The sequence below is a fragment of the Malania oleifera genome, chromosome 2 (genome assembly GCF_029873635.1).
Source record: "Malania oleifera isolate guangnan ecotype guangnan chromosome 2, ASM2987363v1, whole genome shotgun sequence".
Taxonomy (NCBI): Eukaryota; Viridiplantae; Streptophyta; class Magnoliopsida; order Santalales; family Ximeniaceae; genus Malania; species Malania oleifera.
Window position 1 is genome coordinate 25228783 of NC_080418.1, and position 138967 is coordinate 25367749.

The following is a 138967-nucleotide window of genomic DNA, read 5'->3' on the forward strand; positions in this document are numbered from 1 at the left end:
CATGATTTAGATTACCAAATGGGTGTGGTTTTTTTGGTTATATGAGCATGGATGTGTGTGTGACTATTGAAATGTTAGTAGGAACGGGGTTTTGAATTGTTCCAGGTATTGAGAGTGTTCGGCGGCTCTATATCCAAGGGCGTGTGTTTATCACCTGCCACGTAGGCAAGAGTGTCCGGCTCTATGTCCAAGGGCGTGAGCCTATACTGGCAGATCATGCCAAAGGGTGTGGATCCACCAGTTAGCGCCCGTACGATGTCATGGGAGTCAGGGACTAGCCATGTGCCAGTGGCGCCGTGTTCGCGAGTTGGCTATGGACCAACGCCGTATGTCGTGGGCCGACTTCGGGCTGAAGGGTGTGACGACACCAGGATTGCTGATCATGTGTATGTGTATGAGTGCGTGTATGCATTGTGTAACGAGTACCGGATTGCATTTAACTGCGTGTATGTTGCATCATAATAACACTCAAATGCCACACACCGATATAACTTGTGTTCTTCCTTACTGAGAGGTGTCTCACCCCTGCTGTACGTACATTTTTATAGGTCCTTCAAGTAACCGGAACTAACGTCCTGGTGTAGGGAGCGTAGTGGCCGGTGTACTGCGGTTAGCACTTGGGCAAGTGCTAGGACTGTATTTTGGTGGGTTGCCATTTTGAGATGTATTTGGGCACTCATTTGTATGTTTTGATAGAGCTTGTTTCTGCTCTTGTATAAACTCTGGTATGGTACTGCATATGTATATATGGAATGACATTTCTCTGTTGCGTATATGATTGTGTTTGGATGTGTTTAAGGTGCCTGGGAACCCCACGGGGTCGAACCCTCATCCTTTGTACTGTATCTATGGATTATTTGCATGATACAGGGACAGGTTAGGTTACATTTTCACCCCCAAGTCCCATTTTCGGGTTCGGAGCGTGACAACTTGGTATCAGAGCTAACCAGGTTACTAGATCTTGTAGACTTGGTTAGGCTTAGTGATGTGTACATATCAGAGTATAGGATGTGGATATAGGTAGAGTTGGTTGAGGGTTGGTTGGTTGCTAGACCGGGATTTGTCGACGGTATTCCATGTTTTTCTTAGGATGATGATTCCAATAAAAGTAGGGCAGATCATTGATGACTTTCGTGTCGGTGTGATAGGACAGACCTAGACCTGGCAGGGAGTAGTTAACATGATTAGTGTAGATCATTGTGTTAACTATATGTGTCGTAAGGATACTGATAGATTCCTATTGTGCTGCAGAATGGGGCCCAAGGATAATGACTTGGGAAGTGGCTCCGAGGATACTGCGAGTGATGAGTCTCCTTCTGTGCCTCGAGGTTTGACAAGGCAGGTGTTACAGGAGATCGGGTGGAGTGTGAGGAGATGCGATCGCTCTCCTATTGCTGCGGGGTGCACCATTGAGAGGTTCACACGCATGTATCCTCCAACGTTCTCTGGAGGACCTGACCCAATGACAATAGAGGATTGGATGGAGAAAACTGATAGGATTCTGGAAGTCCTGCACTACATAGATAGGCAGCGAGTCCTCTATGCTACTTTTTAGCTATCTGGGGAAGCGGGTCGATGGTGGACTGCGGCGAGTCTGCTGGAGAAGCAGAGAGCCGGTTCAGAGGAGATGACGTGGAGTCATTTCAAGGAGGTGTTCTTCGACAGATACATTTCAGCTTCTGTACATGATGCGAAGGCAGATGAGTTTTCTACTCTGACTCGGGGGAGTTTAACGGTGTAGGGGTACGCGGCTCGATACATAGAGCTATCCCGCTTTGCACCATGTTTGATCTCGAGTAAGTATGAGAAGACTCGGACGTTCGAGAAGGGCCTGAGGAAGGATATCCGCAAACTAGTGGGTATGCTTCAGATCTGCGAGTTCTCGGTGTTGGTGGATAAAGCCACGGTGATTGAGATCGATATTCGAGAGGATGAGGTGGATCAGGAATCAAGGAAGAGGACATTACCTCCTGGTTCTCAGACAGGATCTCGTTAGGGATCATGGAAGAAGAGGAGCAAGGGCTTGGGTTATCGCTAAAATACCGAGCACTAAGATTCTTAAGGGAGCCAGACTGGTGGTCATTGTACCAGGTGCTTCAGACTTCACAAGGGTGAGTGTCGGTCTTTTGAAGGTAACTGCTATAACTGTGGTCGACCTGGTCACATGGCTCGTGATTGTCGTGCACCGAAGCGAGATGTGCCTACGTTCAATGGGAACCGAGGGAGCAATCAGATACCTCGGGGAACCGTTCATACGAATACAGCTCCGACCCGAGTATATTCTCTTACTCTAATGGATGCTGAGCATGTGGGGAACGTGGTGACAGGTACCTTATCATTGCTTTCGAATAAGGCTTCTATTTTATTTGATTCAGGTGCAACCCATTCTTTTGTATCTGTGAGTTTTCTTGGACGGTGTGGGGTTGAAACCCAAGATATGAATGAGGTTTTATCTGTTACTACACCATATGGGAGTGTATCTTTTTGTAAGAAGATGTTGGTAGACTCCACAGTGAAAATTTAGGGAAAGCTGCTACCGGTAAATCTTATTGTATATGACATGTCGGGGTTCGATGTCATTCTGGGGATGGATTGGTTGTTCTCCAGTTATGCTGTGATCGACTGTCATAGGAAGGTGGTAGTTTTCAGTCCTCCTGGGGAGCGGGAGTACGAATTCGTGGGATCGTATGTGCGTTCGACGCCATAGATTCTATCGGCATTGCAGGCGAGGACGCTACTTTTGGACGGATGTCAGGGGGACCTAGCTTGTATAAAGGAACCGCCGCGGGATTAGTTGAGGCTTGAGGATATTTGGGTAGTCAGCGAGTTCCCAGATGTGTTTTCAGATGACTTACCCAGTTTACCTCCAGATCGTGAGGTGGAGTTTACGATAGAGTTACTGCTTGGTAAGGCACCGATCTCTAAAGCTCCGTACCAGATGGCTCCAACAGAACTTCGGGAGTTGAAGGAGCAGTTGCAGGAATTACTGGACAGGGGTTTCATTCGACCTAGTGTTTCACCCTAGGGAGCTCCAGTATTGTTTGTGAAGAAGAAAGACGGGTCGATGCGGATGTGCATTGATTACCGCGAGATTAACAAGGTAACTGTGAAGAATCGCTATCCTTTACCTCGTATAGATAACCTCTTTGACCAGTTGCAAGGGACACAGGTCTTTTCAAAGATCGATTTGTGGTTAGGATATCATCAGGTGAGGGTTAGAGCGAAGGATGTAGCGAAGACAGCTTTCCGAAGCAAATATAGCCACTACGAGTTCTTAGTCATGCCTTTTGGGTTGACGAATGCTCCGCGGTGTTCATGGATCTAATGAACAGGGTTTTCTATGAGTACCTAGATCGATTTGTAGTGGTATTCATTGACGACATTCTGGTATACTCGAAGAGTACAGAAGAGCAGGTGGAAAATTTGAGGTTAGTGTTACAGATTCTACGGGAGAAGAAGCTGTATGCTAAACTAAAGAAGTGTGAATTTTGGTTGAGTCAGATTGTGTTCTTAGGCCATGTGGTTATTGGGGGTGGTATATCAGTTGATCCTAGCAAGATTGAATCTATGGTCGACTGGGTAAGGCCGAAGAATGTGCAGGAGGTTCGAAGTTTTCTGGGACTGGCAGGTTACTATCGTCGGTTCGTAGAGGGTTTCTCTAAACTTTGTGGACCTTTGACATGATTGACCAGGAAGGGGGTGTAGTTTGAGTGGACCAGTGATTGCAAGCAGTGCTTTAAGGAGTTGAAGCACCAGCTGGTTACTGCTCCAGTGTTGACTATTCCTTCGGGGGATGGTGGGTTCGTGATTTATATCGATGCATCTATGAAAGGCCTGGGATGTGTGCTCGTGCAGTAGGGTAAGGTAGTAGCTTATGCCTCTCGGAAACTGAAGGAATATGAGAAGAACTACCCTACGCACGATTTGAAATTGGCTGCTGTTGTATATGCACTGAAGATCTGGTGACACTATTTGTATGGTGTGTAGTGTGAGTTCTTCACTGATCATAAGAGTCTTAGGTATTTCTTCACATAGAAGGAGTTGAACATGAGACAGAGGTGGTGGCTAGAGTTGATTAAGGACTACAATTGCACGATCAGTTATCACCCGTGGAAGGCTAATGTGGTAGCTAATGCGTTGAGTCGGAAGTCAAGGCCTACGGTTGTATCTGGGGTTGTAACTCAGTGTCACATCAGACAAGATTTGGAGAGCTCAGGTATAGAGTTGGTGGTTGGTGATCATCAGGCTTATCTTGCTGGTTTAGAGGTCCAACCGACTTTATTTGAGCGTATAAAGGCCGCGCATGCTAGTGATGCAGAGTTGGCAGAGGTTAAAGAAAAGGTACAACAGGGTCTGGTTACAGATTTAAACATCTCTAAGCGAAATGTGCTGAGGTTTGGAACCAGACTATGTGTTCCGAATGATGATGAGATCAGAAGGACGATTCTGGAGGAAGCGCATCGTTCTTTGTATACGGTACATCCTGGTAGTACGAATATGTATCGGGATTTGCGTGAAACCTTCTAGTGGTCTGGTATAAAGAGGCAGATTGCTCAGTTTGTAGAGCAGTGTTTGACGTGTCAGTAGGTGAAAGCTAAACATCAGAGGCCGGCAGGGCCGTTGCAGCCTTTGCCTATTCCAGTGTGGAAATGGGAGCATATTTCCATGGATTTTGTGACTAGTTTCACGAGCAGAATGCTATTGGGGTGATCGTGGATAGATTGATGAAATCTGCTCATTTGATATCGATGAAAGTTGGCTATCCTTTGAGTAGGCTAGTAGATTTGTATGTGCATAAGATTGTGAGAATGTACAGAGTACCGGTGTCCATAGTATCGGATCGGGATCCGAGGTTTACTTCTTGATTCTGGATGAGCTTACATAAGGCATTGGGGACGAAGCTTACTTTCAGTACAGCGTTCCACCCCAGACTGATGGACAGTCAGAGAGGACGATACAGATTCTGGAAGATATGTTGTGAGCGTGTGTGTTAGACTTCGGTGGTAGTTGGATACAGTTTATGCCACTTGTAGAGTTCGCTTATAATAACAGCTTCCAGTCCAGTATCGGGATGGCACCGTTCGAGGCTTTGTATGGTCAGAGGTGTTGATCACCTTTGTGTTGGGATGGGGTTGGTGAACGCCAGGTGTTAGGACTTGAACTTGTGCAGCAGGCGTCTGAAAAGGTGGATTTGATCCGGGAGAGGATTAGATCAGCTCAGAGTCGGTAGAAGAGTTACGTAGATGTTCACCGCCCTAAGTTAGAGTTCGAAGTTGGAGGTAAGGTATTTTTGCGTATTGCTCCGATGAAAGGGGTGATGAGATTTGGGGGGAAGGGCAAGCTGAGCCCAAGGTATATCGGACCATTCAAGGTACTTGAGCAAGTGGGTCCGGTAGCCTACAGGATTGCATTACCTCTAGCACTTTCGAGGGTCCACGATGTATTTCACGTATCCATCTTGAGGAGGTACATGTTGGATCCTTCGCATATTATCAGCTACGGTGAGTTGGAAATTGGGGATACTTTAGCATATGACGGGATACCTATTCAGGTTCTGGACCTTAAAATTTAGAAGCTTCGTACTAAAGAGAAACCGTTAGTGAAGGTATTGTGGCAAAACCACGAGGTTGAGGAAGCTTCTTGGGAACTAGAAACAGAAATACGCTAGAAGTATCCACAGTTGTTCTGAGCACGAACATGATCCTACTATGGGTTGGGATAGGTGGTTAGTCATTGGGAGTGTGTGTATTGTGAACTTTTGAGATAGTTGTATATGTAACCACAGTATTCCTCCACCATAAGTGAGGTATGTATGTGTATGTGTATGATGGGATTACACTGTAGTGGTCGACAGTTTTCTCTAGAGTGGTATATGTGTGTTCGATTGTATGTATGTATGAGTTTGTGAATGAGAGATGGCAAATTTCGAGGACAAATTTTTTTTATAAGGAGGGGAGATTGTAAGAATTCGACTCTTGATAATGGATTCTAAATATTTAAAGAGAGGGGCATTTTGGTAAAAGAGCAGACCTCGTCGACGAAGCCAGATTTCATCGACGAAATCTTTGTTCTTCTCGTCGACGAAATTTAGAGACTCGTCGACGAGGACAAATCGAGGAGTTTCGAAAAACTAGGAATATCAGGATTCATCGACAAATTCCCTGCCTCGTCGACGAGAAGACTATAGGGCTTCATCGACGAGGGCACCATTTTGTCGACAAGTTTGCCCGGGTCAAATGGCTATAAATAGGAATTTCTTTTACTTCTCCAATAAGAAACTTCAAATATCTCTCTCTCTCTCTCTCTAGAACTCTCCCTACTCTCTCTTTCTCTAGATTTCTTTGCCGATCGTTGCTAGAATCGGGAATCTGAAGTTACCACGAGGATCATGGAAGGATTCTCTACAAGTTCTACAGATCGGAATCCCGTTTCGGAGATTTTCGGGTTTAGGCGTAAAATCGAGCTAAGGCTCGATTTTTAATTCTAATCCTATAGTTTTGTAGGAAACTGTCTTGTGAGTATATTCTATACTGTGTTTTGTAGGTTTTGGAACTCGGTTCGCTGTTTAGGTGCCTTGGAGTTTGGGATTTGCTATTCAGGGAAAAGGTAAGGGGAACCGTGTTTATATTAGTTATTTATGAAATCGGACTTGGTGGAACTATGGTTCATGGTCCTGTGTGTGTTTTGGCTACACATTTGGGGGGATCTAATGGGGAAAACTATGGGTTTTTCATTACTACAGTTTTCAAAAAAAGGGGACGACGAGCTGTATCCCTGGTTTTGTTGAAAACCGAGCGTATATGTTGATTTATACTGTTTTATTGGGATGGTCATGCCTTGACTTGTTTAAACTGTATTTTTTTGGAAAACCATGATTTAGATTACCAAATGGGTGTGGTTTGTTTGGTTATATAAGCATACATGTGTGTGTGACTGTTGAAATGCTAGTAGGAACGGGGTTTCGAATTGTTCCAGGTACTGAGAGTGTTTGGCTCCATATCCGAGAGCGTGTGTTTATTGCCTGCCACGTAGGTAAGAGTGTCCGACTCTATATCCAAGGGCGTGAGTCTATACTGGTAAATCAAGCCGAAGGGTGTGGATCCCCTAATTAGCTCTGGTACGATGCCATGGGAGTCTGGGACTAGCCATGTGCCGGTGGCATCGTGTTCGCGGGTTGGCTACGGGCCAACGCCATATGTCGTAGGCCGGCTTCCGGCCGAAGGGTGTGATGACACCAAGATTGCTGATCATGTGTATGTGTATGAGTGCGTGTATGCACTGTGTAACGAGTACTAGATTGCATTTAACTGTATGTATGTTGCATCATAATAACACTCAAATGCCACACATCGATATAACCTGTGTTCTTCCTTACTGAGAGGTGTCTCACCCCTAATATACGTACATTTTTATAGGTCCTTCGAGTACCTGGAACTAGCGTCTTGGTGTAGGGAGCGTAGTGGTCGATGTACTGCGGTTAGCGCTTGGGTAAGTGCTAGGACTGTATTTTGGTAGGTTGCCATTTTGAGATGTATTTGGGCACTCATTTGTATGTTTTGATAGAGCCTGTTTCTGCTCTTGTATAGACTTTGGTATGGTACTGCATATGTATATATAGGATGACCTTTTTCCGCTGCGTATATGATTGTGTTTAGATGGGTTTCGGGTGCCTGGGAACCCCACGGGGTCGGACCCTCATCCTTTGTACTGTATTTGTGGATTATTTGCATGATACAGGAACAGGTTAGGTTACATTTTAACCCCCGGGTCCCATTTCCGGGTTCAGGGTGTGACATCTCAAATCCAGTTTTAATTCTAATGAGTCGAGACATCTGGTTTAATTTTGATGAGTCGAGTCATCTAGCTTAATTTCGATGTGGACAAGTGTTGTAATCCAGTTTTAATTTCAATGATTCGAGACATCCGGTTTAATACTGATGAGTCGAGACATCTAGTTTTATTCTGATGTGGACAAGTGTTGTAATTCGGTTTAATTACCAACGTGGAGAAGTGTTTGTGAACATACTGAAATTGCGAAATGTTATGTTTTAATGTTCAAATAACCCTCATATGCTCACACACTGATATAACCTGATTCGCCCTTACTGAGATGTGTCTCACCCCAATCCTACGAATGAGTTTCAGGTCCTTAAGGTATCCGAACCTAGCGTTCTAGTGATTTGGGAGCGTGGTTTTGGTTAACGTTGTATAAGTACTTGTGTAAGTACTAAACTGTAGCCAGGGTGTCACTTTGGTTATGTAGACACTCGAGAGTTATGTTTTGTATTGTGTTCAACATAGACTCTAGTATGGTATGGTATAATGAATCTAATAAGCTGAATTATTCCGCTGCGTATATCATGTATATGTGATTGTGTATAGGGTTTCCGCGAGCCCTGTGGGGTTGAACGTTTGTTTTGTGTAGTATCGTGGATGTTTGTATGATACAGAGAATGGTTAGGTTATTGAATCACACCTTGGGGCCCATTGTCGGGTTCGGGGCATGATATTTTGGTATAAGAGCTAACTAGGTTGTTAGGTCTTGTCACGCCCCGAACCCCGAAATGGGACCTAGGGGTGAAAATATAACCTAACTTGTCCTTGTATCATACAAATCAACACAAATACAGTACAAAGGATGAGGGTTCGACCCCGTGGGGTTCCCAGACACCCTAAACACATCCAAAAACAATCATATACACAGCGAAAAAACCATACATACATATGCAGTATCATACGAGAGTCTATACAAGAGCAGACACAATGCTCTATCAAAACGTACAAACGGGAGCCCAACACATCCCAAAATGGCAACCCACCAAAATTACAGTCCTAGCACCTACCTAGCGTTAAACGCAGTGCACCAACCACTACGCTCCCTACACCAGGATGCTAGTTCCGATTACCCGAAGGACCTGTAAAAATGTACGTACAGTAGGGGTGAGACACCTCTCAATAAGGAAGAATACATGCTATATCGGTGTGTGGCATTTGAGTGTTATCATGATGCAATATACACGCAGTTGAATGCAATCTAGCACTAATTTACATAGTGCATACACGCACACACAACACATGATCAGCAATCCCGGTGTCCTCACACCCTTCGGCCCGAAGCCGGTCCGTGACAATCCGGTGTTGGCCCGGCCAACCCGCGAAGCACGGCGCCACCAGTACATGGCTACTCCCCGACTCCTATAGCATCGTACCGGCGCTAACTGGTGGATCCACACCCTTCAGCTTGATCTTCTGGTATAGGCTCATGCCCTCGGATATAGAGCCGGACAGTCTTAGTACGTGGAACAATTTTGGAACCCAGTTCCTACTAGCATTCCAACATATCACACACACATGCATGCTCATATAACCAAAAAAACCACACCCATTTGGTAATCTATATCATGGTTTTCCAAACAAATACAGTTTAAAAAAGTCAAGGCACGACCATCCCAATATCACAGTATAAATCAACATATACCCACGATTTTCAACAAAACCAGGGATACAGCACATCGCCTCCTTTTCCCAAAACTGTAATAATGAAAAACCCATAGTTTTCCCCGTTAGATCCCCCCAAATGAGTAGCCAAAACACACACAGGACCGTGGACACAATTCCACCGAGTCCGATTTCAAAAATAACCAATATAACATAGTTTCCCCATACCTTTTCCTCGAATCACAAATCCCGAACTCCAAGGCCCCTAAACAGCAAACCGAGTTCCAAAACCTACAAATCACAGTACAGAATATTCTCACAAGACCATTCTCTACTAAACTACCGGATCAGAATTGAAAACCGAACCTTACCTCGATTTTTAGCCAAAACCTCAAAACCTCTGACACGAGATTCCAATCCGTAGAAATTGTAGAGAATCCTTCCACGATCCGTATGGTAATTCAGGGAAGTCCACTACCTAGTATTTGATATGTTTGGGTTTGACGTCATATTGGGGATGGATTGGTTATCCTCCAGCTTTGTTGTGATTGACTATCGTAGGAAAGAAGTGGTGTTCAGACCACCTGGGGAGCAGGAGTATAAGTTCATAGGATCATGTGTGCATTCGATGCCACTGATTTTGTCAGCAATACATGTGAGAAGATTACTTTTGGACGAATGTCAAGGGTACCTAGCTTGTGCAAAGGAACCACCTCAGGATGATCTGAAGCTCGAGGATATCTGAGTGGTTAATGAATTTTTGGATGTATTCCTAGAAAACTTACCCAATTTACCTCCCAATCAGGATATGGAGTGTTTTATTTAATTGCTTTCAGGTTAGGCACCAATTTCTAAAGCTCCATACAGGATGGCTCCAGCAGACCTTAAAGAGTTGAAGGGGCAGTTGTAGGAACTACTAGATAAAGGCTTTATCAGACCCAGTGTTTCACCTTGGGGAGCTCCAGTATTGTTCATGAAGAAGAAATATGGGTCAATGAGGATGTGCATTGATTACTGTGAGATTAACAAGGTAACAATGAAGAACAAATACCCGTTGCCTTGTATAATGATCTGTTTGACCAACTGTAGGGAATGCAGGTCTTCTTGAAGATTGACTTACAGTCAGGGTATCATCAGGTGAAAGTTAAGACTGAGGATATTGCAAAGACTGCTTTTTGAACCAGATATGGTCACTACGAGTTTCTAGTCATGCCATTCGGGTTGACTAATGCTCCGGCGGTATTTATGGACCTAATGAATAGGGTTTTCCATGAATACCTAGTCCAGTTCATGGTGGTGTTCATTGACGACATTCTGGTATACTCTAGGAGTTTGGAAGAGCATGAAAACCATCTGAGGTTGGGGCTTCAGATACTGCGGGAAAGGAAGTTGTATACTAAGCTGAAGAAATGCGAGTTATAGTTGAACCAGGTTGCATTTCTAGGTCATATCATGTCGGGAGGTGGTATCTCAGTTGATCCAGGTAAGATTGAAGTAGTGGTTGACTGGGTGAAACTGAAGAATGTGCAGGAAGTTCGGAGTTTCCTCGGAATGGCAAGGTATTATCGTCGGTTCATGGAGGGATTCTCTAAGTTGTCTGGCCCCTTTAACACAGTTAACGAGGAAGGATGTGAAATTTGTTTGGACCGATGATTGTGAGCAGAGTTTTTAGGAGTTGAAATATCGACTGGTCACTGCTCCAGTTTTGACCATCCCATCTGGGGATGGTGGTTTTGTGATTTATAGCGACGCGTCTCTGAAGGGTTTGGGATGTGTGCTGATGCAACAGGGGAAAGAAATTTCTTATGCTTCTTAGCAACTCAAGGAGTACGAGAAGAATTACCCTACGCATGACCTGGAGTTAGCGGCAGTGGTGTATGCATTGAAGATCTAGAGACACTACTTGTACGATGAACAATGTGAGATCTTCACAGACCACTAGAGCCTTAGGTACTTCTTCACGCAGAAGGAGTTGAACATGAGGCAGAGGAGGTGACTTGAATTGATCAACGAGTATGATTGCACCATCATTTATCACCCAGGAAAGTTTAACATGGTAGCTAATGCGTTGAGTTGGAAGTCAGAGCATGCGTCAGTATTCGCAGTGGTAGATCAGCATCATATCACGAGGGACCTGGAGGGTCTTGGTGTGGAATTGGTGGATGCAAATCACCAGGCTTTCATTACTAGCTTGGTGATCTAGCCGACATTATTTGTGAGATTTAAAGTCGCGCAACCAAATGATGTAAAATTAGTGGAGACTGTGGAGAAAGTACAGTAGGGGTTGGCTGCAAATTTTAGTATCTTCGATGGTGGTGTATTGTGGTTTGGAACTAGGCTATGTGTTCCAAATGATGAGCGGATAAAGAGGACTATTCTAGAGGAGGCACATCGTTCTTTATATACGATACATTCGGGTGGCACAAAGATGTATCGAGATCTGCGCGAATCCTTCTGGTGGAGTGGCATAAAAAGGGAGATTGCTCAATTTGTGGAGCAATGTCTGACATGTCAGCAAGTAAAGGTTGAACATTAGAGGCCGGCAAGGCCGTTGCAACCATTGAGAATTCTGGAGTGGAAATGGGAGCATATCTCCATGGACTTTGTCATCGGGTTGCCACTAGCACTTCACGGGCAAAATGTGATCTGGGTGATTGTTGACAAGTTGTCTAAGACTGCTCACTTTGTGCCGATGAAGGTTAGCTACTCCTTGAGTAGGCTAATAGACTTATACGTGCAAGAGATAGTTAGAATGCACGGGGTACTAGTATCTACTATTTTAGATCGAGATCCAAGATTCACTTCTTGGTTCTGGAAGAGCTTACAGGAAGCACTGGGGACAAAGCTTACTTTCAGCAGAGCGTTCCACCCCCAGACTAACGGACAGTCAGAGAGGACGATACAGATCTTGGAGGATATGTTACGGGCTTGTGTGTTAGACTTCGGCGGTAATAGGATACAATTTCTACTGTTGGTGGAGTTCGCCTATCATAATAGCTTCCAAACTAGTATCGGGATGGCACCATTCAAGGCATTGTATATTCAAAGGTGTCAGTCTCCCTTGTACTGGGATAAGGTCAGTGAACGACTGATATTGGGATCCGAACTCGTGCAACAAGCTTCTGAGAAGGTTAGATTGATCAGGGATAGAATTAAATCAGCTCAGAGTTGGTAGAAGAGTTACGCAGATGTGCACCGTTAGGAATTGGAATTCGAGGTGGGGGGTAAGATATTCCTGAGGATCGCTCCGATGAAAGGAGTGATGAGATTTGCAAAGAAGGGAAAGTTGAGCCCAAGGACCATTCGAGGTACTTGAGCGAGTGGGTCCAGTGGCCTACAAGATTGCACTACCCCCAACGCTCTCTAGGATCCACGATGTGTTTCATGTATCTATGTTAAGGAGGTATGTGCCGAATCCGTCACGTGTGATTAGTTACAAATCTTTAGAGATTGGGGATGCTTTGGCGTATAAGGAGATACTCGTTTAGATTCTGAACCAGAAGGTGCAAAACCTGCGTACCAAGGAGATATCATTAGTGAAAGTGCTGTAGTGGAATCATGCAATTGAGGAAGCTTCTTGGGAATCAGAGACGGAAATACGCCAAAAATATCCTCATTTGTTCTGAGGAACAGAGTTGTAGAGTCGATTACGTAGGTATGTAATGTTTTTTTTAATTAGAGTAATGATGTGTGATTAGTCTTTGGGAGAATTTTGTGATATTGTGAGCTCCCGAGACAGTGCATTTGTAACCACGGTATTCCTTCGCCATAAGTGATGGTATGTAATATATTTGGGATGGGGCAACTATGTGGGTGGCCGACGGCTCTTCCTAGAGTTAGGTATACATTTGGGTATATTGATGAATTAGCAAGTGAGAAATTACAAATTTTGAGGACGAAATTTTTATAAGGAGGGGAGGTTGTAAGAACCCAACCCGAGAAATATGGATTAAATAAATAAGAAAAGGGGAAAGAATTTGAAAAGGTGAAAGCAGCAGGGCTCATCGATGAGGCTCCTTCTCTCGTCAACGAAGTCTCTTCTGTGGCTCGTCAGCAAAATTCAAAGGCTCGTCGACTAGATGATATCGAGAGATTTTTGAAATTTTGGAATCACAGGTTCGTCGACGAGACCAACTCCGTCATTGACGAACGCCCTTCTTCTGCTCGTCGACGAGAGTTCCAATTTGTCGATGAGGCTGGCTGGGTCAAAGGTCTATAAGTTGAATTTTTTTTGCTTAATGGTTAAGAAAACTCAAATCCTCTCTCTCTCTCTAGAATTGAACTGGACTCTCTCACTATAAGATCTCGGGCCTCCCGTTACCTAAATCAATGATCCGACATTACTACGTGGATCAGGGAGAAAATTTCTACGATTATAAAGGATCGGATCTTTGTTTTAAGGATTTTCAGGTTTTACCCTAAAATCGAGGTAAGGGTCTAAATCTGTTTGTGGTTCGGTAGATCTGTGGTAAATAGGATTGTAATGAAGTTGTGTTCTTCGATTTTTAGGTTTTGGGGATCCCGTGTCGTTGTTTTGGATCATTTAGGTTCGTGTTTCAATTTTCGAGAAAAGGTAAGGGGATTTTGTTTATATTAGTTATTTTTGAAATCTGAATCGGTAAAATTGTGGTTTACGATGATATGTAGGTTTTGAATACTTATTTAGGAAATTCTACCGAGTGAAACTACGGGATTTTTGGGTTTACAGTTTTTGGGAAAATTGGGGTTTCAAGTATCATCTCAGTTTCTGTTGGAAAATCATATATTTGAATAAATTATAATATAAAGATGATCTTACCTTCATTTATGTTAAACTGTATCCTTGGATCAAATGTTATGTGATTATTTATGTACCCAAATGTTGAAATGAGATGTAGGAACTGTGGTTCCAAATTGTTTTCAGTCGGTTAAATTTCGATGGGTCTCAAATCCGGGTTCAATTCCAATGAGTTGAGACATATGGTTTAATACCGATGAGTCGAGACATCCAGTTTAATTCCGATGTGGACAAGTGTTGTAATCCAATTTTAATTCCGACAAGTCGAGACATCTGGTTTAATACCGATGAGTCGAGACATTTGGTTCAATTTCGATATGGACAAGTGTTGTAATTCGCTTTAATTACCAATGTGGACAAGTGTTTGTGAACATACTGAAATTGCAAAATGTTATGTTTTAATGTTGAAATAACACTCACATGCTCACACACTGATATAACCTGATTCGCCCTTACCAAGAAGTGTCTCACCACAATCCTACAAATATGTTTCAGGTCTTTCAAGTAGCCAAACCTAGCTATCTAGCGATTTGGGAGCATGGTTTTGGTGAAGGTTGTATAAGTACTTGTGTAAGTACTAAACTATAGTTGAGGCATCATTTTGGTTATGTAGACACCTAGGAGTTATGTTTTGTATTGTGTTGAACGTAGACTCTGGTATGGTATGGTATAATGAATGTAATAGGTTGAATTATTCGTTGCATATATCATGTGTATGTGATTGTGTACAGGGTTTCTGTAATATCCTCAAAATTTCTCCATTTTTTTTAGTATATCTATATAACCATACCTAAACAGCGGAAACATAAGTCATACAACCACATATACTATACAATACCAAAATTCGATACATACAGACCATAGGCATATATAATAACTTCCCCAGTATCATCTACTCCAAAAATACAAAATCCTATCACAAACTTACCCTACAACCAGGGTAGGCAAGTCAACTCTCTATTTGCGAGCCTGATCTGCTCGCCTAGCTGACTCACCTGAAAAATGGTAAAGTAATAAGGTGAGACAACGCTCAGTAAGTGAAAATATGCTATTACTAATGTGTGGTGACCGAACCGTAAAACTATAACGTTAATATATAAAACTACATGATCTCGCAAATCTGTAAAACACATGCATAATAGCTTAAAACATTTGTATCATTTGAACTTTCGATCATTCATACTGCTATATATATACGACAAAAGCTGTAAAATTGTATACATATACATAACTGTGCTCTTTCCCTCAAACTCTGTATGTCATGATTTAACCCCTCATGATAGGGTTGTTCGGCCTGTAGGCGGGACTTAACCTGGTCGCCCCTCCAGGTAAGTCATCATACTCTATACTACCTAAGCCCGGCCAAATTGCATCCACTCCTAAGCTCGGGACTAGCTGCTACCTCTTCAAACCGGCCCCCTCAACCCAGCGTTCTGGGTAGCTGCATCCTCTCCAAGCACGATTAGACGGTATCCACACGCTATCTGAGATATGTGGTTGCACTCTATCTATATATAGCAATGGTACCGTGCTCTGTAAACTGTATCTGTCTGTAATATTTCCACAGGGATCTGATACTATATAAGTACATTTTTATATATATCTTTGTTGTTTTCATCATATTTTCAAAATAACCATAATGCTATAATTCAGTACTGTAAATACTGTAATATCTGAGTAATTGTAGCATCTTGATGCTATAACTATATAATCTGTCTTTATAAACTGTCTGTATAATCTATATGTATAAACTGTGTGTTATGGCATTTAGAAAAACATGGCATTCTGTAAATACTATAATATACTGAACTGAATAAAATCTATATAAATCTGTCTATTAAATATCTGTGAATAACCATATATATATATATATAACATGATATGCTAAAACACTGCATAAATTCTACATTAGGTAAATATCTACTCAGGCCACACAAACTTTAAAACTTTTATTTTGTAAAAACTATATAATAAACTGGTATATATGTATCTATGAAATCTCTGTTAACATTCTTAAAACTCCTAGCATAGCATATTTCCCTTACCTTAAATTTGAAAAGCCTCTCACTGAACTCTAGCCTTACACCAGTAGGGTTCTCCACTCAACACCTTGAAAAAAACATTTCCCAGAACAAAACATTAGTATTTTCTTACCTACAACATTTCTTATAACTACGAGGAAGACATAATCTGAATAAAATACCTTACCCTAGATTTGGGATGAATTCCAAACCAACTTCTCCCACGATCAGCTCTTGCAAACTTGTAGAGAACTTCGCCAGGAGTGTGGTGGCAGCCTCGGATGTTCGATCCGGCGAGAAACGGGACCAGGATCGAAGAGAGAAGGAGGGAGAGGCATTTTAGAGAGAGAGAGAGAGCCCTTTTTTGCCCCAAAATTCTGTTGAAAAATCTAGGTTTTGGCAATTTATAGCCCTAGATTCGTCGATGACACAAGTCATCTCGTCGATGAGACTTTAAGGAATTTCGTCAACGAACTTCCTTCTTCGTCGATGAATTTCAGACTGCCCCTAAAACCTCTCTTGGTATTTGATCGTCGACGAGGCATGGCTTTGTTGACGAGACCTAGTTATGAGCTCGTTGATGAACTCCCTGTGTTCGTCGATGAGGCCCTATGTAAAACTTTCAGGTTATTACGTCCAAAGTGCAACGTCGTCGACGAACACTTCGCGTTCGTTGACAAAGCCTGCTACCTCCTTCTATTTCTGTTTCCATTTTCCTCACTCTTATTATTTAAATACCATTATTCTTTGGGTCGTTACAGTGTCCAAGAGCCCTACGAGATTGAACCTTCATTTTGTGTAGTATCATGGATGTTTGTATGATATAGAGACAGGTTAGGTTTTCAAATCACACCCTAGGGCCCAATGTCGGGTTCGAGGTGTGACATCAACCATGGCATTGGAAGAGCGAAGAGGCCAAAGAACCATATGGAGATGAAGACCATTTATTTATTATATAATTTATTTAGGACTGTAATAATTTATATCGACCTATAATAATTAATGCACGGCATGCATGGTAGGAATATAGGCTCAACATGACCGTAGATTGACCATATGGAAACAAATGGTCGACCAATGCCAAGTTTTTAGGCTTAATTGAAAAGCCTAGACCGTAGACTAACCCTAGGTTCCTACACATCACATGAAAAGTCCCCTATGTCTTAGAAGCAATAATGATATGAACAGCGATGACTTTAAAGGCAAATTAGGACTTGAATGCACAAGTTTGGTGTGTTCGTTCGACCAAACTTGAACACACAAACCTTCGGTCGACCAAACCTCTTTAGGGTCAACACTTTGCCTTTGGTTGGTTGACCATTTTTAAATGAACTTCAACTATCTGGTCAATCGAACTGACACGTGGGGAATTCCCAATGCTCTTGTCGACCAAATGTCTAGTTATAAAATGACCTAGTCGACCAAATATATGAAATTTTGTCAACCGAACTTGACCTGGTCGACCGAACCTCGGATCGCTCAAAATTGCCCACACTACGGTCGACCATACTCATAGTTGAAAAAGGTCACGGTTGACCAAACTTCCTAAAGTGGTCGTCCGAACCCTCAGTATGGTTGACCGCACCTCTCGGGTTGTCTAATTTTTACTAAGGTAAAACGGGGTTATTTTTTATTAATCATACTTAAAACTTTTCGCAAAATTTCCCCCATGTCCCTAACGGTTCAAATTTTTGAAAACTCTATATATATCCCCTCATTTGTGCTAATTAAGGGGCGATTAACAAGAAGATTAGCTAGATCTTCTCTCAAGCATTCTCTACATTTTTTATTGCATATTTTTCAAAAAACAAGCATACGTTTCAACTCTCTTATATTCTTACGGTGCAAAATCTTTTTAAATAAGAGAGGGTTCCATCTATTCATCCTCTTTACTAGCAAACTAATTGCAACTTGAAGAGTGATTGTGTTGCATTGTTGTGAGCTTATCTTCATATACTTCAAAAGATTAAACTCTTTCATACTCAGCATTTTGAAAAATCTTTTGAGAGTTTGGTTAAAAAGTTTTCCAAAGCATTCATTCAAAACATCATCTGGAAAACTTTGTATAGCTTGTGCACTTTGACATCTTCATTCTTATATCTAAACTCTTGCTTGAATTATTTTGACAAAACTTTTTTTGCAAGCTTAAACCCTAGACTTCGTAGTGTTTATTATATGATAAATATCTGTTGAGATTTTTACTTAGGGTTTCATTGCTCCTTTGATTATATTTACTTTCTATATCATTTGAATCAAAGAAATTCACTCTCACATATATACAAGTATATACCCATTGGTTGAGAGTTGAAATATTACTTAATCCAATCTCACTTGAGCATAAATATCTATCATACGTCAGTGCATTGTTTACTGCGCTGAACTGTAGTACATATCTGCTTAATGTAAGAAGCATCTTACTTGTACATAAATTTTATATTATCTTATTGTATTCCAAGCGTGGCCTGAGGGGGCGTTAATCCAGTTTGGAAGGATTGGTTGTAAAGGTTGAGGTCAGCCTTACTTTAATTTGACCTAGTTGTAATCGGCGCCGCTCCACCCATTAAGTGAGCCATAGTGGAATCCTTATGTTTGTGAGCCAAGGTGGGGACGTAGGCACGTTTTTCAAACCCCGATAACATATCGAGCATCTTCTTTACTTTATAAGCTTTACTATCTTGTGCAATTTAATTACAGCCGCATTTATTTGTGTATTTTATATTTGCTTTAGATTGACCCTAGGGTTGTGAAATACTGCTGCTAGATAATTGACCTAGGAGAGAAAAAATTTAAATCTCCAATTCACCTCCTCTTGGGATTGCACCAAAGTCAACAATAGGAAGGACTATGGTTAAGTGAAATCCTAGGACTTCTATTATCTTCTCAAGAAATTCAAAGTAGATCGGGGATTAGTTGTCAGAAACTATGGGGTTTAAAATCTCTTAAAATTAGGGTTGAAAGGCAAATAAGAAATCTATAAATAACCATGTAACAAACAATGAAAGGTCGTTTTTCACTCATACCAAGTTTTACTAATAAGAATAGCCCTACAACAATCTCTCTCTCTCTCTCTCTCTCTCTCTCTCTCTCTCTCTCTCTCTCTCTCTCTCTCTCTCTCTCTCTTCTAATCTAAATATTATAACCACCATTGTTCCCTCATCCTTATACAATTTCTATTGTTTATGCGATTCACTATATCGCAAGGTATCCCTCACTTGTTAAGGCATCCTGCACCTTCGAAGGGCTAGCAGGAGAATCTCAAACTCTCCATATTCTTATATAACCCACCATCACATTTTCTTTTCTTAAAGGTGTTTTATCATTTTTTGTATATATATATATCTCAATAATGTATTTGAACCTCTAAATGGTAAATAAAAAATTATATATCATTTTTGAATGAGTTTTATTGATGCCAAAAATCAAACCTTGATCTTGTATTCATAGAATATAGCAATCACCTACAATCAAAGAAAAATGAAAGAGCTTAAGAAACCCTTTTGCAGCCTCCATGAGTGAGACGACCCGAATATTTGCACAGCAGAAGATCTCAAATTTATTTACCAGAGTACTAAAAACCTTTAATTACAACCCCAATATCAAATATTATCATCCTTAAAATTTTAAAACATTAAAATTACAACTAATTTAGGATCTATTCCAAATAACTCTTATTATCCCATTCACATTTCCGTTATGCTACTCTAATTTCGATTAAACTCCTCAAGGTATCTGAAATGTATGAAAATAATTGGGTGAGACACCTCTCAATAAGTGTCACGCCCCGAACCCGAAAATGGGACCCAAGGGTGAAAATGTAATCTAACCTATCCCTGTATCTAATAAAACATCCAAAGATACAGTACAAAGGATGAGGGTCCGACCCCATGGGGTGCCCAACACAGCCTAACACAACAGAAAATACACGGCGAAAAAGGTCATTATATATATATATATATATATGCAGTACCATACTAGAATCTATACAAAAACGGAACAGGCTCTATCATACAACATACAACTGGGTGCCCAACACATCCTAAAATGGAAACCCATCAAAATATAGTCCTAGCACTTACCCAAGTGCTAAAACGCAGTACACCAGTCACTACGCTCCCTACACTAAGACGCTAGTTCTGGTTACTCAAAGGACCTGTAAAAATGTACGTACAGTAGGGGTGAGACACCTCTCAGTAAGAAAGAACATAGGTTATATCGGTGTGTGGCATTTGAGTATTATCATGATGCAACATACATGCAGTTAAATGCAGTCCAGTACTAATTTTACACAATGCATACACACACACAACACACATGATCAGCAATCCCGGTGTTGTCACACCCATCAGCCCGAAGCTAACCCGCGACATACGGCGTTGGCCTGTAGCCAACCCGCGTAACACGGCGCCACCGACACATGGCTAGTCCCCGACTCCCATGGCATCGTATCGGCGCTAACTGGTGGATCCACACCCTTCGGTTTGATCTACTGGAATAGGCTCACGCCCTCGGATATAGATTCGGACCTCTGCCAATTTATAGCCAACGATTTCATACGCCTTCGAATATAGAGTCGAACACTCTCAGTACCTGGAACAATTTGGAACCACATTCCTATTAGCATTTCAACATATCACACACACATGCATGCTTGTATAACCAAACAACCCACACTCATTTGGTAATCTAAAATCACGGTTTTCCAACATATACAGTTTAAAACAAGTCAAGGCACGACCATCCCTATAACACAGTATAAATCAACATATACATCCCCCCAAATGAGCAGCCAAAATTGTAATCATGAAAAATTCATAGTTTTCCCCGTTAGATCCCCCCAAATGAGTAGCCAAAACATACACAGGATCGTGAACCACAGTTCTACCGAGTCCGATTACAAAAATAATTGATATAAACACAATTCCCCTTACCTTTTCCTCGAATAGCCAATTCCGAACTCTAAGGTCCCTAAATAGCGAACCGAGTTCCAAAACCTACAATCAACAGTACAGAATATACTCACAACATTGTTCCCTACAAAACTACCGAATCAGAATTAAAAACTGAGCCTTACCTCGATTTTAAGAAAAAACCTGAAAATCTCTTAAACGGGATTCCGATCCGTAGAACTTGTAGAGAATCTTTCCACGATCCTCGTGGTCATTTTAGATTCACGATTCTAACAACGAACGACGAGAAATCTAAAGAGAGGAAGTGTAAGGAGAGTTCTAGTGAGATAGAGAGAAGATGTTTGAGTTTCTTAATGGTTAAGCAATGAGAAATGATATTTATAGCCTTTTGACTTGGGAAAACTCATTGATGAAATGGTGTCCTTGTCGACGAGGCTATATAGTCTTCTCGTCGATGATATGGCGGATTTTTCGACGAATCCTGATATCACCGGTTTCCTAAAACTCCTCGACTTCTCCTCATCGATGAGCCTCTGCACTTCGTCGATGAAAGATGCATGGCCTTCGTCGACGAACTCTGGCTTTGTCGACGAAGCCTGTTCAAATTCCAATTTTACCCCTCTCTTATTTACTTAAACCCATTTATCATGGTTTAGGTTCTTACAATCTCCCCTCCTTACAAAAATTTCGTCCTCGAAATTTGCGATCTCTCATTCGCAACTCATTCATACAATCGAATACATATACACAACTCTAGAAAGAGACTGGCGACTACTACAGCGTAGCCCCATCATACAGATATATACACACCCTCACTTATGGCGGAGGAATATTTACATATACAACTGTCTCAGGAGTTCACAATACACACACTCCCGATGACTAACCATCTATCCCGACCCAAAGTAGGATCACATACAAGTGCTCAAAACAACTGTGGATACTTCCGACGTATTTCCGTTTCTAGTTCCTAAGAAGCTTCCTCCACCTCGTGGTTCTGCCACAATACCTTCACTAACGGTATCTCTCTGGTACGAAGCTTCTGAACTTTACGGTGTAAAACCTGAACATGTATCTCCTCATACGCTAAAGTATCCCCAATTTCCATCTCATCATAACTAATAACATGTGATGGGTCCAGCACGTACCTTCTCAACATGGATACATAGAACACATCGTGGACCCTCGAGAGTGCTGGGGGTAGTGCAATCCTGTAGGCTACCGGACCCACTCGCTCAAGTACCTCGAATGGTCTGATATACCTCGGGCTCAGCTTGCCCTTCCTCCCAAATCTCATCACCCCTTATATCGAAGCAATATGCAAAAATACCTTACCCCCCACCTCGAACTCTAAATCACGGCGGCAAACATCTGCATAACTCTTCTGCCGACTATGAGCTAATTTAATCCTCTCTCAGATCAAACCCACCTTCTCAAATGCCTGTTGCACAAGTTCAGGTCCTAACACCTGACATTCACCAATTTCATCCCAACATATAGGTGATCGACACCTCCGACCATACAAAGCCTCAAACGGTGCCATCCCAATACTAGCTTGGAGGCTGTTGTTATAAGCGAACTCTACTAGTGGCATAAACTGTATCCAGCTACCACCAAAATCTAACACACAAGCTCGCAACATATCTTCCAAGATCTGTATTGTCCTCTCCGACTATCCATCAATATGGGGGTGGAACGTTGTACTGAAAGTAAGCTTCATCCCCAGTGACTCCTGCAAGCTTGTCTAGAATCGAGAAGTAAACCTTGGGTCTCGATCAGACACAATGGACACCGGTACTCCGTGCATTCTCACAATCTCATGCACATACATATCTGCTAACCTACTCAAAGGATAGCCAATCTTCATCGGTATAAAATGAGAAGATTTAATCAATCTGTCCACAATCACCCAAATAGCATTCTGCCCATGAAGCGCTGGTGGCAATCTGGTCACAAAATCCATGGAGATATGCTCCCATTTCCACATCAAAATGGGCAAAGGCCCTACTGGCCTATGATGTTCAGCTTTCACTTGCTGACACGTCAAGCAGTGCTCCACGAACTGAGAAATTTGCCTCTTCATACCAAACCACCAGAAAGTCTCACGCAAGTTCTGATACATCTTCGTACTACCCGGATGTACCGTATATAAAGAACGATGCGCTTCCTCCAGAATTGTATTTCTGATCTCATCGTCGTTCAGAAAACATAACCTGGTCCCAAACCTTAGCACACCTCCCTTAGAGTGTTAAGTTCTATAGCTAGTCCCTGCAGTACCTTTTCCATAACCTCTGCCAACTCTACATCACTAGCCTGCGTGACTTTAATACGCTCAAATAAGGTCGGCTAGACCACCAAGCTGGCAATGAAAGTCTGATGATCACCAGATACCAACTCTATACCCGAGCTCTCCAAATCCCGTCTGATGTGACACTGAGTTACCACCGCAGATACAGCCGCAAGTCCTGACTTCCGACTTAACGCATTAGCCACCATATTAGCCTTTCTCGGGTGATAATTGATCGTGCAATCGTAGTCCTTAATCAACTCAAGCTACTGTATTTGCCTCATATTCAACTCCTTCTATGTGAAGAAATACCTGAGGCTCTTGTGATCAGTGAAGATCTCACACTGCACACCATACAAATAGTGTCGCCAGATCTTCAGTGCATATACAACAGCAGCCAACTCTAGATCATTCGTCGGGTAATTCTTCTCATACTCTTTCAGTTGTCGAAAAGCATACGCTACTACCTTACTATTGACTCTACAAGTCCAATCCTGTTTTGATAATGACAAATCACTTGATATTTGATCTATGCATTGAGTTTGTGAACATGAACCATATTAAGCATGCACGGAAAGATAATGAGTCATGGAAGTCACAAAGTAAAGCTATCAAATCTTGGCAAGATCCATGGAACTCAAAGAGTACGAGAATCAAGATGCAAACGTCAAAGTTCAAGAACATCTTGGGAATCGGTATTTAGAACTTATGTATTTACATTCTCGTATGATTTAATTTGAGGCTCAACATAACTTAGAATGATTTTAGGATTCATGCATTTCATGTACATCATTAGGAAACTTACATGGGCTTAGAAAGGTTTTTAAAATCATGGAAAACTTGTTTTATAAAAGACCCAAGCAAAGAAGCAAAGCAGAATTTTAAACTGGAAATGAATAAGTGAGAAAAAGGGGACTTCGGTAGCCTGAACTCAACCTCAGTCGCCTGAAGAATTTCTTCGGTTGCCTGACCCTAGAACCTCAAGCGCCCGAAGTTGCCACTTCAAGAGCCTGAACCCCACTTCGGTTGCCCGAAGTCGCAGGAAAGTCTAAAGATCAGATTTTTATTAAAAGGACTCGCAAGCTATTTTATTGATCCAACGGCTGAGATCAATCCTAAGGGTAATATACTATATATTATGAATATCTAAACCTTAGAACATATGTTAGGCACACAAGAAAGAGAAGAACACACATTGTTGAAAGAACGTTGAAAATCTGCTCCTAGTGCTATACGATTTCTTACACTTCAATCTCGAATCTTCAAGCTTGGGCAAATCAACTCAGATTCTCAAAGGGAACTTGTTTACTCAACTATACTTCAATCTAGTATTAAGGTTTGATCTTTCAAGTTATTATTCTTAAGAACATCTCATCTCATCTTATTACGTGCTCTTGACTATCATTAAAAAAGTTTTGATCTTGAGTGTGCATATTCGTATAAAATTTGAGTTTTGAAAAGATCATTACTTGAGAAAACTTATTTAACTTGGTTGATTGATTTTTTGATTCAAGTGGGTGTTTTCTAAAGGATTTATATTTTAGATATATTAAAGCTTGATTAAATATCCTTGGTACTTATAACTATACATTTAATTGAGGGATATTTTCTGAAAATTAATATACTCAGTTTGTGATTGAATACATGAAATAAAACTTTGTGAGTTTGATTGAGTTTGTATTCAAGACATAGTTTTTCTTAACTAGTTCACATCAAACATACTTGTGCATTTTTGCAAAGTGAACCAAGAACCCTAGTTGACTCCAAAACATTTTAAATATATATTTACTTGAGAGTTTTGGTTAAATAAGGAGTTGTGTGTTGAAGCATATGATACATAAAACGATTGTATCGTTTTTCATACATTCATAAGCTTCAAGTTATATCATATGTTAATGTATTAGGATTTTGAATTGTACTCACCAGCTTTTGTTAGAAGCATTGTTTTGAGTGTTAATTTTTAGATTCTATTGTATACACGGTTCAGTGTGTGAACAAGTGTGTGAGGAGAGAGCTGTATCTCTTGTAAGCAGCTGAGTAGGAGGAAGTTGTGCCTCTTGTAAGCAGCGGATTGTAAGGGAAGCTCCGTCCCACTTTAAGGAGCAGGGTTTTAGTGAATCCTTGAGTGGTTGCTCAAGGCGAGGACGTAGGCCAAGTCAGCTGAATCTCGTAGAACTGTGTTTGTCTTCTCTCTTCCCTTTACTATTTATTTTCAGCATTGCATTTAAATTGTGTATATTGCATGCGTAGGTTGTATAGTCTTGCACAAAAGTAATTGAGTAAAAAAAATTTATTGGTAAATATATAAGAAGAGTTTAAGCTATAAATTAGTGCCAAAGTATTTTTTAAATACCCAATTCACCCCCCCCCCTCTTGGGATTACATTTGATTCAACACTTACCCTACTGTATAAGCACACATCCCAGACCTTTCAGAGATGCGTCGCTATAAATCACAAACCAACCATCCCTCGAAGGAATGGTCAAAACTGGAGCAGTAACCAGTCGATGCTTCAACTCCTGAAAGCACTGCTCGCAATCATTAGTCCACTCAAATTTCACTCCCTTCTTGGTCAATCGAGTCAAAGGCCCGGATAGTTTGGAGAACCCTTCCACGAACCGACGATAGTAACCAGCCAGTCCTAGAAAACTCCAAACCTCCTGCACATTCTTTGGCCTCACCCAGTCGACCACAACTTCAATCTTGTTAGGATCAACTAATATACCATCACTAATAACCACATGGCCTAATAATACAATCTGACTCAACTAGAATTCACACTTCTTCAGTTTAGCATACAACTTCTTTTTCCACAGAATCTGTAATACTAACCTCAAATGGTCCTCATGCTCTTCCGAGCTCCTCGAGTATACCAGAATATCGCTAATGAACACCACTACAAATCGATCTAGGTACTCATGGAAAACCCTGTTCATTAGATACATGAACACCGCTGGAGCATTTGTCAATCCAAAAGGCATAATTAAAAACTCATAGTGGTCATATCTAGTTCGAAAAGCCGTCTTTTCTACATGCTCAGCTCTTACCCTCACCTGATGATATCCTGACCACAAGTTAATCTTTGAAAGACCCGCGTCCCCTGCAACTGGTCAAAGAGATCATCGATACGAGGTAAAGGATAGCGATTCTTCACTGTTACCTTGTTAATCTCATGGTAATCAATGCACATCCACATTGACCCATCCTTCTTCTTCACAAACAATACTGGAGCTCCCCAAGGTGAAACACTAGGTCAAATGAAACCCATGTCCAGTAATTCCTGTAACTACTCCTTTAACTCTCGAAGTTCTGCTGGAGCCATCTGATACAAAGCTTTAGAGATCGGTGCCTTGCCAAGAAGCAACTCTATCGCAAACTCCACCTCACGATCTGGAGGTAAACCGGGTAAATCATCTAGAAACACCTCTGGGAACTCGCTAACTACCCAAATATCCTTGAGCCTTAACTCATCCCGTGGCAGTTCCTACACACAAGATAGGTACCCCTGACATCCGTCCAAGAGTAACCTCCTCACCTGTAGTGCCGACAGAATATGTGGCGCTGGACGCACACACGATCCCATAAATTCATACTCCTGTTCCCCAGGAGGTCTGAAAATTACTACCTTCCTACGATAGTCTATCACAACATAACTGGAGAACAACCAATCCATCCTCAGAATGACATCGAACCCTGACATGTCGTATACAACAAGATTCACCGATAGCATCTTTCCCTAAATTACCACCAGGCAATCTATCAACATCTTGCTACAGAAAGATACACTCCTAAATGGCGTAGTAACAGATAACACCTCGTTCATGACTCGGTTCTCAACCCCACATTGTCCCACAAAATTCACAGATATAAAGGAATGGGCTGCACCCGAATCAAACAAAATAGAAACCTTATTTGAAAGCAATAATAAGGTACCTGTCACTACGTTCCCTGCATGCTCAACGTCCGTTGGAGTAAAAGATATACTCTGGATGGAGTTGTATTCATCTGAATGGTTCCCCGAGATATCTGATTGCTCCCTCGGTTCATATTGGATGCAGGCACATCTCACTTCGGTGCACGACAATCACGAAACATGTGACCTAGCTGGCCATAATTGTAGCAGTTACCTGCAAATGATCGACACTCACCCTCATGCCATTTGTGGAATCTGGTATAACGTCTACTAGTCTAGCTCATCTGAGAATCCTGGCGCTCGGCACTTTGGCGATAACCCGAGCCCTTGTTCCTCTTCTTCCATGATCCCTAATGAGATCCTATCTGAGAACCAGAAGGTACTGTCCTCTTCCTCGATTCCTGATCCACCTCGTCCTCTAGGATATCAGTCTCAATCACCGTGGCTTTATCTACCAACACCGAGAACTCGTGGATCTGAAGCATACCCACCAATATGCGAATATCCTTCCTCAGGCCCTTCTTGAACCTCCGAGTCTTCTCACACTCGTTCAATATCAAACATGGTGCAAAGCGGGACAACTCTATGTACCGAGCCGCATACCCTTGCCCCGTCATACTCCCCTGAGTCAGAGCAGAAAACTTATCCACCTTCGCATCACGTACAGAAGCCGGGAAGTATCCGTCAAAGAACACCACCTTGAAACGGCACCACGTCATCTCCTCAGGACCGGCTCTCTGCTTCTCCAGCAAACTCACCGCAGTCCACTATCGACCCTCCTCCCTAGATAGCTAGAAGGTAGCATAGAGGATTCGCTGCCTATCCGTGCAGTGCAGAACCTCCAAGATCTTCTCAGTCTTCTCCACTCAATCATCTGCTATCGTTGGGTCAAGTCCTCCAAAGAACATCGGAGGATGCATGCGTGTGAACCTCTCAATGGTTCACCCCACAGCAATGGGAGAATGCTCGCGTCTCCCCACACTCCGCCCGATCTAACGTAACACCTGCCTCGTCGACCCTCGAGGCATAGAAGGAGACTCATCACTCGCAGTCTCCTCAGAGCCACTTCCCAGGTCATTTTCTTTGGGCTCCATTCTACAACACAATAGGAATCTATCAATATCCCTACAACAAATACATTTAACACAATGATCTATACTAATCGTGTTAACTATTTCCTGCCAGGTCTAGGTCTGTCCTATCACACCGACACGAAAGTCATTAATGATCTGCCCTGAGTTTACTGGAATCGTCATCCTAGGAAAAACTCGAAATACTGTCAACAAATCCCAGTCTACCAACCGAACAACCCTCAATCAACTCTACCCATATCCACATCCTATACTCTGGTATGTACTCACAACTAAGCTTAACCAAGTCTACAAGATCTAGTAACCTGATTAGCTCTAATACCAAACTGTCACGCCCCAAACCCGGAAATGGGACCCAGAGGTGAAAATGTAATCTAACATGTCCCTGTATCTAATTAAATATCCAAACATGCAGTACAAAGGATGAGGGTCCGATCCGACCCTGTGGGGTGCCCAGCACATCCTAACACAACAGAAAATATGCGGCGGAAAAGGTGATTCTATATATATATGTAGTACCATACCAAAGTCTGTATAAGAGCAGAATAGGCTCTATCATACAACGTACAACTAGGTGCCTAACACATCCTAAAATGGCAACCCATCAAAATACAGTTCTAGCACTTACCCAAGCGCTAACCGTAGTACACCGGCCACTACGCTCCCTACACTAGGATGCTAGTTCCGGTTACTCGAAAGACCTATAAAAATGTGCGTACAGTAGGGGTGATACATCTCTCAGTAAGGAAGAACACAAGTTATATCGGTGTGTGGAATTTGAGTGTTATCATGATGCAACATACACGCAATTAAATGCAGTCATGTACTAATTTTACATAGTGCATACACGCACACAACACACATGATCAGCAATCCCGGTGTCATCACACCCATCAGCCCGAAGTTGACCCACGACATACGGCGTTGGCCTGTAGCCAACCCGCGTAACACGGCGCCACCGACACATGGCTAGTCCCCGACTCCTATGGCATCGTATCGGCGCTAACTGGTAGATCCACACCCTTCGACCTGATCTGCCGGAATAGGCTCACGCCCTTGGATATAGATTCAGACCTCTGTCAATCTATGGCCAGCGATTTCATATGCCCTCGGATATAGAGCCGGACACTCTTAGTACCTGGAACAATTCGAAACCGCGTTCCTACTAGCATTTCAATATATCACACACACACACACGCATGCTCATATGACCAAAGAACCCACACCCATTTTGTAATCTAAAATCATGGTTTTCCAACATATATAGTTTAAAACAAGTCAAGACACGACCATCCCTATAACACAGTATAAATCAACATATACATAGGTTTTCAACAAAACCAGTGATGCAGCCCGTTGCCCCCTTTTTCCCAAAACTGTAATCATGAAAACCCATAATTTTCCCCATTAGATCCCCCTAAATGAGTAGCCAAAACACACACAGGACCGTAAACCACAGTTCTACTGAGTCCGATTACAAAAATAACCGATATAAACACAATTGCCCTTACCTTTTCCCCGAATAGCCAATCCCAAACTCTAAGGTCAATAAACAGCGAACCGAGTCCAAAACCTACAATCAACAGTACAGAATATACTCACAACACTGGTCCCTACAAAACTACTGGATCAAAATTGAAAAATGAGCCTTACCTCGATTTTAAGCCGAAACCCGAAAATCTCTGAAACGAGATTCCGATTCGTAGAACTTGTAAGGAATCCTTCCACGATCCTCATGGTAACTTTAGATTCACGATTCTAACGACGAAGAAATCTAGAGAAAGAAAGTGTAGGGAGCGTTCTAGAGAAATAGAGAGAAGATGTTTGAGTTTCTTAATGGTTAAGCAATGAGAAATGATATTTATAGCCCTTTGACACGGGCAAACTCGTCGATGAAATGGTGTCCTCGTTGACGAGGCTATATAGTCTTCTCGTTGACGAGACGGTGGATTCGTCGACGAATCCTGATATCACCGGTTTTCTGAAACTCCTCGGCTTCTCCTCGTCGACAAGCCTCTGCACTTCATTAACGAGAGATGCATGGCCTTCGTCGACGAACTCTAGCTTCGTCAACGAAGCTTGTTCAAATTCCAATTTTACCCCTCTCTTATTTATTTAAACCCATTTATCACGGTTCAGGTTCTTACAGTAAGTATGGACTAAATTATTATCAGTGTGTAGTTAAAATGAGTTTGACAGTATAAAAATACATTTGATAATTTTACTTTAATAAAAACTACATTTATAAACCATAGGTCACATATATAATTAAATATACGAACTCTTCTCCAAAACATCATTTAAGCCTATTAATTGTCCACAATCACATAAATATATAAATATATATAAAAGAACCCCTTTTGGCCAACGCAGATTACGTTTACCCCCATGACAGGGTTGTGCTGTCCAAAAACTGGACTTAACTGGTTAGTCAACCAACCAACTAGACTAAGTCAAATATCATGTCTGTAAGTGAGATTTGTCTATCACATTCTTACTCGTTCTCATACTCATACACATACCCATGACAAATCCACTATCCACCGCCAACACTTTCACAATAGTGTGGCTGCACTAATATTCATTTGTAGTTGCGACCATTTGGGTTCTTAAAACATATAATATAATTTATGCAATTAAACAGTATAATAATATGACCATTTTCCCAATCAAACACGTAATAAATATAACACCATAAAATTCACAATAAAACACATAATAAATATAACACCACAAAAATCCCAAACTTACTCAAATATGCAATAAAATAAAATAAACTCATACCACACAATTTGTATAATAATTATAATTTCATATGATCAATCTCACATATTTAATTTAATTCCATTATATTCAAAAATCCCAATATAATCCAATCCATGTGGTTTAATTGAACTCAGACATATATTTAAATTATATGGATATGATTAAATTCACGTAAACAAATTTAATCGAGGATAATTTTAAAATAAAATCTGACATAATCTAACCCACTTACCCTAACCCTAGAGTGGTACCTACGACGTGCAAATAATTAAATTTCTTTGATTAAATTGTTGAAGAGCGGAGCTGGGATCCAGAAATGATGTCCATTCTTCAATTTGGTCGAGAAATGGCAGAGAAATTGAGAGAGAGAGAGAGAGAGAGAGAGAGAGAGAGAGAGAGGGTGGGGGGGCTTCAAATTGATTTTTCTAAAGGCTCGGGATACTTCCTAAGTCTTTAGGTTTTATATATAATAATAATATTATTATTAATAATAATTTTTTTTATTTTTTATTTTTTTTTACACTTCCATACATATTACTTTTGGGGTCGTAACAGTGAGTCTTCTTCGACGTTCAATTCAATGTCTAGATTGAGTATTTTTATAATAATTATAGGCTTAGAGAATGTATTAAAGTCTTAGAGAATCCCCTTTTACCTCAACCTCAACCTCTCCTCTCACAAGTGAGTTTTCCCGATATGAATGTCTTCCATATGTATTTTGGGAGGTTTTTGGTTTTATATGTAGTTTTCCTAGTGTGAATATGGCAAGGCATATAAAGCATAACCTTTCTAGCTCACAACCACATCCATACACAATACAAGAACAAGAACACATAAAACTCCACATAATCACAATAACCAAACACACATGGGGCGACTCATTTCTCAATTGTCTCCGGTGGAGTCACCAAACCCCTATTCCTACTCTTCGGGTTATTTCCACTATCATAAATTATGTGGCAACCCCAACTATTCTTTTGATTATTTTTTGGCACATGATCATGCTTTGAGTGTATTTTTACTCTTCCATCAAATGTCCCCCACTCTCAAGCATTAAAAAATACTTTCAAATTTGGGGGGTACATTTTTTGTACTTAACTCATGGAAGAGGTTCATGTACATTTTTTTTCCCTTGTAGTTTTTACTTGGACCAATTTGGCCTTCAAGAATTTTTTCTTATACTTTGGATTCTTGCATCAAGGTAGCCTTTGGCAATTTTCAAGGGTAATCCCCAATATTATTTCCTCCTGCCTTTAGGGTCAGTGGAAAGCTGCCACTCAAGGGCATATCCCAAGGTTAACACCTCAAGTCTTTAAACTAAGGTAGCCTTCTCCTATCTTAATTATAGTGGTGACCTACTTATCAAGGCATTTTACCAAGCTTATCAAGTTCTCTAGCTAAGGCAGCCTTCTCTTTTATGGGTATTTCCAAGATTACCACCTCTAAAGGCGGCATATTCTCTAAGGCTATTTCCCAAGGTTAAATTTGGTATTTGATACTTGGATCAATTTGCCAAATGGATCTATTGACCATTTGAACTTGGTCTTTCTTCCAAGTAGGTATATTTAGCCTTTTGTACTTAGTTGTTCTAGTAAGTCTATCTGTTCTTTTTTTTTTTTGGTACTTAAATATTCTATCAAGTGAGTCTATTTGGTCTTCTATACTTGGTCATTCCACCAAGGGACTTGTTTTAACCTTTTTTAAGTGGCTTATTTGGCTTATTGAACTTGGTTTTTTTTTGCCAAATTTCTTCAGGTTAGCCTATTTGACATTTTGTACTAGACTATTTTGCTAATTTTCTTCAATGTCTATTTGACCTTTTGTACTTGACCATTTTGTTAGTTATCTTCACATAAGACTACTTGGCCTACTAAACATGATATTTTGGTCAAGTAGGCTATTTGGTTTCTTAAGCTTTGCCATTTTGTCAAATTTCTTCAGGCGAGCCTACTCGGCTTATTTGTTCTTGGCCATTCTACTTATGGGTCTATTTGGCTTTTTATAAAACATTTTTGTGCACATAAATTATTAGAGTAAGAATATTTTCCTGCTTTATTAGGATATTATTCAATGTGCATTTATCAACTTAATTGTAGTAGTGCATTAGGCTATGCTTTTACTTAATTAAATGGTAAGACCAAATGAAAATTATAATTGAAGGTAAACTTGAGATATTACATTCCCATTTCTCAATGCATTATGCGGTACATTTACAATATCATTTAGGGATAAATCATACGCCTATTATATTAATGTTATGTGTTAATAATACTAATACAAGTTATTTGGTGGCAATGCACGATATTGCCAAAATAGAAAGTTGCCCTACTATCGTATTAACACAAACCACCTTATAAATTAGTGAGACTCCTTATCAAGTGGCTGTCCTATAAAAAATGCATCGCAACTTTTATTCTATAATTCAAATCCCGAATAACTTCAAAGTACAATATTCTATAATTTAATTATCTGGACACTCCAAAATAGCAACTCATTTTCAGTAATTTTTTATCACTCGATTATTTAGTGGAAGTATGGTCTAGTATACTACTTTACTATTTTAGATTACTTGGAAAGGGAATTTAATTGTTTTATTTCAATTTTTTGCCAAAGTTATATCTTCAAGTTTTTTAAAAAATAATAAAAATTAAATAAACTTTAGAGTAAACTTCTTAGTTTTTCTTTGGTGGATCCTTATGACAATCTATCATAATTAATTAGGAATAGGCATTGCGCAACATTTGGAGAGTACATTCAAAATGGATTCATCATTAATTAATAATGAGAAGACATACGTTGCACAACTAATTAAGACAAACATGAGTTTAGTAATAAGAAGGGACACGTGGTAATTAATTAGTAATTTCTTAAATGACAATCCCTTGCTTTTTCAAGCATACATTACACATGATTCAATAAAAATTAGGCATAACATGTGAACATGTTTAAGCAAAGATTGACTACAAAAAAAAAAAGTCTCGATATGAAGAAACGCCACCCATTATCTCTTAAGGGACATTTTTATTAGGGTTTTCATATTACAAATCTTAAGTTTGAATTATAAGAGAGAATAGAAAAACTAAAAGAGGTATGAACAATAAATATGCTATTTTTTATGGTATAGTTTTGGCTTAGTAAATCTGTAATTATTATAAAAAAAAACTTGGTCCGTCCACTAAACCTATAATTAGTAACACATATTTTAGTCATTTAGATTGAATTCGGTTTAAATGAGCAAAAATTTATATAATTATTGTTGCATTTGGTCAAAATCAATATAATTCTAAATTAAATGCTTGAAACTCAAATTCTATTATAACAGTTTAGTCTGAAACTAACTATCACTTATTATATTTGAACTTTAAAATTAAAATTTTTAAAAATAATATTTGTGACATTATTAAAATATGCCCATGTTAAGTGGTTTGGTGCTTTTGGTATTTCTTACTTAAATATAAGAATTCATAAAAGTTTTCTTACATTTTAAAAAGTTTTAGGCTTAATTTTGAAAACTAATTTTTATTCTAAATATTTTAAAAATATATAAAATATATTACCTTTTTTTAAAAAAAATTACTTCAACATTTATAAAATATCTACTTAATTCTTTATATTAAAAATCTCTACAAATATATATATATACCCAATAAATAAATAAATATATATATATATATTTATTTATTTATTGGGTGATCTTTACCTTACCTTATATAACCAGGGCCCACAGAGTAGACCACGCAGTACCAGGTTGAGTACACGCTGGTGAGTACGTTGCCACCTCACAAGCCAAGCAGCGAAACAGCTGGCAGTAATGTTGACAGCGTGGCTTTTAATACCCACATCTTTCTCCTTTTATTTATTTATTTTTTATTAATTTCTTTTCTTCATGAGCAACACATTTGTCAACTTGAACCTTAAAAGTCAACCATGCCCTCGTTAGCTGACAAAAAATAAAAAACAAAACTCAACAATGTCTTCATTATGTGTCAGTGACGTTAATTTAATTGTTGTTTTCTTCGGCCAATCAGAGTTATTATTTTTGGACCTATTGAGTGGTTTATTAGACCTAATTTACATTAAAAAATAATTTTCAAACATAAATTAAAGCTATAACATAAAAATCGCATACTTTAATTATTGATGTCAAACTCTCGAGAGATTTCATCATTCATCATATTTTATCTCTTTGGACAGATTCGATAAAAGTCATCATTTTAATTGTCCCAAGTAAAAAAAAACTGATTCGTCTAATAAAAAACATATATGTAACTCTTACGGCCTTAGAAGTATAAACATTAATTTGACAGAGAAGTAAGGAAATACTTTATGATTTTAATATGATTATCATGCTATCTTGTACATTTTTAAAACTATGCCAAATGTTATTTTTTTTTTATTGACAAAGAGGTTTTGAAAAGGACAAAATATCTAAAAAAAACAACTAATCAAATTAAAATATTACTTAAATGTATTAATATCACACAATTTTTAATGATTAATTAACACCTCTTTACCTTCAAGTGCATTATCATTTAATTGCCCACTAATCCTTTGACAATTCTTCCACTATTGTCTCATCCCCTGTGAATGTGCCAATTGCATTAATAGTGTCATCATCGACGAGCTTTTTGTTAGGAAATTTTAATTTTCCATTGTGAGCTCAAATATTTAAGAATAATTATTTTATTAGATTATTTTAACATCTATTGGGTATGAGTTTTACAATGTGTAGAAATTCAATACTAAGTTAATTTAAGACTGATGAACTTTTAAAATTAATCAAATATATAAAGAAAAAATAATAGGATTATCGTCCCAAGTTAAATCAAAAACAGTTTTCACGTTCTTACTTTTCTCAAACACAAGTGAGACACTCAGAGATTGTGGAAGATCAAAACTCTCTGTTAAATGCTATTGGACAATCAAATCAAATACATCTATGGATTCAGATATTTATTTCCCGTTTAGTTTTCTTAATTGATTGATTGTTTGATTTATGGATTGAAATTAATTCCAACAAGTGGTATCAGAGTCGAATCATGTTCTTAATTAAGAGTTCATGATCTGATTTATGAATGATAAAATTTACGGAAAATCTAAATTTGATGTATTGTTGCATGATTTTATGGATCAACATGTTTTAGGTTTAAAGAAATTTTTTTCGCCATGATTAAAATTATAGACCAGAAAAAAAAAACAAAAAAAACAAAAAAAAAAAAAGGGGAAACGCGTCCCCGCAGTTTTCCACTTCTCTCCTTCTCACTTTGGAGGCGGAAGGGTTTTCTCTGCGGGCCAATCCCCAGAAGTCAGTGGCAAAACCCTAAATCAAACCCTGAATTGTTGATTGTGCTCTCCTGTATTGGTTCAGAGTTAGCTGCGGAATGGTGAGAATATTTTTTTTTATTGTTGTGTTGGTTGGTAAACAGATATGGTTTTTGATGGTTTAGGTTCTTTTCCTATGGTTTCCACTAACCAAATGCAGCATAAAGAAGGTAGCACTAAAGTTATAATTCATGTTGGGGAAGCATGTTCAATGTTGGTTAGTTTGTCCATGTGTTGCTTCCCCACTAATTTGAACTCTCACTGACTACCTCCCCAGAGAAAAAAATTTAAAAAAATTCAGGCAGATCAGTCCTAAGTGAAATACAGAAAGTAAATTTTCTGGAGGAGTTTTTCTTATAAAAAAAATACTTAATAATAGCCCAAATACCCTTGAAATTGTGCGTGGTGCATGCAATAAAAAAAAAAAATCTGAGGTAATTTTTGTATTCCTACTATTTCAGTATAAGTATATTGAAGTAATAAGTTGTGAAAGTAACCTCTATTACGTAGATGCATTTATATTGAAATATTAGGGATGTATGTGTGTTATTTGTGCGAGTAAGGATCGGCCCAAAAGAAGGTCATTACTAGGCCAAATAATTTACATACTTGCGGTGATAAATAAGTTACAATTGTTAGGTTATTCCTGTGAATAATAAGTCCATCCAAAAAAAGGCTTGTTGTTTGATAGGACTTATTGTAAGTATTTAATCACTGCATAAAGGATACCACTAACAAGTTAATATTTCTGTCCAAAGATAAAATATTAATGTTGTACTAGGTATCTTCAGATAGGGCCCACTTTTATTTATTAATATACTTGTCATGTATATATGGAACTGATTTAAGAAATTAATATGACTTGTATATTATGATTGAGCATGTTGTTTGGTTTTTGTTCTGTATTTAGTTACTGCATTTGCTACTATAATTTCTACTAACATAAATTCCATTTTGGTGCTTAACAACTCCAACTTTAAGAACTGGAAGGAGAACGTCATGATTGTTCTAGGCTATATGGATCTGAATCTTGCGCTACGGACAGAACGACCTTTCGCCCTTACGGATACGAGTACCTCTGAAATGGAGAAGGACTTTGAGAGGTAGGAGCGTTATAATCGCATGAGCCTAATGATCATGAAATGTTCTGTTCCAGAAACATTCAAGGGCACAATGTCCGATGAGGAAAATGCTAAGGTATTCCTTGAGGATCTACAGAAACGTTTTGCAAAAAACGAAAATGCTGAAACAAGCAACCTTTTGACTAGTCTCGTTTCAATGAGGTATAAAGGAAAATGTCATATCAAGAAATATATTATGGAAATGTCTAACATCGCTTCAAAGCTAAAGACACTTAAGTTAGAGCTGTCTGATTGTCACGCCCTATGAAATTTTACCATAAATATGCTCTGATACCACAACTCTAATGACCCAGTTTAATTATACTATATAAACATGCTCTAATACCAAACTATAGCCACCCGACATATATACTGCTATAAATATAAAATGAATATGTTCTAATACCATCACAAAACTCGCTCTTTCCCAAAGTGGGATACCGGGCACACCTACCCATAATCCAATGTATAGCCAAACAGCGGAAGTATAAAATATACAATCCCCGGACACAATACCAGAGTTCTAATATCATCACAAAAGTATACATATTTTCTCCAAAAATCCATACTACATCCCAGAGTACACACAGAACATAACCCTGCCTCGCAAATACTTATCCTGAACTACAATCTCTAAGTTTCTCTCTCTCTTAGAAGCTCGCCACGTCCGGCTTCCTGGATTTCCTAAATATATTAAGTTATTGGAGTGAGACACCTCTCAGTAAGACGAAATAGATTATTATCAGTGTGTGGCAACATGAGTTTTAATATTCCCAAAAATACATCCATTTAAATAATTACTTTAACTAATAAAACATGTAATCTGTACTCACACTTATGTATATATGAGAAAACCTATATTCCTTTTCAAAACATACTGCATCATAATACATAATTTTCTATAATAGTTGAAACATCATATACGTATATACATAAGAAATTTTCCCTAAATGGACGATCATATAATCATCATGTAATCACCCCACATGATCGGGTTGTGCGGCCCGAAGGCGGGACTTAGCATTGGCTGGCCTACCAAGTTAAGTCAAACTTTACCAGGTCTGTAGCACGATTTGCCTACCGCGGCCTGATCCGAACCCAGAGGCGGTCAACAACTCTTCGCAGGCTAAATCGACTTCCATTACCAACACCCTGTCTGAGCAGTGTGGTTGACTTGACACATCATACTAGCAACGATACCATGCCCTCAATCTGAACCAATCCATCAGGGTTCTACTACCATATAATACATTGCATATAGTTAAACTGTAACATTATCACATTTTCATCAATTTGGATAAAATTTGATATGATCATAATTCTGCATAAAATCTGTCGTTTCATAGCTCTTTATAAAATCATTATTTCATAACTTGGCACACAGCCATTTATAATCCGCACATAGCCATCTGTAATCGGCACACAGCCATTTATAATTGCCACACAACCATCTGTAATTGACACATAGTCATTTACAGTTGGCACACAGCCATCTGAAATCCGCACATAGTCATCCGAAATCGGCACACAGTCATCTAAAATCATATCATAATTCCATAATTTTTACAAGATTCTCTAAAATCAATATATACTCAAGCCACACAATTTGAGTAATAAGTTATAATATAATACTTGTCTGGGAAAATATCATTTAGCTAAATAATAAATATATAATCATCTCTAAAATTTACTTAACTCAAATTGCCCAGTTTTTCCCAAGTACACACACACACACACACACACACATAGAGATATATATATATATATATATATATATAATATCCTAAATTATCATTTTCAAATGCCTCAATATTTAGAAAATCATTGTAACGACCTGCCTACTTTACCATACACATTTTTTTTATAAAAATATTTAATATAATAATCCTGATATCCAGTTAAGCTGATAAAACATGATCAATTTGGATCCCTGGGTACCAAGGATATACCTGAAATATAACTCTAATACCTAAGCAGCGAAAAAGATAATATCATATACGTATCCAGTCATCCAACCAACACAATACCAGAGTTCTACCAAACCTTAACATATACACATCTAAAAAAAACAAAAAGTGTTCTAGGGTCATAACCCAAAAATCCATTAGACCCTAGTGTAACAACTTATCCTTCTGACAGGGCAGAACAGTCAACCTCTAATGCTGCGGAGCTCTATCCACTTTTTTATCTGGGTTTCCTAAAATTTTTATATAATTGGGGTGAGACACCTCTCAGTAAAGGAAATAAACTAACATCAGTGTGTGGCAATATGAGTATTTTCGTGTTATACATATATCAGTTCATAAATCATATCTGGTAAAACTATATGTATCATATTTGAATAAAACATAATTTATCATAATATGGTATAACATACTGAGTTTCTATACATGAAAATCATCTTATATAACTATATATGTAATAACACCCTTGATGGATAGCTGACTAGTGTCATGTCTTACCCCCCACATGACTAGGTTGTGCGGCCCAAAGGCGGGACCTAGCAATGGTTGGCCGACCACGCTAGATCAACATAAGTCAGTCAGTACGATGGATCTACCCCTCCTGGTTTGGATGCCAGAGGGACGCCTGCACTACCATAAAGCCACATCGACTGCCGATCTCCCATAGTCCCTTACGACATGTGGTAGCACTAATATATACATGATCGTGATCATATAGCTACGGTACTGTGCTTCGTGAAAGCCTAAACTAAGCCATTCGGGTTCTGCTAACATATAGTAAATCTCAAATAATGATACATAACTATTTCACAATAATATTTGTCAACATAATATTCCCATAAATTTTTGCATAACATAACGTATAAACCATTACCCTTACACTGGCATTTTGTATCTTGTAAATCACAGCCCTTTCGCCAGCATAGTAAAGCATGAAAACCATGGCCCTTACGCTGGCATATCATATCATGTAAAATCATGGCCCTTACGCTGACATATATTTTAACATACATAATTTAAAAACTCTGTACTGTTTCAATACCATACTTAAACATAGTTTCTGTACCGTTTAATATCTTCCTGAAAACAGTAATAATATGTTGATTCTAAAAACATAATATTCTAGTGTCACCTGAAATCATATAATTTCATACTCATGCCATACAAAAGTGAATATTGTTCTATTCATAAAATATATACAAAATCATATTCCCTGCGGAACTGTATTAAAATCATTTTCCTAGTAATAGCAGTATTTCCAAACTCAGTTATATAACATACATAATTTCTGAAAATAAAGCTGAATATTAATAAATAATTTCATGGAAATACTGATTTAGTTTATCCCCTTACTTGGCTAATTAAAAAGCCCACAAATTAACCCATCCTGCACCTGTGGTGTTCCCAACTCAATACCATGAAATTACATTTCTCCCAACAAAACTTCTGTATAAACCTATCTAATACCTTTACTCGGCCCAAAAATACCAAATACTTCAATAAATATTAAAATAACTAACTTACCCAAATTTTGGGACGGTGCCCAAGTTGGCCTAACCAACAAATCACTCTAGCAAATTTGTAGAGAATCCTCCCAAGAGTAATGTAGCAACATCAGATTGTCGAATCGGTGAAGAACGGAGCCAAATTTCTAGAGAGAGGGGGAAGGGGACGAAGTTAGAGAGAGAAAGATAGTTCCTACATGATTCTCTCGCCAAAAATGAGTTGCTGGCCTTTTATAGAATTACTTGTCCACGTGGCCTCGTCGACGTGTCCAAAAGATAGTCTTGTCGACGAGTTTCAGGCTCTAGGTAAAGTGTTCTCGGTAATTTCTCGTCGATGAGACACAAGTTCCCGTCAACGAGCTGAAGAGTCCTGCTCATCGACGAGCACTTCTTCACTCGTCGACAAGACCCTGCTGAAATCTCTTTTGAAAAGACATTTTCTCTCCTTTCTTTTATTATTTAATTACTATAATTCTTCGCTCTCTACAATCATATATATATTTCATATAATCAAATACTACAATTTAATCAGTTAAATTTTCTAAAATTACTAACATAATCTATTCCCCTTATCTTTTCACTGGAGTGGTGCCTAGGATTCCCAAACAACCGATCTGCTCTGGTTAAACCACAAAGAAATGACGTCGGGATCCCAAAATGGTGTTTATTAGTTGATTCAGGGTGAATTCAGGGAGAGAGAGAGAGAGAGAGAGAGAGAGAGAGAGAGAGAGTGAGTGAGTGAGTGACGCAACTTAGAGAGACAAAGAGTGAGAATGAATTTTTTCTTTAAAAAAAAAATGAGTTAGAACCTATTTATAGACTACTGGCCCAAAGGAAACCGTTAACAATTTGGTTTTTAACCAAACCTCTTTTTACTATTTTACCTTTACTGAGCCACAGTAACTCAAAAACGTTGATGGTTTTCCTGAGCTCGACAAAACCATCAGCGGTTTGGTCTAGACCAAACCAAATTTCCTCTTTTCTTTACTATTTTTATTACTTCTATTTTCTAGGTATCTACATTCTCCCCTTTTTATAAAAATTTCGTCCTCAAAATTTGCTAACCCGTACTTATATCATAATCTAGGAATCACTAATTGCTTACCCGACTCTAGGAAGAGCCGACGGCCACCCACATAGTGGCCCCGTCCCAAATTTATTAATTACCCTCGCTTATGGCGGAGGAATATCATGGATACATACATAGGTTCTGGGAGATTACAATTAGTCAAATTAAAACTCCCCCAAAACTACCCAATACTTAAACCAAAACAAAAATATAATAACTATACAAACTAACTATACAAACTACAATAACCCAAAATTTTACCTGAACCATCATATTCATCTTATTAATACTGTGCCTCACCAAACAAGTGTGGGTATCTCTGACGCAATTTCTCCTCTAACTCCCATGAAGTCTCCTCAACTGCGTGGTTACACCAAAGTACTTTTACCAACATGATCTTTTTAGTGCATAGTTCCTGTTCCTTTCGATCCAAAATATGAACTCGCACTTCTTCATATGATAGGTTATCTTTAAGCTCTAGTGACTCATAACTGATCACATGTGAAGGATCTGAGATGTACTTTCTCAACATTGACACATGAAACACGTCATGGATCCTTGATAGAGCCGAGGGTAATGCTAACCTGTAGGCAACTGGACCAATTCTTTCCAGTATCTCAAACGGCCAAATATACCTAGGGCTCAGCTTACCCTTTTTCCTAAATCTCATCACTCCTTTCATTGGTGCAATTTTCAAGAATACATGATTTCCCATACCAAACTCTAGTTCTCGACAGCGAGTGTCAGCATAACTTTTCTGTCGACTCTGGGTTGTTTTGATCCTTTCTCAAATGAGTCTGATTTTCTCATAAATTTGCTGCACAATCTTTGGCCCCAAAATCTGCCTTTCACGAATCTCGTCCAAATATAACGGAGATTGACACCTCCGACCATACAGCGCTTCATACGTTGTCATCCTAATACTGACCTGGTAGCTGTTGTTATAAGCAAACTCAACCAGTGGCAAATACTAGAACCAACTACCCCCAAAGTCCAGCACATAGACCTGCAACATATCCTCGAGTACCTATATGGTCTTCTCTGTTTGTCCATCGGTCTGAGGATGAAATGTGATACTGAATATCACCTGAGAACCCAAGGCTCCTTGCAAACTCTTCCAAAACTGAGATGTGAAATGTGGGTCCCGATCTAATACTATGGACACTAGCATACCATGCAATCTAACTATCCTATGTATATACAATTCTGCTAATCTACTCATGGAGTAGTTAACTCTGATTGGAAGGAAATAGGAAGTGTTCATCAATCGGTCAACGACTACCTAGATGGTGTCTTGTCCATGAAGTTTCAGTGGTAACCCCATGAAAAAATCCATGGAGATATGCTCTCACTTCCATTCGAGAATGTGGAGCAGTTGCAACAGTCATGTCGGTCTCTAATGCTCAGCCTTCACCTACTAACATGTCAAGCACTGATCTATGTATCGAGCAATTTCTTTTTTCATATTACTCCACCAAAAAGACTCGTAGATCCCTATACATCTTAGTGCTTCCCAGATGCACTGTATAAAGGGAATGATGTGCTTCCTCCAAAATAGTTCTTTTAATCTCAGTATCATTAAGTACACATAATTTGGTATGGAACCTCAAAGCCTCATTAGCTGAGATATTAAAATCTGTCTCCAATCCACCTCGTACTCTGTCCATAATTTTCACCAACTTTGTATCTTTTATCTGAGCAGTTTTAATCCTTTCTAGCAAAGTTAGTTGAATTACTAGACTACCAATGAGTGCTTGTTGATTTCCCTCTACCAATTCCACACCAAGTCTTTCTAGATCCATCCTGACCTGATGTTGAGTTACCATTGCTGATACTAATGCACTTCCTGACTTACGACTGAACACATCAGCTACTACATTAGCTTTCCTTGGGTAGTAATTAATGGTACAGTCATAATCCTTAATTAGCTCAAGTCATTTTCTTTGTCTCATATTTAATTCCTTCTGTGTGAAGAAGTACTTAAGGCTTTTGTGGTCTATGAAGATCTCGCACCTACCCCCATACAAATAGCAATTTTTCAACACATAAACCATCGCCATCAATTCCAAATCATGTGTTGGATAATCTCTCTCGTACTCCTTGAGCTACTGAGAAGCATAAACTACAACTATAACGACCCAAAAAATTTTAATGGTTAAATAATTAGGAAAATGATAAATGGAATAGATAAATAAGTTATAAAGGAAAAGGGAAAATTTTGGAAGAAGGGAACAGCAGACCTTGTCGGCGAGTGTTCTACTAAAGATCGTTGATGAAGTTTAGTTCCTCGTCAAACAATAAGATCCCGAATGAGCAAATTTCAGATTTTAAGACTCGTTGACGAATGCATCTCCTCGTCGACAAAGTTTCTTCTATGACTCGTCGATGAATCCTGTCTACTCGTATACGAGGCCACGTGGCAACAACGGGTATAAAAGGGCTTAGGTAGGCCTGATGGGTCATAACCTGTTGGGTCACCTGGACCCACCCGTTTAAAACGGGTTCGGGTTTAAGAATGTTAACCCATTTAATAATTGGGCGGGTCATGGATCAACCCGTTTATAAACGGGTTAAGTGGGTTTGGGCGGGTCACCCAATTCGCTATGCCTTCGGCCCTTCACTTGACTCATGCCTCAGTGCCTCATAGAGTTAGTGAGTCATGGTTCACTCTTCAGTCTTCACAAACACAATCACACACACTTAAAAAAAAAAAACCCTAACCCTAACCCGCGCCGCACCTCTCCACGGACCACTGTCTACTCCAGTCTCCAGTCTTCTCGTCTGACCTCTCGGCTCTCGGCTCTCAGCTCTTAGCTTTCAGCTCTTACTTTCTCTGTCTCTCAGATTCTCCTCTCCAGTCCGGCAGTCTTTCCTCTCCTCTGGTGACTGGTGCGCTGCTATGTCCCGGATCTGCCAGGCTACCAATCATCGTCTCCTTTGAACGATCCACAGATGCGCGCAGAGGACCAGACGGCAGCCGACCAGAGGTGGAGCCATGGAGGTAAGATGTTTTAGTATTTTTATCTAATTAGGTCATTAATTAAATGACCAATGAATGGCTTTTGAATTTGTATATTGAAAGTGTATATTTAAAATCTTATATTACTATGTGTTCAAAAATTTTGTTGAAAGTATGATTATTCTTTTATTTAAAATCTAGATATCTGCATATCTCATGTTTGCTTTGAATTTGTATATTGAAACTTAAATAGGTGTGAATTTTTAGTATAAATAAGCCATGAATGGCTTTATAATAGAAAGGAATCAGAAATTAAAAAAGAGATATTTCCTTCTTTTGTTGTTCTCTTTGTTTTTTCTGTCTGTGCTTTGGTCCTGTGTTGTGGTCCTGTGGACCTTGTGGTGTTTTGTAAATAGAAGGGTGGGACGATAAACCTTCCATTGTTTTGATATTTTATTAAACTACAAAAATAAATAGAAGTGTTGTTGGCTGTTGGTTTCATGAATAACTGATGAATAAATAGTAGATAAATGTTTATTGTGTTTCCCTACATGAATTAGTTGTCACACACACACACACACACACACACACAGATACACACATGCATATTGCTACTACTAGACTTCCCAATAATATTATTCTGATTTCATTTTCGTTGCAGCTTCCTTCCATGCATATATATTTATACAATCTGTTGCAAAAAAAAAAACTAACGATTTTTTAGTTAATAATTTTTATAAAACGCAGATTTGTGTTTGTTGTATAAAATTTTCATTATTTTCTTTATTTTACTATTTTCCAAAGTCTTAACAATTTTTCTTTGTTAGGAAATTAGTTTGGTGCGATAGCCCAAGACACTCAGCGTATTCAAAAAAATTATTCTTTGTTAGGAAGAATACAAATTGCAAATAATGGATACCATAAACTTGGATTTTGATGATGAGTGTAATATTACTCCATCTTCAGATAAATCTGAAAAGAACAGTTCTTCTGTCAATGATGGCACTAGAAAAAAGAGACAACGTAGAAAGACATCAACTGCTTAGGATGAATTCTATTTGTTACCTATAGATATTGATGGAAAACAGAAGGCAAAATGTAAAAAATGTGGGGTTGAATATGTTGCTAATGCTTCAACCCATGGGACAGCAAATTTGAGACACCACATTAATAGTTGTCCATTACGTGATAACTATGATGTGAAGTAGATGCATATAGATTATGGAACCAAACTTCATGCGAAAAAAATTGAACAAGATGTTTATTGTGAGAAGATGGCAATTGCCATAATAAAACATTGCTATCCTTTTTCATAGGTTGAGCATGAAGGAAATCGAGATGTGCATAAATATCTTAATCCTGATGTTAAACCAATTACTAGGAACACTGTTAAAGCTGATGTATTGAAAATACATAAAAGGGAGAAGGAGAAACTTAAACTTACACTACAGAGTGCTTTTGGTGAAGTGTGTTTGACTTCTGATTGTTGGTCTTCTCCTACGAGTAAAAGATATTTATGCATTACAGCTCATTTTGTGGATGAAAATTGGGTATTGCATAGTAAGATTATTAACTTTTCTCACATGCCACCCTCACATTCAGGAGTTGCTTTGTCAGAAAAAACATTTAATGTATTGAAGGAATGGGGTATTGATAGGAAGATATTTTCCATCACATTGAATAATGCAACTGCTAATGATAGTATGCAAGATATTCTTTCAAGTCAATTGTCTTTGCAAGCACCTTGAGTAAGTGGCGGTGAATATTTTCATATAAGGTGTTGTGCTCATATTTTGAATCTTATTGTTCAAGAAGGCTTAAAAGTGATTGAACGTGTTGTGTATAACATTAGAGAAAGTGTCAAGTATATTAAGGGCTCAGAAGGCAGAAAACTTAAGTTTGAAGAGTGCATTAAACAAGTTGGTATACTTGCTTCAATCAGTTTGCGCTTGGATGTACCAACTAGGTGGAATTCAACTTTCATAATGATAGAAAGTGCACTTTGAAATTAGGAATAGCTTCCCAAGAGGGGGGTTGAATTGGATTCTAAAAATTTCTTTTGATTCCTTTTAAAATACCTTAAACTTCTTTTATTTCTTTTAACCAATTCTTGACTTGTTTTTTTAATTCTTTAATCAATCAAGAACTTAGTTCTTTTATCCAATCAATTAAACACAATCTTCAAACCAAACAATCAATTTTTTTTGCCAAGTACAAGTTAAACAACAAACAACCAAACCAAGATATAAAGTATTCAGCACTTTGGTAATATAAGATCTTGAGATAGTTTGTTTGTCTATATAAGTCTTGTGATTATGAATTATAATTTATGCTTGCTGAAGTAAAACCCTGTATAAATAAATCCAATCACTCTTTCCAAATATTTAGAATTCAAATAAACTCTTGGTAAATTTGTCTTTGGGGTGTTAACCAAGTAACGTACTCCCTTATGGTTTCCGCAAGATATGGTGTAACCAACGTACTCCCTTTCAATTTCCGCAACCCAAATCAAAATTGGATTTTAAGTTTACTTGATTTCCAAATATGCGTAGTATGTATAATTTAGATATTTAAATCATCCACGCAGTTGTATAACTGAAAATAAAGAATAGGGAAAGAGATAGTGAGACGGAGATTTTTACGAGGTTCGGTTTATACCCAGCCTACGTCCTCGCCTTTGGCAAACCACCAAAGGATTCACTAAACCTGTTCCATTGACGGGTGGAATAAAACCGATTACAACATTCCTTGGTTAAGGCTAGAGTCTGCCTTCTCCAAACGATATTCCCTCGTTCGGTGACTCCTTACATAGGCTAGAGTCCGCCTCTCTAAGCAATATCCCCTTGCTTAGCCAACGATCCAAACACCTTGGAAAATCAATGAACTAAAAGAAACACAAGATAAAATCTGCGTACAAGTATACTCTCTCAAAGAGCAAGTTAGTACAATTTCAGCACTATATACTTCAATGTAAAATATTAATAGGAAATAGAATGAAGTTCAAGAATAGAATTCACCAATATCCTTCTTAGAAGAGGATTAGTAGTAAGAATTCAAAGGAAGAAGGATCAGCACTTCAGAAGTCTCAGCAAAAGAATTTTTCAATGAGTGAGCAAGAGAACTTAGGAAGAACAAGAGTACTTTCAGCTTCTCAAAACAGATTTTTCAATTCTTGGGTTTTTTTTTTTTTGTTTTGCAAAACCATGTATTTATAGGCTTTCAAACTTGCAAAAGTTTCCTTAAAGAGTTTCCCTATTTATTAGAATATTTAAGGTTCAAACGAGTATAATTTAAAACATTAGAATTTTAAAAATCTGCCCGTTGAATAGTGTTTAAATGTCTGACAACAGTGACCCTATTTCAGTGTTTTGGCCATAACTTTTTCTGTATAACTCCAAATTAGGTGTTCTTGGTGTCAAAAGAAATCTAAGATAAAATCCTACAACTTTCATGTTTACCACTCTTTAAAATAATGAGTTTTTGATAAATAAAAATTCACCTCAATGCGGCTGTATAAAAACTGACAGCATTTGGGAAAAACTCTTTTTGATGCTCTTTATTCCAAAAATGATTCTAACCTTTTTAAAATAATTTTTGACCTTACAAAAATATTTTTTAGGTATTTTAAAAAGTATCTAGGTCTAAGAAGTTAACCTAAGAGCTTCAAAATATTTCAAACAATATTTTAAACATTAAAGCACTTACATGAGACTTCTAAAATATTAACATTCTAAGTTCTGGAGTCTTCGTGCTTTGTCCTTGGATTGAATCCATCTTTTCTTCAAGCTTCCATACTCTTTAAGCTTTCTTACTTTGCCTTTCTTTGACTCTTTTGAATTTAATATGCCTTCGCTTTCAACAACTCATTCATGTCCTCATATTCTTCAACAAGTAATTCATGCCTTGACTCATTTAAGCTTCATTTGATCCTTGTGAGCACTTTGACCTTGCTTCCATCATATTTGATCATTGTGGGCACTTTAACCTTACTTTCACATATATGAACCCTGAAATATCATTACTCATACAAATACATTAAATTTCACTTGTTTGTTAGCATCAAAACAAGATAACAAGATTTTAAGCCTTGTAAGGCCAACACACTTATATATTGACGGGCTTTAATTCATTATGCTTTACTTGATGCAAATTATAAGTATTGTTCGTCAAATGAAGAGTGGAATAGAGCTGAGGTCATTTGCAATTTCTTGAAGCCATTTTACGACATGACAAAACTCTTCTCGGGTTCGAATTATCCTACATTTAATTTGTATTTTTCAAATATATGGAAAATTCAATTGCATTTACTTGAAACAATGAAAAATACGAACTGCATTGTTAATGGTATGGCTGCAAAAATGAAAGAGAAGTTCGATAAATATTGGAAGTGTTATAGTGTCGTTTTGGCATTTGCTATTGTTCTTGATCCTCGTTACAAGCTTCAATTTGTCGAATTTTGTTACTCAAAGATTGATTCATCCACTTCTCGACAAAAGCTAAATCTCCTTCGTCAGAAGTTGTACTCTCTATTCCAAGATTATGCAAACAAATCAATATCTTCTTTGGAATCTACTGCTCCATCTACTGGGGGTACCGGTGGTAGTGACAATCTCATTAGAGATGAGCTTTCGGTAACTTCATTTATATTTTCTAATTTTTCATTTCTTATTTTATATATTATTTTTAGTTGTTATATTTATATTGTTTGTTTTTCTATTCTAATATATGACAGGAATTTGAATTTTATGAAAGCCAATATTGTGCTACTATAGAAAAATCTCAATTAGATTTATATTTGGAAGAGCCTAGGCTAAATCATGTGGAACATGCTGAAATGGATATATTGCGGTATTGGAAAGATAATCGATTTCGATATCCTGATTTATCTTTTATGGCGCGTGATGTACTTACTATTCCTATCACAAGCGTTGCATCAGAATCTGCATTCAGCATTGGAGCCCAGGTTCTTAACAAATATCGAAGATCACTTTTGTCGGAAAATGCAGGAGCATTGATAACAACTCGAAATTGGTTGTTTGGTTACGCAAGTATGCATTTTTTTTTTTTTTTTTTTTTTGAGTTTTTCCAATATTATTTCAATAATTTCAATAATTAAATTTTATTTACTTTCATATCCTTTGTCAATTGTTATTGTTTCTTATTTGTTATCTATTTATTTTGTCATTGCAGTGGATCCAAGTGAAGAAAGAGAAGAAGTTGAACAATTAGAAGTCAAATTTGAAAATATTTTCATTAATGATTTGGGAGAAGCTTCTACAAACAATCATGGCTAATTAAGTTTTTTTGTTATCTTTTGAAAATTGTAATCTTGTGAATTTTTATGGAACTCATTTAAATTTGGTTTTGTTTCTAAATATTTAACTGTTATATTTTTTAAGATTATGTTTTGAATCTTTTGATTGTGGGACTTGAATATTTGATTCATATGTTATGCATAATGCATGAATTAAAAAAATGTGAATGATGAATGAACTTATTAAATATTTTACATTTAACTCTGTATGTAAATATTATGGGACTCATTTAAATTTGATTTATATATAAATACTTTATGCATGTATTATGCATATTTAATTTTTTTAGAGGTGTGTGTGTGTTTTTTTTAATTTTACATTTTTTAAAAATTGTATTCATTCATTAAAGGGATGTATATTTTTTTTACATTTTATGTTCTTTTTATTTAGAAATTAATAAATAGAATGCAGTTTTTTTTTTTTTTTTGTCATTTTATATGAAATTTTTAAAAAATTTTAAATAAAAAAATCATATTTTTTAAACGGGTGACCCGTTACCCGCCCGTTTATTAAATGGGTGGGTTAGGGTTGGCATGTGTGTGATCCGTTTAATATCGACCCGTTAATGACCCGGCCCGTTTATGACCCGACCAGTTAGTGACTCGCCCAAAACCGACCCGCCCGCCCGTTTTGCCAGGCCTAGGCTTGGGGAAGCTTCTTGGTGAAGGAAAACATTTTTCCTTCATTTTTTCTCTCTCTAAAAAGTCCCTCTACCTTCTCTCTAACTTTTCGGCCTGGATTCAACCTGAATCGACAGTTAAGGTAGGGGTTAAGATTCTCAGTTTTAGGTTTTTAAGGGTTTATTCAAAGTTTATAGGCTGAGAAAATGCAGAAATAGTAGATTATTTGGGGTTTATTTAATTAAACTAGGGTTTTTGAACCAGGGTCCGAGTGAGAGTCACAGACATCTTTTAAGGATTCCTACTGGCGTAGTTCAAGAAAGCAGATAAGTGAGAAAAAATATTAAACCAAATTTTTATGAATTAATTGAAAAATGAAATATGTTATGAATATATATATATATATATATATATGTGTGTGTGTGTGTGTGTGTGTGTGTGTGTGTGTGTGTGTGTGTGTGTGTGTGTGTGTGTGTTTTTGTGTGGGTTTAAAATGCCAACTATCTAAATTACGTTTTCTGAGCCTAGGACTGTTTTATTAGTTATGTATATGTGAAAAATGGACTGAGAAAAGTGAAATATTTTTCAAGATAATTATGAAAGAAATGAAAGGTATATTTTCAGTATATAAATGTTAAATGTAGGTTGACTTATTTTACATGAAATATATATATATGAATTTTACTGTTAAATAGTGTGGCATGAGTAAAATAGAATTCTCTGTGGAATTATGTTATATGTATGAGATGCAGGATATACAGAAAATTAATTAAAATGAAAATGTTATATGAAATATGTTATATGTGATTGTTAATGCAACTATGGAACCAAAAACAGCTAAAAGATGTTGGGACTTACACAAAAACAACTAAAAGATGCTAGGTAGCAGACTAGCGCATTTCTATATGGACCAACACAACAGCTGAAAGATGCTAGGACTAACACAAAAACAGTTAAAAGATGCTAAGACTAACATAAAAATAGCTGAAAGATGCTGGGACAGACACAAAAACAGCTGAAAGATGTTAGGTATATTATGAAATGGAAATGAACGAAATGAAAATGAAATGTGAAATGTGAACAACGTGAAATGGGAAAAGCCATGTAAAATGAAATGAAATGAAATTTCAAAGATGAAAACATGAACAGTTAAGAAATGCAGAATAAATGACAGACAGAATAATGTATTATAATAGTATCAGTATGTATGCTAGTATAACATGTTACGTTTGGGCGGGGCAAACTCTTCGCCCGAGGGCTTGCTGAAAAAGGCAAGTGCCCTGATTAGTATCAGGTGTAGCAGTAGGCTGCATAACGTACTAGAGCAGAGGGAAACTACTTGTATGGGCGAGTAGATTTTCCTATTCTCGGGAGCCTTCGCTGGTAAACCTTTGGATAAACTATGTGAGTACGAGATTACTTCTTCACTTGAGGGCTTATTGAGTAAGGTGAGTGCCCTAGTATGCTTCAATTGTGACCTTCGAATTGACTAAAGTATCATAACAGAGGGGTGCTACTTGTATGGGTGGGTAATCACCCCTATCCTTAGGTTTTTCTCATAAGTAAAATATCTTACATGTGATTGATTAGATTCATAAAATGATTTCATAAATTATGTTAAAGATCTGCAAATGTTAAATATTATGTTGATTATAACCTCATGTTGGTCACACACTATTTTAATATATTGTTTCTTCCTTTACTGAGATATGTCTCACCCGAATACAAATTTATCTTTTTAGGACCTCCATGAGATCGAGTTTAAAGAGCTTGAGGTTAATACAACATTTTTGGTTTTAGAAAGGAAGAAAAAAGGGAATAAACTTGATGATATTTTGGTCTGTATAAATTTATGTTTTATATTTTAAGTCTTTTGAGTTGTGAATACTGGAAGTTGTTGGTTATGTTTTTGGAGTTATGTATATATGTGGATACAGGTGAATGTATGATTTATGTTGGAATGTAGATAGATGTAGAAAACTCTGGTATTATACTGATTGAGGAATATAGTTATGTTTTCCATTGCGTAATTATTAATGTAATAATAGGTATAGGAAAATGAATGACATGGCACTCGGGTCCCATAAGGCGGGTTCAGGGCGCCACAAAGCACAGCTAATCAGGTATAACGCATCGGACCGAGTTTACGAGTTCGGGGCATTACAGTTTGGTATCAGAGCAGTTGATTTTTGGATTCTGTAGACTTAGAAATGATTTATACCAGAGTATAGGAATTAGTTAGGATTAAGGTAGGAAATAGGTAGGTTAGGTGTTGAGAAGTATAGGATTTTGTTTTGTAATTTAGAGGCGGAAATACGTCGACGATTTCTTGTGATTTTTCTGAAGCAGTCGATGGCCTCAGAAAAGCCACGGTGAGCCTTAGATGATTTCGTTTTTGAGCTGTGAGACTAGTCCTTATATAGGAAATTTTGATGTATATTGGATTTAAATTATATAGTTGTGTTGTTTGGGTGGTGATAATGGAATTCTTATCCCTTTTCTGTTCTATTTTCAGGATGGATCCTAGGGATGAGGACGTAGAGGTAGAAGAAAGGGATGATTTGGAGACTTCCAGTGAAGAAGACATTGATACCTCTGCAATGCTGCGGGGTATAGCCCGGCAGGTTAGAGCTGAAACGAGGAAGGATCCAACAGAGCAGAACTGTCCACCTGTAGGTCAGGGCTGCAGTATCAATGAGTTTATGAGAATGAAACCTCCAGCCTTCGTAGAAGGACCTGATCCAGTGGCTGCAGAGAATTGGGTATAGGAGATAGAAAAGATCATGGCTATACTCGACTGCACAGACGAGCAGAAGGTCCGTTATGCTGCATTTAGGATGACCGAAGATGCTAAAAGTTGGTGGCTTTCTGTGAAGCTACTAAAGGAACAGAGGCTGGTAAAGATAGCTCTGACATAGAAGAGATTCAAGGAGCTATTCTTTGATAGGTATTTTCCCTTATCTGTCAAAGAAGAAAAGATTGAAGAATTTACTAAACTGACCAAAGGGAATATGACCGTTAGGGAGTATGCAACGAAATTTGTGGAGCTCTCACACTTCGCACAATTTCTGATCCCGAACGAGGCAAAGAAGGCCAGGAAATTTGAAAAATGCCTGAGACACAGAATCTACGAGTTGGTGGTGGGATTCCAGGTCTAGAATTTCTCAGACTTGGCTAATAAGGCTTCGGTGCTAAAGAAGAGCATCCAGAGCAACATAGAGCCTACAGAGCAGAAGAAGAGACCTACACCATCTAGTTTTCGGGTTGAGGTCAGTCAGGGGTCGGGGAAGAAAGGGAAAGATGTTATAGGCTAGAGGTAGGATATATGAGATCGGGGTTGTCCAGTTACCAAGATAGTCAGTCTTACCCTGTATGTTAGACATGTTATAAGAGGCATAGGGGTGAATGCTGGTTTCGGACTCCTAGCTATTTTAGGTGCAATAAACCGGGGCATATTAAGAAGAATTGTTGGGAACCGTTACCCGTTGTACCTGCACAAAATCAGGATCAAGGAAAACTATAGAGACCCGAAGAATTATAGAAAATAAATAATAAAGGAAAAGGAGAGAAAAGAATTTTTTAAAGGGGTACTCAGTAGGGTCTCGTCAATGAATTCAGAGCGCTCGTCGATGAGTAACCTTCTTGGACTCATCGACGGGGACTCATGTCTCATCGACAAGAAGTTACCGAGAGAGGTTTGGTGGAGCCTGAACTTCGTCGACGAGGGTTACTAGCTCGTCGACGAACTTCCTTCATGGACTCGTCAATGAGGTGACGTGTCTCCTTGACGAATTTGCACCTTATAAAAATATCAACCTTGGGATTTCAACGAAATTTTCATGCAACTCGTTTCTCACTCTCTCTAAACTCGTCTCTCTCCCCTTCTCTCTAGAATTTTGGTTTCGTTAAAGCCCGAATTGATGATCGAAAGGTACCATGCTACTCCTGAAAAGATTTTCTTCAAGTCTACTAAAGTAGTTCGTTGGTTAGGCCAACTTGGACACCATCCCAAAATCAAGGTAAGTAAGAGATTTAAGGGTATTATGAAGTCTTTGGAGTATTTGAAATGTAGGTAGTATTATACTGAAATTGTTATTGAAAAATGGGTGATTAATTTGGTAAAAATATGATTTTTAGGCTTTTGAGTTAGGAACGCCGAGGAGCGTCAAATTGGGTGTTGTTGTAAGCATCTCAGTAAGTCAAGTAATTGAAATAAATATAGCAGGTATTTTTGTGAAATACTGGGTGAATTATATGTGAAGTGAATTATTGTATTTTTCTTGAAATTATTATGATATGATGAATAAATGAAATCTGTGTGGCATATGATTATATGAAAATGATGAAATTTTAATTGTGATTTTTGGATAATAAGGAAATGGGATAAAGGATGAAATAGAGAAATGTGAATATTTGTGAATATAGAGAAATATGGAAATATGTGAAATATGGAAAGAGTTTTATGAAATAGGGAAAATATGAAATACTGATATGTGTATATTGGAAAGGATGAAACAATGTAATATATTTTCATATATACATATATGCATATCGTGTTATGAAATGAAACTGATTTTGAAATACTGAGAATTTATTGGTACACAAATGCGAATTTTCTGAGAATATTGAAATGGCAATATTGACTGGTAAATACTAAATTGTGAATGGTAATTATGAATATTTGTAATGGGAACATTGCAACTAACAACTATAATGAATATTGAATTTGGAAATGCTAATATGAGAAAAGTGAAATAATGGAAAAGAAAACCATGATGGAATGGATACGTAAACCCCAGCGATGGGTTAAGATATCGAGCAAGGTACCGATGCTAGCGGATGAAAAGTGCAACCACACGGACTCGTGGAGCATGTGGCGAGGCAGTACGAATGGACCAAAGAAGGGTTGTTTATTGCCCCCTAGATTCCGGACCAGGGTATTTGGCAGGCCATTCATTACTACAGACATGTATATGGGATTATTTTATCTAACCAAGTCGGCCAATCACGGTTAGATCCAGCATTCGTGCCGCACAATCCTGACCATAGGGGGAAGCATGGCATGGAGAAAAATCCTCAGGGCAGCCATGAGTTATAGACATGGCAGTATGGGTTACCAAGGATACTCATGTGCTAGAAATGGAAATGGAAAATGGAAAAAAAATGGAAATGAGAAATGAAATTGTGTGAGTTAATAAATAATTAAAACAAAGTAAAACACACCGCCTGAGAGCTTACTGAGTAAGGTGAGTGCTCTGATAAGTATCAGTTGTAGCTGAACTAGAGTAAATCAGGTTAGGCTGCAAACGATTTCAGGGCAGAGGGAAGCTGCTTGTATGGACGGGTAAGTTTCCATATTCTCAGGAACTTCGCGTGTAATCTTGGGTTATAAATAAGTGGTTTTGGAAATTGAAGTAAACGCTTATAAAGTTTATGTTGTATATCTATATAATTATGGTTGTGAAAATGTTATATTTTCTCAGAAAATTCTATCACTGATATGTTATATGCTATGAAACAATGGATCTCATATTGTCACACACTGTAAATAATTTATTTCGTCTTACTGAGATGTGTCTCACCCAATCATTTAAATATTTCAAGAAACCAAAATCGAGCTGGTGATAGAGCTCCCAGATAGGGTGGAGCTGGTACCCTGACATACAGGGTGAGTGTGTAACTAGGGATGGATGATTCCCCCAGAGTTTTGTTATTTTGGGATGTATGTTGTTGTATAAACTTCTGGTTAGTTAACACTCTAGCATGTGTACTCATTGGGATATATACATACATACATATATATATTGTGATTTCCACTGATAAGAATATTGGTATGATCGTTTTATCAGGTACCCACCTCGGGCCGAGTCGTGTTTAAATGGTATTAGGGTGGTTACGTGGCCGATATGTTACGTTTGCTAATATGTGGGAAAAAAAATTTGGTATGAAAAATCGGGGCATCACAATTTGGTATCAAAGCCTAGGTTTTCTAGGTTCCGCATACTTTAGTAAACAACGAAATACAACACTAGAGTATAGGAATGGATACTGAGGAGATATAAGCTAGTTGTTGTTAGAGGATGAGATTAGAATTTAGGGTTCTATTTTGCGACCTAGAAGTAGGGGTTCCGTGGTTGTTTCTGTGTTTTTCCTAAGGTGACGATTCCAAGAAAACCATGGATACTATCGCTGGGTCTTGTCTTGGGTGGTAGGACTAAATTCTAAATGGGAACTGAGGATAATAGGATAGATGATTTTAGAAGGATGTTTTATTAGTCCGATGAATATATTATTTGTGTGATAATAATGGAATTATAAGATTGGCTATTTCCTTTTTAGGATGGACCCTAGGAACAGTGACACAAATGCTGGGGGTGATGGAGCAAGACCTTCCAATATAGGGGGCAGAGATTTCGATGCAGTATTGCGTAGTATCACTCAGCAGGTAATGGCTGAGATGGCCAAGAGCTTGGGGGAGCAGAACTACACAATCGAGCGGTTTACACGTATGAGACCCCCATCCTTTGCTGAAGGAGCAGACCCGATAGTGGCTAAGAATTGGGTCCAGGACGTTGAGGACATGCTAGCAGTGCTCCCGTATACCGATGAACAGAAGGTGTCATTTGCAACATTTAAGCTGATCGGGGAAATAAAACACCGGTGGAGATCAGTGAGGTTGATTGAAGAGCAGAAACTGGATTCTGCGCTGGTGACGTGGGGTCAGTTCAAGGAATTATTTTTCAAGCGATATTTTCCTACAATCATCCGAAGCGCGAAGGTAGCAGAGTTCCTGCACCTGACTCAGGGGCAGATGACGGTGCAGCAGTACACAGCCCGGTTTATTGAGCTATTATTGTTTGCCCCACATTTGGCACCAGATTAAGAGAAGAAGGTGAGAAAATTCGAGGAGGACCTTAGACAAAATGTATTCGAGTAGGTCATAGGTTTTCGAGCTCAGAAATTTGTTGAGGTTGTGGATAGAGCTGTTGTGATTAAGAGTGGCATGCAGAGAGGTATCGCAACTCAGAGTCAAGGGAAGAGGCCAGTACCTTAATAGTTTTAGACAGGGTCCAGTCGGGAGCCATAGAGAAAGCGGGACAGTAGAGGAGGATGGAGACCGAGGGGAGGAGATTGAGTAGGACAAGGTAGACAGATGCCACCTCTTTGCCCCAGATGTTATAGGAGGCACTCGGGAGAATGCCGACTCAGGGAAATAGCCTGCTATCGGTGTTATCAGCCAAGACATATGGCGAGGGATTTTTGCGCACTGCTGGCGACAGTGACTGCTCCGAGACCGTGTAGAGGAGGTTATCAGGCACCTTGTGGTGGTCAGCAAAGGAATATTGCCCCAGCACGAGTTTATGTGTTGACACCCGGAGATGCTGAGGTGGTCAAAGACATCGTGACAAGTACCATTTCAATTATGTCATTTAAAGCTACTGCATTGTTTGATTCAGAGGCGACCCATTCCTTCATCGCCCGAGAAATCTTAAAATTTTGTGGGTTTGGAACTCAGCGGTTGGGGGTTAGTTTATCAGTAGCTACGTCGACAGGGGCCATAGGAACTTGTGATAAAGTACTTAGAAATTATCCAATGTGTATTCAAGGAAGGATTTTAATGGCTGATTTAGTTGTCTTGGGTATGAATGGATTCGAGGTGATATTGGCTATGGACTGACTAGCTGCTCATTATGCCAATATAAATTGTCATCAGAAATAGGTTGTGTTCAGACATCTAGAAGGACAGGAGTACAAGTTTGTGGGATCTTATGTGTGTACCCCACCATAGTTATTATCCGCCATGCAGGCAAGGCGGTTGCTGTTAGATGGTTGTCAGGGTTTTGTGGCCTGTGTAAAGGTAGTTTCAGAAGGAGAGTTGAGGATTGAGGATATTCCAATAGTGTGTGATTTTCTTGATGTTTTTCTCGAGGATTTGTCGGGACTACTTCTTGATCGTGAGGTAGAGATTTCTATTGATTTAGTACCGGGGATAGCGCCAATTTCAAAAGCGTCGTACAGAATGGCACCGGCAGAATAAAAGGAATTGAAGGACCAGCTGTAGGAATTGTTAGACAGGGGATTTATTTGGCCCAGCGTGTCACCCTGGGGAGCGCCGATATTATTTTTGAAAAAGAAATATAGGTCGATGAGAATGTGCATCGACTACCATGAAATTAATAAAGTAACCATCAAGAATAAGTACCCACTTCCCCGCATCGACGATTTGTTTGATCAGCTACAGGGGACACAGGCGTTCTCAAAAATAGATTTATGGTCTGGGTATCATCAAGTAAAATTCATATTAGAGGATGTTTCTAAGACGGCATTCAAGACTCGGTACGGCCATTATGAATTCTTGGTTATGTCGTTTAGTTTGACAAACGCTCCTACGGTGTTTATGAATTTAATGAACAGGGTTTTTCAACAGTATCTAAATCAGTTCATGGTGGTATTTATTGACGATATACTAGTGTATTCAAAGAGTCCATAGGAGCACGAAAAACATCTGAGAATAGTACTTCAGATCCCGAGGGAAAGAAAACTGTTTGCGAAATAGAAGAAGTGCGAATTCTGGCTAGAGCAGGTTACCTTCCTTGAACATGTGATCTCTAGGGGTGGTATCTCAGTAGACCCAAGTAAGATCGAGGAGGTAGTAAATTGGGTACGACCAAAGAATGTGTAGGAAATTAGAATTTTTCTAGGATTGGCTAGACACTATCGCAGGTTTGTTGAGGGTTTCTCTAAATTATCGAGTCCGTTGACGAGGTTAACTAGGAAAAGGGTAAAATTTGAATGGTCAGATGAATGCGAGTAGAGCTTCCATGAGTTGAAGTAGCGACTCATCACTGCACTAGTGTTGACGATTCCTTCAAATGAGAAGGGTTTCATGATTTACAATGATGCATCGCATAAAGGGCTTGGCTATATTCTGATGTAGTAGGGGAGAGTTATAGCATATGCCTCACGTCAGTTGAAAGATTATGAAAAGAATTTCCCTACCCATGATTTGGAGTTGGCAGCGGTAGTGTACGAACTAAAGATTTGTCGGCATTATCTTTATGGGGGTAGGTATGAAATTTACATTGACCATAAGAGTTTGTAACACTTTTTCACGCAGAAGGAGTTGAACATGAGGCAGAGGAGATGGTTAGAGCTGATAAAGGATTACGATTACACCATCAGTTACCACCTAGGGAAGGCAAATGTGGTGGTTGATGCCTTGAGTTGGAAATTTGTGGGTGCATCAGTATCTACAGTGGAGATCCAGCATTCAACTCATATGGATCTAGAGAGACTGGGGATAGAACTCATAGAGGGGGACCATCAGGTCTTTATTGCCAATCTGGTGTTGCAACCAACTCTACAGGAAAGAATTAAAGTGGCACAAAGGAGTGATGCAGAATTAGTAGAGCTGATAGAGAAAGTACCGGATGGTCTAGAGGAAGATTTTAGTATCTCATGTGATGGGGCCTTGACGTTTCGGACCAGGTTATATGTACCAACCGATCTTGAGATTAAGAAAGTAATTTTAGAGGAAGCACACCGATCCTTGTATACAATACATCCTAGTAGCACTAAAATGTACAGGGATCTTCGGGATTTGTTTTGGTGGAGCGAAATGAAAAAAGAGATTGCTAAGTTTGTAGCACATTGTTTGACATGCTAGTAGGTGAAAGCTGAGCGTTAGAGACCAGTGGGATCGTTGCAGCCGTTGTATATTCCTAAGTGGAAGTGGGAGCATATAGCGATATATTTTGTCACTGGGTTATCGCCAATGCTTCATAAACAGGACGCCATTTGGGTAGTGGTGGATCAACTTACGAAGACTGCCCATTTTCTGCCTATCATAGTTAACTACTCCTTAAACCGACTAGAAGAGTTGTACATTCAAGAGATAGTGAGAATGCATGGCGTGCCTGTGTCTATAATTTTAGAACGAGACCCACGGTTCACATCCCATTTCTAGAAGAGTTTGCAAGAGGTCATGGGTTCTCAATTGTCATTTAGCACTGCATTTCATCCTTAGATAGATGGGCAAATGGAGAGGATGATACAGATATTGGAGGATATGCTACGTGCGTGCGTGCTGGACTTTGGAGGTAGTTGGCTATGATTTATACCGTTAGTCGAGTTTGTGTATAATAAAAGCTATTAGGCTAGCATTGGAATGGCACCATTTGAGGCATTATATGGCAGGAGGTGTTGATCCCCGTTATATTGGGATCATATTGGCGAGAGACAGATATTGGGGCCAGAGCTGATACAACAGACTCAGGAAAAAGTTAGACTCATCAGAGATAGAATCAGTGTTGTGCAGAGCCGGCAGAAGAGTTATGTTGATACTCGCTGACGAGAGTTGGAATTTGACAAAGGGGATCATGTGTTCTTAAAAGTGGGACCGTTGAAAGGTGTTATGAGAATCAAGAGGAAAGGTAAATTGAGCCTAGGTATATTGGGCCATTTGAGATTCTGGAGAAAGTGGGTCCAGTTACTTACAGGTTGGCTCTGCCACCTGCTTTGTCTATAATTCATGATGTATTTCACATTTCGATGTTGCGAAAATACATCCCGAACCCCTCTCATGTGATCATATATGAGGCACTACAACTCATGATACTCTATCTTATGAAGAAGTGCCAGTGCAGATTTTGGACTAGAAAGAACAGGAGCTGCGTACGAAAAGTATATTGTTGGTAAAAGTTCTATGGCGCAACCATGCAATGGAGAAGGCTTCTTAGGAGTTAAAGGAGCAGATGCGCTAGAGGTATTCACACCTTTTCAGTGGAAATCAGGGTTAAGGTATGTAATTTAATGTGTATAGTGTAGGTTAGATAGTGTTTAGATTTAAATGGTTTTGGGGAGAATTTTATTTCAATGGTTGTAATCTCCTAGAACCCCTTTGTAACCTCGGTATTCCTCCGCCATAAGTGAGAGTAAGTAATAAAATAAGTAGTCAATTTTCCTTCAGTGGATGGTGTATATTACAGATAGTAAGTTTTGAGAACAAAATTTTTATAAGGAGGGGAGAATGTCGAGATTCGAATAATTATAGCAAATAAATAATAAATAAAAATGAGAGAAAAGGATTTTTTAAAGGGGGACTTGACAGGGTCTCGTCGACGAACGTAGAGCACTCATCAACGAGCAACCTTCTTGGACTCGTCGACAGGGACTCGTGTCTCATTGACGAGAACTTACTGAGAGAGGTTTGGTAGAGCCTGAACTTCGTCGACAAACTTCCTTCATGGACTCATCGACAAGGTGACGTGTCTCGTCGACACATCCGCACCTTATAAAAACATCAACCTCAGGATTTCAACGAAATTTTCATGCAACTCATTTCCCTCTCTCTTTAAACTCGTCCCTCTCCCCTTCTCTCTAGAATTCCGGCTTCGTTAAAGTCTGGATCGACGATCGGAATGTACCACACTACTCCTAGGAAGATTCTCTTCAAGTCTGCTGGAGTAGTTCGTTGGTTAGGCCAACTTGGGCACCATCCCAAAATTAGGGTAAGTAAGAGATTTAAAGGTATTATAAGTTCTTTAGAGTATTTAAAATGTAGGTAGTATTATACTGAAATTTTTATTTGAAAATGGGTTGAGTAATTTGGTAAAAATATGATTTTTAGGCTTTTGAGTTGGGAATGCCGAGGAGCGTCAAATTGGGTGTTGTTGTGAGCATCTCAGTAAGCCAGGTAATGTGAATAAATTATAGCAAGTATTTTGTGAAATACTAGGTGAATTATATGTGAAGTGAATTATTGTATTTTTCCTAAAATTATTATGATATGATGAATAAATGAAATCTGTGTGGCATATGATTATATGAAAATGATGAAATGTTTAATTGTGATTTTTGGATAATAAGGAAATGGGATAAAGGATGTATAGAAATGATTTTTGTGAAAACAGTGAAAGTATGAAATGCTGATATTTGTGAATATAGAGAAATGAAGAAATATGTGAAATATGGAAAAAGTTTTATGAAATAGGGAAAATATGAAATACTGATACGTGTATACTAGAAAGGATGAAACATGTGATATGTAATATATTTTCATATATACATATGTTAAAATACCAATCGAGGATATCCTTGTAAATAAAATACAAATTAGGAAAGTGGGTAATTATGGGGGATTTGATGTTATTCATTAGGAAATTTGTTTCCTTGTTTAGAATAGGTAATTGTATTATATATTAGTTTGCACATAAGAATAATATATGAAGAAAATATTTTTCCCAATCGTTTCTTCTTACATGGTATCAGAGCTAGGGTTTCTTAAACCCAGCTAAACGATGGCTAACAGCGGAGGCTCTACCTCCTCTGCAAACATCATCGGTGACTCAGAGGTTACATCCGGTGGTGGTACGAGTGGACTGGATAACACAGTCTTCCCACTCTCATTGGAAAAACTAAACGGAAAAAATTTCCGTGAATGGGCTCAGTTCATGAAACTGGCGATTGAAGGAAAAGGGAAGCTTGGATACCTTACCGGTGAGCGAAGGACGCTAGACCCTTCCGACGCTGTAGCCTTACAAAGATGGAGGTCCGAAAACTCCATGGTCACGGCTTGGCTCATCAACTCGATGCAACCATCAATCGAAAAAATTTATTTGTTCTTGCCGACGGCGAAGGAAGTCTGGGAAGTCGTACATGAAATGTACTCCGATGTCGAAAGCTACTTGCAAATCTTCGACATCAATACCCGATTATGGCAGATGAGGCAAGGCGAGAGAGGTGTTACCGAGTATTTCATGGAGATGAGTCATCTCTGGCAGGAGCTCGATCTGAGCATCGATGAGGAGTGGGAGTGCTCCGGCGACAGCACTCGATACCGAAGGAGGCTCGAAAACGAGTGTCTTCGAGTTTCTTGCCAGCCTAAATCGAGAGCTTGATGACATAAGGGGGCGGATCCTCGGCCGGTGACCTCTCCCTTCAACCCGAGAAGTCTTCGCAGAGGTCAAGAGGGAAGAGAGCAGGAGACGGGTGATGCTGCGCTCCAAAAATGAATCCGCTAGACTGGACCCAGCTATACCCGTATCTGGCCAAAAATTAGATGGGCTTCACGCTGGGCTGGATGCCTCAGCTTTTATATTAAAAGGCCCAGGGGGACTAAGTCAACAATCGCAAAAAGGAAAAATATGGTGCGAACATTGCCGAAAAACAGGTCATTCAAAAAATACCTGCTGGGAGATTCATGGAAAACCGGCAAATTGGAAATCGAGACAATACCAAAAAAATCATCGGTACCAGGCCAGCACTGACAGATCAACTGAAAGATCACAAGGAGAGAACAACAATACCCCGTCCAGCAGTGCATTCAGTCCTGAACAGTTGGATCAGTTATATAAAATGATTTCATCAATGCAAACATCGGGTCAGTCTTCCTCTGGTTCCCTGGCTCACCGAGAAAATCATCTGTCAGCTCTAAAAACCTCATCTTGTTACAAATGTCCTTGGATAATTGATTCGGGTGCATCCGATCATATGACTGGGTCTTATCAATATTTTTCATCCTACTCACCATATGTCGGGAATTTGAGGGTAAAAATTGCAGATGGCTCTCTCTCACCAATTGCTGGAAAAGGAAGTATTCGAATATCTGATTCCTTAACTTTACAATCGTTCTTACATGTCCCCAAGTTATCATGCAATCTATTATCTATCAGTCAGTTAACAAAAGATTCGAATTGTTCCGCTAAATTTGTTTCCTCTCATTGTGTTTTTCAGAACCTATCATCGGGGAAGACGATTGGCACTGCTAAAGCGAATGAGGGACTCTACTACTTTGAGGAGGCAAGTTTGAGTGAACTATGTAATACTGCAATTTGTGATTCTGCATCTACTTCTAGAAATAGTGAACTTTTGTTATGGCATTCACTAATGGGTCATCCCAATTTTCACTATTTAAAACGTTTGTTTCCTTCTCTTTGTTCAAATATAATGGCTTTTGAGTTTCCATGTGAAGTATGTGAGCTTGCTAAACATAGTCATACTTCTTTTCCATCATCCATATAAAAACCATCTCGCCCATTTGCCATGTTTCACAGTGATGTATGGGGTCCCTCACATTCCCTAAATCGCACAAATACAAAATGGTTTGTGACGTTTATCGATGAACATACTCATCTTTGTTGGGTCTACTTACTGAAAGACAAAACTGAAGTCTGCTCCATTTTCATCACTTTTCATACCATGATTCTTACACAGTTCCAGACTCATATTTAGATCCTATGTACAGATAATGGTACGGAATATTTTAATACCATCCTGGGAACTTATCTTCAAGATAATGGGATTGTTCATCAAAGTTCTTGTGTGGATACCCTGCAACAAAATGGGTTGCTGAACGAAAAAATAGACATATACTGGAAGTGGCCCGGGCATTAATGTTTACTACCCACATGAAACATTATTTTTGGAGTGATGTCATCTTAACAGCCACACATCTCATTAATTGAATGCCAAGTCGAGCACTCTCATTTGTCACCCCTCTTCAGAAATTTCAGGACCACTCTCGACTCCTTTCCAGTCTCCCACTGAAAATTTTTGGTTGTACTGCCTTTGTTCATATGCATGCACACCATCGCGATAAATTAGATCCTCGTGCCATTAAATGTGTCTTTCTTGGTTATTCACCTACCCAAAAAGGCTACAAATGCTATGATCCGATCTCAAAACGACTGTTCATTAGTCTTGATGTCACTTTCTTTGAAACCACTCCTTACTTTCCAAAGCCCTCTCTTCAGGGGGAGAAATGGGGTGAAGATCGGTCCTGGGATCCTTTTACTACTGAATCTGCGGTTACTCTAGTTACTCCATTCCCTGACCCATCTATTGAGTCTTCCATTACATTACTTCCCGACTTGCCAAACACAACTGAACACTTACCCTCAAGGGGAGATGCAGGAGAGCAAAACAACGCAGATATACTGGTTTACTCAAGAAAGCCAAAACAAAGGAGAGGGAGAATCTCATACCTGAGGCACCAAGAGTGTTGGAACTGGTGATAGCTCCAAATGATCATGAGCCCTTGCCTTATCCTGATCTGGTAATTGAGTCTTTCTCTAATAATTCTGCACCGGATGATATCAATTTACCTATTGCAATCAAAAAACAAATCAGGTCATGTACTAAATACCCTTGGTCGAATACATGGGTAAATAAGCCATCATGTCTATTAGGATATCGCGTTTGTCTCCAATCTTGCCAAGGTGAAAATATGCCAAAAAAACATTCAGGAAGCTCTAGAAATACCATAATGGAGAGAGGCAGTCATGGAAGAAATGCGAGCCCTAGAAAAAAATGGAACTTGGAAGTTGACAGACCTACCGAAAGGGAAGAAGCCAGTGGGTTGTAAATGGGTCTTCACAGTGAAATGTAAATCTGATGGAACAATTGAAAGATATAAAGTCAGACTTGTTGCAAAAGGCTTTACACAGATCTACGGCATTGACTATACTGAGACATTTGCACCAGTGGCAAACTTAAATACAGTTCGGGTTCTCTTGTCCCTGTCAGCCAATTTAGATTGGCCACTACAACAACTTGATATTAAAAATGCCTTCTTAAATGGAGAATTAGAAGAGGAAGTTTACATGACTATACCACCTAGATTCAGTAGAACAGGTGAAGAAAACAGAGTGTGTAAACTAAAGAAATCATTATATGGCCTCAAACAATCTCCTAAAGCGTGGTTCGACAGATTCGCAAAGGTACTAAATAATCAAGGGTATCGACAAGGGCAATCAGACCATACACTATTCTTCCAACAGTTTGAAGTAGGTAAGAGATCAATTCTAATAGTGTATGTCGATGATATAATCCTTACTGGTGATGATACTGTAGAAATGGAGAGATTAAATAAGGTTCTGGCTACTGAATTTGAAGTTAAAGACTTAGGACAGATATGGTATTTCTTGGGCATGGAAGTGGCAAGAACAAAAAAGGGAATTAGTGTTTCTTAGCGAAAGTATGTTACTGACCTCCTAGTTGAAACTAGCATGCTAAGGTGCAAACCCAGCAAAACCCCGATAGAAACAGTAAAGAGGGTTGAAGATTGTAGAAAACCAGTAGAAAATGAGAGGTTTCAGAGATTGGTTGGCAAGCTGATCTACCTATCACATACTAGACCAGATATTACATTTGCAGTCAGTGTAGTAAGTCAACACATGCATTCACCAAAGGAAGTTCACTTAGATGCTGTATACAAGATCCTTAGATATCTCAAGGGATCCCCAGGAAGAGGACTCTTCTTTAAGAAATGTGAAAGCAAGGAAGTAGAGATCTTTACAGATGCAAATTAGGCAGGATCAGTGGAAGATAGAAGGTCCACCAAAGGATATTGTACATTTGTTTGGGGAAATCTCGTAACTTGGAGAAGCAAAAAATAGAATGTGGTGGCTCATAGTAGTGCTGAAGCTGAATTCAGGGCAGTCGCCCAAGGGATTTTTGAAGGATTGTGGTTACGAAAACTATTGGAGGAATTACGGGTACTGGTGAACCTTCCTATCAAACTCTACAGTGACAATAAGGCAGCTATTAGCATCTCTCTTAATCCAGTCCAACATGACAGGACTAAACATGTGGAGGTAGACAGACACTTCATCAAAGAAAAAATTGAAGAAGGAATTATATGCATGACTTATGTGCCAACCAAGGAACAAACTGCAGATAACCTCACTATCAAGGTATTTTGGGGAGATAGAGCTTTGAGGATCTTATTAGCAAGTTGCAAGATGAAATATTAATATTTTAATGATCCAACTTGCGGGGGAGGTGCATTAAAATACCAATCCAGGCTAACTATCACTTTTAAAAGAAATACCAGAGGAAAGTGGGTAATTTGGTGGGATATTAATATTATTCATTAGGTAATTTGTTTCGTTGTTTAGAATAGGTAATTGTATTATATATTGGTTTGCACATAAGAATAATATATGAAGAAAATATTTTTCCCAATCGTTTCTTCTTACAACATATATGCATATTGTTATGAAATGAAACTGATTTTAAAATACTAAGAATTTATTGGTAGACAAATGTGAATTTACTCAAAATATTGAAATGGCAATATTGACTAGTAAATATTGAATTATGAATGGTAATTGTGAATATTGGGAATGGGAACATTGCAACTAATAACCGCAATGAATATTGAATTTGGAAATGTTGATATGAGAAAAGTGAAATAGCGGAAAAGAAAACCCTAATGGAATGGATATGTAAACCCCAGCGAAGGGTTACAATATTGAGCACGGTACCGATGCTAGCGGATGAAAAGTGCAACCACACGAACTCGTGAAGCATGTGGCGAGGAAGTACGAATGGACCAGAGAATGGTTGTATATTGCCCCCTAGATTCCGAATTAGGGTATTTGGCAGGTCATTTGTTACTACAGACAGGTATATGGGATTATGCAACAACCTGCCTATTTTTCATATTAATATTTTTTTTCTTTTCTTTTCTTTTCCACACAATAACATACGTAATAATCTTGCTCAGCAGTTATACTCGTGATCAACCTGGACCCATGGGTACCACAGATATATCTGTCATAACACTCTGATACCTAACTAGCAGGAAACATAGAATCATATACATGTCATAAATATCAGAAATCATACCAAAGTTCTACTAAATTTGTCATATACATATACATACAGTCATCCACCAAAAAATACCTTAGAGTCTCCACCCAAAAATCTATTTGACCCTAGCTTATCCACTTACCCTACAGATAGGGTAGTCCAGTCCTCTTCTACAGCTACGGGGCTCTATCCACCCTCCTACCTAGATTTCCTAAAATATTTGTAATGCTGAGGTGAGACACCTTTCAATAAGGGAGACAAATTAGTATCAGTGTGTGGCAATATGAGCATTTTTCTTGATAAACATATAAACAGTACATAATTCGTAACTCGTATAATAGTTGTATCATACTTGAATATATCATGGTTTATCATAACATAGCATATCGTACTAAATTTTTGTACTGAGAAATCATCTTATATAATCATATCGTACATAACTTATTACCCAGGATAGATAGTTAGTTAGCTATCATCATGTCTTACCCCCCACATGACAAGGTTGTGCAGTCTGAATGCGGGATCTAGCAATGGCTAGCCGACCATGCTAAGTCAAACATAAGTCTATAAGTACAATGGGCCTAATGTGCCGGTCTACCAGGGGAACTACGACACTCCCATAAAGCCACATCGACTGTCATCTCTCACACTCTACATAAGATGTGTGGTAGCACTAACATATTCATAATCATAAACATATAGTTATGGTACCATGCTTCATAAAACTAAACTAAACTATCCGAGTTCTAATAACATATAATACATTCCATATTAAAACATTACTGTTTCATAATTCAAAGTAATATTTAACATAAACATATTTTATCATTTCTTACATATCGTACGTAATCACGGCATCAACGTCGGCATAATTCATAACATAAGAATCACAGCATTTATGCCAGCATAATTCATAACATAAGAATCACGGCATTTACGCTGGCTTATTTCATAACATAGGGATCACAGCATCTACGTTGGCATATTTTATAACGTAATAAACATAATTCCTTGCACCTTTCAACATACTTTTAAAACCATAGTTCATGTACTATTTTTAGGGTTTCTGTAACGACCTCCTTAATTTATCATATAAATAAACATATTTAATAAATAAATCAACCTGAACCCCTGGATAACAGGGACACCTGTCATACATAGTGGAACCTAGGCAGCAGTAAATGTAAATCACATTCTTATGACCATAAAATATAAAATACCAGAGCAACTACAATCCACAATGATACTATATTTATATACAACCCCAAAATATCCAAAAATACATCTAGGATCCCACAACAAAAATATCTTAATCCTAACACAAAACTCACCCTCCTAACTGGGTAGCACCAACTAACTCAACGGTGGCCTCGATCTGCCGGTCTTTCTGGGTTTTCTGAAAATTATTTAAGTTCAAGGATGAGACACTTCTCAGTAAAGGAAAATAAACTAAATACAGTTGTGTGGCAACATGAACATTTGTTATAATTATACATATGCAGTATATTTCATATACTTGAAACATTCATCATAACATATTAAATAATTATATACTTTTATATTTTCTAGTAAATCATATAGTTCATAAAACGTCTAGTATAGCTGATAATACTGAAAACATACTCAGGATAAATAGCTAGCTGATGCCATGTATTACCCCCCATGATGGGTTGTGCAACCCGAATGCGGGACCCGACAATGGCTAGTCGATCACTGCCGAGTCAAAAATATCGGTAAGTACGATGGGCCCGCCACACCTTGGTCCAGACTGCCAGGTGGACGTCTACAACTCTACACTGAAAGCCACATCGACTATCCATCTCTCACCCCCTTGTAGGGTGGTTAGCACAAGTCTGAACATAAATATCTAATCTATATAGCTACGGTACCGTGCTCCTGAAACTGAGTTAAACTAACATTCGGGTTCTGATAACATATAGTACATGATAATATGGCATTTAACATAAATGGATTGATAGCATTTCTATACTTTCATAAATACGGCCTTGCGCCGAATATTTCATAAACACGGCCTTGTGCCGGTTATCAATCGCAGCCTTGCGCCGAAAATCTCACACATATCATTCTGAGTAAATAAGTCATTTATCATGTATTTCAAAATCATCATATACTACATTATTTCATAATTCCTGAAAACATGTTTATTCGTAAAATTATCATAATATAATACCTATCATGTAAAAATAATATTCATGCCACACAATGCTGAATAAAATCATACATTTCATTCTAAAATCGTAATTCCTGTATAACAATAGTATTTTCTCAAATATGCATTTACTCAATAATATTCATATATAATACATGTTTTTTTCTGAAAGATTCATGTTTTAATAAATAACGTAGTTTGCTTGGAAATAACCATTAGGTATTCCCTTACCTAATATTGGACAAGAACCCCCTTTTTTAAAAAAAAAAAAATTTTCCCTTTTACTCGTCCTACAACCGCAGGGTTCCCCGAGCAACACCCTGAAATCAACAACTCGCAGAACTAAATTTCAGTATTTCTCCATGAGTAACCTTTCCTATAACTATAGGAAAACCAAATTCTGAATATTTAATCTTATCTTGAATTAGGGATGAATTTCAACTCACTTTTACCAACGATCCACTCCGACAGATTTGGAGGGAACTTCCGTAGGAGCGTTGTGGTGGCCTCAAATTGTCGATTCAGTGAACGACGGAGCCGAAATCGAAGAAAGAGAAGACAGAAGCCGTAGGGAGGAGAGAGAGTGATTTTCCTAATTTTTCTGCATTTAAATCCGAGTTTTAGGCTATTTATTACAAGGGCTAATCGTCGACGATCCATGTCACCACCATCCGTCAACGAGGTCAAGAACAATTCGTCGACGACCTCCTCCTTGTCCACCAAAATTCAGAGTCGCCCCAAAATATCCTCTCGTATCTTCTCTTTGACGAGCCCCCGTCACCGTCGTCGACGAGGTGAAGAGTAATTTCGTCGACGAACTCCTCCCTTTCATCAACAACGAAATTCAGAGTTGCCCAGTGCACGTTGTTTTCTGCTACCCCATTCTAATTTCTCGTCTCATCTTTAATATTAAATACCTTATTCTTCGATCATGATACTTTCCCGCTGAAAACTGGTATAACCTACTTAGCTTGGAAAATCGTAATATTCAAGATACATGATTTCATGAAAATATGCCTCATGCCACACAAATATACATAACCTTCTAAACTCAATAATTAACTCTAAAACCTAATTTTTCATATAAAACTGCTTAAATGAATGTCTCTATTCAACGGCAGTATTCCCAACATAGTTCTAAATCATATATATTTTCCGAAAATAAATTCTTTTTATTCATAATATTTCATGAAAAATAGCTGACTTATTTATACCCCTTACCTATACCTGATTTATTTACTAAGAAGCCCACAAATCTCCACCTTAATCTCCGTGTGGTTTCCTCCCAACTCAACACCCTGAAATTGCATTTTCCCCAACCAAACTTTAGCATAATACTATCTAAAGCAATTTTTTTAGTTCAAAAACACCAAATAACTTATAAAACCTAAAATAACTAACTTACCCAGATTTTGAGATGGTGCCCAAATTAGCCTAACCAACGAACTACTCTAACAGATTTGAAGAGAATCTTCCCAGGAGTAGCATGGCGGCTTCCTATCGTCGAACTGACAAAAAACGGAACCGAAATCGAAAAAAGGTGAAAAAGACGTAGGAGAGAGAGAGGGAGGGTTTTGTGGAAATTTTCTCGTAGCAAATCCGAAGTTGGTATATTTATAAAATGCAAACTCGTTGACGAGACATGTCACCTCGTCGACGAGTCCTTGAAGAGAGATTGTCGACGAATACTTACTCCTCGTCAACGAGTTTCAGACCCTGAAAATAGCCCCCTCGGTAATTTCTCGTCAACGAGACATATGTCCCCGTCGACGAGTCCAAAAAGCTGGCTCGTCGACGAGCACTTTGCACTTGTCGACGAGACCCTGCAAAATCCCCTTTTTCACAATTCCTTTTCTCTCCTTTCTTTTATTATTTAATTACTGTAATTCTCTAGGTCTCTACATTCTCCCCTCCTTATAAAATTTCATCCTCGAAATTTACTATTTGTATTACACCATCCATTGAGGAAATTGGTTACTTATTTTATTACTTACCCTTACTTGTGGTGGAAAAATACCGTGGTTACATTCAGGATTCTGGGAGATTACATATATATAAAAGAAAATTCTTCCAAACTACATACTACCTAGCTTATAAACCGCTACCAATAAACGTATACATACATTACCTACTTACAAAATCTGCATCTGTCGCTCGATCCCTACTAAACAATGTTGGTACTGTCGTGTATTTTCTTCCTCAAGCTCCTATAAGGGCTTTTTCCACCACTGATTTCCGCCAAGAGACTTTTACCTAATGAGTCTTCTATTACACAATTCATGTTCTTTTCCTATCTAAAATCTAACTGATATCGCCCTCATAAGTCATTGCTTCTCTGAGTTCTATTCCTCCATACTGACCACGTGGAGTGATCCTGGTGTAAACCCCGGTCCTTTATAACGAACCTAGGTGGGCACTCTTCATTACAAATATCTATACTTGGTTTCAACATATGGAAACACGCCCACCCCACCCTAAACAATAATAACGGGTGTAAAACATACGTAATAATGATGTAAAAGGTCGTGGAAAACTAAACTCCATTGGGGGGGGGGGATTTCTAACGAGACTGTATCACCAGAGTTCACTCCTACATCCATAATTTATATATTTCGGACTTAGAACAATTCTCATTATACCACCCTCCAAAAAGGACCTTCATCCTAAGATTGACTACATGAGTCACTGCTTACGTAAGCTGTTCAAAACATTCTCCCGTCACTTTTTACGATTAGGACTGACGCACTGATGGACCTGAAACTAAAAGTTGTATGATGGGGAGACACCTTTCAATAAGGAAGAAGAGTTACAACAGTGTTGTGACTGCATAATGCATCTTTTTCATTCACATCGGAACATAATCAAGGTATAGTTCAATACAATAATGCATCAGTTATACATTAGTCGTATTACAAATCCCAACATCTGTCTTTCGTCGACCTTTTATGATTTAATCAATGACCAAACACAAAATATCCCTATAACCATTTTTAACCCCAACTGGCTCGGGTTGTGCACTGATCTCGTCCCAATGCCCCTGTTTCTTGCAGGCACTGTCGAGTACCTACTTACACCGACTCCTCCATTGCCCATATCAGCCAATGGTTTCATCATTCACACCCTTCAACCCCGGCTCAGCCGACCACTTGTGTCCCCAACACTTTTAGTACGTGTGGTTGCACGTGTAAATCTAGCTAACGATAATCGCGTCGTATCATATACAGTAGTTTATTTCACTCCTGCAAAGAAAAGTAATTTTTTCAACCCTATATCACTCGCAAGAAATATCCCAGCGGGTTCAAACCGGCGCCGTCTTTCCACTCAGTTTTTAAACCTAATACCCCCCTCTTTGTTTACTGATGCGGGCTCGGTGTATCACCCACCTCTTCTGTTTATCACAATTTGTCAGTATAACAAATTGGAAATTTCGTCCCATATTCTATATCAGTAGTATCGAAAATACTGCATTTTCCTTTCAACAGAGATCACCATCCAACCAGTTTAATACAAACACCAACCCGCTAAATGTATAATCAATACTCCATAGGTTTAACTGAATAAATAAAGATTCGAGCCTCTCCTACTATAGTAATAAAGACAAAAAACATAGTTGTAAAATGTGGAGATCACACAGCGAAAGCCTCGTTTTTACCAAAAATCGAAAAATCATCAAACACATTTCTACCAGAAATGGTACACAAATAAAGCACAGGTAAATCAGACATATATAACATAACAGCTTTGTTCGAATTTAGTTTTTCCAAAATAGTTGTTGTAATAATTCACCTGAACCTTAATACTCGAAATGACATTTCGTACGAAACTGCCACAAACGACCACCCGAGATCCGAAAACAAAACTAAACACAGAACAAACCTACTATTTTTTCTAACTGCATCCAAACCTACAATCAAATTAGGATCAGATTCCTACGCGATCTTGGAAAAACCCGAAACTGCTCTGAAACGACGATCCGAAATCCCACTAAAAGTGTAGAGTTTTCCATCTCTGAGCCACGTAGTACCCTCCGTTTTTGAAATGGAACGACGAACGGGCGAGGATCTTAGAGAGAGAAAGAGAGAGAGAGGAGAAGAAGAGAAAAAAAAATGAGAGAGAGAGAGAGAGAGAGAGAGAGAGCGAATAGAAGAGAATAAGAAGAAATTTCTAAATAAAACCTAACTGTATGCCTTAAGTAATCTAAATAATATCTCCCTCCAAATATTTAATATATAATTACTCAAATACCTACCTCTTTTCAAAATAGCTTCTCTAAAAATATCTCTTTATTTATATTTATTTATTTTATGTTTATTTATTATTTATTTTATAGTAATTTTTTTACTTTTTTTTTTTTTTCGCGAGGCGTGTTTACTACAAAGCTCCCCTCGTATAAAGAATTTCTCCCGTTCCTAAATTCACAACTGATACCAATCAATACTCTACCTACGTCGGAGACCTACGAAGAGTCTTGCAAGCCACCCTTAAAGCATCTCCGACCCGAAGTTAATTATCTAAACCTCGCTATGGTGTAGAATACCGTGATTGCAATGGGATGCTTCGAAGATACATACACACAGCACAAAACTCTCCGAATACCATACCAACCTATACTTACTATACTAACTACATACATCCGAACATAACTTGCGGTACTCTGGCGTATTTCCTGACTCTAGCCCATGAAGCGTCCTCCACTACTGTTACGCCTAATACATTCCACTAGAAGGTATTTCCCTAGTCCGTAACGGCTTAACTTTTCCGATCTATATCAGTACTGGTACCATGGTCTCATAGATAAACGCCTCACTGATCGCCTAAGGTTTAGTAACTCAGTACATGTCAATGATCTGGTCTGTACTTTCCTTAGTACAGACACATGAAATACATCATGAATTCAGGATATCCGGAGGTAAGCCCTTCGATAAGCACCAAACCTATCCTTTCAAGGATTTCAACAGCCCGACATACGAGGACTTAGCTTTCCCCTTCTTCCGAATCTCATCACCCCTTTCATCGGAGCGATTCTCAAAATACCATATCTCCCTACTTCAAATTCAACTCTCGCCGACGAGTATCAGCAGAACTCTTCTGTCGACTCTAACTGCTTAAAGTCTTTCCCTGAGCAGTGCGACTTTCCATGAGGTCTACTGAATCAGTTTCTAGACCTAGTATCTGCCGCTCACCGCTACCTGAACCATATAACGAGATCGACTGAAGACCGTACAAAGCTCATAAGGTGTCCTCCTACTATGCGCGCCTGGTACGGTGGTATAGATGCAAAGTTCCACAAGCTTAGATATCGTATCCCCCTATTACATAAAAATCTATAATACAGCTCAAAACATATCTTCAACGTTTGAATAGCCTCTCCGACTGTCCATCCTTCTGCGGGTGAAAAACGGACTAAGCATCATCGGCAATCCCAAGGCATCCTGTAACTATTTCCAGAAAGAAACGAGATGTAAAAACGCGGATCTCGTCTGAACAATAGATATATATAGGACGACATCGGTCGTACCACCTTCCTTCCCATAAAGTTCTGCTCAATCCCCCGCCTATTCAGAGAGTAAGCTGACTCTGATTGGAATGAAGTGTGCAGTCTTCGTCAACCGATCTCTATAACTCATATGGCTTCTGCCCATGCAGTCGCCGAGTAAACCGTCACAAAAATCCATCGAGACATGTTCCCACTTCCATCAGGGACGTCGAGGGTGGTTGAGTGGTCCTGCTGTTTCTGATGTTTTCTGTTTTTGATCTACTGACATGTCAGCCTGTTCTACAAATTGGGGGCGAAATCTCGTCTTTTCATATTAGACCACCAGAAGATCCCTCAAATCCGATACATTTTCGTACTACAAGGATGTACAGTTGTAGAGCGAACGGTAATGCATCCTCCAGAATAACCCGTTTAATCCACGGCATCATTCGGAACGCAAACCCTGCGAAAACGGAATTCTCAAGTCATCCCATCGCCAGAATACTAAAGTCCTGGCTCTTAAAAACCATTATACGAACTCCTTCCACAAGCTCACCACACCCCCTCTAGACCCCTCCTTTTTGCGCTACAACGAATCCGCTCTTGTAAGGTCGATTGCACCACAGGACGCCTGATGATTTCCTTCTACCACTGTCCAAGCCTTCTTTTGCTTCATCAAGAAATCACGAATGAGCAAATCGAGACAGCTCCCCTGGAACTGGGGCAGCGTCTGCTGCACGCATTGACCTGCGTCAATTCATAAATTCCATCCTCCATTTTCGGTCTATTGTGGGCGCGAAAATAACGTTCAAAGGAGCTCTTTGAATCGGGCCCATTCAACGCTATCTGTATCGGTCACGTTGCTCCTCATCTGCTTACCGGACCCCCATCATCTCTCAGCCTCCCTTGCAACTTGAACGGGCGAAGTGACTTGCTGCTTTCGTCAGTGCAGTTTAAAACACACCTAAGTCTTCTCATCGCTTGATCCCAATTCTCAAGCACTAACTAGATCTTATTGGCCCACAAAACAAGGGCTTCAATCTGTGAACTACTGCTCAATGGAGCAACCCAACGTAGTTATATGACGATCCTGCCCTCTATTCGTACGCACTAAAACTAACCTCTACCTCATCCATAAGCTATTTGTGGGTGAATTCACAGAAAAAAAAAAAAACCTAGTAGAGGTTGTTACCAGCCTGGGCCGCAACCCTCACTACTACTGCCCACCATATATTGGCAGTGAATCCCGGATTCCATCCAAAAACTTTACGAGATCCATTAGAAGTTATAGCCTAACATCAACTAACCCTATCAGCTATAGACTCGTTCCCTTAATATCCACATCCTAATATCAATTACTCCATTATTTAACATCATCATTCTAACTCAGTTCTGCCTTCCACGTGGAAACACCACCACCAATAGATTGCCATATTTTCTGAACCTTCGAAGATACAAAAAACACAGAGCTTATGCCAATTGTTTTTCGTCTCCATGCATACAAAACAAAACTCAAGGTCATATTCATGCCTAACTCTAGTATATTCTAGACTGTAACAACTAACTAGCAACTTTTTAGTTTCGCACATATCCCTAACTAGGTAGTCATGATCAAATCATAACTTCTCGACTGGCTACGGGCTCTGATACCAACTGTAACGAACCGGTCCTTTATACAGACCTAGGTGTCACTCTTACATTACATATATCTATACTTGTTCAAGATATGGAACACCCACCCCGAAACAGGGACATACGGGTGTAAAACATATATAACATGATGTAAATTCGGCGGAAAATATAAACATCCATTGGGATTTCACTAGACTTTATACCAGAGTTCACTATACTCCATAATTTTTTACATATTTCGGACTTAAGAACAATGTCTCATTATTACAACCCTCCAAAAGGAACTTCATCTAAGGATTTTACTACATGATTCACAATGCTTACTAAGCTGTTCAAACATTCTCCCATTCCTTTTAGCTATTAGGACTGACGCAACTGATGGGACCTCTGAAACAAAGGGTTGTATTGATAGGGTGAACACCTTATCAATAAGGAAGAAGGAGTTTACAAACAATTGTGTGCATACATCATAGTTTCAGCAACATCTGGAACAGAACAATATTTTCAATACAATTAATGCTCAGTTATATCATTATTCATATTACAAAATTCCCCACAGTTGTCTTCGACGACCATTTTATGATTTATCAGATGACCAACAGCAAATATTCCGCTATACCGTTTAACCCCATGGCTCGGGTTGTGCACTGATACTCGTCCAATGCCCTGTTCGTGCAGGCACTGTCGAGTACCTACTTACGATCCGACTGCCTCCATTGGCCCAATATCAGCCAATGGTTTCACCCTGCTAGCCGACCATCTTGGTCCCCACATCGTTTAGTACGTGTGGTTGCACGTGTACATCTAGCTACGATATCGCGTCGTATCATATAACAGTAGTTTATTTCAACTCTGCAAAGAAAGTATTTTTCAACCCTATATCAATAGTATAGAAATAATCCCAGCGGGTTCAAACCGGCGTCTTTCCACTCAGTTTACCCCTCTTTGTTTACTGATGCGGCTCGGTGTATCACCAGCCTCTGTTTATCACATTGTCAGTATAACAAATTGGAATTTCATTCCCATATTCTATATCAGTAGTATAGAAAATACATTCATTTCCATTTCAACATATATCACACAAGTTTAATACAAAAACCCGCTAAATGATAGAAATTCAATATACATAGTTTACCTGAATAAATAAAGGATTCGAGCCTCTCCTACTATAGTATAAACACAAATAAACAATATTTGTAAAATTTGGAGATCATACATCAAAATCCTCGTTTTTACCAAAAATTGTAAAATCATCAAACCGACATTTTTACTCGGCAAAAATTTCATAAATAAGTAGTTAAATCATACATAATAACATACACTAGCTTTTTAGCAGTTTAGTTTTCCAAAATAGCTGTTGTAATCAAATTCCCCTTACCTTATACTCAAAATGAAACTTCGTACGAAAACGGTCCAAAACGATGACCCGAGATCCCGAAAACCTAAAACCACAGAACATAACCTTACTATGTTTTCAATTGGTATCCAAATATCCAATCAAAATTAGGATCAGATTCCTACCTCGATTCTTGGGAAAACCCGAAACTCTCCGAAACGACGATCCGATCCACTAAAAGTGTAGAGTTTCCTCTTCTGATCCACGCAATACCCTCTGTTTTTGGAAACGGATGACGAACGGCGAAGGATCTTAGAGAGAGAGAGAGAGAGAGAGAGAATAAGAGAATTTATAGAATAAAATCAAACTTAACTCTTAGGTAATCTAAATAAATATCTCCTCCAAGATATTTATATATAAATATCTCAAAATATCTGTTTTCAAATTATCTTCTCCAAAATATCTCTTTATTTATTTATTTATTTATTTATGTTTATTTATTATTTATTTTTATTATTATTATTTTATATTATTTTTTTATTTTATTTTTTTTATTTTTTTTTCTCGGGGTCGGGTTACTACATCTGGGACGTATTTCCTCAGCATAGAAACATTAAACACGTCATGTATTCTAGATAAAACTGGTGGTAAGGCTATCTGGTAGGCAACTGACCCCACTCTCTCAAGTATTTCGAAATGGCCAATAAACCTAGGGTTCAGCTTACCCTTCCTCCCAAACCTCATAGTACCTTTCAGTGGCACTATTTTTAAAAATACGTGGTCTCCTACTTTGAGTTCCAATTTCCGACGATGATTATCTGTATAACTTTTCTGCCAACTTTGAGTTGCACTGATTCTTTCTCTAATAAGCCAAACTTTATCGTATGCCTGCTGAACTATTTTTGGTCCCAAAACTCGCCTCTCACCTACCTCATCCCAGTATAGAGGAGAATGACATCTTCTACCATATAACACCTCGTAAGATGTCATGTCAATGCTGGTCTGATATCTATTATTGTATGCAAACTCTACCAGCGGCAGATACTGGGTCCAATTACCCCTAAAATCCAACACATATGCCCGTAGCATATCTTCTAGTATCTGAATCATCCTCTCTGACTGCCCATCCGTCTGAGAATGAAATGTCGTGCTGAATGATAATTGACTCTAGAGCCTCCTATAGACTCCTCCAAAACACCATAACGTGAAACATGGGTCTCGGTCTAATACTGTAGACATCGGCACACTATGTGATCGTACTATCTCTTGAATATATATTTCTACCACTCTTTCCATGGAGTAGTTGATCTTAATAGGAATAAAGTGAGCGGTCTTTGTCAGTCGATCTACGACCACCCAAATAACATTTTATCCCTGTCGTACTGGCGGTAAACCCATCACAAAGTCCATAGGAATGTGATCCAATTTCTACTCCAAGGTGTAAAGTGGCTGTAATTGGCCCGCCGGCCTCTGGTGATCAGCTTTAACCTGCTAACACTTCAAACACTACTGCACAAATTCAGCAATCTCTCTCTTCATACCGCTCCATCAGAAATACTCTCACAGATCCCTATACATTTTAGTGTTACCTGGATATAGCATGTACAGGGACCTGTGAGCCTTCTTAAGGATAGTCCTTTTAATATCCATATCTGCAAGCACACATAGCCTGGTATGGAACCTCATAGTTCCGTTATCAGAAATACTGAACTCCTCTTCCTGTCCGTCCTACACCTTCTTTATCAACTCCATCAACTCTTCGTCATTCTTATGGGCTACTTTAATCTTTTCATATACCATAGACTGCACCAAGAGTTTGGCAATAAATAGCTAGTGATCACTCTCTACTAACTCCATGCCAAGCCTCTCCAAGTCCATCTGGATCGAGCGCTGACTTACTATCACTAACTATGTTGTTTCCCCTGATTTTCGGCTCAAAGCATCAACCACCACATTAGCTTTACCTAGATGGTAGTTGATAGTACAATCATAATCCTGGATGAGCTGTAACCATCTTCTTTGTCGCATGTTCAACTCCTTCTGCGTGAAGAAGTACTTTAAACTCTTATAATCTGAAAATATTTCACATCTTTCTCCGTACAGATAATGCCTCCAAATCTTCAGTGCATGAACCACTGCAACCAATTCTAGATCATAAGTGGGATAATTCTTTTCATATTTTTTCAATTGTCTAGAGACATATGCTATTACTCTGCCCTGTTACATCAATATATACCTGAGCCTCCTTAAAGACACGTCACGGTAGATCACGTAACCATTACCTCCGGATGGAATAGTCAATACTGGTGCTGTGACGAGTCTCTGTTTCAATTCGTGGAAGCTCTAGTCACAATTGTCATCCCATTCAAACCTGGCATTCTTTTTGGTTAGTCATGTTAGAGGCCCTGATAATACTGAGAATCCTTCTACAAACCGACGGTAATAATCTGTGAGTCCTAAGAAACTCCTGACTTCCTGTACGTTCCTCAGCTTGACCCAATTCACTACTACCTCTATCTTACTAGGATCCACAAAAATTTCATCACCTGATATAACATGCCCCCAAAACGTAACTTTCTCTAACCAGAGTTCACATTTGTTAAACTTGGCATACAATTTCTTTTCCCTGAGCATCTGAAGTACTAGCCTTAGGTGCGTCTCATGCTCCTCAAAACTCCTCGAGTAGACTAGTATGTCATCAATGAAAACCACAACAAACTGATCTAAATACAGGTAAATTTGTTCATAAAATCCATGAATACAGCAGAAGCATTCATCAAACCAAATGGCATAACTAGAAATTCAAAATATCCATACCTGATCCTGAAAGTTGTCTTTGAAATATCTTCAATTTTAACTTTTACCTGGTGATAACCTGACCTGAGGTCGATCTTGGAATAGACCCATGTACCCTGAAACTGATCAAATAAGTCGTATATACGGGGTAGAGGATACATGTTCTCAATTGTTACTTTGTTTATTTCCATGTAATTTATACACATCCTCATAGACCCGTCCTTTTTTTCACAAATAAAACTAGAGCTCCTCAGGGCGAAACACTAGGTCTGATAAACCTTTTATTCATTAAATCCTGCAATTGATCCTTTAATTCTCTCAATTATGCTAGAGCCATTCGGTAAGGAGCTTTAAAAATCGGTGTCATCTCTGAGAGTAAGTCGATAGTAAAATTTATCTCGCAGTCGAGAGGCAACCCAGGTAATTCTTCTGGAAATACATCTGAAAACTCCTTAACCACTGGAGTACTGACAAGCTTCAATTCATTTTCTGTCACCTCATTCACATAAGCCATAAACCCCTGACATTCGTCCAAAAGTAATCTTCTCGCCTGCATAGCTGACACTAACTGAGGTGGGGATTGCACCTGTGATCCCACAAATCTAAATTCTGACTTTCCCGGTGGTCTAAAAATCACCTCTTTCAAATGAAAGTTGATACTAGCATGGTTAGTATCCAGCCAATCCATACCCATTATTACATCAAATCCATGCAAATCTAGCACAATTAGGTCAGCTGGTAATACCCTCCCCTAAAGTTCTATTGGGTAACCCCTGAACACCCTACGACACCTCACCACCGACCATGTCGGTGTTACTACTAACATTTCAACATCTAGTAATTGTGTCTCTACACCAACCAATTTAACATACCTCATAGACACAAAAGAGTGGGTGGCACCTGTATCAAATAAAATAATAGTTTGATATGAAAAAGCAGTAAAGGTACCTGTCACGACGTCGTCTATGGCCTCCTCATCTCCCGGCGTCAAAGCATAAACCCTCGCCAGGGCTACATTCCTCTGCTGACCTCCATAAGGCACCTGATAACCTCCCTGATGTGGTCTAGGAGCAGGTGCGGTACCAGGTGGTGTAGGGCAATCTCATACTAAATGTCCCGATACCTGCTCGACACTCTCCCAAGTACCTCTTTCCATATGTCTGACAAGCTAGGTAGACTTGCATACCCTGAGTCTCACGACCTCTCGTCTCCTTCCTCTGCCCCCTACCATAGTTACCTCTCCTCCACTAGCTCCAACTAGATCCATATTGATAGCCTAAAGGCGTGGACCTCTTCTTCTGTCCCTACTCCTCTACACCCATCCGCTCACCAGCCTCAGCCACGGTTGCTCTGTCTACCAACTCGGCAAAGTCCTACACTTTCAATACTGCTACCTGCTTATAAATTTCTCGCCTCAAACCCCTTTCAAACTGCCTCGCCTTCTTTGCCTAATTAGGTATGATGTACGGGGCGAAGCGGGACAATTCAAAAAACCCCCACCGCGTACTTCTAAACTGACTGTTGTCCCTACTTCAGATTTAGGAATTCCTCCACTTTAGCGTCCCTGATAGTGGCCGAAAAGTGCCTGTCAAAGAACAATTTTTAAACCGGTACTAAGTCATGCTATAAGCACCGCCCTCTATTCCTCCAATAATTTTACCGCAATCCACCATCTCTTAGCCTCTCTTGTCAGTTTATAGGTGGCAAATAAAACCCTCTACTCCTCCGTGCACTACAGCACTGCCAAACCTTTCTCTATCTCCTACATCCAGTTTTCGGCGACTACAAGATCTGCTCCTCCTGAAAATGTCGGAGGGATCATCTTGATAAATTTCTCTATCATGCACCCATGCCCTGCAGATGGGCTTCCCTGCTCTCTAGAGCTCCATACAATCTCAGTCATGACCTGCTGAACCATACTGTGTAATACTGCATCTGAATCAGCTTCGCCTGCACCTGAGGGCCCTCCAACCTCATTACCACTGCCATGAGCACTGCCACTACCTGGGTCCATCCTGAAAAGATAATAAACATAGCTTAGGGACCCCATCCTTATAACTTACATATCTAACCAAATTTCAAATATTCTCTCTCTATCTTGACATCCTTATATTAATTCAAGATTTAGTCCTCCACTTTAAAAACACAACTCGGCAATAGTTTACTATGACTTTCCTGAAATTATTACCCCAGGAAAGACACAGAAACCATCACAGAAGCCCTACCTCTAAACTACAGAACAAAACCTAAAATCTTTTTCCTTTACTCTAGTATTATTTTTGCTGCACTCTAAAGTTTACAAAACCTAACAACCTAGGCTCTGATACCAAACTGTAATGACCTCCCTATTTTTCATATTAATATTTTTTTTCTTTTCTTTCCTTTTCCAAATAATAACATACGTAATAATCCTGCTCAGCAATCATAGACGTGATCAACCTGGACTCATGGGTACTAAGGATATATCTGTCATAACACTCTGATACCTAAGTAGCGGGAAACATAGAATCATATACATGTCATAAATATCAAAAACCACACCAGAGTTCTACTAAATCTGTCATATAGATATACATACAGTCATCCACCAAAAAGACCGAAAAGTACCCCTAGGGTCTCCACCCAAGACCCTAACTCATCCACTTACCCTACAAATAGGGTAGTCCAATCCTCTTCTACTACTGCGAGGCTCTATCCGCCCTCCTACCTGGATTTCCTTAAATGTTTGTAATGCTGGGGTGAGACACCTCTCAATAAGAGAGACAAATTAATATCAATGTGTAGCAATATAAGCATTTTTCGTTATATACATAAAAACAGTACATAATTCGTAACTCGTATAACAGTTGTATCATACTTGAATATATCATGGTTTATCATAACATAGCATATATTTTGTATTGATAAATCATCTTATATAATCATATCATACATAACTTATTACCTAGGATAGATAGTTAGTTAGCTATCGTCATGTCTTACCCCCCGCATGACAGGGTTGTGCAGCCTGAAGGCGAGACCTAGCAATGATTGGCCGATCATGCTAAGTCAAACATAAGTTTGTAAGTATGATGGGCCTATTCCACCTGTGTCGATCTAGCAGGGGAACTACGACACTCCCATAAAACCACATCAACTGCCATCTCCCACACTCTACATAAGATGTGTGGTAGCACTAACATATTCATAATCATAAACATATAGTTACGGTACCATGTTTCATAAAACTAAACTAAACCATCCGGATTCTGATAACATATAATACATTCCATATTAAAACATAACTGTTTCGTAATTCAGAATAATATTTGACATAAACATATTTTATAATTTCTTACATATCGTACGTAATCACGGCATTAAGAATTCATCAGGTCCATGAATGCAGCATAAGCATTAGTCAGACCGAATGGCATAACCAAGAATTCATAATGGGCATAGCTAGTTCGGAACGTAGTCTTCGGGACATCCTCCGCCTTGACCCTCATACGATGGTATCCGGATCGAAGATCAATTTTAGAGAAAACTTGTGTTCCCTAGAGCTGGTCAAATAGGTCATCAATATGGGGTAGTGGATACTTATTCTTAACTGTCAATTTGTTTATCTCCCTGTAATCGATACACATTCTCATTGACCTGTCTTTCTTTTTCATGAAAAGCACTAATGCTCTCCAGGGCGACACACTAAGCCTGATAAATCCTTTGTCCAACAACTCATGTAATTGTTCTTGCAATTCTTTCAACTCCGCTAGAGCCATTCTGTGCGAAGCCTCAGAGATCGGCGCTATTCCCGGAGATAGGTCGATAGCAAACTCTACCTCACGCTCAGGAGGTAACCTCGATAAGTCCTTCGGAAACACGTCAAGAAATCTCTTACTATTGAGATATCCTCTAACTTTAGCTCTTTCATCGATGCCTCTTTCACACAAGCCAGGTAACCCTGACACCCTTCCAAAAGAAACATTTTTTCCTACATAGCTAACAGTATCTATAAAAACCCATGAAATTATAACTATTAAAATAATTAGGAAAGATAATAAAATAATAAATAAATAAATAATAAGGGAAAAGGGGGAATTTTGAAATGAAAAGAATAGCATACCTCGTCGACGAATCTCCTGTCTTCGTTGACGAGTGTTCTTCTAGAGATCGTCGACGAAGTTCAGTCCCTCGTCAACGAAGAGATCCTAAGTGAATGAATTTCAGATTTTAAGTTTCATCGACGAACACATCCTCTTGTCGACGAAGTCCCTTCTATGGTTCATCGACGAATCATGTCTTCTCGTCGACGAAGTCACGTGACAACATTGCGTATAAAAGGATCCAATGAAGTTTCTTTGTGAAGAAATTCATTTTTCCTTACATTTTCTCTCTTGAAAATGTTTCCTCTGCCTTCTCTCTAAGATTTCGACCCAGATTTAGCCCGAATCGACAAATGGAGACCGCTACGATGTTCTAGGGGAGATTCTTTACACATCTATCGAAGCAGATTTCTAAACTGAGTTTTTCGGTAAACGCTCCAAAGTTGAGGTAAGGGTTTAGATTCCTAGTTTTTATGATTTTTAATATTTATTTGAAATTTATAGGTCGAGAAAATTTTGAAATAATAGATTATTTGGGGTTTATCTAATTAAACTAGGGTTTTTGATTCAGGGTTAGGGTGAGCGCTACAAGCATCATTCTGGGGTTCCTGTTGGCATAGTTCGAGAAATCAGGTAAGGGGAATATATTAAATTATGATTTTTAAGGAAATAACTAGAGAAAAATGGAAATATTATGTATATATGTATATGATTTTCATGTGGATTCTAAAATGCCAACCGTTTAAATTGTAAATTTCTGAGCTTAGGGCTGTGGTATTAGATATTATTTGTGAAAATGGAAAGTTAAAATGGCAGATTTTCTAGTTAATTGTGTAAGAGAATAAATGTATATTTTCTATATATAAATGATGAATATGGGTTGACTTATTTTACAATAAATGTATGAAATATGTTGTTAAATTGTGTGGCATAAGAAAAATGAAGTTGATGTGTTAAATTATTATATACGTATGAGATGCTGGAAATACTGGAAATGTATTGAGAATTAAAAGGTAATATGAATTATTTTTAATGTGTTCGATAATGTTAAATTATAATGTATGGTTTGAGAACTCTGGTAGACCAAAAAAGGGCACAGTACTGTTGCGGATATGTATGGTAGCGCTAGTGCACCCACACGTCTTAGATAGAGAGTGGAGAGGGGATGGTCGATTATGTTGGGAAGGGTAGCGTCCCCCTGGAGTCTAGACCAGTTTGGGAACAGCCAATCATTCCTACAGACTATAGAATGTGGTTGATTTAACTCTGGAAGGCCAACCAGGGTTAAGTCCAGCCTTTGGGCCGCACAACCCATCATAGGGCAGAAGCATGATTAGGACTTATTACTGGTATAAAGGGTTCTAAACGCAAAATTGTAAGTTTAACCATGGATAATATGAGAACAATGGATATGGAAATGGCATTTATGGAAACAATTAAATATAAGAACAGCAGACGAAAATGACCTGAAAACAAAATATGTGAAAACAAACATGAATATAGAAAGAGATGATGAATATGCGACACGTGAATATAGAATATGAAAGTGAGTGTAATGAATGGCACAGTGATAACAACATAAAGAGTAATGTAGTAAGGTATTATCAATATTAAATATAGTAGTATTACTTGTATTTGGGGCGGGGTATACTCTTCGTCCGAGGGCTTGTTGAGAAAGGCGTGCGCCTTGATAGGTATTAGATGTAGCTATAGGCTGCATAACGTGTTAGGGCAGAGGGAAGCTACTTTTATAGGCGGGTATTATTCCCTATTCTCGGGAACTTCACCAATAAATCTTTGTATGAATGTGTGAGTACAAGATAAACTAACCACCTGAGGGCTTACTAAGTAAGGTAAGTGCCCTTATATACTTCAATTGTGACTGTAGGTTGCTTCAAGTATCAAAGCAGAGGAGTGCTACTTGTATGGGCGGGTTATCACCCCTATCCTTGGGAACTCTCATTGGTAAAATACCTTTGTATGTGTATGAGTAGGAACAGAGAATGATTTCATAATTGTGGCTTATTTGAAAATAATGAATATACATTTATGTTGTATTTAAACCTCATGTTTGTCACACACTGATTTAATATATTCCTTCCATACTGAGATGTGTCTCACCCGATAGTTGAATTTATCTTTTTTAGGACCTTCACATAGAAAGCTTGAGGCTAGTATAGCATTTCTGAAAGAAAGGGAGGGTATAAACTATGGTTATAATTTTAGGGTTGTAATATGGTTGAAATATATTTATGTTTTCAAAGTTGTAGATGTTTGTGAATACTGGATGTTGGGTTATGTTTTGAGATGTATATAGATGTAGAAACTCTGGTATATTATGGAAGAATTGTTATTATTTCCACTGTGTAACTGATATACAGCTAGGTTCAAGTAAATGAACACGTGGTAACAGAGATATATTTCAATTAATACTTCGGACCCTGGTTTCGGGTTCGGGGCGCTACAGTATCTGTGGTGAGGCGCGCACGCACGTCCCAACAAATCTGTATTCTTACTCCCCTAGAGGTCTGAACACTACCTCTTTATTATAGAAGTTAATACTGGCATAACTAGAAGCTAGCCAGTCCATCCCCAGAATCACCTTAAATCCATGCATGTCGAGGACCACCAGATTAGCAGGCAGTATCCTTCCCTAAATACTGATTGGAAAATATTTGAGTACTCTCCTACATACCACCACGGTTCCTGTCAATGTGGCTACTGATAAATTGACATCCAGTGGTTGAGCTTTCATCCCACATAATTTGACAAATCCTTGAGCTAAGAACAAATTTGTTGCCCCTAAATCAAACAACACAACAGCTTTATGTGACAAAATTGAAATAGTACCTGTCACTCCATCACTGGCGTCCTCTGCATCTCCCGGCATAAGTGTATACACCTGTGCCTAGGTGGTGTTCCTTTGATGATCGCTTTAGGGTGCCTGATTACCTCCCTTAAAATTTATTGGATGTGGGCTCTCACTGCACGATGGCGCACGACAATCTCGTGCCATGTGGCCAGGTCTCCTGCATCGATAACAGACCACCACTCTAGCCCGACATTCCCCTGTATATCTCCTGTAACACCTAAGACAAAGAGGGAGTGCTGGAATACCCTGAGGAACTCGATGTCTGACTACCTGCCGCTGGCCCACATTGTTTCTCTTCCACTGACCTTGACTGGTACTTGCTTGAAAACCAGGAGGCGTGGGTCTCTTTCTCTGGCTTTGCAGCGCTGTGCTTCTCTGTCGACTCGTCTCTGCCACGGTGGCTTTATCCACCAGCCATGAGAAATTTCGCACCTGTAGAACCACCACCTGCTCATATATCTCATGTCTCAAGCCCCTTTCAAACCTCCGCGCCTTTCTAGACTCATCTGGGATCATGTATGGGGTGAAGCGAGATAGTTCCACAAACTTGACGGCACACTGCTGCACTATCATATGGCCCTGGTTCAGGTTCAGAAACTCCTCCACCTTAGCATCCCTAACAGAGGTGCAAAAGTACCGATCGTCGAAGATCTCCTTAAAATGATCCCAAGTCAGTGATATGGATACTAACCTCTGCTGCTCCAGTAGATTCACCGCTAACCACCATCGCTCGGCCTCACCCGTCAACTTGAATGCAGCATAGAGAACTTTCTGTTCATCAGTGCAGTGTAGTACTACTAGTATCTTCTCAATCTCCTATACCCAATTCTCTACAATAATTGGGTCCACATCACTTAAAAAAGCTAGGGGATTCATCCGAGTGAACTGCTCTATGGTGCAGCCCTGCTCAACTGGTAGGCAACCTTGTTCCCTGAAATTTCATGTTATTTTCGCCATAACCTATTGAACTACACTTCGTATTACCTAATCTGAATCGCTGCCACCCATACTGGAAGCCCCCACGTGGCTACTACCTCCAACATTCACATTATTATTATTCCCTAGGTCCATGTTGAAAATAGGACAGAAAACCATCTTAGAATTTCAATATCTTAAGGTGACTAAAATAATTATCTAACTAAGAAAACAATTTAACATCCACACTCTCAATATAAGCCTTAACACACAACTTAGACACAAAACTGTCGACGGTTTTTCTAAGACCTCTAAAACTGTCGATGGAAAACCTGAGATCCCAAGAGCCTGTTTTGAGAAAACCGTCGACGGTTTGTACCTACCACATAAAATCGTAAATGGTTTGACCAGAAATCCTTCACTAATCCTTTTTTCTCATATATATATATATATACCTAACCATCTCAAGGATCAAGCCTCAAATCATCACAAAATTGCAATTTATCCAACCAACTAACATCTCAAGCTCTAGTCTCTCTGCACATAAGCAAAAACTGTCAATGGTTTGCCGTAATTTTCCTGAAACCGTCATCTTAGGAAAACCATAGAAGACCATCAATGGGCTCATGCCTCCAAGCTGCGAAACCACAACCCAAGATTTCCATCTACCCATTGCCTACCCTTATCAGAATTCATTCCTATACTCTAGTATTATCATCCGCTAAAGTCTACAGAACCTAACAACCTAGACTTTGATATCAAACAGTCACACCCTATAAAATTCTACCATAAATATGTTCTGATACCACAACTGTAATGATCTAGTAAAATTCTACTATATAAACATGCTCTAATACCAAACTGTAGTGACCCAACATGTATACTGCTATAAATATAAAATGAATCTGTTCTGATACCATCACAAAGCTCACCCTTCCCCAAAGTGGGATACCGGGCACACCTGCCCATAATCCAATGTATAGCCAAACAGCGGAAATATAAAATATACAATCCCTAGACACAATACCAGAGTTCTAATATCATCAAAAAAGAATACATATTTTCCCCAAAAATCCATACTATATCCCAAAGTACACACAAAACATAACCCTACCTCGCAAATACTTACCCTAAACTACAATATCTAGGTTTCTCTCTCTCTTAGAAGCTCGCTACGTCCGACTTCCTAGATTTCTTGAAATATTTAAAGTTATTGGAGTGAGACACTTCTCAGTAAGATGGAATAGATTATTATCAGTGTAGCAACATGAGTTTTAATATTCCCAAAAACACATCCATTTAAATAATTACTTTAACTGATAAAACATGTAATCTGTACTCACACTTATGTATATATGAGAAAACACATATTTCCTTTTTAAAACATATTGCATCATAATACATAATTTTCTACAATAATTGAAACATCATATACGTATATACATAAGAAATTATCCATAAATGGACGATCATATAACCATCATGTAATCACCCCACATGATTAGGTTATGCGGCCTAAAGGCAAGACTTAGCATTGGCTGGCCTACCAAGCTAAGTCAAAATTTACTAGGTCTGTCGTATGATTTGCCTACCGCAGCCTGGTCTGGACCCAATGGCGATCAATAACTCTTCGCAAGCCAAATCGACTTCCATTACCAACACCCTGTCTGAGCAGTGTGGTTGCACTGACACATCATACTAGCAACGGTACCGTGCTCTCAATCTGAACCAGTCCATCAGGGTTCTACTACCATAAAATACATTATAGTTAAACTGTAACATTATCACATTTTCATCAATTTGGATAAAATATGATAAAATCACAATTCTATATAAAATATGTCATTTCATAACTCCTTACAAAATCATTATTTCATAACTCGGCACACAACCATTTATCATCGGCACACAGCCATCTGTAATTGGCACACAGTCATTTAATAATCAGCACACAACCATCCGAAATCAGCACACAGTCATTTATAATCGATACACAGTCATTTATACTCTGAAAATCATATATATATTTCATATAATCAAATACTACAATTTAATCAGTTAAATTTTTTGAAATTACTAACAAAATCTATTCCCCTTACCTTTTCACTAGAGTGGTGCCTAAGATCCCTAAACAATTGATTTGTTTCGGTTAAACCACAGAGAAATGACGTCAGGATCCCGAAATGGTGTTTATTAGTCGATTCGGGCTGAATTCAGGGAGAAAATAAGGAGAGAGAGAGAGAGAGAGAGAGAGAGTGTGTGTGTGTGTGTGTGGGTGTGTGAGAATGAATTTTTCCTTAAAAAAAATGAGTTAGAACCTATTTATAAGTTGTTGGCCCAGAGGAAACAGTCGACGGTTTGGTTTTTAACCAAACCTCTTTTTACTGTTTTACCTTTACTGAGCCACGGTAACTCAAAACCGACAACGGTTTTCCTAAACTTCACAAAACCGTCGACGGATTTGTCTACAACAAACCAAATTTCCTCTTTTCTTTATTATTTTTTTTTACTTCTATTTTTCGGGTCTCTACACTGATGACTTGCTCGTGCACTTAGTTTTGATTTCCCTTCCTGCATAATACAGTTAGTTCACTATGAGTTATAACACTCAGAAGGATAAGTGGACTTTGAATGAGCTCATTGCTTATTGCATGCAAGAAGAGGAAAGGATTAAATGAGAGAAGATAGAAAGTGCTCACTTATCAACTTCCTCGAAGGATAATAAAAGGAAGAAGGATAAGGATGTTGCAATTGGGACATCCCAAGAAAAACTACAAAAGAAATTAGACCAAGAATTTGGTTGCTTCTTCTGCAGGAAGGGAGGACACCTTGAAAGGGATTGTCCCAATTACGCCGCTTGGCGGGAAAAGAAAGGTATGCTTCTAACTTTAGTTTGTTCTGAAGTTAATTTGGCTATAGTACCTTTACATACTTGGTGGGTAGATTTGGGTGCTACTACTCACATAAGTGTGTCAATGCAGGGCTACCTAAGAAGCCGATAGCCGATTGATGCTGAAAGATTCATCTACGTAGGTGATGGCAATAAAGTTGAAGTTGAGGCAATTGGAACATTTAGATTGTTATTTAAATCCGGTTGTATTTTGGATTTGGAAAAGACATATGTGGTACCGTCTTTTAGACGGAATTTGGTTTCAATTTCTGTATTGGACAAATATGGTTATTCATGTACTTTCAGAAATAATAAATTTTGTCTTTTTTAGTATTCAAATATGGTTGCAACAGGATCTTTGGTTGACAATTTATATATGTTGGATACTATTGCCTCTAATAATGAGTCCTTGCATGTTAGTTCACGAGGTACTAAATGCAAATTAATTGAGGAGGATTCCACCACCTTAGGACACAAGTAGTTAGGACATATCTCTAAACAAAGAATAGAAAGGCTTGTGTCAGACGGAATTATGGGACCCCTTAACTTAACAAACTTTAAAGTTTGTGTGGAATGTATTAAAGGGAAACTGACAAACAAAAGGAATTTAGGTGCCAATAGAGTCTCAGGTGTCTTAAAACTGATACATACTGATATATATGGTCCATTCCCTACGGCTTCTTAGAATGGATAGCAGTATTTAATCACGTTCATAGACGATTACTCTTGCTATGGATACATTTATTTGATACATGAGAAGTCATAATCTCTGAACATATTCAAGGCTTTCAAAGCCGAAGTTGAGAACCAACTAGGCAAGAAAATTAAGAACATCAAATCTAGCCATGGTGGTGAATACTATGGTAGATATGACAGATCAGGAGAACAACGTCCAAGACCCTTTGCTAAATTCCTAGAGGAATGCAGTATCATCAGAGTACACCATGCTAGGGAAACATAACATGAATGGTGTTGCTGAGATGAAACATGACTCTTAAGGACATGGTAAGAAATATGATTAGTCATTCTTCTTTACCAGAATCTCTCCAGGGAGAAGCACTAAAGATTGCAGTATATATACTAAATAGGGTGCCAAGCAAGGCAGTAGCTAAAACTCCTTATGAACTTTGGACTGGCAAAAAACCAAGTATTAAGAATTTACACATTTGGGGTTGTCTAGCTGAGGCTAGGCCTTATAGGTCTAATGAGAAAAAACTGGACCTAAGGACAATTAGCTGCTACTTTGTCGAGTATGCTGAAAGGTCAAGGGGTTATAAATTTTATGATTTCTCGACAAGGACCTTCTTTGAGAAGGGAAATGCCAGGTTTCTTGAGGAAGTTGAGTTTGTGGGGGGAGATAAGGTTAGGGATATTATCCTTGAGGAGGAATTTATTTCTCTTCCTAGTATTGCTATTGAACCTATTCAAGAAACAATACAAGACAATATCATTGTACTCCCTACACAAAATGAGGATATTTCTCCAGAAGAGCAAACTCAACAATCTCAAGAAGTGATGCCATTAAGGAAATCCACTAGAGAAAGGAGAAGTTCGATTTCGGATGATTATATTGTCTTTCTCCAAGAACATGAGTTTGACATAGGTGTGGTGGAAGATGATCCAATCAACTTCCATGAAGTTAAACAAAGTTCTAATTCTCATAAGCGGACTGATGTCATGAATGATGAGATGAATTCCATAAAAGCAAATGACATTTGGGATCTCGTCAAATTACCCAAAGGTGTAAAGCTCATTGGTTGCAAATGGATATTTAAGACCAAGAGGGATTCAAGGGGTAATATTAAGAGATATAAGGCACGTCTAGTTGCTAAGGGATTCACTCAAAAGGAAGGCATTGATTATAAAGAGACTTTCTCTCCGGTTTCATCAAAATACTTTTTCAGGATTATAATGGTATTGGTGGCTTATTTAGACTTAGAGTTTCATTATATGGATGTAAAGACGGCGTTTCTCAATGGTGACATTGATGAAACGATTTATATGGTGCAACTTGAAAATTTTATTTCTGGAAATCCCGAAAATATAGTCTGCAAATTTTATAAAAAAAAATCCATCTATGGGCTCAAGCAGACTTCCTGTCAATGGTATCACAAGTTTCATCAAATAATCATCTCGTATGATTTTAAGGTAAATTCGGTTGATGATTTTGTATACCATAAGGCCAGTGGGAATAAGGTTATATTCCCGGTTTTGTATGTCGATGACATATTGCTGACGAGTAGTGATATAGGCTTATTGCACAAAACTAAGAGATTTTTTACATCGATAACTTAGCGACTCTATTGGGGACACTTTGAGAGTCAAGTCGCTTGTATATGTTGTCTTCCTTTTATGTGTATTTGTTATGAAGTAATTGTATGATTTGTTTGGTAGTTAGCTTTATATGTCCTATGATTTTAGCATGTACTTTAGTATATATGTGTAATTAATTTTCTTTTTAAATTTTTTTCACCTTTTCTAGATTAGTTATTCCTCTATTTGGTAGAATTATCTTGTTTTTATTCATTTTTATTTGCATTTGCTCTCTGCACACACTATACACACTAACACTGCACGATATCTACACCTAGACTCACACCTATTAGGAATTAGGAGAGATAAGAAATAATAAGACCTCCATAAGGCATCTTCCCTCGTATAAGCCTTATGAAAATATCCTTACTCAAATTGAACCTTTTCCATTCGTAGCTTTTAATGACTGAGGATTGGGGGCTTACTAGCATGTGTTGGCGACAGTGAGGACATTCTAAGAACATTTAGAGTTCCAAGTAGAGTTGGAACTCTACACTAGTAACCCCCTATCCCTAACATCTATAGGATAAAGGATCATCTTCATAGGTAACTATTAGGACACTAGGGAGTTTGCAATAAAAATGAGGGGTCATTATATCCTCGTATTGCATGACAGCTTAAAGTAGTGTGCTAGCCTTAGTGGCAACATAATCATATTTAATGTGTTTTGATGATATTAACCTATTTGTTGTTCCAAGTGTATCCTATTTTTGCAGATCACGTTAAGTACAGATACAAATGACAAATACATGAAGGTACTGGATCAGAGGTAAAGATGGAACTGAGTAGACATTGAAGTAGGAAAGATCAAAAGGATACTCACTTGGAAGAACTCAAGCACATCCAAGGAAGCTAATGTAGAATCATATGTAATGAGGAGTGTTTGAGGTAGTATTTGTTGTAACTCTTGCAATTTGTTTCACGCATGATTACCGAGTAAGAGTTGAGCAAATTGCATATGCATATTAGTTCATACGAGTATATGGGATATCACTTAAATGAAAAATAAATTTTTCATAGTTTGAGACTTATAGTTTTCAAACACAAAACAAAGAGCTTTATAAAAATATCCTTTACTCAAATGTATTTTATATGAGACAAGTTTTAAATCATATTAGTGTTATAATCTTTTAAAAATTTGGTCCTGGTTTGGTTTAAAATCTTAATTATGCACCTCTTAAATTTCCTGAACACCCTTTGCTATTTGGAGCACAACATTTGCTAGAAAACTCCAAAAAAGACGATCTTGGTATCTATGGAAAGTTAAGAAAAAATCCTACAACTTTCTTGTTGGAGACTTTCACTGATTTGGGCAATCAGTCGACTGATTGGAGTAATCAGTCGACGGTTTCGGGTAGAATGTAGCCCAGCTGAAACAGTTAACTAATTAGGGTAATCAGTCGACTAATTGGATCAAACAGTTGACGGTTTGTGTGGGGATTCAAGCTCCAATGGTTATAAATGGCTAATTTTCAAAGTAAACAATTATTTTACAAGCTCAACGGCCATAAAACGGCTAGTAACCTATTTTACCTATAAATACAAGTCCAAAGACTAGTTTAAACATTGATTTTAGTAATTATACATTATTCCCAAGCACACTTCATTTTAGTTCATCATCCTTGTTCTCAACATCTCTCTTACTCTTTATTCTAGTTGTGATTCATTACTTTGAGAAAGTTGTGAGGCTTTCATTGTATCAAATATCAGCTCATTCAAGGAGCATTGTTTTGTATTTCATCTTCAAGTTGTAAAAGGTTCTTGGTGAACCGGATTGCAAAGGGTTCTTGGTGAACCATGGTTGAAGGTTCTTGGTGAACCGAATTACAAGGATTCTTGGTAAACATTGCGGCTCTGGGTGAGCAACATGTAAAGGCTTCTCCGCTGATGAAGAAGGTTATAGTGGATTGTGGAAACCTTGGGTGTGACTCAAGGCATCAATGTAGGCACGGGATCGAACCACGTTAAACAACGGTGTTAAGCTTTTCTTCCCTACACTCTTTTATTTATATCTTGTGCATGTTTTATGTTCTATATATTGTGATATAATCATTTGCTTCTTGCCAACATTTTATATTTTGTAGAGGAAAGCCTAAATACGCAAAAAAAGTTCATTCACCCCCTCCCCTAGTAAAACGACGACAATTTAGTAAGCAAACTGAAAAAGAGGAAACAAGCAAAAATGATACCATTAGGTGCTACAATTGCAAGAAGGTTGGGCATACAATTACAAATTGTCCCTTAAACAAAATCAAAGGGAAATTTTGAAAAGAAGATTATAATGCCTTGAATGCTACTATTTGGGATGAAATCAAAGGATTATCCACTGATAATGAAAATGAGACAGAAGCGCATTCTTGCTTCATGGCTGACGAACAAGAGGAAGCAAGTTCTGATGAGGATGATTATGCTCCCTCTTATGATGAATTAAGGAACACATGTGCTAAAATATATAATGAATTAGTTGTGATCAAAAGAAAGAACAAAAATCTAGAGGAAAAATTGTCAAAATGCAAACAAAATGAACCTTGCCTTTGTTCCGCATTAAAAGAGGAAAATACCTCTCTTAAAAATAAAAATGAGGAGCTTATCTCAAATTCTCAAAAAGACCGTGAGTTTTTTTCAAATAGAAGTAGGAAATTTGAAAATTCAAATTGAAAATATTTTTAAAAGAAAATATTCTCTTAAAAAATAAAGATGAAGATCATGGTAAAACTATTGACAAATTTACAAGAAGGAAAGAAAACTCCAATAAATTCTTAAGAACCCAAAGAAATAAATTCTACAAAAAGGGTTTGAATTATGGGTCCTCTTATAATTCCCATGGTCATATTAATTTTTATGCCTTATCAAATAGGGCAAATAAGTCAAACCCCTTAGACACAAACAAAATTTGTTTGTATTGTGAAAGAAAAGGTCATATTTGTTACAATTGCCCCTTTAGAGATGCTAGAGGCAAAGAAAGGAAGCTAGTATGGGTAGCTAAGAAGACAAACCCTTTGGGACCCTAAGGAAGAATGGATACCAAAAAGAATTACATGATTTTTTAAATATTACTTCCTTAGAACCTAGGATTAGTTAATAGGATTTAGATAGATTTAACTACACCTAGGTAAAAACGGATTGTGATGACTAAGTTTGCGCTCAAGGTTTAAAAATCCCAATTTACGCATAATAAATACTTGATTAGTACACTGGGGACTTTAACGATTTAAGCCAATATGATGAGTTCAAATGATAAATCCAACATGATCTATCAACTGTATTTATCATTGTTGATTGGTTAATTTATTTTAAAAAGAATTAGCTATAGTTTATGGGATGAAGTAGTATGCACAACCTCACAAGCTCTTTACTCAGGCTTGTTCTTTAGGAATAGATTTTTGGGGGAAAATAGAAACCTTATAATTCTGATATGAATAACTTAAGTGTTGAATAAAGGTTCAAAAGCATGCTATGATAGGTAAATCCATCTCTTATAGACAGGAGATGTCCTCCTTAGTCACATAATATGTTTTTGATGATATATGCTTAATTTGGATTGAGTTTTTGGGAGAGTATTTCATGACATCATAGGTACTACGTTGCATCCAACCCTAAACTCATCTTGGAGCATTGACATTGAATGCGTGATCCAAATTCAAGGGCATTCATAATGAAAATTCAAGTCATCACAAATAATATAGCAAAACCCTACTACTAAAAATTTTCTAACAATAATCTACTAGTGCTTACCAAAAGATATCCCATCAGGATCATTTAGAAGTATCTACTAGGGATTCTTAACTATATTGACTCGAGATAGAGAATTCCCTCTATGCTTGACCTATGGGAAAACTCTTAACCATTATTAATAAAAAAGCGTTCTCTTCCAAATGGATTAACAAATCACAATCAATTTTATCTATTCGTAGTATTATATTCTTGCTCAAAATTATGAGCATAAACTTAGTTTATAGCACTTTCCCATTAGTGGCTAATTAGGAGAACATGTCTCCTATTATCTACAACATTGTTAAATATAGCCTCATATATCCTTGAATGCTCATTGCCAAATACTAAGGACATATTTATCATGCTTAATGCACAAGCATGAAAATATTATGCTTATTTTAATAATGTCCACTTATAGTTACTTTGGAATCAAGTACTGAATTAGCAAATAGCTCTCCAGCTATACTCAAATCTGATAAGCATCCCCTGTCAACAAATATATGACTCATTATTTGGATGCTGATCTAGAAGTAATATCAAAGTAATTCATGAAGAGGTTATTTTTAACATAGGACTTATCAACCTCTTATCTAAGATTCACTTTGTTGAGATATTTACTCAAACAAAAGCTTCAAGCACTCAACAAAATGCTTAAAAAAATCCAACATAATATATTCTGCTATGTTTATATAGACATATCCTAGAGCTTCTAGCTTTCCACATAATCAGAATCAACGTCTTTAACTCTTAGAGGAAACTGTAAGAATCTATCCTCTGCAATGGCAATGTTGGAAGGCTCTGCTAATATTGCAAAGTGATGAACTGGCTTGGTAATCATCCTTAACTCACATGGATCAAGTAAAGTGTCGCTTTGAGAATCAAATATGAAACTTCATAAGATGAAACCTTTTGGATCCTTATACTCACTCGTGGCAACATTAAATAAACAAGAGATTCATCTTATCAAAACCTCAAAGCAATAATGGGTTCTCCAAATGAACATTCATTCTTATCAAAGAAACCCATACTCAACCATAGGCATCAATATGTTGTGTAATGCAATTAGTTGTCAAGCATTCACCAACTTATGGTTGATTCAAAAAGAAGAAAAATTTCTTCTAAGTACTCTTATTTATTCATTGTTAACTATTAATCTTTATATAAGAGTCTTTACCCATACTTCTTTATCAGCTCTCAACCTTTGATAAATCAAATAGAGTTTTGTATTATTAGAAATCATCATTCATGAGTAAGTATGGAACCAATCTAGGCAAAACAAATGGTTTGGTTCTGCACCAAACCGTCGACGATTTCTGAGAAAACTATCGACTAAAATCAATCGAGGCAGGTTGACGTTTTTGGTTCAATACATACTCGCCTCACCAACATGGAATTACCACATGTCTAGACAACTTAGAACAAGGGTTAATGCTCGTTCAATAGCATGGAGAAATAGTCTTAATAAGCTTTTAGAGCATTTTAAAGATAAATAAATAGTGCCTCTCTTTTTTATGATGATCAAAGAGGGAGAAATAAAATTGGTGTGAAATTGTTTGATTTTTTATTTTGTGTAAATCTTGATGAAAGTTCAATTTGATGTTTAAATTACAATTCTATATGAATGGAATGAGTCTTTTAAATTGCAATTATGTGATGAAAGGAAAGAACTTTCAAATTTTTGTATTGTGTGTTATAAAGCTCCAGTGATATGAAATATCTAGTTAAATGATTTAATTATGCCTTATATGCATATAGTAAGGGGAGTAAAATTTTCATCTTATTCAACAATATGCATAAATTAAGGGGGATCTTGTAAATTATATCCTGTAAGAATATCAATGGTTTTTCATCATCAAAAAATGAGAGATTGTTAGCCTTGGTGGCTACATAATCTTAATTGTCATGTTTTGATGATAACAACTCATTAGTGGTTTTAGGTAAACTAATCTTTACATATCAAGTTATGATAAGTACAAACTCAAATGCAAAAATCAAGTAAAATCTTAGTAGGTGAAACATCATCAAAAAGGAAAGATTGTTAGCTTTAGTGGCTACATAATCATATTTAATGTGTTTTGATGATTTTAACATATTTTTTATTTCAAGTATATCTTATCTTTGCAAATCACGTTAAGTACGGGTACATATGACAAATACATGAAGGTACTGAATCAGAGGCAAAGATCGGACCGAGTAGACGTTCAAATAGGAAAGATCGAAAGGACACTCACTTGGAAGAACTTAAGCACATCCAAAGAAGCTAATGTAGAATCATATGTAATGAGGAGTGTTTGAGGTAGTATTTGTTGTAACTCTTGCATTTTTGTTTCACGCATGATTACTGAGCAAGAGTTGAGCAAATTGCATATGCATATTAGTTCATACGAGCATACAAGATATCACTTAAATGAAAAATAAGTTTTTCATAGTTTGAGAGTAATAGTTTTCAAATACAAAACAAAGAGTTTTATAAAAATACCTTTGCTCAAATGTATTTTTATATGGGACAAGTTTTAAATCATATTAGTGTTATAATCTTTTAAAAACTTGGTCTTGGTTGGGTTTAAAACCTCAGTTATGCACCTCTCAAATTTTATGAACACCCTTCACTATTTGGAGCATAACTTTTGTTAGAAAACTCCAAAAAGGGCAATCTTAGTATCTATGAAAAGTTAAGAAAAAATCTCACAACTTTCTTATTGGAGACTTTCACTGATTTGGGCAATCAGTCAACTGATTGGGGTAATCAGTCGACGATTTCGGGCAGAATGTAGCCCAGCTGAAACAATCAGCTAATTGGGATAATCAATCGACTAATTGAAGCAAACAGTCGACTAATTGGGTCAAACAATCAATGGCTTGTGTTAGGATTCAAGCCCCAACGATATAAACAGTTAGTTTTCAAAGTAAACAATTATTTTACAAGTCCAACGACCATAAAACGGCTAGTAACCCATTTTGCCTATAAATATAAGTCCCAAGACTTGTTTAAACATTGATTTTAGTAATTATACATTATTCCCAAACACACTTCCTTTTAGTTCATTAGCCTTGTACTCAACATCTCTCTTACTCTTTATTCTAGTTGTGATTCATTACTTTGAGAGATTTGTGAGGCTTTCATTGTATCAAATATCAGCTCATTCAAAAAGCACTATTTTGTATTTCATCTTCAAGTTGTAAAAGGTTCTTGGTGAACTGGATTGCAAACGGTTCTTGGTGAACCATGGTTGAAGGTTCTTGGTGAACCGAATTGCAAGGATTCTTGGTGAACCTTGCGACTTTGGGTGAGCAACGTGTAAAGACTTCTCTGTCGGTGAAGAAGGTTATAGTGGATTGTGGAAACCTTGGGTGTGACTCAAGGCATCGATGTAGGCAAGGGGTCAAACCACGTTAAACAACGGTATTAGGCTTTTCTTCCCTATACTCTTTAATTTATATCTTGTACATGAACGTGTAAAGACTTCTCTACCGGTGAAGAAGGTTATAGTGGATTGTGGAAACCTTGGGTGTGACTCAAGGCATCAATGTAAGCAAGGAGTCAAACCACATTAAACAACGATATTAAGCTTTTCTTCCCTATACTCTTTAATTTATATCTTGTACATGTTTTATGTTCTATATATTGTGATATAATCATTTGCTTTTTGCCAAGATTTTATATTTTGTAAAGGAAAGCCTAAATACGCAAAAAAATCCATTCACCCTCTCCCCTCTAGACTCTACTCCAGGGCCAACATAGTGAACTCCTTGTACTCACGAAACACAGTAGTACGTCCCATGTGGATCAAAAGCCCTTGTATGGGATATGAAATCAAAACCAAGATATTGTGCAATCTAAGTGAACATAATGATCTAAAACCTCATTCATTTTTGCATACTTGCACATTTGTTATGTAATTTGTGCTAACTCATCCCCCCATTTATATTCTATCTTTCTTAATACATAATCTCTTAGTTCTGTTTGTGTTTAGGAAAACCCATCCCATTCCTCGTTGCTTCTTCCTCCTCCAAGTCCGAGTCCTAAGTATGGATCTACCAAAATTGCAACAAGACAAGAAGTCTCATGCCAACAACCAACAATTTGGAATGTTGGAGAAAACAGTGAAAGAATTGGCATTGTTGAGCAAAGGCAAGGCACCGATGAACCATGTAAGTCCCCTTCCACAATCAAAGAACCAAGCTGAACAATATCCCATTGGGGAACAAGGAGAGCCTGATAATGAAAGTGAACAACTGAAATATTATAAGGAACGCATGGATTTCATTGAAGAACAATTAAGAATAGTTCAGAACATGTAATTTGAGGACCTCTATTTGTTCACAAGCTTAAAAATTTCACCCAAGTTCAGAATGCCCGACTTTGACAAGTATGACCAAATTGGGTAGCCAAAGACCCGCCTGAAAATGTATGCAAGGAAAATGGCCGATTACTGCAAGGATGAAAATTTGCTCATCCACATTTTTCACGTAAATCTCATGAGTTCAGCATTAAAATGGTATGCCTCTTTGAAAAGATGTAGCATACAAAATTGGAAGGACTTAGCCAACAAATTCCTGAAGCAGTACAAGTTTAATCTATATGTTGCTCCCAACTGTCTCAACTTATAGAACACGGAGAAGGAGGCATCAGATAATTTCAGGGAATACACAGAAGGATGGAGAGGGTTAGCAGCTCAGGTTGACCTTCCATTATCAGAAGAACATCTGGAGGACTTTTTGTTGGAACCATTGAAGGGATTTACTATGAATGGTTGTTGGGGAATGCATTGATAAATTGGTTTATACATAATTGATTTATTTTGCTTATAAGTGTATGTAATTCTGCAATAATGAGTGTACACAATTGGTTAAATTCGTTTGTGCGAACCAATTAGTATGCATGCACGCATGTATATAAATACGTAATTAGTTGATTAAGATATGTCTGTAATTATATAGATATGTACGTAAATATAGTATTGCTACAACTTTCTTTTGAAATTAAACTATATAATAATTATGAAATCAATAGTATAATTCAGAAATCTATACACATAATTTTTCAATTATGAACACCTCAATTTAAATACACACACACATGCAATTATGGATGTGCGCAATTAGTTGGATGTACACAATTAGTTGGGGTTAGTTATACAAACTAATTAATATGTATGCATGCTTATACATAATTACATAACTAATAACCTTCAAAGATAGCAAAAAGATGTGGAAATAATGATATTTGTAGTTATAAGTTTCATTGATATTCGACAATTGGTTTCATATGCTTTAAAATTAAATCAGTAAATGGGTTGAATTATGTCTAAATAAGTATGGGTCATAAATTAAATTGGTCAAATATTTTATTTAAAAAGGTCATAGATTAATGGGTTACAAATAATCCAACCCATAAATTTAATCTTACCTAGTGTTGCAAACCAATCAAGTCACTCATGGAGCTCAGCTCGATAAAGGCTCAATGACCAAGTCTCAAGCCCAATTTTTAAGCTTAGTTTGTAAAGGAGCCGAGCATGAGCACAACCGAGCTCGACTCGCCTCGGCTTGTAATATGCTCGATAACTAACTCAAATGGACTCATTTGTTAGGCTCATTAAAAAGAGTTCAATAATGAACTCATTAAGTTGACTCAATCCTAAGAGTCTAATGCTGCCCAATTGCCCAAGGAGAAAGACATAACTCCCAGCCCAAACAAAAGGGACGGATAAAACTATTATTATTAGAGCATTCATAAAATTTGAGCTTGAACCCAAGCTCAAACCTGCAAATGAGCTGAGTCCGAGCACACTAAAGCTCAGCTTGGGTCATTTGCAGCCCTAATCCTATCCATCTTAACCCATACACACTCATTAGCATATCCATTATCGATGCATCTCAACTCCCTGTTAGCCAGAATTTTTGCAAGCTTCTCTTTTTAACACATGAAAGATCAATGAAATTGTTTAATTTCCTTGCTCTTAATGCTAATTTAAGGGATCTGACTTCAACTCCAAGCTCATGGCCTTTAGAAGAATTTAGTTCAAATTTGATTCCCAATTGCAAGGTCATGGCCATTTGGAGAATTTTAAGTTATTCGAGACATACTCATGGCTCTGGGGAGGATTTAATTCAAACCCAAAACCCAACTCCAGCCAGTTCTAAATAATCTGACCTCCAACTCAGAGCTCATCGCCCTATTGACATGTCCCTTGGGAGAACCACCATTTGGATATAACTCGAATCCACTTCCAACTCCATAGGCCTTCGACAGATTATGTTCTGAGAATTTGAAGTAATCAGACCACCACCCTAAAAAAAAACTCCAAACTTATGGCCTCTCCAGTAAGATGATTTAATTCAAATCTGACGCCATCTTTAGGTTCGTGGCCCTTGAAAAAATTTTACACCAAATTAATTATATTGAACTTTCACCCTACATTTGAGAGCATGAAATTTAAGCATCACATAAATTTGTGTGATTTGAGCCAAAATATATAATACAAAATTACATTGAATTTCAATCAAATTCACACTGATTTAAATTAAAAGGCCTAAGTCCAAGCCCCAATACACAAAATCAACAAATATACACGTCTTATGTCAGGTTGCTTTACCAGCATATCACTTGAAACACCATCTATACTAGGTCTAATGGAAATATTTGTGAAGATTCTTCAAATTCTATGTCCCAGGCATGGTGCAACAAGCCTATAAGTCCCTAGATTGACCACTTCTCCAACTTCGTATGAACCCTCCATAGCAGCTCCAAATTTCCCCTCCTCTTCTGCAATTCTTGGAATTTCTTCAAGATTAATTCCCTTTGTCACGAAACAAGCATTCCCAAACCCTCAGTTGAAATATATAGATTATTAAAGTTTTAATAGATTTTATGTTAATAACTTGTGGTGATTTCTAAAACATCAACTAATGTTTCTATATGTTATGAACCTACCTACATTGGTCATATTAATTATACTACTATAGATATACAAGAATGCATAAATATTTTATGAGTCATATATTTTTTCATATTCAGCAAACACTTATTATTGCATTTGAGTCTTAATTTATTATGGGAATGGAACACATATTTTGAATGAATGGATGAAAAAATAGATTTAATTAATGGGACAAACTATTTTTTAACTATGACTAACTAGACTATGAAAGGTTGCTTTTGTCAAAAATAAAAAAGAAGTATAGTGTTAGGGATTTGTCAGAAAATTCAGTGGTTTAGTATCATATTCAAAAAAAAAAAAAAAAAATCTCAAGGGTTAGTTTCAATTTTACCTTAAAAAATTTGAAGATACCGAGATTTTAAATCACAGTGTGTAGCTTTTTGATGCATACTTCATAATCTCATATATTCCCTACTTAAAAGGAAAAGCAATAATAAGAAACACAAAGCCACAATTATTTATTGCCTAGTCGGCATACTTAGAAACCACATGCAAATATCATCCACAATCTATATGAGCGGATGTTAAACATACACACCTAAACATGAAGCAGAATGAAAGATAGTTCAACAAAGATGAGTCTGTAGATCAAATGTTCAATCCACACTCTCACCTTGATTTATTTTTCTCCACCATGGATAAACTTGAGATGGAGGTCTAGTCCCCCCACCACTGATGGACAAAGATACCACTCCTCCTGAGACTCTTGAGGAGGCTCATGCAGTCTCCGCACAACGAATTCTTGCAATCTACACTGTCTGAGCAGCGAAGGAATAGCTCATCAACGTGGCATATTGATCCGGTTTCAAACAGTTCATATAGAAGTTTCAGCTCTTCTGCTCTTGCATTCATCAAGAGGATGACAAAATCCCCAGCAGCCACTGTATTCTTAAACCAGTTAATGAAATCAAACTCATCATCCGGAGGCATAATCCAATCATCCCTGCCAGAATTGGCATTGGCAGTGGCCTTACTTCCCGCTAGGCCTGGATGATAAACAAAGGTGGTACCTGGTTTTTTCACATAAGATGAGAGTGCAGAAGTGTTATGATCAATGACATAGACATTGAAAGCTTGAGGTGGTGTGGGATAGAAGGGCCTGAGCCAATTTGCAATGCTAGAGTTCAAATATTCCCCTGCACCAATATTAATATATATAAGCCTGTTCCTTGATGAAAAATCCACGAACTTGGGTAAATATGAAATCTTTGTTTCGTGCTCTCCGGGGCTTTTCTTCACAAGAGGCTCAATGTGCTTCATAAATGGCTGGTTGTTTGTAACTGATGGGCACTCGTAGGGCAGATGATACCACTCAAAGTAGCCAACACTGTCAAATCTTTTCTTGAAAACAACCAGAGTGAAGGAACTAATGCCACATACCTGCAAAATATCCGAGCTTTTGAGGAATGAGGAAACAGGGGTGGCAGACCTTACCAAGCTACCGGAGTACAAATCCCGAGCACCCACAAGCAAAGCACCAATGCCACCCGGTCGCAGAACACGCTCAACCTCGAGCACGAAGAGGGCAGGAACAGAAACCCTATCAAGAGCTCTGGAGAACACAAAATCGAAGGAATTGTCCTCGAAACCAAGCTTGTAAACAAAGCGGCTTTGCAAGAGGGAGAAGAAGGGGTGTCTATGGACCCCAAAAGCATTGGAAACGCCCAATACTCGCAATGACGAGACAGCAGAGGCTGATCCCTCTCCAACACATAAAACTTTAGAACCAGAACCCAACAAGTTCTTGCCCATTAGCTCTCTAAACACACTGACTGTCAAATTCTCATTTTCCTCACACGGCATTGACGATGATGACCCAAAAAGTGTCAGTGCGAAAGATGAGGTTGATTTCACAAACCCACCCGGAAACAAATGCGGGTTCGGGTCATCGTCCACCGGGCAATTATCATAGTTCGAAATAAGAGGTTCAGTTGCCCAGACATCGCGGACAATCAGGACAAACGGAAATATCGCCATGGCAAGTGCAACCAAGAAAACTCGAAGCAACAAACGTCTGGCCAATGAGCCGTGAAGGATTTGCCATTTCAAGGCCTTGAAATCCATTCCCACCTCGCTTGTGTCGCAGATTCAGGTCTTTCGATGAACAATCGCGAGTAAAAGATCACTTATTTTCCGAAATCCAAACTTGGATTTTTCAAATGGAAAAATCAGAGAATGCAAAGAGAGATTGACCCAGAAAATCAAAAACAAGAAGATGATTAGCGAGTGCAAAACCTGGAGGAGGTGTGATTTCCACCCACGAGGACGCCCAGAGACTTTTGGAACCCTAACCAGACCCTCTTCGGAACCCTCCGAGGACTCTGCTCGTACCACGCCTGAACCATTGTGGGAAACCAAAATCAAACCTTACATTACTTCATTGAAGACCAACCCAGTGTGCTGCGTCTGAGGAGAGATCTCTTGAGGGTGGAGTTGCAGAGAAGAGTATAAAAGAGTAGCAGGGTTAGGGTTTGAAATGGAACAATGGAAATCTGGGAGGAGACAAGGAGTAAAGGGCGTACTGGGAAGTGAGCTGGAAGTCCTGATAGGGCCGTGACGTTGGAACAGTGACCGGCGGGTGGGGTTTCTGTCTTTGGGTACGAAGATAAGATTCCAAAGCATTTAATGAGTGAACGCGTGCCGCTGATCCAATGGGCTAGTGATGGACTGGGTGGTTGTTGAGGCCCAATTGATTGGCGGCCCATGCGTGTGGGGCTACGTGTCGATATTTAATTGGAAAACCCATCTCCGTCACTTTTCGTGGCCTTACCAGTCTAGCCTACCTGATAACGGCCGGTGTCGGTGGGATTGATGCGGGCAACGGTTTTAAGAATATAATTTGCTAATGTTATTAAATATAGAGAAAATAAAATAAAGATGTGGCATAGTTTGGTTATGTCTACTCTAAAGCACATGAGATTAAAAAATTTATTATCTCGGAATAAATTATAAGATAATTTGAAACCAGATTTGTATAAAATAATTTTTTTTTTTGTTATTCTTTATACAAAATATTTCTTTTCTCTTTATCTCTCAACTATTCTTGTCCTTATTATATATCTACTTCCTTCGAGCATGCGATGTGTTTCCAAACGAGAGAAAGAGGGTGCCCTTTTATAGGCCAATAAGGATAGTAAAGTGTTTATTTAGGTGAAAAAATGAAGGGGTGGCAATCATTAAACCCTTATGATTTTCATACACTCCCCCTTGAATGTCACCCATATATTAAGTCATTATACTAAGATCTTTAAGATATCTCATTCCGATGAGATTAACCAATTTCTTGAATATTGTAGTATGCAAAGTTTTAGTGAACAAATCTACTAGATTATCATTTGATCGGATATGTTGAACATCTATATCACCATTCTTTTGGAATTCATATGTATAAAAAAATTTTGGAGAAATATGTTTTATTTTGTCACCCTTTATGTATCCTCCTCTTAGTTGAGTTATAAATACAGTGTTGTCTTCATATAAAACTGTTAGAATATCTTTGATTGACTGAAGACCACAATTTGCTTGGATATGAGAAATCGTTGATCTCAGTCACACACATTCTCTACTAGTTTCATAGATAGTTAGTATTTCATAATGATTTGACGATGTTGTTCTAATCATCTATTTTATTGATTTCCAAGATATAGCAGTTTTTTTTGTAAACAAATATATATCCAATTTGAAATTTAACATTATGAGGATCAGATAGATATCTACTATTTGCATATCCTACTAGTTGAGATTTAGAATCAAATAAATAGAATAGATCCAAATCAGATGTATCTCTCAAATAGCGTAGAATGTGTTTAACTCCATTCTAGTGTCGCTGAGTATGCATAGAGCTATATCTTACTAATAGATTTACAGTAAATGCAATGTCGGATCTTGTACAATTGGTCAAATACATAAAAGAGTCAATAGCACTTAAATATGGTACTTCAGGACCAAGTAATTCCCACCCCCCCCCCCCCCCAAAAAATATCATGAAGTCAAAATGGATCCTTCTTAACATCAAGTGATCGCACCATCATTGGAGATCCCAAATGATGAACTTTATCCATATAAAATTGCCTCAATACCTTTTCGATATATTAAGACTGATGAACAACAATTATGTCATTTACATGTTTAATCTGTAGGCCAAGACAATATTTTGTCTTTCCTAAACTTTCATCTCAAATTTCGCCATTAAATAATTAGCAGCTTTATTAAGTTCTTCGAGATCCCAAATAAATTCAAATCATCAATATAAGCAGCAATTATAGCAAATATGGATTATGATCTTTTAATAAAAAAGCATAAACAAATTGGATCATTTCTGAATCTTTCTTTTACAACGTACTCACTTAATCGATTGTACCACATGTGTCCATATTACTTTAATCCATATAAAGAATGTTGGAGTTTAATTGAATATAAATTTCTGAGTTTTGCTTCAGGTAATTTAAATCCTTCAGGGATTTTCATATAAATTTCATTATCCAACGATCCATATAGGTATATTGTTATTACGTCCATAAGATGCATGCTCAGTTGTTCAGCGACTGCTTGCCCAATTAAGAATCTGAAAGTGATTCCATACATTACGGGAGAATATGTCTCCTCATAATCAATTACGGTTTTCTGTGAGAAACCTTGTGCCACAAGCCTTACTCGTAATTTTATTATTTTCATTTCCCTTGCGCACAAATACTCATTTGTATTCAATGGGTTGGACATCTTCCGATGTCTAGACTACAAGTCCAAAAACTTCTCTTTTTTATAGAGAGTTTAATTTTGATGTGATTGCCTCTTCCCATTTTGACCAATCACTTCTATATTGACATTCATTAACAGATTTAGGTTTAGGATCTTCATTACTTCTGGTAATGTCTGTTGCTATTGCATATGCAAATGTGTTATTGACAATAACTTTATTTTTATCCCACATTTCTCATATGTAATGAATTGAGATCTCATTATTATTTCTAGGTACCTGTCTTTTTTCAATGGATTTCTCTTCAGTAGTTTTCTCTTCAGGAGATTCCTCTTCACGAGGTTCCTCTTCAGGATGTTCCATAATAAGGATTTCATTTGCAAAAGAAAATGGTTTGTGAATGTCGAATGGATTATCCACACCTATAACCTCTTCTGGAGTGTTTACAGATTTCAATTTTCTTCTTTTGGGAGTTTTATCTTTTTCAGCAATAGGCCTTCCACACTTAACTTTTTGTTTAGGTTCATTAGCCGGCTATTGTCCTTTAAAGACATCAATACGTACTCGAATATTTGCAGCAGGTATATCATATTTTATTATGGTCTTAGTATCTGCAAAAGAATCTAGTAACTGATTTACAATACCTTGCAAATGTATAATCTTTTGAACTTTAAGTTTACTTTGATTTGTGCGAGAATCTAAATGAAATAAACTCATGGCGTTACATGCGATTGCATGTTGTGCTTCCGATACTGATTTTGTTCCCCCTAATGTAGGGAATATTGTTTCATCAAAATGACAGTCTTGAAATCATTTTTTAAACAAATCACTCATTAAAGGTTCAAGATATATCTAATAATATAAGGGGATTCAAAACCAACATAGATATCAAGCTTACATTGAGGACCCATTTTAGTTCTTTGAGGAGGGGCAATAAGAACATATACAGCACAACCAAAAGTTCTTAAATAAGAAATATCAAGTTGTTGTCCATAAACTAATTGCATGGGCGAAAGATTATTGTAAGTAGTTGACCTTATACGAACTAAACATGTAACATGAAGAATAGCATGTCCCTAAACAAATAAAGACAATTTGGTTCTCATAATCATAGGTCTAGCAATGAGTTGAAGTCTCTTAATAAAAAATTCAGTAAAACCATTTTGTGTATGGGTATAAGCAACAGGATGTTCAACATCTATTCCAAGTGACATGCAATAGTTATCAAAAGTTTGAGATGTAAATTTACCAGCATTATCCAAACGAATTGATTTAATTGGATAATCGGAAAATGAACTCGTAATCTAATCAATTGAGAAAAAAGTCTCATAGATGCAATATTGCGAGTAGAAAGTAAAGAAACATGTGACCATATAGTAGATGCATCAATTAAGGTCATGAAATATCTAAATGGTCCAAATGGTGGATGTATTGGTCCATATATATCACCATGAATTCTCTACAAGAAACTGGGAGATTCAAGACTTACTTTTGAAATACATGGTTTGACGATTAATTTCCCTTGAGAGCAAGTAGTACACATGAAATAATTTGACAAAAGAATCTTCTGATTTTTCAGTGGATGACAATGTGAATTGTCAATGATTCTTCACATTATTACATCTCCAGGATGTCCAAGATGATCATGTCAAAGTGTAAATAACTTTGGGTCATCGCACTTCTAGTGCAAGACATTATATGATTTAATTGTTTTAATCTTTGTATAATACAATCGAGAAGATAAAGTTAGCAGTTTTTTTAAAATTTGTTTCTTCCCAAAAACAATAGAAGTAATATAAATGAATTCTTTATTACCTTCATTTGTAGTTTCAATGTGATATGCATTAAGTCTTAAATCTTTAAAGTTTAATAGATTTCTTCTAGATCTGCTAGAATACAAAGTTTCATCAATTTGTAATAAAGTACCATTGGATAACTTTATACTAGCTCTTTCGGAGTTTTCAATCAAATTTGTAAAACCAGATATTGTATTAACATTTATTAAAAATATATTCAAGTAATAGAAATATTTCTTATCTCAAAAAATTGTGTGTGTTGTAGCACTGTCAACTAAACAAACTTTTTCCAAAGACATCTTAGAATCGATCAAAACTTTAAGACAATTCACACTACAACACATTTTAAAAACCCATTATTATAATTGATCATAGCAACAATAAGCGCGATAATTTATTTATTAAAATCAAAATACAATATTACTTACTTTATATCTTAAAATATTACATCATTATTTTCATCTTGATTTACAAGGAAATCGGCAACATCAAGATAAACAGAGTTGGATGGTCCAGCATCAAGGTCTATTGGAACAATATTATTAGTAAAATTTATTTCTATCTCTTTACCATTTTCCTTTTCTTTCATTGAGACTTGATATAAATCTACCAAGTATCCGGGCGTACGACAGGTACACGGTCAATGACCTTTTCCTCCGCATCTATAGCATTTATTTTCATGATGTCTGGGTTTTTGATCCTGACCATTATCCCGTTTCTGGGGGTCATCCCTCTTTCGTGGGATTGCAGACTCATGCTGATGTCAGTGATTATTTTAACCACAGCCACGATCATGCCCATGACCATGCCTACGGCCTTGTCCTCGACCATGAGATACATTTATATTCACTTCAGGGAATGAGGTTGAACGAGTTGGACGAGTTTGGTGATTGTTCATCAAAAGCTCGTTATTTTGCTCAGCAATAAGAATACATGATATAAGTTTAGAAAATTTAATAAATTTCTTTTCCCTATATTGTTGCTGCAAGAACATATTAGTGGGATGGAAAATAGTAAATGTCTTTTCAAGCATGTCTTCATTAGTAATATTTTCACCACATAAATTTAGTTTCGAGATAATCTTATGCAGAGCTAAGTTATATTCACTGACTGTTTTAAAGTCTTGCAACCTCACGTGCAATCATTCATATCGAGCTTTTAGTAAAATCACAATCTTTTAGTGGTTAAATCTATCCTTTAAATTTTTTCATAGGATAAGTGAGTCCTTAACAGTAAGGAATTTAGTCTTTAATTTTTCATCTAAATGATGACGAAAGAAGATCATAGCTTTTGCGCGATCTTATAAGGATGCGGTATTTTCATCTAAAATAGTGTTTCCCAAGTTCATTGCATTTAGATGAATATCAACATCAAAAATCCATAATAAATCATTATTGTTTTGATGTCAAAAGAAACAATTCAACTTTGCTTAGATTTGACATCTAAATAAATTAACAATAATAAAACAATTTAGAAAACAAAATTTAAAAATTGAAATAAAATTGAGATATAATATAATATTATTTCCACCATTCCAGAGGTACTTAAATATGTTTATTTAGGAACAATTTTTTTTTTAATTTGTGCTCTTCAGGACTATGATTTCAATTTATAATATTAAATTGGGTAGCAATTTACCATCTCTTTAGGAGGCTAAGTATACTACCTCATCTATAGGGTAAACATTTCACCTCTTCAGCAAGTTGATTTTAACATATCTTTTCGGGAGGTTAAAATTATGTCCTCTTCAGGATGAAAATATTTACCATCTCTTCTGAAGATTTAATACGCAGCCTCTTCAAGAGATCTATATGTAGTGAAATAATATAATGTAATATAATAATATATTAATATAATAAAATATTATAATACTATATATATATATATATATATATATATATATGATAATATTAGGATACTAGGAAGTATCCTTATTTCATTTCAAAACCCCCACCCCCTTTTGTTTGGCCATACACTCTCTCTCTCTCTCATCAATCTCTCATTCTCTCTCTTAATTTCTCCTCCATTTCCCGACCAAATTGAAAAACAAACATCATTTCTGGGTTCCAGCTTAGCTCCTCAACACTTTAACCGGAGAGATTTTGTCATTTGGACATCATAGACATCATTTCAGGGCTAAGGTAAGAGAAATAAATTATGTTAGTTTATTTTGGAATTAACCGATTAAATTTGAGTATTTGGATATAGAAATATTATATTAGATTTTCTGAATGAATCAAGCATATGAAATTTATGATTTTGAGTTTATTATATACGTATTTGGGAAAATTAAAGTGTGTAGGGTGATCATCTCTTTTTTCCTGTACAATATATATATATATATATATATATATATATATATATATATATATTTCTAAATTAAATTAAAACTGTTGACGTGATCATACCCTTATTTTTAGCAAAATATGCCGGGTGCTTTATGACATACTTTCTCCGGTCAGTTTACTAGATTATGATATAACACTTAAATTGTGTGGCATGAGAATAATTTATTATATTGCATATTTAAACCTGCTGGAATTTTTATGGTATTATATGACAAAAGTTGTGGTATTATACTAATTTCTAGAATTGTTGGGAATAATGCGGATATTGTAAATTCGATGGTTTAATACCGATCACGTGGATGGTTGGAAAATTTTGAAAAAAAAAAAAAAAACAATTGTGAATTGATTGTTGAGAATGATAGGGAGAGATTACTGTGAATTATGTGTTGAGAATTGAGATCATGTTATCTGTTATATTATGTAAATTTCATTATATCTTCTAAGAACCTTGATGGACCAGTGGATGATCGGTACCATAGCTACAAACGAGAATCAATGCAGTCACATTATTCTGAGAGTATTGGTGGATGAAGAGTTGATTTGGACAGAGAAGGGTTGTGTACCCTCTTGGGGTCCGGACTAGGAAGCGGTAGGCAAATTAGACTTATAGATGAGTTATTTTGATTTAGTCTTGGTAGGCCAACCAAGGCTAAGTACAATTTTTGGACCGCACAACCCGTTATGGGGGTTATGTAAGAACCCGAACCGTGATAAAGGGGTTAAATAAATAAGAGAGGGGCAAATTGGGAATTTGGCACATTTATTCGACGAAGCCAGATTTCATCGATGAAGCCTTTGTTCTTCTCGTCGACGAAATTCAGAGACTCATCAACGAGGAGAAGCCGAGGAGTTTCGGAAAAGCTGGAGATCCCAGATTCTTCGACGAGGTCATCGATTCGTCGACGAAGTTAGTGAAAGATTCGTCAACGAGAACACCATTTCGTTGACAAAATTGCCTGGGGTCAAAGGGCTATAAATAGAAATTTCCTTTACTTCTTCATTAAGAAACTTATATTTTATCTCTCTCTCTCTCTCTCTAGAACTCTCCCTACTCTCTCTCTCTCTCTAGATTTCTTCGCCGATCGTTGATGGAATCGAAAATCTAAAGTTACCACAAGGATCGTGGAAGGATTCTTTACAATTTCTACGGATCATAATCTCGTTTTGGAGATTTTCGGGTTTCGGCGTAAAATCGAGGTAAGGCTCAATTTTCAATTCTGATCTGGTAGTTTTGTAGGTAACTGTCTTGTGAGTATATTCTGTACTGTGATTTGTAGGTTTTGGAATTCGGTTCGCTGTTTAGGAGCCTTTGGAGTTCGGAATTTGGTATTCGGGGAAAAGGTAAAGGGAACTATGTTTATATTGGTTATTTTTGAAATTGGACTCAATGGAACTGTGGTTCACGGTCCTGTGTGTGTTTTGGCTACTCATTTGGGAGGGATCTAATGGGGAAAACTATGGTTTTTTCTTTATTACAGTTTTGGGAAAAGGGAGCGACGGGCTGCATCCCGAGTTTTGTTGAAAATCGAGGGTATATGTTGATTTATACTATGATATTGGGATGGTCGTGCCTTGACTTGTTTAAACTGTATTTGTTTGAAAAACCATGTTTTAGATTACCAAATGAGTGTGGTTTGTTTGGTTATATGAGTATGCATGTGTGTGTGATATGTTGAAATGCTAGTAGGAACTGGGTTCCGAAATTGTTCTAGGTACTAAAAGTGTCCGGTTCTATATCCGAGGGCGTGTGTTTATCGTCTACCATGTAGGCAAGAGCGTCTGGCTCTATACCCGAAGGCGTGAGCCTATTCCGGCAAATCAGACCGAAGGGTGTGGATCCACCAGTTAGCGCTGGTACGATGCCATGGGAGTCAGGGACTAGCCATGTACCGGTGGTGCCATGCTTCGCGGGTTGGTTGGGCCAACATCGGATTGTCGCAGACCGGCTTCGAGTCGAAGGGTGTGACAACACCGGGATTGCTAATCATGTGTTGTGTGTGCGTGTATGCACTGTGTAAACTAGTATTGGAATGCATTTAACTGCATGTATGTTGTATCATGATAACTGTGATGACCCAAATATATATATATATATATATATATATGATTAAAGCACAATAATAATAAAATAATAAAAATGGTCATTGATTTAATATCAATACAGAAGTGTTTTTCTGTAAGATCCTTGATTTCATGTTTGATACCTAAGAAAGACCTTGTCTAAGCGAGTGCTCAGAGACCATTGCGGCTCAGTCGCTCCCTGGAGGTCGGCCTGGTCAAAATGAAATTTCATAGGATAAACAAGATAGACACTGTTTGTACACTAAATAAGTATATATACATAAAATAGTGTTTTGACAGACATAATTTGTAAAAATACATAATAAGATGATAATAATATAGGTATCATATGTGGGGCCCACAAGACTATGTGGGGTCCACATGAGTCCCGGAGCCACAAGACACTGTTATATACGTAAATAAGTACATAAAATAATGTTTTGACTGATATAATTTGTAAAAATATATGATAAAATAATAATATAAGTATCCTATGCCGGGCCCAAAGACTGTGTGGAGCCCACATGAGTCCTGAAGCCATGTAGAGGTTTACACGAATCTCAAAGTTATGTAGGACGCATAAAATCGTATGAGGGTTATTCGAGTTACGTAGGATCCATTCGGGTCTCGAAGTTGTGTGGGGCCCACATGAGTTTTCAAAATTCAAATTTAATTCTTGTTCAAAAATAAATAATAAAATAAATAAATACTAAAAATAGTTTAAAAGTAAAAACAATGATAATAATGATTAAGAAAAATAATAAAATAATAAAATAATTAATTAACTAATTGACTAATTAATTAGGTAAGTGATTAATTAAAAATTTATTTAATGGGAATGGTGGCAAGCACTCCCACATGGCCTTCATCCCATCCCATACTCAACCCATACCTTGCCCATTCTTTAATTTTTAAAAATTATAATTTCACCCATCTCCCCACACTTTTATAAATTTCATTTCTTCCCCAAAATTTTCCTATAAATAGGAAGCTCTCAACCTTCATTTTTCACAATAATTTTCCAAAAAAGAGAAAGATTAGTGAGTGAAAGAATTTGTGGTGGATAGAGAATTTTTGAATAAGTTCTCAATCACCCACTCTTTCCGATCTCATTTTTTAGAGATAGTTACAGTGTTCGTAAGGAAGAAGGTAAGTAAATTTTGATTATGTTAGTTTTTTTTATTTAAAATTTATACCCGAGTTTATTTTATAAGTAAATTTCAATTATGTTAATTAGTTCCACAAAATTTCCATGAGTTTATTTTTACACATATTTAATTATACCAGTTCTATCTTTAATATACTTGCATCTATTTTTGGGTTAAGAAATGTTCTAATCCCCTCGGGTAAATTTTCAGCATTTCTTTCTATTCAAAAATAAAATTATATATATTTTTAACACAAAAATTGTGTGGCATGAGTTTATTTCTACGTTGCATTTTTTATGAAAATATGAGTAAAGATGAGATTTTTACGATATTATTTTAAATTGCATAAATTATAATAAGATGATTTTAAAACCCCTTATGGCAACGAAAGTTCAAAGTTACAGATGCTCGGTACCGTAGCTTAAAATTTATACGGATCAGAGTGCACCCACACTGTTTACAGAGTGGTTATTTATGTTAGTGGATTTCTCCTGAATGCACACCTGGTTCCGGACCAGGACTTAATAAGGAAAATCTCACTTAAAGTTTACGTACGTTGATTTAGTTTGGTCGGCCAGCCAGCTAAGTCCAGTCTTCGGACCGCACAACCCAGTCATGGGGGTAAACATGACTTACGGTAAACAGACCTAAGGGTGGTTTTTATAATATATGTTTATACATATTTAATTACGTGTACAAAGTTATTGATGATTTGAAGGAAAAGTGTAAGTTTACGTGAAAAAGATCATTTTGGTGCTTAAATGATGATCTAAGGAAAACGTATAAGGAAAAGTATATGTATGTTTATCATTAAATGTTTATACAGTTTTAAAGTTAAAAGTTTAATTTAACAGTTATAGTATATAATTATAAAATTTTACTGTTGTAATTGATGACAAAAGTTTTATGCAGAAATTTTTAAATTTATATTTATTCTAAAAGAAATTTTGAAGTTATAGTATTAAATATTGTTTTACGAAATTTTTAAAAAGATCATTTTGGCCACACACTAATAATAATCTTATTTACTTACTGAGCGTCGTCTCACTTCAATCATATTTTTATTTCAGATAACTCTGAAGAGCATGTTGGAAATCAGGCTTAGCAAGCATACGGGTGGGGATAGAAAAATAAAGATTTGCTTAGAAATATTAGTATGATGTCAGATATTTATGCTTGTGTAATTTTTCTTCTTTTGAAATAAATGATTGTAATATGGATAATTAGTGCTCTAGTTTAATAAAAATTGAGTTTATTTTGCTTCCGCTGTAAATCAATAGTAAAACGTTAATATCCCAGGCCCCTCGGGGTCGGGGTGTTACAATAACACTCAAATGCTACACACCGATATAACATGCTATCCCAGGCCCTTCGAGTAACCGGAACTAGCGTCCTGGTATAGGGAGCGTAGTGGCCGGTGTACTGCGTTTAGCGCTTGGGTAAGTGCTAGGACTATATTTCTGGTGGGTTGCCATTTTGAGATGTATTTGGCCATCCAGTTTGTATGTTTTGATAGAGTCATGTTCTGCTCTTGTATAGACTCTGGTATGGTACTGTATATATTGATATAGAATGACCTTTTTTCGCTGCGTATATAATTGTGTTGGATGTGTTTAGGGTGCCTGGGAACCCCATGAGGTCGGACCCTCATCCATTGTATTGTATCTTTGGATGCTTTATCGGATACAGGTACAGGTTAGATTACATTTTCACCCTTGGGTCACATTTCGGGGTTCGGGGCGTGACAGGTTAAACATGTTGTCAGTCCAAAAGGAGAGGTTCTTTTATACATATTTGTAGATTTATGTAATTGGAACTATTATTGAGTCGGAGTTATTAATTGAAGGAAAATAAGTATAGTTTTTTTTACTATATAGGGGTGAGTTACATTTTACAAATGTCATTTTTATTTAAAGTTAATTTAATGGATGTATTTTGCTTACATAAAAACTCATTTTTTCCCACACACTGATAATAATTTATTCCATTTTACTGAGAAGTGTCTCACCCCAACAAATATTTTCACATTTTAGGACATACAGGAAATCAAGCCTAGCAAGCTTCGGGACGGGGTGTTAGTTATTATAGTTTAGTGTAAGTATTGTGTGATACTAAGTTATTTATATATGTTTTCTTTTTCCTGGAGATGTAATAAGGTTATTTGGATATACCTATGCAAATGATGTAACTGTGATGATTTTAATACTCTAGTATGGTATTTGAGGTTTAAAATATTTTCTGCTACTTGCTTTAAATTAAGTTATGAAAAGGCGTACCCTAGACCCCATTGGGTTTGGGTCGTTACAATTATGGTATTAGAGACAGTTTTATATTTTTGGGGTGTGACACTATCTCTTTGGGAGATTAAATATATAGACGAAATATTTAAATATATAACCTCTTCAGGAGGACTATCCTACCATCTCTTTTGGAGATTGGTACTCTTTAAACTTTTAAAAGACATATTCTCTTATGGATAATATTATACTCTTATGAAATAAAAGATATAACAAATAAATTAAATATGATTTAAAGAAATATCTCAGATAATTAGAGTCTCGTACTGATAATGTGCTATAAAATATGTAGAAAATAAAATAGAGATGAGACAGAAATTTTATGTGGTTGGCTATGCCTACTCCACGAGCGGATGGGATAAAAAATTTCATTATCTCAGGGGGAATTACAAGATAATTTAAAACTGGTCTTATACAAAATATCTCTCTTCTCTTTATCCCTTGTACAAAATATATCTCTTCTCTTTATATCTCCTCTACTCTTATCCTTACTATATATCAACTTCCTTCAAGCATGGAGTGTGTGACTCCAAATGAGAGGGAGATGATGTCCTTATATAAGACAATAAGGATAGCAAATTATTTATTGGAGTGAAAAAATGAAAGGATGATAGTCATTAAGCCCTTATGATTTTCACAACACCTAGGCAATAATGTGGATATTTAAATGTTAAGGTAATATTTTTTAATTAGTGGCGTTAGAATCCTTTAAGTTAAAGGAATCGTTACTTGTATTTATACATGGCTTAAAATCTCCAAAAAAAAAAAAATATTTAGTATACAAGTTATTTAAGATAACTATTTAGATTAAAAAAAAAATATTATTTAACTTGCATCAAAGTACTAACAACAACAACAAAAATTAACAAAATCAAACCTTAAATCTCACTAGGTGGGGTTGACCATATGAATAATTTTCTACCAATTTATGTGATCATTAACCATTTTTTAAGAGAAATACTAATATACAAATATATTTTTTATTATTTTAAAAATAAAACTAAGGTGTTTCTAATGGTTGTAAATTATTAAGTATAATTTTATATATTTTATGGACTTGATGACCACTTTGTTAATTAATTTACATAATAATAAATAATAAAAATATATTAATATTAACTAAAAATAATATTTTTTATTTATTTTTAATAAGAAATTAGTTATTAGTATGAACCAAAAATATTAACATAGGCTAATGATTACATATTACTTCGTTATGTATAAAAATTAATGGTGAAAGATTTAAATAATAGGAGAATACTTATGCTTATGCAGAAATTATTTTAATTCATGTACTTTTAATTGGCATAACTAAAGACTTACACTTATTAAATTCCTACAATTTAAGTTGTCTTGTGTCTATAACTTCATCTTCTTATTTATTTATTTATTTATTCTGGTAAGCTTATAATGATTAACTTATTGTTTGGTATTCCAAAATGAAATACTGAAAGTGAAAAAAAAATGAAAATTATATTTTGAACTTGCAAATATACAAAGACTAATTTCATACATTCTTTTCCAGCATACCAAACAAATCAATAATAGTAATAAATTAAATAGTAATTCTAAGTTAACATTTGGTGTACGCTTCACAAGTTTAGTACATGATTTGCATTATAAATATAAGGGTAAAATTCAATAATACCCCTCACTTTTCAATATATGATACTCCACCCCCTGTGTTTTTTAAAACTATCACAAAATTCCTTAAGATTTAATTTTATTGATAAAGTGAACCTTCCATTAGTTGACCGTGAATCAATATTTAAATTTAATGGAAAAATTAAATTTTATCCTTATTAAAATGATAAATTTACCCTTTCACTTATTTTTGATAAGATAGATTAAGATAATAATTTTAATTTAATAAATTAAGTTTTAAAAAAATTGTTATTTAATTATAGTATATTTTAAAAATTAAACTTATAAGTGAATTGAACAACCAACGACAAAGTCAGGTCAATTAGTTGACATAAGTACAATAATATATTAAATTATTTCAAAAAATAAAAATACAATAAATAAATAATAATTTATAAAAAAATTCTTAAATAATTCTATTGTTACAAAATATTTGTTATATGTATGTCATGAAAATTAAATCACTAAATATATTTAAAAAAAATAAAATATAGTTTAAAAAATCATATTCTTGAATTGGACGGTTTGTTGAATTGTAACTTACTTTTGGAGTCTACTTGAAGATCATATATAATAACATAACAATTAACACCTCAAATAAAATTAGGATAAATCAATGAGCTGTCTCAAAAAAATGGTCAACCAATTAATATAATTTTGAGTTTTCTTTATTTATTTAGTATTCACATTTTTACACACAAAAAAACTAGCATCCAATTTTATAATTTTAATTTATAAAGAATGAATTTGCAAATTTTAGCATATCTTTTTTTTAACACTGTAATTTGACAAGGTGCTTAAATTTTTAAAAATATTGAATAATATTTTATTTGTTTTATGATGTGTTTAGTCATTACATTTTGTAACATTATAATTATTAGGTATTTTTATAATTTATTAGTAATTTTTATTTTCTCATATTTTAAAAAAAATAGAAATAGTAATAGAATATTTTTTGTTATGCTGATATCAATCAGTTGATCCAAAATGATTGGATTGAATAGACCAATTAATTTGAAAATCAATTAGGTCTTGGAGTCACTTATTTAGTTTTCAAGAGATTATACTAACCATTTTTTTAATTTAATTTATTAAAAAGATATCATTTTAAAATATTATTTCATTATGACTAAAATTAATTTTTTTGCATATACTTAACGGTCAACTAATGGAATGTTTATTTTGTCAACAAAAATTTAACCTTAGGGGATTTTTATGTAGTTTTTAAAAATACAGAGGTAGAGTGTCATTTTTTAGAAAATTTAAGAGATTTTATACTAAATATAATTATTCAAAATTAGTAAATACATGTCTTTAATTTGATCAATTGAAGGCATAGTGACTAAAATGATTTTTTCTTAATTGTATAGGAGTTAACTTATAATTTCACTCGAAATTATATAATAATAATATATATACATATTCATAAAATGCTAGTGAAAGTAAGTAACCCAAACATTATTTATTCTTAGCATAAGTGTAGTCGACACATTTTTAAAACACAACTAAATAGCATTTATGACTTTCACTACTTTTCGGAATATATCATTACTTATTATTATGAATACTTATTAGATTTTAGTATTCTTTTGAAAAAAAAAAAATTTAGGAAGCTCCAATTAATTTCTTATTACTAAATTGCTTGTCCTCTTTCGAGGACGCCATGACCAAAGAGGTTTAAAAAAAGTAAGATTAATTTATATTATCATGGAGGATTAACTAAACTAAATTTTAGAATTCTATAATATAAAACTCTCTTTGCGTCAAATGTCATATTCTCGAAATTTGAATATATATATATATATACACATACACACATATATATACTATTGCTTTTGGTCCTTTAATTAGACTTCTAGATTTAATACAGGTTAGGCAATGCGACTTAAAAGGCATAAAACATGCATAAGTGTCATATTTATTTTTAATATTTTATAAATAGCAAAAAGACATTATTGAGATTTTTCAAAATATAAATGTCATATTGGTTGTCATCCAGGAAAAGTGGTCACAACTCAAAATAAAATATTTACAAAAAACTTGAAAAAAAAAACTCTAAATTAATAAATGGAAATTTTTTTATATAGAAAACATAGGAAAGAAAAATAGGTGGGGGGGGGGAGGGAGAGATAGAGTTTTTAAAGTGACTTCTCTTACATGGGAAGGCTTAAATCGCGAGTTTTTTTTTTAATTTTAATTTTATTTTTTAATAAAATATTAAATAATAGTTTGATTGGCAAAATATTTTTCATTTTGATACTTACGTAATAATGCTGGATGGTCTAGTAAGATTTAAAGGGTTAGGACAAATTGGGTGTTGACGCGTGACAAGCAAATCTCGTTGGACCATCCAATGAGATTTGCATGAGGCTTCTGTTTTGCTTTTCTTGCATTGCATCCGGCCGTTTGTCCCATGCATACATTTATTTATTCTGATTTCTGATTACCTTTTTGTCTCCATTTTGACACATGTTTCTTTGTATTTATCAGTTTGCAGGTGGTGCAATTTCCTAAGCCACCCACTCCCTTACTCGCGCATGCTATCCCACTTGCTCATCCTCTGCCTTGCATTAGTCTTTCATTTCTATCATCAGAAGCAAGATCAAAACTCCTGAGCAGTTTCTTCCCAACCCCCCTTCCCAAGGTCACCCTTCCTAAGGTCATCTTTAAATGAAATAATAACTCAAAAAATATAAAAATAGTAAAAATATAAACAAATAAAAATTTTAAATATGATAATAAAAATAATATTATTGTAATTATGTTACTTAATTATTATTATTTCAAAACTTATTGGAGCAGTTGGCTTCCCAATCCCACCTAACCATTATTTAATATTTTAATATAAAAAAGACGTAAAGAATAATTAATAATTTGTATTTAGTGTTTGCATGTATTGCCTCCAATTGGCCTCATGTGTTGCATTCAATCTATTTAATCACCTCTAAATGAAATTGTACAAAAGAGATAATAAGTTCATGAATATAACACAATGTCTAGAAGGAATTTTATTGCTCCATATACCTTTTTTGTTCTTTCCATTAGGACAAAAGAAAGGAGTACATTAATCTCTAAGTTTCTAAGTGTAAAGTAAGCAATTAAAGAAAAAAACATAGGGGCTAAGGAGGTTTAGAAATGTATGTGCCCTTGTTTAAGGGCTTTGATATAGACATTTTGTGGTCCAATTGCATCTATTTCACTTTGTTGGGAAGCCCAAACTTATAAGATGATTCTATTTATGGGTACATACGGTGGGTTTGTACTACTGTTCATCAAAGTGAGTCATTACTTATGTTCACCTTGAAGGTTAAGTGGTTCACCTTTTTTCAATATTTGGTTAGGTGGGATTGGGAAGCCAATTGCTCCAATAAGTTTTGAAATAATAATAATTTAGTAATATAATTACAATAATATTATTTTTATTATCAAATTTTATATTTTTATTTGTTTATAATTTTACTATTTTTAATTTTTTTTGAGTTATTATTTCATTAAAAGATGACCTTGGGAAGGGTGACCATGGGAAAGGGGGTCGGGAAGAAACTGCATAAAAGTTTTGATCTTACTTCTGAGGATGGAAATGAAAGATTGATGCAAGGCAGAGGATGAGCAAGTGGGATAGCATGCGTGAGTGAGGGAGTGGGTGGCTTAGGAAATTGCACCACCTGCAAACTGATAAATACAAAAAAACACATGTCAAAATAGAGACAAAAGGGTAGTCAGAAATCAGAATAAATAAATGTATGAATGGGACAAACTTCCGGAGGCAATGCAAGAAAAACAAAACATAAGGCCCATGCAAATCTCGCTGGACCATCTAGTGAGATTTGCTTGCCACACGTCAGCACCCAATTTGTCTTGACCTTTTAAATTTTACTAGACCATCCAGCGAGATTACGTAAGCATCAAAATGGGAAATATTTTACCAATCAAATTATTATTTAATATTTTATTAAAAAATAAAATAAAATTAGAAAAAATTCCTTAAATCGCTCCAAGCCGAGTTTATGAAGTGACTTTTGAAATTTGGGAAGACTTAAATCACTCCAAGTCTCTTCGTATCACTATAATGCGAGTAGAATAGAAAGCGATTGATGAAAAAGTTATATGGATAAAAAAATAATAAAAAGAAAAAAAATAAAATAAACTTCATTAAATAATCAGGACAAATCTTAAACAACTTGAATCTCTCTAATTCAACTAGAGTTATTATCAAAGAAGCGAATGAAGATAAGAAAGAAATAAATCAAGAAAGAAACAATGAGAGATGAAAAAAAAAAAAAAAACATGGGTTTTTGGGGATAATTTGCAATGAAATTGAAAAATAGATTTTATATTACAAGAAGAAATTTTAATGGATAAAAAGTTAACAAATACTATAAAGAGAATAAAATAATGAATGAATGAAAAACAACTAATAAAACTCAATGAGTTGTTTGCTTAAAAAATAGAACTTTTTTCTTTAAATTTGAGATAATAATTTTTTTTTAAAGCATTACATTTTAGCACCTTTTAACAATCTATTGAACATAGTGTAAATTTTTAGTGTCACGCCCCAAACCCGATAATAAGACCCAGGGGTGAATAAGTAACCTAATCTGTCCCTGTATCACACAAATCATCAATGACACAGTACAATGAATAAGGGTCCGACCCCGTGGGGTTCCCGTATACCCTATACACATTCATATACATTACAGATACGCAGCATAAAAAGGTCTTTCTATACATATTTTGTATCATACCAGAGTCTATACAAAAAGGAATCCAGGTTCCATAACACAAAACATAAACCCGGGTGCCAACCATACCCCAAAAATGACAACCTGAAAACAAAAGTCCTAACATTTACACAAGCGTTATCCACAGTACACAGACCACTATGCTCCCAACACAAGGACGCTAGTTCTAGTTACTCTGAAAAATATGTACGTACAATAGGGGTGAGACACGTCTCAGTAAGGTAGATCCAGGTTATATTGGTGTGTGGCATATGAGTGTTATCATGACATAAAACATACACAGTTCAATGTAATTCCAGTATTTTCACAAAACAGTTCTAGTACAGTGCATTACACGCACACACTCATGATCAAGTAACCCGGTGTCTTCACACCCTTAGGCCCGAAGCTGGCCCGCATTACACGGTGTCCCTGACACATGGCGTAGCCCCAGGCTCCCATGACATCATACTGGTACAACTGGTGGATCCACACCCTTCGGTGATCAACCGGTAAGGCTCACACCCTCGGATATAGAGTCGAACACTCTTACCAAACATGGCAGGTGATATTTCACACACTCGAATATAGAGCCGAACACTCTTTCATAACCTGGAACAATTCAGAACCCAATTCCTATTTCATTGTAGTAAAACACAACTCATGCATGTTCATATGACCAAGCAATCCACACCCATTTGGTAATCTGACATCATGATTTTCCAAAAAAATATATAGTTTAAACAAGTCAAGGCACGACCATCCCCACAACATAATATATATTACAATATATTCATGATTTTCCAATGAAACCAGAGATGCAACCCAATGCCCCCTTTTTTCCAAAACTGTAATATGAAAAACCCATAATTTCACCTATTAGATCCCCCCCAAATGAGTAACCAAAACACACACAGGACCGTGAATCACAGTTCTACCGAGTCTGATTTCGAAAATAACCGACATAAACAGAATCCCCTTATCTTTCCCCAAATGACAAATCCTGAACTCTACGGCTCCTAAACGGCGAACTGAGTTCTCAAAACCTATAAAACATAGTACATAAAGTACTCACGATTCCATTCCTTACAAAACTACCGGAACGGAAATGAAAATCGAGTCTAACCTCAATTTTATGCCAAGACTCGAGAATGCCCAGAATGAAGATCCGTTCCACAAATCTTGAAGAGAATCCTTCCCTGATCCTCATGGTAATGTCGTATCGACCATTCCAGCAACATACGGCGAATAAATCTAAAGAGAGAGAGTGCTCTTCGAGTTCTAAAGAGAGAGAGAGGATATTTTGATTACTTTACTTAGAAGAAAAGGAAATGGATATTTATAGCCCTTTGACTCGGCCAAACTCATCGATGAATTGGCAACTTTGTCGACGAGCCAATGTAGACGGTTCATCGAAAAAATGGTGGCCTCATCGACGAGCCTGAGATTCCCGATTTCCTGAAACCTCTCGGCTTCTCCTCGTCAACGAGCTCTTGAAATTCATCGTCGAGTAGTAAAGGGCCTTCGTCGACGAAGCTTGCTCAGTTACCATTTTTACCCTTCTCTTCATTAATTTATTCCACATATCAAGGTTCAGGTTCTTACATTTAGTCCCACATCGGAATGTCAAGATAACCTCACTCTCTTGTGTAGCTATATATAAACATCTCAAAGTTGTAAGCAACATTAAGTGATATTCACTTTCTCTTATATAATTCTCTCTCTTTTACTTTCTTCTTGGTATCACAGAAAGGTTGGGTTCCTTGTTTAAGGTTCAGGTTCTCAATTGAGTCGTATGCTCTGCACTCGCCACATATGTGGAGCTTGTGCATCAGAAAGCTTTATTGATAGTAGGTTGAGTCATATGCTTTGTACTTGCCACTTTTAGTGGATCTTGTACATCAGAAAACTCAGTCTATTATTTTCTCGGTACCTTTTGACGGCTTTTCTGGTGACTTTCTGGCGTCTTTCGATGACTTTCCCGGCAGCTTTTTTGGCAACTTTCGGCATTTTCCAAGCAAATTTCCAGCTACTTTCCCGTCAACCGGCGACTTTTCCACATGACTGGTGAATTTTCTGATAGGTTTCTGGCGCCTTTTCGTTAGTTTTTTGGTGACTTTTTCGGTAGCTACTTTTCTTACCCTTTCTGGCGACTTTCCTAACGACCGACGGCTTTTTCGGCAACTTTTTAGTGGCTTTTCCAATGACTTGATTTGCTTTGCTGCGTTGATACTTTTGTAGCCTATTTATCTTCTTTACAATGGATAATAAGGATGATGATATGCCTACCAATGATAGTATATCCACCTCTTCATCTCTAAACCTTCCACACCCTTACTCATCTCTAGCTCAAACTACTCGTGTTCAAAAGGTCTCCAACATGCTTCTAAATGGCAGCAACTTTCATGCCTGGTCACAGTCCCTTCGCTTATATCTTGGGGGTCGTGGCAAGGCTGACTAGTCATTAGGAATGGAGTTTCGCCCTGCTAATACATATCCGGCTTACCGATAATAGTCCATTGACAACTGTGTCATCTTGGGTTGGATATTTGCTTATATGGAAGACTGCCTCTAGAGGAAGTTCATGTTTCACAACACTGTTCATAGACTTTGGTTTGCCTTGACCAAAATATTCGCCCACACAAGGCGTGATGCTCGGATTTTTGAGCTTTATCGGGAGCTCCACCAGGCGACCCAAGCTTTTTTGGGTTTATCTATTACAAAATTCTTTGGCTATCTCCAGTCTCGGTGGAAGGAGCTCACCCAGTATGAGCCTCTTTTTTGAGTTTCCTACCGAGGCAGTAGCTATTGAGGCAAAGCGCCAAAATCGTTGGCATACTTATCAATTATTGATGAGTTTAAAACATAAGTTTGAATCACTCCGGACTCAGATTTTGAACAAGTCCCTAGTGCCCTCTTTATACGAGGCATTTGCAGTGATTGATGGTAATGATTGGAGACAATGTATTCTCCCTAGATTTACTTCTGCTAGTGTGCCCGAGCAGGTTGCCCTTGCAGCCCCTACTAGTGCTAGGTCTGTTGACCGCAAGACTCGATTCTGCCAGCATTACCAACAGAATAATCACACTATTGAGCACTATTCTCCACCCAGAGATGCAAGAGTGTTACTCCAAACAAGCCTCTTATGGTCGTAGTCGTGGCAAAGATCGAGGACCTTCTAACATTGGAGTTGTTGCAAAATCTCTTCCTACAACTCCGGATTCTCTTACTCCTACACCTGTTGCTGCTCCAGATTTCTCTTAACTCTAGGCTCAAATTACTCAACTTCAGTATCAGATTAGCCTCCTTGCCTCTGCTGCACCAACTACATCATCCTCTACAGCCACCTTTGCTGCAGGTAACCTTACTGCCCTTTTAAGTAAGTCTGGCACACTTGGTGGCGCACCCATTTTGATACTAGACTTAGGGGCGAACAACCATTTGACTGGTGAGGCATCTCTCATTACACCCCATGTCCCTTAGTTGGTTCGCAATGTCTGCATTGCTGATGGTACCTCTCGTTCCATTCATACCCAAGGCACTGCCTGTTTATCCTTGACTATATCTTTATTCTCTGTTTATTATGTTCCACAATTTTCCTATAATTTGTTATCTGTTAATTGGATTTCCAAACAATATAATTGTGCTGTGGTTTTCTTACCCAACTCTTGTTACTTGCAGGACCTGAGTTCGAGGAATATTTTTGGTAGGGGCTTTGAAAGGGACGGGCTCTACTACTTTGGCGATCTGCCTTTCTATCTTGCATCCTCTTTTGGCTTTCAAGCATCTGTTTTGCCTTATGATGTTTCCACTATTTTCTTTGTTAGCTTTGGTGTATTCCCAGGAAAGGGGGGGGGAATGGGTATTTAAAATTTATTCCTAGGTTTAGCTAATCAAACAGTAGTATTTCACAACCTAGGGTCTTTCTATATACACATAAACCCAGATGCGCAGATAATATGTGGAAATTAAATCATGCGCGACATTCATAAAATAACATACACGTGCAGGAAATAAGTTACAAAAAAGTAAAGTGCACACACGATATGTTATTGGGGTTTGGCCAACTATGCCTACATCCCTGCCTCTAGCTCGCAAGCCTAAGGATTCCACTAATGCTCACTTAACAGGTGGAGCGGCACCGGTTACAACCAGGTCAATTAGCGGTGCTGACCTCAACTTAACCACACCTTACCAGGATGGTGCACCTAGCTTTCTTAACCAAGTCTAGGCCAATCCGGGACTATTCCACAGGGCTAGTCTCCCTCTTCAGGCCCACGCCTGGAATACAACAAATGTATGAAAATTTACGTACATGGAAATGCCTCTTACACAAGCTAATATGTATCACTAACAATCAATCAATGCACATTAATGATATAGGAACAGTAAGCTCAGTGATGCAAATGTGTGCTATCAACACTTAGTATAACAATTATTCTCAAGCAAGCACTAGAGTGTGTAACCTAGTTTTTCTTTGAAAGTCAATATAGAATATCTCAATATCAACCTAGGGTTTCAAAGATGCTAGCAATAATATTCAAACAAACTCAAAAATTATTTTCTCAATGCAGCAAGCACAAGAGTTGTTTGAAATTAAGCTTATAAAAAATGTTTTGCACACAAAAATATGGGCTAAGGTATTTTGCAATATCAATGCAAAAACCCACAAGCCTCAAAGTTTCCCCCACACAAGATTTATTAGATTAAATCAGTGGGAAAACTTATTCTTAACTCTCAATATTAAAATCAATCAATCAAACAATACAAATGAGAGTATTAAGCAAAATGAAGTGGAGTATAAATGCTCAAGGTATAAATGCTCAAGGCACTCTCACAAAGCTTGGATGATCAAAGAAATAGGTGTATAAGAGTGTATGAGAGTAGTATGAACAAAATAGGATTTGGAAATTTGAGAGAGTTTTGGCTTAATCCTATTTGCTAATCACCCCTAATTTGTGCAAATGAACTCATATATATAGAGAAGGGGCAAATAATGACCTTTAAGGACATAGGGGTAATTATTAGTATTGTTTAAAAGTCATTCAAAAATATTAACCCTGTTTAACCCTTTTTAAACTTGGTAAAAATATAACAACCCGAGAGTTTTCGGGTGCCTAACCTGAGGTTTGGTCGCCCAAACAGACACAACTTGAAAAGTTATTTTCAAGGTTTGGGTGTTCGAGTATAGGCTCAGTTAACTGAATGAGGCGATTCCTCAAAAGGTCCGCAGTTCGGGTGCCTGCTCTAAAGTTTGGTCGCCCAAGCATGATTTGAACGCTGAGGTTCGGGCTATCGAGTAGTTGGGAAAAGTTAGAAAGTGAGTTCGGTCGCCCGAGGACGCTATGTTCAAAATGGTTCGGTCGCCCGAAACTAAAGTTAACATTTTGGCTCGGCAAGGGTTCGGTCGCCCGAGGTGTTTTGAACACCTGGGATTCGGTCGCCCGACCACTCACAAAATTTTCCCTTTCAATCCAATTTTGCTTTAGTTAATTCCCTTGATATTTTATGTGATATTGGGGCCTATCCAAGGTATAAGTGTAAGTGCTGGGACCTAGGGTCTTTTCCAAGGCCTTTTTAAGTACGCCTAAAAACCCTTCGGTCGACCGAAGTCAGTCTTAAAGTCATTTGATTAACCTATGGTCTATCTACGACATTTCTGAGTTTATAAATCCTATATGCATGATATGCAGTGATAATTACAGACCTTTGAAATTAATAATATTAAGGACCAATTAAAACAAATAATAAATATGTCGGGGTCTTCATATTTCTTCAAGTTACTGCATACCATCAATATGATCCAGCTAGTATGATCCTGCACACAAACTTAAAGGTCATCAAATACAAAGAGTATTTGTCATAATCAAAACAAGGTATAACCCATAGTGTAAGAACCCGAACAGTGATAATGGGTTAATATATATAAAGAGAGGGAAATTTTGGTAAAAGAGCAGGTTCGTCGACGAGGCCAGATTTTGTCGACGAGAAAAAGTCGAGGGGTTCAAGGAAATTTTAATATCAGGATTTGTCGACGAAATAGCTGCCTCGTCGATGAAATCCCTGAAGACCTCGTCGATGAGGAGACCAATTCGTTGACGAAGCCTCTCGAGTCAAAGGCTTATAAAATATATTTTTGAGTTTCTTCATTGCTAATTTTGGAAATCCTCTCTCTCTCTCTCTCTCTCTAGATTTCAAAGCTCTCTCTCTCTCTCTCTCTCTCTCTCTCTTCGATTCCTTCACCATTTGTCGTCGGATTCAAAAATCCAAAGTTACTGTGAGGATCAGTGAAGGATTCTCTACGTTTCTATTGGATCGGAATCTCGTTTCGAAGGATTTCAGGTTTCGGGACAAAAGCGAGGTAAGGCTCGGTTTTCATTTCTAATTCGGTATATGTATAGTAGTATGGATTGTAAGTATGCTTTGTACTATGGTTTATAGGTTTCAGGATCTCAGTTCGTAGTTTTGAGGACCGTAGAGTTCGTAATTGGTTTTCGGGTTAAGGTAAGGGGATTTTGTTTATATCAGTCCATTTTCGAAATTAGGATCGGTAAGCCTGTAGGCTACGATCATATGTATGTTTTGGCTACTTATTTGAGGAAATCTATCGGTTAAAAATGTAGGATTTTCGGGTTACAGTTTTTGAGAAAATTGGGGATTTCGGGTATCATCTCTATTTTGTTTAGAAAACTGTTGGTTGCGTTAAAACTGTATTATTGAGGTGGCCGTAATCCATATTTGCATAAACTGTATACTTGAAATTGTAATTGATATGATTTGTTGTAAACCAAATAAGTGTGGTATGTATGAATGTATGTATTTGTTCGAGATATTTGTAAAACAGCTATGTGGCGGCTAATTACCGTACACTGAAATGTATAGGGACGTGAGTTGCAAAATGATTCTAGGTTTTGTAAAATCGGCTAGGGGCGGCTAATTATCGTACGTCGAGAGTGACCGGCTCTATATCTGAGGGTGTGAAATATCACCAGTCTAATTCCAGTTGGTCACCGAAGTGGTGTGAGCTATATGCTACATCATATGAAGCAATGGATTCATAGTGAGCCTAGGTCGTCGCAGCGTAGTTTTGCATGTGGCAATGTAATAGAGGTGAGACTAGGTGACCTTGTGTAGTTGCGTATGTAGCAATGGATTCACTATTGGGCCTGAGTCGTAGATCTTCGTAGTTGCATATATTGTAATGTAATCGCTGTGAGACTAGGTGACCTTGTGTAGTTGCGTATGATGCAATGGATTCACCATTAGGCCTTGATCGTCGCAGCGTAATTGCATATGTAACGATGTAATCGCTGTGAGACGAGGTGACCTGGTGTAGTTGCAAACTAGTGTGATGACACTGACCGTATATATGTAGGTATGTATGTATGTTGGGTATCGTATGAACTAGAATGGTTTTCTGAAAATACTGGAACTGTATGTATTTGTATGAAACTGTACGAATTGTTTCAAACTGTATTGTATGTATGGTGTTATGAAGTATGTAAAATGACACTGGTATGCCATACACTGATATAAACTGTTTTCTTCCTTACTGAGAGGTGTCTCATCCTGAATGTACATACAATATTTTTCAGGGCCTTCAGGTAGCGGTAAGTAGCATCCTAGCGTCTGGAAGTAAGGGTGTCGTAACTACTGCTAGTACCTTCTAGGTACGAGTTTTGGTATCCAGGTTGGTAGGATAGTTTTGTAGATACCTGGGGTATGTTTTGTAATATGGGAATGTATATCCTAGCTTGTATAGTATAGACTCTGGTATGATACTAGTTATGTATAAAATACCATATTTCACTGCATATTCTGGATAGTATGGACGTTTGTATGTATATATGTTGGGCATCCATTCACCCCACAGGGTCGGACCCTCTTTGTATGTTGTATCAGGTATGTTTTAATTGATACAGAGACAGGTTAGGTTACTCAAATTCACCCCCGGGTTCCATTTCTGGGTTCGGAGCGTGACACATAGGGTCAACATTCTCTTTAAAAACCTAGGATTTGTGGAATGCCTGTTTGGGACATGCAAATTTTAAATATTTGTGTTGGTTGTTTCCAGAATTTAATAAAGCTTGCAAGAATTTTAATTTTCAGTGTGCTACTTGCGAATTATCTAAGCATGTTCGTTCATCTTATTCGTCTCGTATGCACCGTTCTCTTGCAGCTTTTGATATTGTTCATAGTGATGTCTGGGGTCCCTCCCCTATATCCTCACTCACTTAGCATTGATATTATATCACCTTTATTGACGATTACTCCCGTTGTATGTGGGTCTATCTCATGAAAAATAAATATGATGTTTTCACTCATTTTCAAGCTTTCCTGCGAATGATTAAGACTCAATACAATACCGTGGTTTGTATCTTGAGGTCTAACAATAGTCATGAGTACCTCAGTAATGAGTTTCGTGCAAATTTGTGTCAACAGGTTGTTCTCCAATAGCTAACATGTCCCTACACTCCTGAATGGTGTGGCTGAACGCAAAAATCGCCACATCATGTTTATTGTCCATTGTCTTCTTCAAGGAATGCACGTCCCCAAGTCTTATTGGCCTTACGCCGTTCTCACTTCAGCCTATCTTCTCAATTATACCCTGAGTTGTGCATTGCAGAATTCTGTTCCACTTCATCTTCTGCATCCTGACAGGTCCCTTTTCTCCTTTCTTCTTAGAGTGTTTGGATGCACCTGCTTTGTTCATGACCGGAGTCCTTCTCATACCAAGCTTGATGATAAAGTCATCCGGTGCATTTTTTTAGGGTATTCCTCCATGTCTAAGGGACATCGTTGTTATGATCATGTTGGTTGGCACACTTATCACTCTTTTGATGTCATTTTCCATGAGTCTACCCCCATTTTACATTGACTCCTTTCCTTCCATATCTCTGCTAGTGTCATCCCCACTTCCTCAACCTGAGCCTATCTTTCTCTCATATGTACCAATGCCCTTTTCTTCGGTGTCGTCTTCATCTTTTGAGCCTCCTACCTCTGTTCCCACTAGGTGGGACCATATCTCTCTCATTCCACAAGTTTATACTCACCGACCGCTCCCTTCAGAGCCTCTGCTAGCATCTTCACCGAGCTCAAGTATGTCTCATATTGTCCTAATCCCCCTACTCCCTCCTCACGGTATTCTTCTCAAACCCATTTGTTGAGCTAGTTGGTCATATCCCATTTGGATAATGACAAATACAATTAGTATTGATGTATGCACTGATGCTTGCATGCAGGTTCACTCTACGCATGGAATTGAAAAAAATGCTACATCATGATGGTGTATGGTGATATTAGAGAAGATTGAAGAATATTGTGTTGTATTTGTAATTGTGTTTTTATATTCTTCATCCTAGGTTGTAATAAATTATGGACACTGTATGGCCTGTAATAATCTGCATCATGCATGGTAGGACAATATGCTTAGAATGGCCTTAGATGGACCATAGGTTCCCACACTTAGTGCACAAAAGCCCTTATTTAATGATCATGTCATCAGGGGTAATTTTAAATCATAGAAATGACCTTAGGTTAAAATCATAAGGACTTCGGGTGAGCGAAATTGGCAAGTTGAATTTCCTCGGTCGACCGAACCGTGGACCAGTCAAAAAGTTTACCTGAATTTGGGCGATCGAACTCTAATGACTTAAGTGTCCACGACCAACCGAACTTGTACCTTGTACTTTTCCATCGTCTCCGGGCGCCCAAACTTGCAATTCATTTTTCACTCGAGCAACGTAACTTGGTCATTCAATAAGCTGAACTTTGGTTCAGACGATGGAACCTCAGATAGGATGGAAAATCACCTAGGTCAGCAAACTGAACCTAATATCAGGCACCCAAACTTCAAAAAGCACTTTTTCTGTTGTGTCTATTTAGGCGACCGAACCAAGGGACAGGCACCCGAAACTCTTGGGTTGTTTTAATTTTTACTTCGGTTAATTAGGGTAAATTAGGGTTAATTTCTTAAACTCATTTAAAACATTTTTAATAATTCCCTGGGTGTCCTAAACGGTTATAATTTTAACCTCTTGTATATATATGGGTTAATTTGTAAAAATTAAGTGAGATTAGCATACTTGATTAGCCAAAAATTCTTTATTTTTCAAAGATCATATCTTTCACATACTAAGCCCATACACTCACTCTTTGCTATTCTTTTGAGAAATCCAACTTCCTAAGAGTGTTATTAAGTGTTTCTAGTTGCTAAAACTCTCTTGGTTATAGATTGATTATTTGTTTTTATTGAGAGTTTTTAGCTAGGGTTCTTCCCATGATTTAATTAATAAATCTTTGTGTGGGAAAACCCTTGTAGCTAGTGAGTCTTTGCATCTTGGTTGCAAAACTCATCAAGCTTGTGTGTTTTGATTTTCAAAATACTTTTTTCACAAGCTTACATTTTTCAAATATCTCTTGAGTTATTATTTTGAGAAAAATCTTGTTTGGGATATTTTGAATATACTTGTTGAAAAACTTTGAAACTTGTGGTGATTGATTTACATTGATTTTTTTACATTAGATTGAGTGTTTAGCACACATTATTAAGCACTGAGCATATTTAATATCATCTGTGCTTGCATATTATCTGGACTGTATTGTGGTACATTTTTGCTTGTTGAGAAGCATATTTTCGTGTACGCAAAAATCATATTGATTGTTGTATTCCAGACGTGAGCTTGAAGAGGGAGACTAGCCCTAGTGAATAGTCTCGGATTGGCTTTGACCTGGTTAGGAAAGTTAGGTGCACCATCCTGGTAAGGTGTGGTTGTAGGTTGAGGTTAGCCTTGTTAATTGACTTGGTCATAATCGGTGTCCACCTGTGAAGTAAGCTTATAGTGGAATCCTTGTGCTGGTGAGCTAAGGCAGGGACGTAGGCACTTTGGCTGAACCTTGATAACATATCGCATGTGCATTTTACATTTCTGCAATTTATTTATTGCACGTGTATGTTTTATTTATGATTGCATAGAAAGACCCTAGGTTGCGCAATACTATTGCTAGATTGGTTGATCTAGGGATAAATTTTTAAATCTCCAATTCACCCCATCTTGGATTGCACCAAAGCTAACACCGTCGAGCTCCTGATAGACTTTCTTTAGCCTGTTCTACTGACCACCCTATTTCCCAGTATCTTTCTTATCAAGATATTTCGTCGAGTTGTCAAGCCTTTTTGGGACAGGTTGATGCCATTATCATACCTCACTCAATTCATGAGGCCCTCCAGGACTCCAAATGGGTTGCCGCCATGCGTATTGAGATGGAAGCTCTACATCAATAACATACTTGAGATCTTGTTCCCCTTCCTTCCGGTGCACACACGATGGACTGTAAATGGGTGTTCACAGTTAAACACCTTGTAGATGGTACTATTAACAAGTATAAAGCCCGCTTGGTGGCTAAGGTTTTTACGTAGATTCCAAGTCAAGATTTTCATGCTACATTTGCTCATGTGGCGAAGCTCACTACTGTTCACCTCCTGATCTCTTTGGTGACTTCTTTCACTTGGCCTTTATATTAGCTTGATGTTAAGAATGCCTTCTTGAATGGTGATCTTATTGATACTATTTACATGGATCCCCCTCTCGGTTTTTCTACTCAGGGGGAGTATATTGGCAAGGTGTGTAAATTGTGCAAGTCCTTATATAGGCTTAAGCAATCACCTCGTACATGGTTTAAAATATTCAGTGATGTGGTTCTCTCTATGGGATTTATTTAGTGCCAGTCAGACCACACTTGCTTTATTAGGCGTCTCTCCTATGGTCCTTGCACCATTATCTCTGTCTATGTAGATGATATTATTGTTACTGGTAATGTCTTGTTTGGAATTGCTCATATTAGAAAGGACTTGGGAGACATCTTCAACATCAAGGATCTGGGACACCACAAGTATTCTTGGGCATTGAGATAGCATGCTCCCGTAAGGGCATTTCCCTCTCTCAGCGGAAATATGCCTTAGATTTCCTTATGGACACTGGTATGTTGGGATGTCAGCCTGCTTCTACGCCCCTAGATCCGAATATCTCCCTTTCGGCAGAGTCTAGTGATCTATTGACAGACCATTCAGTGTATTAGAGACTTGTTGGTCGTCTCATCTATTTGAACAACACTTGACTTGATTTGGCCTATGCAATTAGCCTAGTAAGTCAGTTTATGCATTCTCCTTGAACTTCACATCTTGATGTCATCTATCACATCTTACGATGTGTGTAGACCTCACTTAAACTGGGATTGTTCTATTCATTTGGAATACAACTAGGTCTTTTCGTGTTTACTGATGCTGACTATGCTGGGTTTAAGACTGACAGACGATCTACCTCATGTATTTTTACTTTCAAGGGTGATCATCTTCTTTCTTGGAAGAGTAAAAAGCAGGCGGTGGTTTCACGTTCTTCTGCTGAGGCTGAGTACCGGGCTATGGCACAAGGTACCAGTGAGATCCTGTG

General features: G+C 37.5%; 2 protein-coding genes across 10 annotated transcripts; both read right to left on the reverse strand.

Annotated features, from left to right (window-relative positions):
- Window positions 1-69848: 69848 nt before the first annotated feature.
- On the reverse strand, window positions 69849-108395 carry LOC131148986 (uncharacterized). Of its 9 annotated transcripts, none has more exons than XM_058098989.1 (3): window positions 108043-108373; window positions 106421-107901; window positions 69849-70066 (listed from the first exon to the last, which is right to left on the reverse strand). In XM_058098989.1, the coding sequence occupies exon 2, from the start codon at window positions 107869-107871 to the stop codon at window positions 106465-106467; it is 1407 nt and encodes a 468-aa protein (XP_057954972.1). In that variant the 5' UTR covers window positions 107872-107901; window positions 108043-108373; the 3' UTR covers window positions 69849-70066; window positions 106421-106464. The 9 variants fall into 9 exon arrangements, with proteins under 9 accessions (XP_057954972.1, XP_057954969.1, XP_057954965.1 ...); XM_058098986.1 differs by having other exon boundaries at window positions 106421-107952; XM_058098988.1 differs by lacking the exon at window positions 69849-70066 and adding an exon at window positions 105302-105666.
- On the reverse strand, window positions 85440-90622 carry LOC131148096 (uncharacterized). The gene is made up of 4 exons (XM_058097830.1): window positions 90464-90622; window positions 89115-89850; window positions 85743-86068; window positions 85440-85616 (listed from the first exon to the last, which is right to left on the reverse strand). The coding sequence occupies exons 1-4, from the start codon at window positions 90620-90622 to the stop codon at window positions 85440-85442; spliced, it is 1398 nt and encodes a 465-aa protein (XP_057953813.1).
- Window positions 108396-138967: the final 30572 nt, after the last annotated feature.

Excerpts from the sequence above, each read along its gene's own strand:
- LOC131148986 (XM_058098989.1), bottom strand. The coding sequence starts at position 107,871 with ATGGATTTCAAGGCCTTGAAATGGCAAATCCTTCACGGCTCATTGGCC.
- LOC131148096 (XM_058097830.1), bottom strand. The coding sequence starts at position 90,622 with ATGGGTAGATGGAAATCTTGGGTTGTGGTTTCGCAGCTTGGAGGCATG. Across the intron at positions 86,069-89,114 it reads TCCAATAAATTTTAAGGGAG|ATACTGTTAGCTATGTAGGA; the intron begins GTAATCAGGCAC and ends GGGTTTTTATAG. Across the intron at positions 85,617-85,742 it reads TGTCGCCCTGGAGAGCATTA|GGAACACAAGTTTTCTCTAA; the intron begins GTGCTTTTCATG and ends GACCAGCTCTAG.